Source organism: Sinohyriopsis cumingii, chromosome 14, assembly GCF_028554795.1.
Source record: "Sinohyriopsis cumingii isolate HCF-2022 chromosome 14, ASM2855479v2, whole genome shotgun sequence".
NCBI lineage: Eukaryota > Metazoa > Mollusca > Bivalvia > Unionida > Unionidae > Sinohyriopsis > Sinohyriopsis cumingii.
The window spans coordinates 12,417,177-12,560,200 of record NC_142974.1 but is presented as its reverse complement, the minus strand read 5'-3'; the positions used below and the strand labels follow the sequence as shown (position 1 = coordinate 12,560,200).

Below are 143,024 nucleotides of genomic sequence, written 5' to 3'. Positions count from 1 at the left end.
AAATCCAGTATCTTGGTTGTAAGTCCAGTATGTTTGTTGTAGGTCCAGTATGTTCGTTGTAAGTCTAGTATGTTGGTTGTATGTCCAGTATTTTGGTTGCATGTCCAGTATTTTGGTTGTAGGTCCAGTATGTTGGTTGTAAGTCCAGTATGTTGGTTGCAGATCCAGTATGTTGGTTGTAAGTCCAGTATGTTGGTTTAGGTCCAGTACGTTGGTTGTAGGTCCAGTATTTTGGTTGTAAGTCCAGTATGTTGGTTGGAAGTCCAGTATGTTGGGTGTAAATCAAGTATGTTGGTTGTAGGTCCAGTATATTGGTTGTAAATCCAGCATGTTGGTTGTAGGTCCGGTATGTTGGTTGGAAGTCCAGTATGTTGGTTGTAGGTCCAGTATTTTGTTGTAGGTCAAGTATGTTGCTTGTAGGTCCAGTATATTGGTTGTATGTCCAGTATGTTGGTTGTAGGTCGAGTATGTTGGTTGAAAGTCCAGAATGTTGGTTGTAGGTCCAGTATGTTGGTTGTAGGTCCAGTATGTTTGATGTAAGTCCAGTATGTTGGTTGTAAGACCAGTATGTTGGTTGCAGGTCCAGGATGTTGGTCGTAGGTCCAGTAAGTTGGTCGTAGGTCCAGTAAGTTGGTTGTAAGTACAGTATACTGGTTGTAGGTCAGGTATGTTGGTTGTAAGTGCAGTATGTTGGTTGTAGGTCCAGTATGTTGGTTTTAAGTCCAGTATGTTGGTTGTAGGTCCAGTATGTTGGTTTTAAGTCCAGTATGTTGGTTGTAAGTCCAGTATATTGGTTTTAAGTCCAGTATGTTGGTTGTAGGTCCAGTATGTTGGTTGAATGTCCAGTATGTTTGTTGTAAGTCCAGTATGTTGGTTGCAGGTCCAGTATGTTGGTCGTAGGTCCAGTAAGTTGGTTGTAAGTACAGTATGCTGGTTGTAGGTCCAGTATGTTGGTTGCAAGTCCAGTATGTTGATTGTATGTCCAGTATGTTGGCTGTAGGTCCAGTATGTTGGTTGTGAGTCCAGTATGCTGGTTATAGGTCCACTATGTTGGTTGTAGGTCCAGTATGTTGGTTGTAAGTCTGGTATGTTGGTTGTATGTCCAGTATGTTGGTTGTAAGTCCAGTATGTTGGTTTTAGGTCCAGTATGTTTGTTGTAAGTCCAGCATGTTGGTTGTAGGTCCAGTATGATGGTTGTAGATCCAGTATGTTGGTTGTAGGTCCAGTATGTTGGTTGTAAATCCAGTATGTTTGTTGTAGGTCCAGAATGTTGGTTGTATGTCAAATATGTTGGTTTTAGGTCAAGTATGTTGGTTGTATGTCCAATATGTTGGTTGTAAGTCCAGTGTAGTTGCAAGTACAGTATATTTGTTGTAGGTCCAGTATGTTGGTTGAATGTCCAGTATGTTTCTTGTAAGTCCAGTATGTTGGTTGTAAGTCCAGTATGTTGGTTGTATGGTCCAGTATGTTAGTTGTAGGTCCAGTATGTTGGTTGTAGGTCCAGTATGTTGGTTGTAAGTCCAGTATGTTGGTTGTATGTCGAGTCTGTTGGTTGTATGTCCAGTATGTTGGGCGTAGGTCCAGTATGTTGGTTGTAAGTCCAGTATGCTGGTTGTAGGTCCAATATGTTGGTTGTAGGTCCAGTATGTTGGTTGTAAGTTCAGTATGTTGGTTGTAGGTCCAGCATGTTGGTTGTAAGTCCAGTATGTTGGCTGTAGGTCCAGTATGTTGGTTGTAAGTCAGTATGTTGGTTGTAGGTCAAGGATGGTGGTTGTAGCTCCAGTATTTTGGTTGTAAGCCCAGTATGTTGGTTGTAGGTCGAGTCTGTTGGTTGTATGTCCAGTATGTTGATTGTAGGTCCAGTATGTTGGTTGTAAGTCCACTATGCTGGTTGTAGGTCCAATATGTTGGTTGTATGTCCAGTATGTTGGTTGTAAGTCCAGTATGTTGGTTGTAGGTCCAGAACGTTGGTTGTAGGTCCAGTATTTTGGTTGTAAGTCCAGTATGATGGTTGCAAGTCCAGTATGTTGGGTGTAAATCAAGTATGTTGGTTGTAGGTCCAGTATATCGGTTGTAAATCCAGCATGTTGGTTGTAGGTCCGGTATGTTGGTTGGAAGTCCAGTATGTTGGTTGTAGGTCCAGTATTTTGTTGTAGGTCAAGTATGTTGGTTGTATGTCCAGTATATTGGCTGTATGTCCAGTATGTTGGTTGTAGGTCGAGTATGTTGGTTGAAAGTCCAGAATGTTGGTTGTAGGTCCAGTATGTTGGTTGAATGTCCAGTATGTTTGTTGTAAGTCCAGTATGTTGGTTGTAAGACCAGTATGTTGGTTGCAGGTCCAGTATGTTGGTCGTAGGTCCAGTAAGTTGGTCGTAGGTCCAGTAAGTTGGTTGTAAGTACAGTATACTGGTTGTAGGTCAGGTATGTTGGTTGTAAGTGCAGTATGTTGGTTGTAGGTCCAGTATGTTGGTTTTAAGTCCAGTATGTTGGTTGTAAGTCCAGTATATTGGTTTTAAGTCCAGTATGTTGGTTGTAGGTCCAGTATGTTGGTTGAATGTCCAGTATGTTTGTTGTAAGTCCAGTATGTTGGTTGTAAGTCCAGTATGTTGGTTGCAGGTCCAGTATGTTGGTCGTAGGTCCAGTAAGTTGGTTGTAAGTACAGTATGCTGGTTGTAGGTCAGGTATGTTGGTTGTAAGTCCAGTATGTTGGTTGTAGGTCCAGTATGTTGGTTGTAGCTCCAGTATGTTGGTTGTGAGTCCAGTACGTTGGTTGTAAGTGCAGTATGTTGGTTGTAGGTCAAGGATGTTGGTTGTAGGTCCAGTATGTTGGTTGCAAGTCCAGTATGTTGATTGTATGTCCAGTATGTTGGTTGTAGGTCCAGTATGTTGGTTGTGAGTCCAGTATGCTGGTTATAGGTCCACTATGTTGGTTGTAGGTCCAGTATGTTGGTTCAAGTCCAGTATGTTGGTTTTAGGTCCAGTATGTTTGTTGTAGGTCCAGTATGTTGGTTGTAAATCCAGTATGTTTGTTGTAGGTCCAGAATGTTGGTTGTATGTCAAATATGTTGGTTGTAAGTCCAGTGTGGTTGCATGTACAGTATATTTGTTGTAGGTCCAGTATGTTGGTTGAATGTCCAGTATGTTGGTTGTAAGTCCAGTATGTTGGTTGTAAGTCCAGTATGTTGGTTGTATGGTCCAGTATGTTAGTTGTAGGTCCAGTATGTTGGTTGTAGGTCCAGTACGTTGGTTGTAAGTCCAGTATGTTGGTTGTATGTTGAGTCTGTTGGTTGTATGTCCAGTATGTTGGGCGTAGGTCCAGTATGTTGGTTGTAAGTCCAGTATGCTGGTTGTAGGTCCAATATGTTGGTTGTAGGTCCAGTATGTTGGTTGTAAGTTCAGTATGTTGGTTGTAGGTCCAGTATGTTGGTTGTAAGTCCAGTATGTTGGCTGTAGGTCCAGTATGTTGGTTGTAAGTCAGTATGTTGGTTGTAGGTCAAGGATGGTGGTTGTAGCTCCAGTATTTTGGTTGTAAGCCCAGTGTGTTGGTTGTAGGTCGAGTCTGTTGGTTGTATGTCCAGTATGTTGATTGTAGGTCCAGTATGTTGGTTGTAAGTCCAGTATGCTGGTTGTAGGTCCAATATGTTGGTTGTATGTCCAGTATGTTGGTTGTAAGACCAGTATGTTGGTTGTAGGTCCAGTATGTTGGTTGTTAAGTCCAGTATATTGGTTGTAGGTCCAGCATGATGATTGTATGTCCGGTATGTTGGTTGTAGGTCCAGTATGTTGGTTGTAAGTCCAGTATGTTGGTTTATGTCCGGTATGTTGGTTGTATGTCCAGTATGTTTGCTGTAAGTTCAGTATGTTGGTTGTAAGTCCAGTATGTTGACTGCAAGTCCAGTATGTTGGATGTAGGTCCAGTATGTTGGTTGTATGTCGAGTCTGTTGGTTGTATGTCCAGTATGTTGGGCGTAGGTCCAGTATGTTTGTTGTAAGTCCAGTATGCTGGTTGTAGGTCCAATATGTTGGTTGTAGGTCCAGTATGTTGGTTGTTTGTTCAGTATGTTGGTTGTAGATCCAGTATGTTGGTTGTAGGTCCAGTATGTTGCTTGTAAGTCCAGTATGTTGGTTGTAGGTCCAGTATGTTGGTTATAAGTCCAGTATGTTGGTTGTATGTCGAGTCTGTTGGTTATATGTCCAGTATGTTGGTTGTAGGTCCAGTATGCTGGTTGTAGATCCAGTATGTTGGTTGTAGGTCCAGTATGTTGGTTTATGTCCAGTATGTTGGTTGTATGTCTAGTATGTTTGTTGTAGGTCCAGTATGTTGGTTGTATGTCCAGTATGTTGGTTGTAGACCCAGTATGTTGGTTGTAGGTCCAGTATGTTGGTTGTAAGTCCAGTATGTTGGTTGTAGGTCCAGTATGTTGGTTGTAAATCCAGTATATTGGTTGTAGGTCCAGTATGATGGTTGTATATCCGGTATGTTGGTTGTAAGTCCAGTATGTTGGTTGTAAGTCCAGTATGTTGGTTTATGTCCGGTATGTTGGTTGTATGTCCAGTATGTTTGTTGTAAGTCCAGTATGTTGGTTGTAAGTCCAGTATGTTGGTTGTAAATCCAGTATGTTGGTTGTAAGTCCAGTAGGTTGGATGTACGTCCAGTATGTTGGTTGTAGGTCGAATATGTTGGTTGTAAGTGCAGTATGTTGGTTGTAGGTCAAGGATGTTGGTTGTAGGTCCAGTATGTTGGTTGTAATTCCGGTATTTTGGTTGTATGTCGAGTCTGTTGGTTATATGTCCAGTATGTTGGTTGTAGGTCCAGTATGTTGGTTGTAGTCCAGTATGCTGGTTGTAGGTCCAATATGTTGGTTGTAGGTCCATTATGTTGGTTGTAAGTCCAGTATATTGGTTTAGGTCCAGTATGTTGGTTGTAGGTCCAGTATGTTGGTTGTAGGTCCAGTATGTTGGTTGTAAGTCCAGCATGTTGGCTGTAAATCCAGTATGCTGGTTGTAGGTCCAGTATGTTCGTTGTAAATCCAGTATGTTGGTTGTAGGTCCAGTATGTTGACTGTATGTCCGGTATGTTGGTAGTAGATCCAGTATGTTTGTTGTAGGTCCAGTATGTTGGTTGTATGTCCAGTATATGTTGGTTGTAGGTCCAGTATGTTGGTTGTATGTGCAATATGTTGGTTGTAAGTCCAGTGTGGTGGTAAGTCCAGTATATTTGTTGTAGGTCCAGTATGTTGGTTGAATGTCCAGCATGTTTCTTGTAAGTCCAGTATGTTGGTTGTAAGTCCAGTATGTTGGTTGTAGGTCCAGTATGTTGGTTGTAGGTCCAGTATGTTGGTTGTAAGTACAGTATGCTGGTTGTAGGTCCAGTATGTTGGTTGTAAGTCCAGTATGTTGGTTGTAGGTCCAGTATGTTGGTTGTAAATGCAGTATGTTGGTTGTAGGTCAAGGATGTTGGTTGTAGCTCCAGTATTTTGGTTGTAATCCCAGTATGTTGGTTGTAGGTCGAGTCTGTTGTTTGTATGTCCAGTATGTTGGTTGTTTGTCCAGTATGTTGGTTGTAAGTCCAGTATGCTGGTTGTAGGTCCAGTATGTTGGTTATAAGTCCAGTATGTTGGTTGTAGATCCAGTATGTTGGCTGTAGGTCCAGTATGTTGGTTGTAAATCCAGTATGTTGGTTGTAGGTCCAGCATGTTGGCTGTAAGTCCAGTATGTTGGTTGTATGTCCAGTATGTTGATTGTAGGTCCAGTATGTTGGTTGTAAGTCCAGTATGTTGGTTTATGTCCAGTATGTTGGTTGTATGACCAGTATGTTTGTTGTAAGTCCAGTATGTTGGTTGTAAATCCAGTACGTTGGTTGTAAGTCCAGTATATTGGTTTTAAGTCCAGTATGTTGGTTGTAAGTCCAGTATGTTGGTTGTAGGTCCAGTATGTTGATTGTATGTCCATTATGTTGGTTGTAGGTCCAGTATGTAGGTTTATGTCCAGTATGTTGGTTGTATGTCCAGTGTGGTTGTAAGTCCAGCATATTTGTTGTATGTCTAGTATGTTGGTTGAATGTCCAGTATGTTTGTTTAAGTCCAGTATGTTGGTTGTAAGTCCAGTATGTTGGTTGTATGTCCAGTATGTTTGTTGTAAGTCCAGTATGTTGGTTGTAAAACCAGTACTTTGGTTGTAAGTCCAGTATATTGGTTTTAAGTCCAGCATGTTGGTTGTAAGTCCAGTATGTTGGTTGTAGGTCCAGTATGTTGATTGTATGTCCATTATGTTGGTTGTAGGTCCAGTATGTTTGTTGTAGGTCCAGTATGTTGGTTGTAGATCCAGTATGTTGGTTGTAAGTCCAGTATGTTGGTTGTAAGTTCAGTATGTTGGTAGTAGGTCCAATCGATTTGTTGTAGCATGGAACTCATTGAAAAAATAATGTAACTTATTGATGTGAAAAATTAAAAAAATAAATTAAAATTTAATACGGCTAGTGCAAAGTGAAGAAAAAGAAGAACAATGAACATAGCACACTATATATTGACGGTTAATAAAAATTCATCTGCAAATTAAAGTATATTATTAAAATTTATTTATTGATCAGTGGAGTGATTTTCAAAGCCTTTATACCTCTTTTTATCGTCTTGGACAGTGCATTTACATTCTAAAACTAAGTACTTTATGCTATTTTGAGATTTTTCGAAATCATTATGATCCACGTAACTCATTAAGTGTATTCTTTATGAGCTTATTTCACTCGAAATCATTATGACCCAAGTAACTCATTAAGTGTATTCTTTATGAGCTCATTTCACACGTTGCTTTACTGTGTGATTAAATACACAGAGTCAAGAAATTTGAGTTTAAATCATGAAATTTTCAATTTTTAATTTTTAATACCTATTAAAGAATAAGTCATGGTTTTATTAGAAATCCTTCTCGAAAAGGTTTTGGTCTGAGAGCTCGTAATATGATGTCTTAGCATATAACACACACACACACACACACACACACACTAATTAGTCAATGGTAACGTTACACTACACACAAGGCATTACCAGGCCGGATAGCATTAATCACTCTGTGATGTGCCCACACACAAGGCATTACCAGACCGGATATCATCAATCACTCTGTGATATGCCCACACACAAGGCATTACCAGGCCGGATATCATCAATCACTCTGTGATATGCCCACACACAAGGCATTACCAGGCCGGATAGCACTAATCACTCTGTGATATGCCCACACACAAGGCATTACCAGGCCGGATAGCATTAATCACTCTGTGATATGGCCACACACAAGGCATTACCAGGCCGGATATCATCAATCACTCTGTGATATGGCCACACACAAGGCATTACCAGGCCGGATATCATTAATCACTCTGTGATATGGCCACACACAAGGCATTACCAGGCCGGATATCATTAATCACTCTGTGATATGGCCACACATATGACATTACCGAGCCGGATATCACTAACCAACCTGTTTTAAAGCCATGCATATTTGATTACCGGGTAGGTTATCACTAGTCACACTGAGTCGATCTAAACTAGGTTACAGAAGTCAAATATATGCATCGGCCAGCAACTCAATGCTTAAACCACTAGACAAGATTCAACTTAAGGCGCTCAGGGTTTGAACAGGAGCACTTAAAACGTATCAATCAATAAACGCAAATATTAACAGGAGAACTACCACCACTACAGCTGCGAAGAGATGAACTATATATAGATATGCTGCAAGATTATCGATTTATGATGATCTACATCCTACAACAATTGCCGTTAGCAAATGTCAAAAACCTTTCAGTAGGAAACTAGTCACTGACCCACCAGGAGGTAAAACAATGCAATAATTAAGTCACAACTTTGGACGACCCACATTGTTAGTCGAACCAATCAAATACATTGATTATACACCCTGGAGAAATATATAATCGGTCATCGATTTAGAATTAATAAACGTTGGAAATAAATATGAAAACCCAACTTAAAGCTTGGCAAACGTCAACTCCATACTGGAAGGTAAATATTTGAACAATACGGAAATATAGTCAGACATTGCAGTAAATCCGGCAAGGAAGGCCGAATCGACTGCCTTAATGTGTTCTTGCAAAAAACACATAGCTTACATTTTGTCGACATGACATAGATATATAAAATGACGAGAATGCTGTTAAAAACTTGTGAACAAATTGCCCTGTATCAGGTCACTGCTGCTTAACATTGAAACTCTCCTGTACCAGGCAGGCATATTCATAAACTTGAGGCATGTCCGTTTGATATGATTATTATTATTAGCCAATGGGTTTTTGTTTTATTATATTTTAGAAACTATAAGACGATACGTAATGTAATGAAAATTTGTTCACATGACTTTTATCTTCAAATAAGAACATACAAGAGACTCGATGTAATTGGTCACGTTGTGTGAGAAAATTTGCATACAATTTCATCTTCATACTTATAATTGTTTTCTGAAAGAATTCCTAATTCAAAGTACTTTGGGTAATGTCAATACCAGTTATATGATATTACGACTTTAGATCGGTTCTGAAACAAAGAAACTGCCTGTCCGTGACTTAGCCATTGCGTCACAGTGTAGTCCGCGGTTATCTCAAAGAGAACAGTGCCGCAGTGGTGAGAAACTCTGTTGGTTTTGCAATCAGCCATTGATGTCACCGGTCGGCTTAGGCTTAGAGACAGGAAAACCCGACATTATAACATGTCAGTGCTACTACCCATGACAGTTTTCACAGAGACCACCAGTATCCAATCAGAACTAAGATAGTAAAATTTTGGGCGGGTTTCTGACGCATCTAGATATTATCCTGTTACATTCCTTTTGGAAGAGTTAGTACAGTTTTGGATTTGACTAAATAAACATCACCTACTCCGAGAGCTAATTGGGCACTCGTTAAAAGGAGCATGAAAATGGAGTTCTATGAACTTCTGACGATATATGGAACAACGGCTTCTGAAGTAAAATATTTTAGCCGAATCTTCCTCATTTCCTACTTGGTGTTGCAAGATTTATACGTTATTATGTGCATTTAATTTAGCAGAAATTTATTCTTCTATGGATAGCTAATTATCAACACGTCGTATTATAGCGTTTAGCGAATTATTAATATTTTAGATTAACGTGTGTAGGTTTTTAGGATAGAATCGAAGTCGATGTTACAATATTCGATGTTGCATAGTGGTGCATGACTAAATTTAATAGTGAGTTGTGTTAAAACTTGAACTTGTTTGTATTTGAATATATAGTGTGGATTATGCAGAGTTATGCATTGTTGGCCTGTACACATATACTTAGGCATTTTTATAGTTGTATGTGTCTTTTATAATGTGTAAGGTTGGAAATTCTTAGGAATATTGTTGATGTTGATAGTTTACTATATCGAGAATAAGGGGTATGTGTGTATGTATCAGAAGTCCTGACATTATTGTTGTTGTTATAGTTTGTTTTTATAGCCTTTATTATATAACAAGCGTGTGTGGAATATTTAGATGTGAGTGTATGAGTTGACATAATGATTTTTTTGCCATCATGCTTATGAAAGGTCTGTGAGAGTGTGTTACTTCTCGTGTGGTCGAGCAAGGAGACAAAACTGTACGTCTCTTCTAATCCACCGGAAGCGTTCCGAGTTGGATTGGACGCCACCCGAAGATTAGAGAGGAGAAGACGTGGAGAGTACAGGAGAATGGGCAGTTATGCTAAGGCACAGGGTCGAGAGGATAAGCAGTTGTGCGAAGGCGCAGGGCCGGAAACGGAAACAAGGGTACCGAAAGTACTGACAAGGATGAAGTTACATAAGAGTAACAAAGGGACACCGTAAGGAAACACTCTCCTTTAATTTCGCGTGATGAGATAACTGGACATTTGAATAGGTCTTATGTTCATTGGAAGCAATTTGCATTAAAAAAATGTCCTGTAATTGTTGAATACCGTTATATAGTTGCTGACATGGGGCTCGGAGCTATTTAATCTTTTGATTGTCCGTCCTTCTCTGGTGTTAGTAATAATTCCGTTGGGGCCACGTGACACAATTTAATAGGCTCTACACAATTTGGGTACTTTTCTAATGTTAATAATAAGTGCAACAATCTTCTAAAAATATGATGATATTAGGTATAATCGAAAATGATGTAAAAATGGGACTTAAAAAAAGATCCATCGCCGTCATAACTTCGAGATGATAGTAGTTCTGTGGCATTTAGAAGAAAATACAACATTAAATTAAATTATGTAAACGTGTCTACAGCTACTTATATATATATATATATATATATATATATATATATATATATATATATATATATATATATATATATATATATATATAATGTTTAACTATTGTTTATTTATTATGATCGTTGCCTGCTATATGTCTGTCTAATATTGACTTGATTAGTTTCAAATTGCAAATGAAACAAAACATATCAAAACATAAAGATACCTGTGCCCGTAGCAAGGTGTTGCTTCGTTAGCAAAACAGTTTTTGAAATCCAACAATTTCAGTTGAAGTTGTTTAACCAAGGTCTCTGTGGATACGAATTATCAGAGGCAATCACTGTCGAAATATATTCATCAGTTTATGATCATGCCATACATATAGGACAGTAAAAAAGTAACAACAACGAATCGGCGCAGTTCAGCTGACGGTCGCGAAGTGATTGCTTTCACCAAGTTCGATGGTGCGAGATTACTGGATGGAATGACTTAGTACAGAATCCAAGAACTATTCATTCCTTTCACAGCTTTCCATATATACGTACAAAAATATATACGGATTGATCGAAATCTCTAGGACTTAATAGAACGGCAGCAGCAATAGTTATATCAGATATAATCACAGTGACAGAAGATAGATGCTGCATGTGCACCGCGGAATTCTGTGCCATACTTGAAGCCCTAAAATGGATTGGAAGTAATCAAACCAATAATAACATAATTACAACCGATTCACTTAGCGTCCTCAAAACATTCGCAGCATGCAACTCAAGTAGCAGTGAAAAACTATCTTCATGAAGCCCTACATAAAACTAGGAATCTTGAAAAACAATTAACAAGCTGTTGAATTCCTATGGATACCATCTCACAATAATCTATCCGGAAATGAAAACGTAGACCAAACAGCCAAGGAAGAACTAATGAAGGACCGGGCAGTTACTATACACTACAGGGTACAGGTACTCTAGAGTCAAATCAAAGCCAATATTAATGCAAAATGTCAACAAGAATGGGACACATACAGCAAAGGAAGGGCACTATACATAGTACAAAAAGAAGTAAAGAGAAATATTCATGCACCTAAAGTCAACTCCCACACAAGTCAAAAAGTAATCAATATAATTATAACAGGAGAAAACTATGCCAAAGGGGCAGTTATGGGAAACACATAACCGAGAAACAAGCAATAGGCGCCATCTGCCCAGAGTAAGAAGATTCGCATCATATATTTAATAATAGGCCCAAATACGCAAGACATATAACCTCTTTCAAATTTAAGCACATTAAACAAAAACACAATAAAGTCAGAAGCTAAATATCCTGACATCCTTGACAAAAGAAAAAATCATAATATTAAAACTAGATATAACAATATTATTCAATCTAGTAAACAAATCAGAAAGTGCAAAATATTTAGTACATCAGCCCCCACCCCACCCAATTGTAATTTCTATACCACTAAATAGAATACAAATGCATATTACTTTATAAATTACCATGTCATTCAGGCGAATGCTTGCGTCGTGAGTGGCCCTGAGAAGTGGGCAGACGGGCTAGATCAAAGGATATAGATAAATTTGGATATCATCGGCCTAGGGATGGTCTTATACCTGTGCGGTAGACTCGGTATCAGTTGTGAAAGCGTGATCTGCCCCTCCCCCTTCGTCAAGCACGTTTGCTGACATTTGATCAAGGCAATACAACGGGAACGGGACTTGCATAATAACGTAGACACTTATGTAATCACAAACAAAAAACTCTCGCATAACACCAACAATTATTTCTACTTTTTTATCCCTACATTTCCGGGAAGCAATGGTCAGTGGAAAGAAACACAACAAATAATAGTCTTTAATAATTATTTCCCTAAATTAGATGGGTATAAGTTGGCTCAAACCCCCAGCCATCAGGACCCAACCCACAATGTGATAACGATTTGAATTTGCAAATACATGTATGTGTATATGTGTGTGTGTTTGTGTGTGTGTGTGTGTGTGTGTGTGTGTGTGTGCGTGCGCTTATATATATATATATATATATATATATATATATATATATATATATATATATATATATATATGCAATTTTTTGAAAGGGTTAAGGTATTAATGATAAGCCCCCCTGCAAAAAAAAAACACCACAATAAACATTCAAATCCCAAAATAAGCATGTTCCACTGGTAAATCGCTTCCCACGTAAGAAATTGCACAGATCAAAATTCAAAATCGTAAGTCTACCATATTAGGCACGGGTACAAGCATGAGCGCCAGCAGCTTAGGTCAAGGGGGTCACGTGACACTATAAATCATACCGCAAATAAAATTTCCCGCGTTTACGTACCGAACTACGCAACTAAGTCTCCCTGCAATCACTGACTGAGCATACTCATCAAAAAATCATGCGGGCGCCCATGGGTACAAGGATGTCTGAGGCGCCTGCCGTGCCGCTGCCGCTGCTTTTCCCGTTGTGGCTTCCGGACCTTTCCACGTCCGGATATTTCAATTTAGCAGTATGCAATGCATACATAAAAGCGAGGGATAGTGGCTCCATACCTATGTGCTCGACCAGTTAAATAAACCATATTGTGGAAATAAACTCGTCGCAAATGTACTGAGTACGCAAGTGACGTTAACAGCAACAATGATTGATACAAATTACAAGGGTCAAACTAATATATATACGGGCGGCTCAAAAACCTCTAACCCCGAATAAACTTCAGCAGCAGCGGTGATAGCAAGAGAGGTCATAAAGCTGGGGGCGAGACTACCTGATAACTTCTCCGGCTATACAGTGGAAATTTGGGCAATCAGTCTAGCTGTCTAATGGGTGAGAGACTCCAACACCCCAAAAGCAGTTATCATTAGCGACGAGTCTCTCAGCGTGCTGCGATCTCTGTAATGAGGAAACTCCTCTAGTTGGGAAAATATGCATAAAAATATATTACTCCACCTCAAGAGCCTGGCAAAACAAAGCATCATTACAGCATTTATGTAGGTCCCATCACATATAAACACACCTAGTAACGAAACGGCCAACCAGGAAGCGAAAGCCAGATTAAGCGAGCCCACAACCCAATAATTCAATTACAGCGTTAGAACTATACAGCATAATCAAGGAAAAACTAATGACAAATGGCAGAGAGAATGGGATAACACCCCAAAGGCCGAAAACTACACCTAATCCCAAAAGAAGCTGGCATAAACATTACCCTCCAGTGTTAATAAAATTTCACAATTCTAAAGTCATTACCAGAATTAAACCGAGGCAAAACACTTACGGCAAGTAGCTTTGACAAATATTTGCCTGGTACACAAACAGAGGGCACACACAGAGGTGCTCATAAACTCAGATTAAGAGTTAAATCTTGTTGGATGGTGGTTCCTTTCCCATCCATCAAGTGGACGTACATGGTCGAATGGCCGCGCACGTCTAAAATTTAAGATCATCATCATCAGGAGTGCAATCACAAACAGGTCGCAAATGTCCAATGGATGCAAGCGACTTAAAACAGTTGCTTAGATTAGATTAGTCTGGATATTATTGATTGGCGTCGGAGAAGCAAGACCAGTGCACCAGCTGTACCATTGAATTGGGTGGAGGCGAGGAGCAGGCATATCGCGCTGCACGTGCGACCACGAAGATACCATAAGAATAGCAACAAAAACATAAGCGTGGCCCTGTACATATGTTAGCATGATGATAACCCACCAACCAACTCATTCAACGAAGTAATGACGAGAGGCTTTGCCACCACATGAAAGTAACTACAATATCATAATATAATTATGATAATTAATAGAAGAGCACCTGGTGTATTAACAGTCCAGACAGTCAGCGAGGGATTCTGCCATGTTGTAGCTGGGAGGCCACCCCCATCAACCCTATTGGACATGGACCCAGCGGATGTTTGCTGAACTGTAAAGAAGCAACACTGAAAACAGTCAAGGTGACTTTGAAGTTTGAATGGAGTGCGCCATGCAATGACAGCCACCAGATAATTAGAAGAAACCCAGCCAGGACAATAGTGCAGCTTGCATTTCGGAGATATCTAGACGTCATTATCAGCGATGTCGACGTGAAAAGATCGAGCCACAATCAAGATTGCCTGAATGAATCGATGGGGTTTTCATTTTGGCTACTTTCAAGAGTCATGTAGACTCAACTGATTGGGTTATTTCGGAATTAGATGTATACATTGTACACAACATTCAAATTTAAATCTGTGAATCAATTTTGACTTAATGGATTTGGCTAATTGCACAGGTGGCTTAAACATTATTGATATTTTAAATTGTCAGTTAGAATGAGTACAACCCGGGGTTTCCGTACCTCAGTTGGCGCTTATCGCCGCTTGCTGAGTCTCTCTCCTCCTCTTCCTCGCTCGGACAACAAAAAGACGAAAGGTGGGACTATTCCCACTAGTCTAAATTACAGCTGCCCCAATTAGCGCGTCAGCACGGAACCGGAGTGACGATATGAATGGGTTGATATCCCCAATAAGCGTCTCTAGATACAAAGTCGATTGGCATGTGTGTTTCTATTCCCACCCACCTAATGTCCAGCAGGGCACTAATGTTCCAGAATCCGATAAATGAATCAGAACACTTTGTGTGTAGAAATGAGCTGGGGGATGAGGCACTTTTTCCTTTCCCCGTGAGTAATTAATTAGCTCGCTCTTCGTACATTAAATTGTCGCGCATGCCTGATTGGCCAATTCTTCGCTAATTTAAGTATCATCATCATCGATCTGGATGCCAGTCGACGACTAGCAAAGGAACAAGCAAGACGTAGCATAATTACAGTCAGCAATGGAAGTATTAATTTAGAATAACGCATCGAGCGCTATTTTGGGCCTAGACCCGAAGAACTGACTCAGGGTGGAGCGAAAAGGCTCAAGCGAAGAGGATCACTCAACTTCACATACGGGAAGAAAACGCAAACAACACAAACTGGAGATATAGCATCCCAAGAAAATTAAGACCACAACCAGGGACAGGTGGGAGAGCGACAGTATGGTAGATTGAGCCACAGATGCAGAACCAGCCCTTACCGGACACCCCTGCCAGGAAAGCTACTAGGACTAGGCCCATAACTTCTCCAGTCAGGACTATACAAACCGTAGATGGAACATCACCACAAGAGGACTACGATAGGGTGCGTATATCCTTCGGGTCTGTATTAGTCTCTACATGGAAGGAACAAACTGAGGCAATTAGGAAACAGGAGCAGACGATAGTTCTTGTAACAAAAACATCACTCAACCACAGCAGCAACAGAATCTTTACAAACATCCATAACTACAAAGAACATACGAAAAATTACTGCTGAAGCTACAACAACTGGTATGAATACATCAGTAGCTGCAAATATTCCTACGGAAAATATTAAAACAAGGCAGCAATTAAATGCTGAAGCGACTAGTACCACAACGACTATCTCAACCCCAGTGAAAGCAGGACTACCAATTGTACCATCTATTACAACAATACAACAAAAAAAGGAACAAGACCTTTACCTTTACCAAATTCATTACAAGCTACACAAGAAGAACATAGAAACAGGACCAAACAAGTAAACCCAACAGTAAAACTTCAGTTGGACAAAGGGCCGACCCGGTTAACTACGTCTTCAATCAGATTGAGGGAAGAGATACGAGCGCTTTCCTGGATGACCACGCAAATACCTAGAAGATCTAAGCGTAGTACTTAAAATTAAGAAGACAGAAATCTTCGAGGGTAAACTCAGCAGACACAATCAAAAACTTGTAATCCAGGCTAGCGCAAACTTATTCACGTTTGGTGATAATTGCTGCAACACACCGTGCGACTAGCGATACTCATGACTAACAAACTGATCAAAGTCTCTGACAAAGAGTGATGTGGGATGCACCAGGAAGAAAGTTAAATGAACCCGTTATTGAATGAGGTTTAACCTCAGCCCTTTTAAGGACTACCAAAAAATTGAATCTTAATACGGGATTTCCTTTTGGCTTGAAATCCCAATTTGATAATACTTTTTGTTAACCTAATAGGATCCATTTACCGCCTTCTAAATTAAAATCATATTGCCTAATAGGATATTGACACGTTTATTGGTCTCTTATATCTATTCTTTTAACAATAAATGACGAAAATATGTAGAATATGTACTTTCAAAAGTAAAAAATGGAAGGAATGAAATTTTAAAGCTAATTTAGCCTGATTCTAATTACGATTGTGGCTTACACAGAATTGGTAAAAGGAATTGCCCATTTTAAGGTAGATGTAAATTAATTATGATCTAGTATTGCCATGCGTGTCAGGGAACGTTCCGTCTGACGTTAGGTGTCTCCTCCCGAGCACATCTCCTCTACTCCAGGTTCGGACTTCCATAGGTGAGTACGTGGGCCGATTCCCACTCATCTAAATCTTCAGGTTCCCCGACAAGCGTGTACGCACGGATACGGTTTGACTCTAGGGGTATCAATCCCCACCAGGCGTCTAATGCGATACAGACCGTTGTATGATGAGTACGTGTGCTACAATTCCCGCTCATCATCAAGTCCCGTGGGGCTTAAGTAGTCCCGGAATCGGAAATGATTAAAAAGCATACTTTGTATGCATTAATGTGTGCGGGAGTGTGGCTCTTATTCCCTCCCGTCAGATAAATTTAAGATCCGACGCTGCTGGAATAAACTAGTGGCGCCTTCCCGAATGGGCGAATACGACTTAAATGAAGTCAGTCAGTCAGTCAGTCTGGCTACGTAATTCACTAGTCATTCAGTCTGGCTACTAAATTCACTATGTAGTCAGTCTCGCTACGAAATTCACTATTGTATCCACTAGCTTTATAGCCAGATTAAGACCAAAGGCAATTGAAAATAGCAGAAAGATTGGGAAACAGGTAATAAAGGAAGAACCTTATTCGAATCTCAAAAGCAAGCAATGCGTAACATCCAGCCCCAATGATGACATTAAAGATCAAAATATAATTAACCGAATAAGAACTGGAAATACTCTTCAAACAAGCAGCTAGGCAGATACATGAGGGAAAACACAACGCGAAATACCAAATGCCCTCATTTCCCCTTATTAGAAGATCTAGAACATGTTTTTTAATATTTGCCCAAAATACCTTACCCAAAAAATGAATTTCCAGGAAAAACAAAAACTAATTGAATTCCATTGGCTATATCCATGCATCGTTGCTAATATCAATAAATAGTACCACAACCCTTACATACAAGAACATTATTTAGTCCATCGGCAAATATCACAAAATATAAAACCCATTTGTTATTTATATTTGATATAAGTTATATTTGGTTTAATTTAATTGTCTGTTTGTTAGTTTTAAATTGTTTATGGACTGTAACTTTATTTATTTGATTTTATATTGCCCAGAAATGCAATTCTGTTCTGACTGATTTTTATTTTGACGTAAATAACTTCAAGCAGATATTATATCTAATGCTGACCTAGTTCCTGACCTTGATTCAAAACCAGTAAGAGTTGTAGTAAACAACATTTTAATTTTTTCTCAGAGTAAGATTCATAAATTGGTTTCGAGCCATACTTGGAGTACGTGACAAATAACATGTATAAATTAGTTTTTTTCCAGAAGAGTGACCCACATCCGGGCTCGATTTATTTTTTATATTTTGAGAAAGAATATTCATTAGTGCCTTATAACTTGAGAAAGTGTTTTTATGTTACGACCAGTTTTGGGGCTGATTATTTTGTTTTCTTCAATTTTTTTGGATTTTAAGATTGTTTTCCCTTGAAATACTAGTGTTTTAAATTAATTCTTGGACAAAGACATTTATCGAAATTTATACAGAATTCAAAAACTGGAACATTATTTTCTGTGATTCAACAAAGAACTGTTGACACATCAGTACTACGCAAACCATAGCATACGTCATCGCTTTCCATTTTGGATTTCATCGGGATTCGAACTTAGTTTCATTAAGACGTTTTGTTTGCCGGACTTCTAATTTTTAATTCTTGTATTAATTTTGAATTTGATTAGTAAAACTGTAAGTTCTTTTTCTCATTTCTCTCAATTTCACATTGTGAGTCTAGGGAAATAAATGTTTTGTTAAATTTTACAAAGCTTCTTGTCTTTTTTTTCCTTGTTACGTTATGTAAAAGCCTAAACACGTAATACATTATACTGCTGCTTCCAAATGGCAAATTTATACTATCCTCGTTCTTTCAAGATCTCTTCGGCAGTAAACCTTACAGACAGGTCCAATGAATGTTCCGTGGGAGCCCTGAGATGGAGGAAGGCGGTTTGGATCAAGAGATATAAGAAAAGCTGGACATCATCCGCATATGATATGATCTTGTGCATGTGCGAATGCGGTGGATCATATGTCAATTGTGAAAACTTGACCTTCCTCCATCACCCTACGCCAATCTGCGGTTGTGTGTGTGTGTGTGTGTGTGTGTGTGTGTGTGTGTGTGTGTGTGTGATTTGGAATTTTAACGTAGCTTTAACAATTGTTCAGTCATATCACTACGATGTCTCCAATGTGACAGTTTATAGTGATGTCTAGCACTGGAGCGTCATACCGCATACATGTAGCATGATGTCCCACCCAGTCACATTATCCTGACACCAGGCAGACCAGTCCTAACACTAACCTCTTAACGCTGAGCTCCAAGCTAGACAGCTGTTAGTACCATTTTTGTCAGTCTTTGGTATGACCCGGCCGGGGATCGATTCCACGACCTCCCGCATCCGAGGCGATCTGAGGTTACAAGCATTTGACCAAACGATGTAAATAGTAACGGGAGTAGTAAAACTTGATATACATGCAAACAGTCACATATATACAAACAAACTTCATCATTCATTCATGTGTGTGTGTGTGTGTGTGTGTGTGTGTTGTATTTCTTCTATCAATAGCAACAACAACTCTTGAAGCATTTTGGTCCATGAAAGCAAACACCTAAAATCTCACAACAATTTGACCCTCATAAAAGTATATACGATGGCTTACTCCACCCCCAGCTATCATATGTTGACAGGTTGTGCACCTTTTATCGCTACAGGGGCCAGATTGACTAGGGTAGATAACTGGTCCCTGTGGCGATATAAGGTCCAAAACCTGTCAACATATGATAGAGACCAGGACATTTTCTAGCAGAGTGACTAGAGAATAATTAAACCTACATGGTCCAAACAAACGTGCAGAACAGAAAATGTCATTTATCTCATCACATGTAAGATCTGTAGCCTTCAGTATGTCAGAGAAACTGAAAAGCTACACAAAAAGATCAACCTTCATAGATCTGATTAGATGCCAAAGAAGCTGTACAGAAGCCCGGTCGCAGAAACTTCTCTTTCCCTTGTCACACTTTCAGTGATATAAGACTTATTGCAATTGCGCATAACCCCAACTTGAGTCCCCAAACCAAGAAAGAAAAAGAATCTTAGAGGATACGTCGCCTTAGAACATTGAAACCAAGCAGTTTAAACCAAGAAGACTAGAACAAGACAACCATGCACTATAAAATTATCTTTTGCAGCCGACACATTTTCTTTTAAATTCTAAATTTGCTTGTCAGCCTATGACTACTATAACAATGAAATATCCGGGATATAATCTGCGCTTACATAAATTTACATAAAATAACAGATTTCGTTATGATCATCAATTCAAATGGTCGCATTGACCCCTTTCAGACAGTACTATTTGCTTTTTTTTTTCTTTGTAAAACAAATTAAAAATTAAAGTATAGGAAAATTTACAACTAATAATGTTTGACTTTAATTACTATTGTGGCTAACACAGAATTAGCAATAACCCGATTTAGAGACTGGGCAGGATTTGATATTAGGCGTTTCATGATGCACCGGTTAGCTTACGCTCCCTGCCTAGCTGCTTCCTGCCTTCCCAGTACGGACGTCCACGGATAAGTAAGAGTGTACCTATTCCCTCTCATCGTATGTCCCGTGAGACTTTATTGTCCAGAAATCGGACTTAATTAAGAAGTACTCCTGGCCCGCATAAACGTGTGAGGGATAAAATGTTTTTTGCTTCCCCACGGCTAATTAATTATCCTGACACTCGGAAATATACTCATAGCAAATCAATATGTGTACTAGAGACGTTAATACAACAAACGTAACGCAACGCAGTCTGGCTACCAGAATCTAACCTGAAAGCACGTTGTGATGGAAAGCAGTATTGCTAAACAGGGCTTGGGACCAAGATGGCTACCACCTGAGACAGTGGTGCCAGCTCCAGCACTTATTGTTATAAGGGTTCTAGGAGAAACCCAAGCCGCTAGCTGAAGTTTGGTGGCTCAAGTTAAACGAACCACTCTACTATTAAGCTGGGACCAAAAACAATTAAGTAGTGGACCCAAATATTTTGGGCTGAGAGATAGCGGTGAGGCTAAAAGGGACAAAAAGAAAGGAGAGGAGGAAAGCAGCACTAGTTAAAGCAGCTGACCACTCACGTGCGCCGCCTGGAACCCTTAACAATATACCAAGACCGTCAGATCAGATACAGGCTCGCATTTGAATAAAAAGGCCTTAACGTCATCACCAGCCAAAGCTGAAGCTCAGGCTGAAGCGGAATCTGAAACACCATCTCAGGTTCACCAAGAAACAGATGAAGATAAGGATGAAGAGGAAAGCGAAACAGAGGACACAGCTGACAAAGAGGATATTGCACAGCGATACACGGATCTAGGGATAGAGGCAACGTTGTTTGACTCCAAGAAAGCCAGACAATTCGTCAGTGTAGTGGAGGCAATTAAAAAAACAATGAGACCAAGACCGCAGCCGTGGCAGAGTGCGGATACTCACTCCGTATTGTGAAAAGGCGTTCCAGCCGTATTCCAGACCACTCTGATTGAATCCTCAGAAGTGTTAACACAACCCTACGGGCTTGATATGTTCCCGAAGCATATGTATACAGAACCACATAGCGCAGCGAAGGTTATAGAGGAAGAAGACCGAAGCCAGACCTTTAGACTGCCGAGCTATACGCCCTTTTTAAGGGCTACTTAAAAAAACAATTGTCTCATTATTTATGGGGTCCCAATTTGGCTTGGGACCCCGACACGATAAAACCAGAGATACAACTGTGATCCTCTGAGTACCGTTCCTAATGTTTCTTAGAAAACTGTTATAAGCAGCAAAATTATAATCGCTTTGACAATTATGATTTTATAAATGATTTTCGGAAATTTCACGTTCGCTTAAGTATGCAAGATTTCTAATTCATATATTAGGAAATTTTTAACCATCTTAACGTGACTCTAGTAACGACTTGGGCTTACACAGAGTTTGTAATAAGGTAGAGCCCGAATTTTCAACTGGGCTGGATTTGAAATTAGTACGAGGAGCGTTTGATGTATATCGACTCCGTTTACGTCTGGAGCCTCCATCCGAGTCCCTTTAAACCATTTCCAGGCTCCGGCCGCCAAGACTAGTGAGTGGTACAATTCCCCCTCTTCCATCAAGCAGGTGCCTAGAAGTGCGTGTATTACGGAACCGGTGCGACGTCATATGGGTCTGTCTTTTCAGATCTGGCATCTGACACTGCATGCATACCATTTATAATCAGTGAGTGTTGGTTCAAATCATACCTATTACTTACAGTCACTCGGGGCCTATGGCTCCGGAAGAGGTCTATAATTGAAAAGTATACCTTTGTATTCATAAATGTGAATGAAGTGGGAATAATCTCGTCGCAAATACATTATTCGCCCAAACCACATTAATGTCACATATAATCAGTCTGGCTACATTCTTGGATTCGTCAACACATAGAAAAATGAACTTGGTGAATGATTGAAAAGATGCTTGGTATTGGGTGATGAATGTGGAGTTTTTGGTGCAAAAGATGGTCGTTCACTGGAGGTATACAGTCGATCTATACTTCGTAAAAGGTCAGGTGACGACTCTAAAAGCAGCAAAGGAGCTGGTCAAAGATGTGATAGAGGACGGAGTAAAGAAAATGAGAGGATTGATTGAGTCTAAGTATTGAAAAGTGGGAAAATAAGCTATTCATGGAATGGTGAAAGTAAAGTAATTTTTTTTTAAGACATAGCGAATTGGGCAGATTGGTCTTACCTACCGGTAGGGAGTGTGAAACGGAGGTCTGTTAATTTAAAGAAAGCTGGGAAGATGGTCAGAAGTCATGGAAGAGGAAGTGAAAGGAAAATAGACCAAAAGAAGCAGACTTTGACAAGCTAAATTAAAATTGGATGAAGATGCAGGAAAGGTTTAGAGCCATGGGGCATCCTGACTGGATCCATGAAGAAGAAAAGGAGAAAGAAACGTTCTTAGATGAAGCGAGGAGAAGGTGAAGAAGTGGAGGAAATAAATGAAGAAAGAACACAAAGGCCCTTTTCAGGGCCACTCCATTAAATTGAAAAGATATATTCATTGCAATATTTGTTTGTTTGTTTGTTTGTTTGTGTATGTCCCTGTATTTTCCCTATAAACATTTCACTATCATTTTCATAATCTACCTACAGTATATACTAGATTCATTAAAGATAGGATGGCTTTTAAAGTGTTGGTATCATGAAAATTGATAAACAAGTACTATTAGTGTATAAAATTGTTATCCAATCATGGCGGATTAATACGAATATAAAACATTGTTTCAACTGATGTCCTATAGACCAAAAATGAATTTCCATTAATGACGTTTGAAAATAACGATAAAAAGTGTTAATAGGCTCCGTTTTCTAAATGAATTTAACATGGTACATAATTTCATCGCAATCCTTTTATCCGTTCTCTTCTCCTCTATCATATATAAGGGGCAACATACGCAACAATATGGAGTGAGAGACAAATCAATTTGGGCTCGATGAAAACCTTAAAACTGAACTTGTACCAGATAACCTACAAGATTATAGTTCGTTGTAATGGTATGTTTACACTTTCCTTGGGATCTGTCTATAGTATTCATAATATTAATGATACATAGTCGCAATAGCCTGTCGACAGTATACCTTAAATTTGTCGGTTACGAGGCACACATACTGAAACGTATTTAATGCTTTGTTGTTGTCATTATTTCTTAACCTATTATAATGTTTTAAAAATGGATTATTATTAATTTAATATCAAAATTTCAAAACGGCTGTCTCCCCCCCCCCCCACCTATCTCTCTCTCTCTCTCTCTCTCTCTCTCTGGACCATCGAAGCAGATGACGGGTGAAAATCCATGAAAATACGAGGAGATTTTCGCTTGTGTCATACGACGATGACTCAGGGTCTATAATGATGGTAAAGTTAAGTCAAACCGTCCAAAGGAAAAGGAGAGAGAGAGAGAGAGAGAGAGAATTGTATGTTTGATAGTAATGTTAAAATTAAAGCAGAATAATGACTTATATGAACTGTAAAAATATTACAATCTTTTTTTTAACCTTATGTTGTTTCGCCCTTTCGCTTAGTTACTGTTCCAAGCTAATTTCCATACGTCAGTACGTGAAATGCCTGAGCCAGCAGTGTGTACAAGAAGCTAACGTGTTTGTAGTGCTCTACTTTCTTCATAAGACAATCTTTCATGTATAAACCATAAGTTTGTCTTATATTGAAATTATCAATGTGAATAAAAATAGAAACTCAAAATGAAATGAATCAGCTTATCAATTTGCAAATGTGACTGTGAACAACAACTACATTTTGTAGCGGACACAACCGCGGGGATGTGGGGAGTTCATTCTCTCGGTCAATTCACAGTTGCCGGAGCATATCTCAGCTCTGTTTAGGGAAAATATGCGTATTCGTATATGACATGAATACAGTATATGTACAGTATGTACGATATATCAATGAAATACGACTCGTGTATAAATTTGTCATGAAAAGGAAACTCGTCAAGCCTTTTCATGAAAAATTGATACATCTCTTGCTACATTGTTGATACAGCGTTCATGCTATACATATATTCTATATATGGAAAGCTGTTAAAAGAATTAATAGTTCTTGGATTCTGTACTAAATAAATATGTCTAGTAACTCGCACCATTGAACTTGATGAAGACAATCACTTCGCGACAGTCGACTGAACTGCGCCGATTCGTTGTTGTTACTTTCTTGCTGTTCTGTATGTATGGCATGATCATAAACTGATGAATATATTTCGACACTGATTGCCTCTGATAATTATTATCCACACAGATCTTGGGTAAACGATTTCAACTGAAATTGTTGGATTCCGAAAACTGTTTTGCTAACAAAGCAATACTTTGCTACGGGCACAAGTATCTTTATGTTTTGTTATGTTTTGTTTCATTTGCAATTTGAAACTAATCAAGTCAATATTAGACAGACATATAGCAGGCAACGGTCATGATAAACAAACAATCATTAAACACTAGCAATATATAACGCACACAAAATATTATTAGCTATAAATAGCTTTCAAAGCAAGTGTTGACAAAATACACATAATAATTTTCATTGTTCTAAATTTAAAATCAAGACAAGCTAATTAGCTGTAGACGCTTTTACATAATTTAATTTAATGTCATATTTTCTTCTAAATGCTACAGAACTACCATCATTTCGAAGTTATGACGGTGATGGAGCATTTTGCAATGTCCCATTGTTACAGCATTTCGATTTGTCTTAATATCATCATTTTAAAAGACGATTTGTTGTATTTCATAGTAACATTAAAAAACAAACAAATTCGTAGCGTCTATTAAACTGCATCCAGTCTATTCCACGTTCTTATTTGAAGATAAAAGTCATGTGAATAAATTTGCAGTAAATTACGTATCGTCTTATAGTTTCTAAAATATATTAAATCAAAAACCTATTGGCGTATAATACTCTTCTTATATCAAACTGATATGCCTCAAGTTTATGAATATGCTTGCTGGGTATAGGAGAGTTTTAATGTTAAGTAGCAGTGACCTGGTACAGGACTAATTGTTGGCAGGTTTTTAACAATAATCTCGACACTTTATGTGGTTATGTCATGCAGAGAAAATGCAGGCTATGTCCTTTTTGCGAGAACACACACTGCCTTGTTGGATTTACTGTAACGTCTACACACTAAGGCAGTCGACCCGGCCTGCCTTGTTGGATTTACTATAACGTCTACACACTAAGGCAGTCGACCCGGCCTGCCTTGTTGGATTTACTGTAACGTCTGATTCGATGAAATATCAAGATATAATTTTTTTCCAGGACCTTTTATTATCCTAAATATTTAGCGGATACTTATATAATAAACCGCTGGGGAAAATATAAAAAATGAATTTCAAGTTATTTGTGTTGGTTGGAAAGTTTCATCGCATTGCTAGAATAGGTGAGAATGGAATTTCTCGAGCTGCAAGTTTTATTTCTTAGAATATGTTGAATATTTGTAAAAATAACAAATGGATCTAAAATTCTCTAGAAAAGGGGTTTAAAACTATCGAGGAAAGAAGTCTAAAGCTCTGTAGAAAAGGGGTCTAAAACTAACTAGAAAAGAATCCAAAATCTTCAAGGAAAGGGTCTAAAACTGTACAGAAACAAAATCGTCCAAACATCTCTATAATATGCACCTTTTTCTCGGAATGAACATATTTAAATGACTTTATTTCATTTTATTCTCAAACCGTCATCTGGAATTGAATTTGTTTATATCAATACGAGCATTCATGCTTAACTAAGCTGTTGTTTTCATGGACTATTGTGGTCATCCAGGAAATCCATGAGGTGACCAGAGGCAATAATTCGATATTAATCAACGGTATATACATTTGTGTAAACAACTTGTGCTTATTTCTTATGCACATCACTAATCCTTAGGGCATTACTCGCTAATTTGAGAAAAACGTTTATTGGAATCGTATCGAACATATTTTTACGGTGAGTGGTTTCAACACCTACCACAGGAATGATGCCCGTATAAAATAGGTACACGACTATGGCATACCGGTTAGTGGTCATTTTGTTACAAATCTGAGCAGACGACATCGGAGCGCGAAGTACAGAAACTAGATGATTTCGGAGACTAGGTCAGGAATAGGTAAGCTATATAATTTTAATATCTTGGATCATCTGTTTGCCTTGTATTTTGAAAATGAAAAAGAATTTGAATATCCACTGAGCGTCATATTCTCTTTTCCAAAGCTGAAACTGAAATTTATTTATAATCGTCGACTGATCAACATGAATAATCTCTTCTGCATCTAGGCAGTTTACGATCAAATGACTGCTGCACACACACACACACATACACACACACACACGCACACTTTTATTTCTGGGACATTGAAAAATGTTTAAGAAAGAAATTGCAATGAATCATATGCCTATTATGATTAGGAATATATTTTTGATGTTGTTGTTGATGTTGTTGTTGTTGTTGTTGTAGGGTTTAACGTCATTTTTCAACACACGATAGGCTATACATGGCGGCCAGTATTAATGGTGGAGGAAGAACCCAGTAAAACTCCAGAATATATTTAGGGATGTCTTTATCTAATGCAGAATGTTTTGTTATATGACATAACGTAGCCAAGGGGCTTTGAATATTGTACATCATTTTCATGTACCATTCCATTACAGAAAATCCCGATTCTGTCTTCAGATGAAATTTTTAAATTGGATGAAGACCACGGCATACCTTGTTGGTTCACTTTTCATTTCCTCATACATTCCCCATCTCTGCCAATTTGGAGAAGCTGCGGTTACTAACAAGGTCTTAGAGTCGTCCACTGTGAATAGATTTCCAGCTCGCATCACAAATTCTTCGGTGAATGATGGCGAATTCATCTATACCACCTCATCGCTTTCAAAACAGTCCATGTCAACTTATGCCAAGAAGACAAGTACGAGGAGGTATAGTATTGCAGACGCAAACACTACTGATTTTCAGCGCTCATCGGAAGGAGACAGAATTTTCACCACTTTGACCGCAAACCATAATAAGGAAACATCTGTGTTTGACGTAACTGGTCAAAATGAGCCTAAGACAACAACAGAGCTTAACGTCAATGGTGGCAATACATACAGTAGAGGTCTGACGTCGGATTCAGCTTTGATGGTCAATGATTTCGCTGTAACGGAAGCAAAAACAGTTAATAAAACACATGGTTCAGAAAAAACTATCATTAAAAAGACAGTCCAGCAACCATCTACTATTGCGGAAACAATCTGCGATATTTTGTATGACAAAGTCGATCCTGTGATTTGCATAATCGGTATTATTTGTAACATTGTTAGTCTGATTGTACTCCTTGATAACGTACTGTCTGATTCACCTTATATATATCTGACGTCATTAGCCATTACCGACATGGGGGTGTTAGCCATGGTACTTATATTCAACAAAATCACAGGAGAAAGCAAGGAATATGCAGCCGTCGTATTTACGACGTACTTGTTTTTTCCTTTTGTGAACATATTCATGGATGCAAGCATCTGGGTAACCTGTATGTTAACAATAGAACGCATCATTTATATCAAAACCCCGCTTCTTGCAAGATCAGTTTGCACGAGAAAGAGGGCAAAATGTTTTATTTTCTGCATCTTCTTATTTGATGTTCTTATCAACATTCCACGTTTTTTTGCTTATCGTCCATTCTGCTCCGATGGCAAATGTTATTATGAACAGACCACCTTTATGCAAAGCGAAATATTCAGTTACATTAGTTGGAGCTACGTTGCTTTAATCAATGTGTTGCCATTACTAATTTTGCTTATGTCCAACCTATATATGGTGAAAGTGCTTCACACTTCCAATTACAAACGAAAGAGAATGCAACCTCATCTCGTAAATCAAAGTAAATTCAATCTCATGAAGGGACACCATGCTAACAAATTAACCGTAACATTGATCATTATCGTGTTTCTATTTATAGTCTGCACCTTCCCATCAGCCTTCGCAGTGCTCCAAGTGTCGCACACACTTTTTGGGGGAAATATGAATTCTGTGGAATTTGCAAATACTGACTTGTACATGATATTAACTGATGCGTCGAATACCCTTCTGCTCCTCAATTGTTCGTTGAATTTCTTATTGTACTGTGTATTCAACGATAAGTTCAGAACTGTTCTAAAAAGCAAGATTATGTTTTTTGTCCAAAGAAACAAAAAATAGTCACAATCCTGGTGTTTCTGCTTTTTCATTGATCGCTATAGATTTAGAATGTGATAGACTCTCTGACTCGCTCACTTTTGTACACATCGACATAATATAGTATGTGCGATATGTGGACTGTATCATTCAAATAGTATTATAATTGATGGTTTGACTTTCAACTACCATTAATGAAATATTCTAAAACTTGTTTGCTCTAAATAAAAATTATTTAGCACACATTCTCGTTATCTAGTAATTGCAATATATTTAAAGAAAGGGATTTGTATACGGTAACGTTAAATGATTTATGACGTCATCATCCCTCAGTGTTATAAGAAAACATGGCAGAATTATATATTGTGCAAGAATATATCTGAAAATGGGATGATCTCAAAGGTATCCCAAATGCTAATTAGGTATACATTATGTTAACTACGCAAAACATACCGAATTTTGATTGCTATTGCAAACTACTATAGAACAATATTGAATAGAAGGAATACTAATAAATAAAATATTTTTATATTTTGTACACGAATATTCGGCTTTATTTCTCCTTACAACAAGATGCAGTAGCTCAGTCGGGTGGAGTGTCGGACTGGTAATCCAAGTGTAACGGATTCTATACCCACCCCCACGCCAGCCTCGGGCAGCTGCCTCCGTGCGTCCTTGTGAATTGAACTTCACTCTCGTTTCCTCGGCATGATGAAGCCAATAAAATGGTAAAAGTACCGTTAAGATCCGCAACGCAAATAAATTATTTTTGCAAGAAACTTGCAGTTATATTTGTTTTTTTTTTTTGTTTTTTTGTAAGAGAACATAGGATACACGATATCAAAATAAACATCGGTACAAGCTGACTCCTGACATTAATTTTAATTCCAATCATAGACAGAGGGAAATATGTACAATACTTGAACGTACTTTAGCCATCCAGTTGATAAAGACTTTATGGGAAATAAACTGTTGATTAAGTCAGTACAGCATGAAGGAAGATGTGTCGTGTCAATTATTTGCAAACATTCTTTCGTTAGGGTTGCATATACAGCAAACAACCAAAGAACAACAACAAAACTAGGTTGAAACAATCTCGAGACGGAAGCATACGAGAGGGGAACCAAACATGAATTCGTAACTTGATCTGAATGGTTGAAAGATGAAATAAAGCCTCTTATCAAAGATATATGAAACGAGTGATGCAATTCCTAAAGGTACAGAAGTGAATTGAAACTGTTACTCTCAATGTATATTACGACAATAATTTAACTATATATACCACATTACTAGCCTGAACAGTGTCCGACATCCCTGATACACCTCGCATATATATATATATATATATATATATATATATATATATATATATATATATATATATATATATATATATATATATATGTGTGTGTGTGTGTGTGTGTGTGTGTGTGTGTGTGTATTAGATGTGAGTGGCATCACCGCGCTGTCTTTTTCCGTTGGTACGTATGACGGTACGTGTTTTACCGTATGGGTACTTCGGTTGTTTCAGCCAGTAAGAAATAAACGGAATTTCTCGAGTAATCTTGTTAAAAATTTAATGTAATCAACAAAATGTTTTCATTTACTGATGACGTCCTAAATTGTTATTATTTCTTTACAACCCATGATTGGAGATACATAATGTGTACACATGAATAAGCCTTGCACGACAAAAAAATGTAACGAGTTTTAACAATGCTTCATTTACCAAGTGATGAAAATTTCCAAGAGATTTATGGAAGTTGCTTATAGTTTTTAGATGTGAAAGTCAAAAGATTTTCCTTTTGCAAGACAATTGACGTGAAAAACGAAATAGGCTGAGAAATACATTTCTTGGCAGGACTGTAGTGGTATAATAGAAGAAGTTATAGCAAGATTATCACAAGGTATATTGGCTTGTGTGACACGTATATGTGACATGTATATGGGTTTATGTGACATGTACCTTTGGTGCACACGTTCAAACTGTACATCTTTGATAAGTATGTTTCCACTGTACTAGGCACATCAAAAGCCGTTTTCTTTGAAAACATCGTGTAGGTGATGATGAAATAGGATATTCGCGTTTCATCCTGATTGACGCAGTGTGTACACCCCTGAGAAAACCTGCAAACAACAGATCCTTTCTTATTTATGTTATTATTTTGTCATTTTCATCAACTCTACTTTACATTACATTGATGTTACTAACACATCTCAATAAACACACTCTTTTCTATCCTACTCCAGGAAAGACATTTCTAAATATTTTTAAACATAATTAAAAGGCCCCCAATCAGAGCCGCATTGCATGTTATGCATGTAGGTGGAGTGATAAGTCGGCTATTTTAGAGAGCTGGACAAACTTGTCCCTTTCCTTGTTGAACATGCAATTTTACTTTTTTAACATTAGTGGATTTATTAACTGCATCGCTGTCCAGTTTTGTACGCAAGACAATTGGTAGTATGAAGTGTTAAAGACCTTTTCCAAAAGAAAATAGAAAGCAGATTCTAAAACCATTAGATTGAAAACAGGTGAAAAATAGATAAGTAGTATTAATATATGGCTTTTATAAGACATAATGAGCTCGTCATTGTAATTTTCTCCTCTGTATAAATATCACCCACTTTGATCTCTTTGCGTCCTCTGCAATTTTTGGTGGTGCCCTTAGGTATTTTTATCAACCTGTTGTATGGATGTGTTTATTGACGGTATGCTTTAATCCCAGTTTAAACGATTTACTTGTGTTCGTGCAGATTGTTATGATCTACTAGAATACTAATTTTCATAACTATGTTGCTTGGTAGCAACAATAAGAAAACAACACTGTCACCAACAACAACATTCGCCAATTTTTCATTGTTCAATCTCTTATGTATTGTTGTGTGTAAGTCTCTGTACCGTATCGTTGCTATCCTATTATCATTGGTATTAATAGTTTTTATTACTAATGTAGGAAAGGTTTATAAACCGACTGTGTAATAGATGTTCTGTTTTGAAACTAGAAGGCATTTTACGTAAGACCTTATGTTTTGATTCATTACAGTTATCCGCTCAATATTACCTTGCAGGAAAATGTATGTCCGTCCCATTAGCTCTTCATTGTTTCCCATAACCTTTATTCCTTCCCGATACTTTTTTACGTTTGCAGCCAGCTGACGCACCAGTCTTTCTGTAAATTATTTTATTATTCAGGACGATTATCTATTATCACTCATTTAATTTTATTTCCTTTGAGGTATATATAGTCCTGATATGATGGAATTCAATAATTGTTTACTAATCCATTTAAATTATTTCATGTCGATGCTAGTGTTACAGTGTTGTGTTATTTCAATGTAACTTGTATACTTTCCCAGAGCAGCTTCTCCATCTGGAAGTAAACATGAATTTGCGTACTGACTTTGATAACTCGGGATGCTTTTGTTTTCTAAAGGTTAGTAGGAAATAATACTGCAAGATGTTGCCAGTCACGCTGACCAGTTTAGTTGATGTTATCAAAATTGCATGTTGTAGTTTGCATATTATCGTCCTAATTTGACTATACATTTTGTACCATCCTAATTTGACCATACATTTGTACCATCATAACGTGTAAGCATATACATGTACCTATATGGTTATATCGAGATTTTTGTTTTTATCTTAACCTCGTGAACTATTTATATTGTTACCACTCTATAGTCTTAAACTAAGTAACAGGAAAGAGCGTAAACCAAGAATTATGTAAAATTCAACAAATAATTGATTTCCCAAGAATACAAAGTGAAAATTTAAAAAGACCAAATAGTATTGTGATTTAAATCCCAAATAGTCCTAGCAGTTATATCACAAGTCCAAAAGTACCGAGTATTCCAAATAGATTCCAGTGGTCTTTCGAATGAATTCCATCATTGAATATGCCTATATATCAATAGCCTGTAATATTTTGATGTGTTAACAGTCAAGATGTCACGATAATAAAATCCCGAATTTCCATTAATGAATTCATAACAAAATAATGTTTTATTCAGAAAGTACTATTGAGCACTTTGTAATTCTAATGAATAACTTAAATAAATAAATAATCTCACATTTTAACTGAGCAAAGTTTAAGACTTATTCTACTTCAGATGTCAGGAATGAGCAACTTAACCTCATGAACTATATATAGACCTAAGACAATTCCAGGACCAGGATGAATGTCTTTTTCGATTAAAATTCGTAAACGTCTTGCTTTGCGAACATTCTTAATTTCTATTTAAAGAGCCTGACCTTGAACTCAGTAAATATAATTACATTCAGTAATATGATCTTAATACATAATTTAAAGTCATAGACAAGTTTTAGCTATGTAATATGTTCCTTATTAAACAAAACATAAAAAAAACATTAGTCAGGTAGATCAAAGCTCCTAACTTCAATTATGGACAACGGTCAATACCACAATGCAAATCATATATAAATGACACTTTCACGTCTATGAAGACTGTTACGTTTCTCACACTACAGATGCGTGCATTGTTTATCTTCCGTCCTATTTTTCAGTTTATTTAGTCCTACGATTAGTACATGCTGTTGTAGCACATCGACATATTAGATGACTTCCGATTCCATAGTGTCGATGATCCGCGCATGTGCCATTCATTGCTTTAGCTTCCCAGAAGTTCAAGCGTGTACACATATTTTCAGTGTAATAATTTATGTTGGATGGTTGAAGACCCATCTATTTTAAAATGTACCCTACATTTTCTCTTACCCGTACACAAGGCGGTAACGTACTATTTTCAGTTTACAAGTGCTTCATAATTGTGCCTATTATTATCCATTACAACAAAGCAATTTCAGTCTCCTATCCCAGAATTTCTTTTTTAAACATCCTGCTCTAATAATTTGTTTGATTTTAACTTTACAAGTCCTCAGGAATCGACACGTATGATCTGCTTACTGATACTGCTTACTTGGACATTGCATACTCTATTTTTAGCATCGGATAAGTCCACATCATCTACAGGGGTTAATCAGTGGGCAACGCGCTTGACTATAATTGCCTCAGCCGGAAGTAACCGTCCAAGTTTTGCTGTGCTGTAAACGACAAACGAGATCCAGCTTAATATTACCTAAGTACGGCTATTTTCCAGATTACACTAGTATCAATGACAATTAGCACGTGATCACGGGCAATAGACAAATCATTTTGCATATCGGTTTGAGGGGATATCTGGACTTTGGGTGGACAAAAGCGGTACTAACGCGTCTACATAAGTTTTCTTCAGTATTATTCTGTCATGGTTGAATGATAATCAGCTATATGAATTGTTCTTCCATGGTTGAATGCTAATTGACATACACATAAACAGCATGTATAGATGACCTCTCTTTACAATATTCTAGTAAGTAAAAGCAGTGGTCAGTTTTATCTAAATGGTGGTCAGTTTTATCCAAATATAGACTTTAAATATTTCTCCAAGACTCAAATGAACTAGAACGGAACTAGAATTACACAAGGATATACCTCTTTTCTACCTCAGGCGTTTCCCATTATCCTACAGTATATGAATTCACCTCACGGCATCTTTATTCGATCGTTTTTATTTTACAGAGATAATAAAGTGTCTGTACATGTCTGTACATTTGTAAAAATATAAATGTAATTTATTTTGATTAGGCATGCTAATTATACAGACATATTGTAAGAAAAGTGAAACCTGTAAGTTGACCGAAAATGTCATGATTCTGTATTGTCACTGCGTTCGGTGCTACGTCATTTGGCCTAATAACCTCGCATTAGCCATCGTATTCGGTGAAAACATTCACTGCTCGACATTTAGGTGAACTTGGCCGATTCGTTGTTGTTACTTTCTTGATGCCATATGCCCTGACCATAAACAGATAAATAAATTTTGACGGCGATTTATTTTTCGCCTGTTTACTCGTATCGACGCAGATCTTGGGTAAAGGATTTCCACCGAAATTGTTAGGTTCCGAAAATTGTTTGCCTAACGAAGCCCCATTTTGCTTGGGGCTCACATATTCTTATGCTATTTCAATTTGCAATTTGAAAGTAACCGAATTCATTTTTGACACATGCAGTACACATCTATTACAACAATAAGCAATTATTAAACACAACCCTTTTGTTAAGTAGTCGTACATAAAGTGTACAAAAGTGTTAGATCTATAGATGACGTACACACAAATGTTGGAGCTATATATGACGTACACACAAATGTTAGAGCTATATGTGACGTACACACAAAAATGTTGGAGCTATATATGACGTACACACATATGATGGAGCTATATATGACGTCAACACAAATGATGGAGCTATATATGACGTACAAAAATATGTTGGAGCTATATATGACGTACACACAAATGTTGGAGCTATATATAACGTACACACAAAAATGTTGGAGCTATAAATGACGTACACACAAATGTTGGAGCTATATATGACGTACACACAAAATGTTGGAGCTATATATGACGTACACACATATGATGGAGCTATATATGACGTCAACACAAATGATGAAGCTATATATGACGTACAAAAATATGTTGGAGCTAATTATGACGTACACACAAATGTTAGAGCTGTATATGGCATAGTCGATACGGCTTTCCAATAGTAAGCGAAGTTTCTGATTTTTAATATCAACGTGTTTCATCTCACAGTATATGACTGTGATAGGGCCAAATTAAGCCCATGGCATTTTTGTGCAGTATTCACATTACTGATTGGCTGCGATAGTGGGAAAACATTTTAACCCACCGTCTGGAATTTGTTGCTTTCAATGAACATTTTGGCAGCAGTTTTCGACTCGAGTCACGAAAAGAGAGTTGGTAACAAATGGTCTCTCATGTCTGAATATGTCCAACTTACTACCACGGTTATCTTTAATGTCGTGTATAATAATATTGTTACACGCACACGGGTATTTACTTGACCGAGCGGTTGTCAAACCCTGGCGCGATTCTCGCTAGAAGTCATAAGTTTACCCGGACTTTCCAAAGACTTCCATACAACCTCAGTTGTAAATCAGAAAGCCCGACGTGTCCATTCTGTACCTAAATTTTCCTCTAATTAATGCAAGACCACAGATAAACCAAACTGCCAACTATCTATCAACCGTACATCTGCGTGTTTTGGCTTCATTATGTTTCCGTACCACCAACCGTTCACGCCTTAGAACATATATGAGTACTCCCTAACAATGGGAACTATTTTAACTCCGCCACCTTAGGCCAGTCAATGTATGCTTTCCAGGCACATTTCCCCGATGTAACTGCACCATATTCGCCCACATGGCGACATCAACGGTGTCTGTCAAGTCCCTTTTTATTTATTCCCTTGTGTAATTTACCGGTCTAATACCGTAAGTGCAGTCACGCTACCAATGTATACCATTAGATTTTAATATGTACTATTTTACGACAGGGACATTCATTCAGTTTTGGTCGGAATTCACTACTAGTGAACCTGGACATCATGGAAACACACTAACACTTCACTCCGTGACGTTTGCTCCTATTAATTAGCTCATTAGTTCGGGCCAGGAATATTTCCATGGCGCCGAATTCCAATAATCAAACAAGTAATCACACAAATCTAAGAATTGCTTAAAACGGGGCACTACAATCAAGTGCACATACTCTAAATTTACTACAATATCATCATATGAAATTGGCGTAAAACCCCAAGACAAGGACAACAAGAAGTTAAACTTAGCGTATTGCTTAATTAATAGCGGGGTTGTGGAGTTAGGGTTGAAATGGACGGTAACATAGAATCCACCCTATATACAAGCGTGGGTATATGGTAATTTTCAGAAGAAAATACACTCATCTATTTTCACAGAAGAATATGGACATGGGCCAGCCTTTCATCCGACAGAACTTTATCCAATCACAGCACATATAAGTAGTAAATATGTGATGCAAATCTGACTCAAAACGAAATTTACTTACATCTTCTGGACAGTCATTCTAATCAAATACTGCAAATATCCGGTCACAAAAACGATACAGTAAAAATGGGAATTTCTGCATCCAGTAACCCTTCTTTCACACGAATATCGCCACAATGTAATACTTAGTTGTGAAAATGATATTTAGGGTAAACATGGATCTTGTATTATAGGCCTACTCTAACTAGTACTATGTACCGTGTCAAAGAATGTGACCTCGCACGCACTGGACGTTCTGTTTTGAAAATGATTTTGACTTTGTAAAATGTTCCGTTTTTCGGATGAACGCGTGTTCTTTGATTTACATATTGTAAAAAGGTATCCTCTACTTTTACTAGTTCAACTTTGTTCGGGACTAAAAAAAAATTCGCACATGTGAAAGGTGCAACGTCTGTCAGAAAGAAATTATTCATTCTTCTTTCTATCAAAATAATTTCGACTGAAATAAAAATTATGCGATGAAAAGAAACTCGGATGGGTAATGAATTGATATTAATTTTATGAAATTCGTTGAATAGTGTCCAGCTGGACATAAAAGATCACAATTGTCTTTTTTTTCGTTTTCGAAACGTCCCAATTTTAAGTTTGCTCTAACCTATTTAACAATTTATTTACCTAAAACAACGCCATGAAATTGTTGTAACTTTGAGTAATCTCTGGATGTGAAGCGTTATGCCAAGCCGTACTTTCTGATAAAGCACAGAACATTTGTATTGCCGAAAAGCGTTAAAATTCTTTTGCCGTATTTTTACTATCTACAGCTCCAATAAAAATTTATTGAATATTTTTAACATCTTTCTATCGTCGTTATATTTTGACGTCAGAGAACCTCACTGTAACAAGAATTTGTTTGCTTTATGATATGAAGGAGTTTGTTGTACATTATTGTGATACCGAGGAAATGAGAGCCAAGCTCCTAATGACAAACAGAGGCAGCCGACCCGGACTGACCTGACCAGTTATTGAACTGGCGAACCATGAGTTACTAGTCTGAAACTCTACCGAAATGAACCATCGTTGCTGACTGCAAGGAGAAATACAGTAGAATATTCGTGTACAAAACATGTACAAAACATAGTGCAGTTTTATTGATAAGTGTGTGTGTGTGTGTGTGTGTGTGTGTGTGTGTGTTTAGTAATTTATACAGATTTAACTTTGGAAATGTCTAACATTGATCTAAATTTAAGATATATTCTTCCACATTTACTATATACAGTCTGTCATATATTCAATCAGATCATTCTGTGATGATGACTTCATAAATTATTCAATTTAACTGTGTGCAAATTTGTTTGATTAAAGTAACGGTTGAAGTGGCAGCATCCCGAATAAGCATTTCAATTTAGAAAATATAAATGTTTAATTCCAAATTTAAACATTGGTGAAATTTGAATATAAAGTCATCGATTACAATAATATAAGAATAATATGGTGGAAGAAAGGCCTTCACGCAAATGATATCATATTGATGTGCACATAGGTTGGCGAGTCAGAGAATCTACGACATTATTATCTTCGGTTGTCGTTGTTAAAACATTTGGATTGCTACTATTTATTTTGATTCTGACAATAGACATAATCTTGCTTCTTAGAACAGATCTGTACCTGTCACTGAATGCACAGTACATAAAGAAATTCAACGAGCAATCTGCTATTAGAAGGGTGTTCGACACGTCAATTAAAATCCTGTACGTGTATGTTCTTGTAAATTCTGCAATATTCATATTTCCTCCAAAAAGTGTGTGCGACACTTTAAGCTCCGTGAAGGCTGATGGGAACGTGCAGACAATAAATAGGAACACGATACTGATCAATGTCAAGGTTAATTTGTTTGCTTGATATCCCTTGATGCAATTGGACCCACTTACGAGATGGGGTTGCATTCTCTTTCGTTCGTGAGTAGAAATGTGAAGCACTTTCACCATATATAGGTTGGACATAAGCAAAATTAGTAATGGCAACACATTGATTAAAGCAACGTAGCTCCAACTAATGTAACTGAATATTTCGCTTTGCATAAAAGTGGTAATTTCATGAGAACATTCTCTGTTGACGCAGAATGGACTGTAGAGAAAAAAACGCGGAATGTTGATAAGAACATCAAATACAAAGATGCAGAAAATAAAACATTTTGCCCTCTTTTTCGTGCAAACTGATCTTGCAAGAAGCGGAGTTTTGATATAAATGATGCGTTCTATTGTTAACATACAGGTTACCCAGATGCTTGCATCCATGAATATGTTCACAACAGGAAAAAACACGTACGTTGTAAATGCGACGGCTGCATATTCCTTGCTCTTTCTTATAAATATGTCAAATATGAATACCAAGACTAACACCCCCATGTCGGTAATGGCTAATGACGTCAGATAGATATACGGTGTTTCAGACAGTACGGCATCCACGAGGACAATCATATTGACAATATTACAAAGGATGCCGAACACGCAAACCCCAGGACTGACGTAGTCATGCAAAACAGAATTTAGTTTTTCCTCAGTGAAAGATTGTCGTACTGTTGTATGTTCTGACATTTGTGCTATTGTAGCCGTTCTAGCTTCCGTTAAAACGTAGTCATTTTTGAACGTGGTGACTGTATCTTTAACCGTCACACAATTATTATAAATATTGCCACCATTGTTGTCGATCTTGATATTGTTTTCCTGGATGTAATCTGTGCTTGCCATAGGTTGGACTTTACCAGTAACTTGAAATGCAGATATTATTTTACTCTCATTTGTTTCCAAAACCGGTGTTTTTATTGATAACGTATTCAAACTAATATGACTACTGGTGGACATTTCATTTTCTTCTGAAGATTGATTGAAATTAACAGGATATCCGTCCGAAGTACCAAATCCAGACGTTCTGTTTGTAGTCATTGGGGTTGCCATGGACACATTTTCTTTAGAAATGGACGTGGTGGGATCACTCATTGTAGAATTTGTCATGTGAGTCGGAGCATGGTTTACGTTGGACGAATTGATGACTTTGTTAATAGCCGCAGCGTTTACAAACTGGCATTGATGGGCAACAAATGCGGACAGGATAAGGGAACCAACAAAGAATGCCGTGGTTTTCATCCAGTTACATTTCTTCTGAAGATATAAATGGAAGTTCTGTAATGGAATGAAGACTGACAATGAAATATTATTCGGAACTCCTTGGATACTCTAAGTAATATGACAGCGCATTCTGCATCAAAAGAAGACCAACCGTAAATGTATGGCTAAATATAAATGATGTGTCTTTTATAGCAATATCTTCCCCTAGATTTAAAAAAGAATTGTTTAAAAATTTATTTTCATTTTCCGTATGCGGCAGCCATTTCAGATAAGTAGGATTGTATTGAAATTATTGATTGTAAATTACCTTGATGTAGACAAAATTATCTACTTCGATCAATCGATCACTGTAAATAAATTTGAACTTGATTAAATTTTAGTTATAGTGCTATAAGTCAAGAACAATACATATTCAAGCATCAATTCATTCTCAATGCACAATCCAAATGATCCAAGACATTAAAATTATGTATCATACCTATTCCTGACTTAGTCTCGAAAAACATCCAGTTTCGGTGCTTTCTGTTCTGATGTCTCATCCGTCTTGTAACAAAATGAGGATTAATTGATTGGGTATAGTCAAGGATATATTGTATAAGGGGCATCATTCATGTCACATGACACAAAACCTCAGAAGGTAGAGCCTTGACCGGTGATATTTCTGTAAATATTTGTTCAAATTCCTAAGTACTAGTGACGTGCTTACGCAAAGAAGAAACATATGTTTACATAAACATATATACTGATGATTAATAGGAAATGCATGACTCTAGTCGGCCTGGTGTCTGATCACCCATGAGATGATCTGCACGACCCGAACAGTCGGTGCAAACAACAGCTTAGTTAAGTGTGATTGTTGTTGTTGTTGTTGTTGTCGTAGGGTTTTCAGCACAAGATAGGCTATACATGGCGGCCAATATAAATGGTGGAGGAAGAGCCCAGTAAAACCCCAGAAAGAACCACCAACCCAAGAGTAGCTACTGGCAAGATTTCTAACATACCCACATTGGCCAAACCCGAGACTCGAACCCACACAGACAGGCGTGAATTGGCAGTGATCCGTAACGGTGAGCGCTTTAGACCACTCGGGGTCCCAGTTAAGCGTCCATGTTCGTATTGACACAACTTATACTATACTACGGTTTAAGAGTAAGATATAATGAGATCATTATATATTTAATTCTGGGCAAGGCAGTATCTTTTTATGTGTCAGGTATATTTATTTTGAGTCCTTTGCTATCAAAATATGTTACAATGCGACCTGTAGTCGTGACAATCTTCTAGAAGGAGAAAACTGAGCAAATAATTTATTTGTATTTCGTTTGTTCTTATTTTAACACATCAGTCTGTAGCTGTGTTTCGTGTTGTGTTTAGATATAATTCGAGACGAAACGTTTGATTAGAGTGTTCATTGAAAATTTAAAGAGTTCATTAGATTAAAGTAGTATTATGGGATTGCTGTGAACTCACTAAAGTAGCTATGGACAATGCCATTGCCATACATCAAAACTGTTGGCTTAACAGCACATTCGAGGGCCTGGAATTCATTCCGAACAGTCGATTCTTTTGGACTTGTGTTGAACATTTGAGGATTGTTTTGGATTCAATTCATAATACTGAATGTTCATCTTACATTTTAATTTTATATTTTAGAGAATTAATATATTTCATTAGTTTTACAAAACGTTTTGGTTTTTGCTTCTTTCCATGGCTTAGTGTATGACTATTGAATCGTAATAAAAATCAAAGGCTAGTCTGAGATATGAATTTCCGAAATATTTCAAAGAAATTAAAACTGTTTTTAAATTAAAATTCATTTCGAGTTTTGAATTTTCTTAATCCTTGTTATCTTCATTTCACATAGTGAAACCAACATGCTTTTGCATTGTCAACTAATCTGGAGAACTTTATTTAAAATCCTACCCAGCAACGGTTATAGTCCCTAAAACGGACGAATTGCTTCAGCTTGCCAAACAATATTCAATTTTCAACAGATATTTCCGAAATATCAATCTTCGATTCCTCTGAAATATGTTATGATTTGGTCTCAGAGTGATTCCAGTTTTCATCGTGAGATTTTTCTAGGCCATTGTAAACCAGAACAAAGAGATTGGAGTTAATAACAATTCTGTTCAGTATGTGCTTTACAATTAGATTTATCTCCTGAGATTTTCAATAATTAACCAGGAAAAGTACAGTCACTGCATTACTGTTCGAACGCAAACAAAAGGAGTCCACCCTATGCTGAGTGAATCATGTCAGCATTCCAATGGTTTGAAAAACTACCAAGTGTATGAAGCGACTTAGACAATAAGTGCAACTCATTTAGTTTATCGTTCAATCAAGTTCAATAGTTTTATGTAAAAACAGTGGATCTTCACAACATTGACCGCTTGTCAAATTAGCAAATGGTTGCTTGACCTTCGAAAAAATTGCATTAGTTCATCGACGAAATGGAGTACAACTTCCCTATCACAAGACAGCATCGTGCGGAATACCATTATCCGGTATAAACTGCTTCCAAGAAAGAAACAACATTTTGCGTAAAGATGCTCATTTCAAAAGAGGATTTCATCACAGCAGCATCACGGTGAACCCCTTGACCCCTAGTTTAAAGAATAACACATTTCTGGTGGTATCACGTTTGCTCAGCCTCAGTTAGTAAGTCGTGTATAAACTAAGGTACTATGACAAGTCATCGTTTGATGTCTAATCATTGCCACAGACTAGAGTTATTCTCTTACGCAAGGTTACCGTTACCAGAGAGAAGACCCGACATCTTGAACCGGCACAGGGTTGGATTACGCAACTTCCCACCTATGTGTTACATCTTAATCCTAAGAAAAGAGGAACTCGCGAGGGACCGGGTACGTGTTCTAAATCCGTCCCCACGTGGACAGACAGCGAGAAGGACATTGTCCGCTAAGTTTGTTTGGATCGGGTCAAAGCGATACCCAATCAGAATTGAGATAGAGGGCGTGATAACAATTTCGATCCGAATTATAGTTTCTAACTAGCAAGCGAAAATTTAGTCTCGCATAGGAAGATTGCTGAGAAATATAGGGGAAGCCAGTCGTAATTTGGCGAAAAAACGTAGAGAAGGAGAGAGTGGAGCAGGAGGAGGAGTATAGGAAGCTCGAGGAGGAGAAGGAATTCGGAGAAAGTCGAAAGGAAGAGGAGAAGGAATTGGAGGAATAGGAGATGTGTAAAGCTATCTCAGACTACTAATCAAATGATGAAATAGGCTATCACAGGGTTGAGCAGAAGGAGCGTACTGGAGAAATTTGAAGCACTTGACTATTGAATTGTCATTAAATTGTTATTCGTTGAATTTAACTTTTTGTATATTCAATCATTTAACCGTCGGCATTGCTGACTAGGAGCTCGGAGCTTTACGTCTATTTTTCACTAATTTATCTGGGTGGGACTTCTATAATAATTTAAATAGAATATATGGAGGACCACTCCCAACCATAACACACCTACCTCAGTTGCAGCATAGCGACACCCGGCACGCCACAGGCAGGTTTGCCTTGTCATGAAAACTTTGAATGTCATCTACAGACGTTCAGAGGCAAATGGTTTAATATTTGGAACGCAATACTCAGCTTTACTTGAACACGTCAGATAGTCTCGTCATAAAGTTTTATTTGTTTTGTCTCTCCAGAAATCGTCAGCATAAAACATATACAAGTTTCCTGTGATTTTGGATTGGTGTTATACCTTTTCTAGTTGAAGTATAAAATGAATTTACTTAAATATCAAGGAGCACACAGTCCTAAATCTTTAGCCAGAACAGGGCTTGTTTTCTTCGTAGTATGTGATCAGGTAGAGTGTTTTATTTCTAGTGCATACGTTCATGCAAACAGCTCGAATTTGTCCAACGTGTCGTGGAACACAAACCAAAATTGTTTGAGTGTTCTCCACAACAAATCTTGTGCTGTTACAAAGAGTGCCAATCGACTTATTCGTGATTATAAACAGCAAGGAGAATTTAATTTATGCAAGTAGTTCCTTGCGAAGACGATGGGATCGTATCTGACTTTAGTCCAATACAGCATGTCTTCTTAGATTACATAATAGAAGAAGAAAAACAAACGAAACATTTGCTTACACGAAACGGACATAAATGTAATGATAGCTTTACAATATCAACAGTGTATTTCAACAAAGTAAATCGCATTGCAACGTCCATCTCAATGAACATTAGGTGGTATTGTTTAAAACTGCAGCACATAAATCTCGATTTCCAGTGTTGGCCAAACAGTTACAGAAAACATGACTAAATTATCGATTTGTTTCACGATTGACGTCAAAAATTGAAGTCCAATTATTTACACGTCACCTTTCTCGTTTTCGTCTCATTAAACAATTTGTAAAAGCATCATTCACTTCTTTTCTTTATGACAGTATTCACCTGTCAACATGGTTTGCTTTGGCAACATTTAAATTACTACAAGTCATCAATCCTAGTCGACATGACAGTATTCAACTGTTAACATGGTTTGCTTTGACAGCATTTACATTACAACAAGTCATCAATCCTAGTCGACATGACAAAACGTCTCGTGAAAAATCTAAAGTAACGTTGGCATAACTGACTGATTTCAGAAATGATACTTAAATCTAACATATTATTGTGAGACTAAGATTAGGCGGATACATTTTAGGTGTCGTTACTGGTTAAAATGGGATCCTAAGGTTCAAGCTAAAAAGATCAAACAAACTAAATGGGATCCTAATGTTTAAGCTAAAAAGGCCAAACAACCTAAATGGGATCCTAATGTTCAAGCTCAAAGGGTCATGCAACCTAAATGGGATCCTAATGTTCTAGCTCAAAGGTCATAAAACCTAAATGGGATCCTAATGTTTAAGCTAAAACGGCCAAACAACCTAAATGGGATCCTAATGTTAAGCTCAGAGGGCCATACAACATAAATGGGATCCTAATGTTCAAGCTAAAAAGGCCAAACAACCTAAAGGAAAGCAGATCAAAACGAAGAGCGGGACAGGAAATGTAATGCCACAGTAGCATTCAAGAATGCCTAGCTCGGTGACAGTCTCACCATTCACTTCTACTCCGCTATTGATGATGCCTCCCAAACATGATTTAAGTAAAGTTCCCTATTTGATAAAGACATGAAAATCAATTTTGCAAGGAACATCAACTTCTCCGCCAACATCTTCTTTGTCTATTGCACTGGCGGATGCATCCAACAGCGTGGATTCTCCTAAGAAAATTTTACAAGACAAAATTGGTGTGTTACAAAGTTACCGCATTTGTTCAAATAAGAACTAGCATGCTTTAGTCCTTTGAGATGTTGATTCGACGTCCCAATAATCAGTTGAGGCGAATTCCAGTATGAAATGGAAGTGTTGGATAATATTTACATCAGAAATTTTTCATGTAAAATACATTATCTTCGAAAGACACCTTCTATCAACGGAACAAGGGTCATGTGGGGCTCTTTTCGGTACTTTCCAAATCTAATACTTTGATTCGGAAACAAAGCATTAAAACGCGTTTGAGAAATCATCAATACCTTGAGTGAATAATGTTTAAACGTTTTGAAAGGATTGGTGCTTTCAACCGATTCACAGAGACAGCGAGTAGGAAAACATCGCCACGTTCTTTACCAAATGGTGAAAAAGAAAATGTCAATCACTCGAAAAAGAAAATGCTTGTTACACGAAGAGGATTCCTACCAAGTTGAAGGAATCCATGTTGAAAGTGGCAGTTCCATTGTCAGAATGGATTGATGAGATGACCAAGAAGAAAAATAAATGGACAAATATTTCTGAAACTCCATCGCACCTGTACACTTGGATCTTATGAAAGTTGGTGCTAACAAGGGATACTAGATTTACGTCTTAGCCCTAATCTCATCTATGTCACATTTGCAACAAGAGCTGTAATCGGTAATTGATGAAACAAACTTGTCAGTAACAAAAAATTGCAACAGTACGGAAAATTATTGCAAGATCTTCAACTGTTTCATCAGAAAGATTTTGACGAAGCTGTTAATTCCGCTGTGATAGACATATCAATGTATTAGTGCGTCCGCATGTATGTATGTATGTATGTATGTATGTATGTATGTATGTGTGTGTGTATGGTAACTTCTGTTTGCTTTATAAGCTGTGTGTATGTTAATTGTTAACTTGTCATTCAAACGCTGTAACTAAAGTGGGCACACCACACTATAGCTGACACCCTATGGGCTGACATTAGAGAGCTTGTTGATAACAGAAATAGGAGGTCTTTATACTGATGACTACAATTTACTTGCTAATCGGTTTTAATGAAAGGTACGGTAAATTTGAGTAAGGTGGCAACAATCGGGCAAGATGTTTATCGGAGAGAGCCAGTAAACACTAAACACACATACACAATCAATGACACCTGAGACATTGCGTAACATCCGAAGAGAAAATGACTGCTGTCCTGGAATTCTGGCTGAATCATGGTCTTACAAAGGAATACATGTACTCAATACATTAATATATAGGGTACTAAATACTAAAAAAAATCATTTTGGGTTGTGTATGTGAATTTGTATCAACTATAAATAAAACATGTACGCTCAATCATTAATACACCATTTGTTGTTTAACTGTTTTCTTAACAGCAGACATTGCAAGCCTAGCTTTTCCAAAGTAACAAAATACACGCATCTCAATCACGGCATCTAAAACGTATCACATCTCTCTCTTTCTCATAACACACAAACACACACACACACACACACACACACACACACACTATATATATATATATATATATATATATATATATATATATATATATATATATATATATATATATATATATATATATATATGAAAGGCTTGTTGCTGGACATCACCGCCAAATCGAAGCAACAAGACAATGGTAATAGACTATACCAAATATAATTATATCAAATTGTCTTTGATCTGATATCGATAAACTGTCCAATAAACACCCTCATAAAATTACAACATTCTAAGGTTAATGCGTATTTTATAAACATTGTTTTTTTCGGATATTCGACAAAGTTGTCGACACCTGTAGTTCATTCAAAAGTGAGTGGGTCTTGTTTGTTTACAGTTTCTTAGTCTAGTAATCGAAAGAGATGTCGCTGTTTAACTTACTGCTCACCTGCCTGAAGGCTATACCGCTATACCGATCCACTTTTTACTAAGATATTTGTTTGTTATTCTGAAGGTTTTTTCCTAGTTTAATCTTTTTAATTGGTATGTGTTGTTAACCTCAGCATTAAGAAGTTAGTGTTAGGACTGGTCGACCTGGTGTCAGGGTAATGTGATTGGGTGGGACATCATGCTACATGTCTGCGGCGTGATGCCCCAGTGCAAGACATCACTATAAACTGCCACACTGCAGACATCGTAGCGGTATGACTGACAAAGTTGTACAGTTACGTTAAAAATCCCAATCACACACACACAACACACCAAAGCCATTTTCTATACCTATACAAAATAGTTGTCTGACTTAAATTTTGCATTTGAAAGAAAAGTCAGCTGTCCATCATTACTTACAGCAACAGTGGATACATTAAACGACCTATTATAAATGAGGATGTAATTATTATATAGTCTAATAACAAATTAGACAATAGCTTAAGAATTCTCGTTTTTTCCAAATATAAAGTGACGTTAGTTTACAGACAGCATCCTGGTTTTAAGATCTTTCAGAACCTGTATAACGCATGCCAATCCAACAACAAATATGGCTCATGAAGACATTCAAAATTCTACAAATGACGCCAGAGCACTATGCTGTTACCGAAAACGAACAACCAATAAAACGCTTTTCCACAAAAACAACTTGATAGAATTTGACACAAAGCATCATGTCATTCATGTCATAGCGGTCTTTCAAATTTGCAAAACTGATTATTATCTGTCGTGAGAAATTGCAACCCTTACGAAAATAAAAATAAAAACTTTTGAATGACCCTCTTCTCCAAAAATAGCTAAAATCAATTTCATTATATTGGACAAAGTTCATAATGGCAAGAAGACCTTTTACAGTTTATGCAAATGATGCCGATCTGCTATGAAATATGGCCAAGATCGCTATAAAATAGAAATACTTTAAACGATTTCTTCTCAGACATTTTGAAATAATTTGACCAACCTTGACAGAAAGCATTCTCTCATGAAGGCCTTTCAAAACCTATATAAATTATGCAGATCCTTAATCAAATATGACTGTTATCACTAAAAAAGAAACATCTTTATATGATGTCTTCTCCAAAACTAAACAGAATGGGTTTTTTATGATAAAAAGGCACCCCGACAGGAAACATTTCAAGTTTACGCAACCATTACCAATCCGCCATCATGTATTGCGTCCATTACTATATATATATATATATATATATATATATATATATATATATATATATATATATATATATATATATATATATATATATAAGTTTGGCTTGAAATGTTTCAAACTTCTTTTGATGGACGTTGTTGTCGTCTACTGCATGCCACGTCTTCCATTTGATGGACGTTGCTGTCGTCCACTGCATGCCACGTCTTCCGTTCTTGTCACATTTTCAACAGTAAATTCATTGCAAGAATAAAGAGGAATGGCGATAGAATGCAGCCTTGTTTCATTCCAGTCCTCACCTTGAAGCTTTCTATTAGGCGGTTATTTTGTACGATTTTGGATTGGAAATAGTCACATAGTGCACTGATGATGCTGAAAATTGTCTGTGGGATGCATAATGCCATAAAATATTCCACAGCGATTCCCAGTGTAAGTGTTCTCAATGTCGTCAAACACCACATATAAATAGCCGCTCTATTCATTGCATTGTTTCAGAACCTGTTTCAGTACAAAAAGTCTGATCCATGAATGATTTGCCATTTTGGAAACTAGCTTACTCTTGGCTGGAGTGGTTTTGGACCGTAGCTATGGTTCTTTTAAAATTAATCGGTTGAAAACATTGTTGGTGAGAGATAGTATTGTAAACGCTGTCCAATAGTTGCAGTTTCCAAGGAAACCTTTCATTGGGAGCTGTACTGATATGCCTGCTTTCCATTTTCAAGTATGTATTCGCTGTTCCATATCTTCTGGAGACCCTCACACAGGATCTGTTTGGTCTCCTCTTCCTTCTTCGCTTATGTGATGTAATCAAGAAAAATATCAAAGTCTTCTTCAGCTTCGGGAATATCTACAGTTGTGGATGATTTATGAAAGTGCCGCTTACTAGGTTCCAGTTGATTGTTTGCATCTGAGATGGTTTTGCTTTCTGTATGATTTGCTTAACAGTCTTTATGTTGCTCATAGCCTTCTTTGAGTTTCCTGGTGATCTGGTAGATTGTTTAAAGTTTTTGATAGTTGCAGTCTCAGCTTCAGTTGCAAGGTTTCTTATCTTGTATTTTTTTCACGGATATCTTGACTTCTTATCCTTTTTCGTGTGCTCTTTTGTCATCCTTTCTTTCATCCTTGTTGATTGTGTGCCCAGTATAGGTTTCCAGATTACTCTCCGTTCCTCAATACTTACCAAAATTGTTTGTGAAATCCATTTTGACGTCGTGCTTTGCCTGAATCACATCACCCCTTTTACTTGCTTGTTCCGTTGCTGAAACTGTTCTTTTGATTGACACCTTTGCCACCAAGACATTTTTGTCGTTGACAACATTAACTTGTCGCATCACCCTCACACCCTATGATACATCTTTGTTATTTGTCATTCACAATGATGTGGCCCCATCTGCTGATCTCCAAGTCACCTTGTGAATGTCTATGCGTGCAAAAAGTGTACCGCCGATGACCAAGTTGATATCCACGCAGAAATCACAGAGTCTATTACCGTTTTCATTCATACTGCCATTTTCCCTGGTCATCTCCCTGTTTCCATCGCTCATCACTATCGTGGCGTTTACTTCTCAATGGGAGAAAAATTATTTAAAGCTTTATAACATCGTAAACTATCTAAATTGGTATTTCACATCGGAACAACAGAATCAGAATTCCATCTTCTTTCCAGTCTCATGCCAGAGAAAAATAACATACGTAAATAGAAGCGATTTTGAACTGCTCGCAACCCGATGGTAATTGTTGCATCTCAATCATTTTATAGACGACAATGCCACTCATTGATATACCATTAATAATACCAACGTCAACAAAATAGTCAATTGGAACTGAGGAAAGTCCTCAATTTGTACCATTCACAAGTGACAGGAATAAGAGTTACACAAGGCTTAACATTGCTTCGTTACATAAGGCTTGACATCTGCCTCGTTACATAAGGCTTGGCATCTGCCTCGTTACATAAGACTTGGCATCTGCCTCATTACATAAGGCTTGGCATCTGCCTCGTTACATAAGACTTGGCATCTGCCTCGTTACATAAGACTTGGCATCTGCCTCATTACATAAGGCTTGGCATCTGCCTCGTTACATAAGACTTGGCATCTACCTCGTTACATAAGACTTGGCATCTGCCTCGTTACATAAGACTTGGCATCTGCCTCGTTACATAGGATTTAGCATCTGCCTAATAGCTAAATGCAGGTGCAATTGACTAAGTAAATCGGGGTCAGTAGGATGCAATTTATTTAGAAATCAGTTGTAGTGTTTAGGGGAAAATCAGTTAACTGTACTAATCGAATCACAACAATCAAACTGCTGTGTTGTAAGATCTTTATTTACAATAATAAAAATATATGCAAGCTAATTTTGTAGATTTCCTTACAATTGCCTTCCATCTGGGTGACAGGAAAACAATACCAATGTTAACATGTAATGAGTATTATAACCAACGTGGACAATGAATGAATTTGGAACCAAATAACGGTTGTGATTGAATGATTTTTCACCTGATACAGATTCTATTTCTTCTGTATTAATTGATTCATCCATGTTCATATGTGGCTTACTTGGATAGATGGATAGTGTAATGTTGATTTTTATTTCATTCATCTACATCATCTCTCTTTCTGTACATTTGTTCAAGTTTCCTCTGACCTTTCCCATCCACTTTAAATAAAAAATATCCAAATGTCGAAAAAGCCTACAGACGAAAGTTAGATAACTCTTGCACCAATGTCGCATGAGTGTCTACATGATTACTTGCTACCGCATAAGAGCAATCCAGAAATAGATATGCATGTAGTCACAGTTTGCACAAAATCTATCTTCAGATATCGTTCACACAAATAAGCTTGGTTTATTTATTATTACGGAGATATTTGCATGCTGTGTCATAACATCATAGCAAGAAGGTTCTTTGTAATCAGCGTAGTTGAAATTAGTAGCAATATTTGTATTGATTAGTAAATGTGCCACTTTCTTGACTCTGCTGTATTTTGATGGATTATTATCAAAATGTGTACTTTTACTGTACATCCAGCATGAATGTCCCGTCTAAATTCTTAGCTTCCGTGCAAACTCAGAAACTGATACTAACTCATTTGTTTTAATCATACTGGTTTTATTTTCAAAGTTTCGTCTCATTGTTTAACTGATTAAATCAATACTTTCAGATCACTGGTTTGTATACAACTGATTGTCAATAAGCTGAAGAGGTTTGGGTTCAAAGTCCGGTCTACATAGCAATATATATATATATATATACACTGCGTTTGGTGCATCATGTATGCATGATTCGATGGAATGCTCTAGTTAGTGCATGTCATATTAATGCCTATTTCATAGACGACCTTAACCATAATTCACGATTTCATACTTGATTATCTGATAAATCAGGCCATAAAACATGATTTCATACTTATGTATCAGTTAAATCAGGCCATAATACATGATTTCATTTCTATGTATCAGTTAAATCAGGCCATAATACATGATTTCATACCTATGTATCAGTTGAATCAGGCCATAATACATGATTTCATACCTATGTTTCAGCTAAATCGGCCATAATACATGATTTAATACCTATGTATAAGTTGAATCAGGCCACAATACATGATTTCATACCTATGTATCAGTTGAATCAGGCCACAATACATGATTTCATACCTATGTTTCAGTTGAATCAGGTCATAATACATGATTTCATACCTATGTATCAGTGAATCAGGCCACAATATATGATTTCATACTTATGTATCAGTTGAATCAGGCCATAATACATGAATTCATACCTATGTATCAGTTGAATCAGGCCATACTACATGATTTCATACATATGTTTCAGTTGAATCAGGCCATAATACATGATTTCATACCTATGTATCAGTTGAATCAGGCCATAATACATGATTTCATACCTATGTTTCAGTTGAATCAGGTCATAATACATGATTTCATACCTATGTATCAGTGAATCAGGCCACAATATATGATTTCATACTTATGTATCAGTTGAATCAGGCCATAATACATGAATTCATACCTATGTATCAGTTGAATCAGGCCATAATACATGATTTCATAGTTATGTATCAGTTAAGTCAGGCCATAATACATGATTTCATACCTATGCATCAGTTGAATCAGGCCATAATACATAGGTTTCAGTTGAATCAGGACATAATACATGATTTCATACATATGTATCAGTTAAATCAGGCCATAATACATTATTTCATACCTATGTATGAGTTGAATCAGGCCATAATAGATGATTTCATACATATGTATCAGTTAAATCAGGCCATAATACATGATTTCATACCTATGTATCAGTTGAATCAGGCCACAATACATGATTTGATACTTATGTTTCAGTTAAATCATGCCATTATACATGATTTCATACCTATGTATCAGTTAAATCAGGCCACAATACATGATTTCATACTTATGTTTCAGTTAAATCATGCCATTATACATGATTTCATACCTATGTATCAGTTAAATCAGGCCATAATACATGATTTCATATCGATGTATCAGTTAAATCAGGCCATAATACATGATTTCATACTTATGTTTCAGTTGAATCAGGCCATAATACATGATTTCATATCTATGTATCAGTTAAATCAGGCCATAATACATGATTTCATACTTATGTTTCAGTTAAATCATGCCATTATACATGATTTCATACCTATGTATCAGTTAAATCAGGCCACAATACATGATTTCATACTTATGTTTCAGTTAAATCATGCCATTATACATGATTTCATACCTATGTATCAGTTAAATCAGGCCATAATACATGATTTCATATCGATGTATCAGTTAAATCAGGCCATAATACATGATTTCATACTTATGTTTCAGTTGAATCAGGCCATAATACATGATTTCATATCTATGTATCAGTTAAATCAGGCCATAATACATGATTTCATACTTATGTTTCAGTTAAATCATGCCATTATACATGATTTCATACCTATGTATGAGTTAAATCAGGCCATGATACATGATTTCATACTTATGTCTCAGTTGAATCAGGCCATAATACATGATTTCATATCTATGTATCAGTTAAATCAGGCCATAATACATGATTTCCTACTTATGTGTCAGTTAAATCAGGCCATAATACATGATTTCTTACCTATGTATCAGTTGAATCAGGCCATAATACATATGTTTCAGTTGAATCAGGCCATAATACATGATTTCATGCATATGCATCAGTTAAATCAGGCCATAATACATGATTTCATACCTATGTATCAGTTGAATCAGGCCATAATAACATGATTTTATACCTACGCTTTGGTTGAATCAGACCACAATACAGGCTACCTAATTATCCATTGAATCAGGCCACAATACATCATTTCATGTCTTTGCATCAGTTGAATCAGGCTATAATACATGATTTCATACATATGTATCAGTTGAATCAGGCCATAATACATGATTTCATACATATGTATCAGTTGAATCAGGCCATAGTGCATGATTTTGTACCAATGTATCAGTTGAATCGGACCATAATACATGGTTTCATACATGTGTATCACTTGAATCGCGTCATAAAGGGTGTTTTCATACCTAATTATGAGTTGAACCAGACCATAATACATGATTGCATACCTATGTATCAGTTGAATCAGGCCATAATGCATGATTTTATACCTACGCATTGGTTGAATCAGACCACAATACATGCTTTCATACCTGTGTATCACTCGAATCAGGCCACAACGCATGCTTTCATACCTGTGTGTCAGTTGAATCGGGTCATAATACATGCTTTCGTACCTATGTATCTGTTGAATCAGGCAATAATACATGATTTCATACCTGTGTTTCAGTTGAATCAGGCCATAATGCATGCTTTCATGCCTGTGTATCACTTGAATCAGGGAATCATTTATGCTTTCATACCTCTGCAATTGTTGAATCAGGCCATGATACATGATTTCATACCTGTGTTTCAGTTGAATCAGGCCATAATACATGATTTCACACCTGTGCATCTGTTGAATCAAGCCATAATACATGCTTTCATACCTGTGTATCTGTTGAAACAGGCCATAATACATGCTTCATACCTGTGTGTCAGTTGAATCAGGCCATAATACATGCTTTCATACCTGTGTATCTGTTGAAACAGGCCATAATACATGCTTTTATACCCGTGTGTCAGTTGAATCAGGCCATGATACATGCTTTCATACCTGTGTATATGTTGAATCAGGTCATAATGCATGCTTTCATACCTTTGTGTCTGTTGAATCAGGCCATAAGGCATGCTTTCGTAACTGTGTGTCAGTTGAATCAGGTCATACTTCATGATTTCATACCTGTGCATCTGTTCAATCAGGTCATACTTCATGAGTTCATACCTGTGCATCTGTTCAGTCAGACCATAATGCATGCTTTCATACCTGTGTGTCATTTGAATGAGGCCATAAATGCATGCTGTCATACCTGTGTGTCTGTTGAATCAGGCCATAAGGGTTGTTTTCATACCTGTGTGTCAATTGAATCTGGCCATAAGGAATGCTTTGTTACCTGTGTGTCAGTTAAATCAGGCCATACTACATGATTTCATACCTATGTATCAGTTGAATCAGGCCATAATACATCCTTTCGCACCTGTGTATCAGTTGAATCAGGCCACAAGACATGCTCTCATACCTATGTAAAAGTCCAATCAGGCCATAATACATGATTTCATACCTGTGTGGCATTTGAATCAGGCCATAATACATGATTTCATACCTGTGTATCTGTTGAATGAGGCCATAACGCATGCTTTCATACCCGTGTGTCAGTTGAATCAGGCCATAATGCATGATTTCACACCTATGTATCAGTTAATTTAGGCCATACTTGATGATTTCATACCTGTGTATCTGATAAATCAGGCCATAATTTATGCTTTCATACCTATTTATTAATTAATCAAAGACCATAATGCATGGATACCATGCCTATTACTCAGTTACTACGTCATAATGACATATTTGATCTCATTTTGTCTGGTCACATTGCTATAATGAACGTCCTCCTACTTATTTCTCAGGTTACTTGATTATTATTCACGTCTTCATACCTTTTTCTTTGGTGCAAATGACCAAAATCCAACCTTTACATCTATTTTTCAGATGAACTATGTCATAATATTCAATTTAATATATATTTCTCAGTTGACTAAGCAATAACGTACACTTTTTGACCTATTTTTCCTGTGAACGAGGCTATATATAATACACACCATTTTACCTTAATGCATAGCTCATACCTATTTCGCTCCCAAAAAGGTCATAATGTACACCTTTATGCCCATGTCTCTGGTGCCGAAGACCATAAAGGGCACCTTCTCATCTATTCCTCACGTGTACCAAATAATAATCCAAAACCGCCATACCTATTTATAACCTGAACTATGTCGTAATGCACACCATTATACCTATGTCTTTGGAAACTATTTTACCCTAATATACCTATTTCTCCGGTGATTATATAAGAATAATTGCAATGCCAGTAGATGCTAAAGGAAAGTAACATTTCCATTGGTCAAAATGTTACACGTGATAAAAATGAATTGGGTTTATTTCTGTATGAACTGTAAGGAAAACTACTTTTCAAAGAATACCCACTTCTATAAATAGAGTCACGTGTACAGCATAAGATAAACACTGCCAGTGAAGGCAGACACGAAGTAAGCGTTAAAGGAAAAGAACATTCTAACAATTTTTTTAAAAAAAAAGATAATTGAATAAATTTGGCTTCCGTTGGTTGAAGGACTGGTATTATGATGACCTTATTACGATCAAGCGGACAATCCCAAGTGCTATATATAGCTACCTACCAGAAAACCGTAAACATGTATTACTACGCTCAATTAAGATTTCTGTTTTTTAATGATACAAACAAAATATCATAACGAATGATTGAAATTTCAATTATAAGAGTTTAACGTTGTTATTTGCTGTGTGAGTCGGCAAATGACAGTTTATACCACAATAAACTCAGAAAAACAAAATAACGTTGAACTCTTAATTACACAGCTCAGCATATTTCTCTGGTATAATACTTTATAATGCACGCCTTCGTACCTTTTCCAAAAGTGTAATACGTCATAATGCACGCCTTCATACCTTTTCCAGAAGTGTAATACGTCATAATGCACGCCTTCATACCTTTTCCAGAAGTGTAATACGTCATAATGCACGCCTTCATACCTTTTCCAGAAGTGTAATACGTCATAATGCACGCCTTCATACCTTTTCCAGGAGTCAACATGGCCATGATACACAGCTTCATACCATTTCTTAGGTGAACAAGACCATACTGAATACTTTCAGACATATTTATGAACTGACAAATCCAAACAAATATATCTTCTGTCTATTTCTCAGATTTCCTAAGTCATAATGCTCGCCCTTATACCTTCTCAGAGGTGTTGAGGCCACGATGAAAGCCTTCACACATATTTCTCAGTTGAACCAAGTAATAGTGCATATATTTCTACTTATGTTTCATGCCTATGGGTTATAACAAATAACTTGATACCTTTTTCTGAAATTAACAAGGACACATCCATCTCTCAGGTGAATAAAGACATTTGAACTATGCTGGTTTAAGATTAAACAAACATTTTCTTTTTTAAAACCTGCCTTGGCACTTTGGCAGTTTTGCATGTTTGGGTTTGTCTGTCTGTCTGTCCACACCATGGAGTAAGCTCAGCGCAAAACTATGCTAGATCAAGCTCAATGTTAAGCTTATAATCTGTAGCTAAACAAAAGGTGGGATCAACAACAAAGAGCCTTTTCTTACAGTCAGTGAATGAATGAGCGTACCACTGAGTCAGTTGATGATGTAGACTGCCAGCCAGTACAAGTGAACGAGTTGATGATGTAGTCTGTTAGCCAATACAAGTGAATACGTTTGTGATGTAGTCTGTCAGCCAATACAAGTGAATACGTGTGTGATGTAGTCTGTCAGCCAATACAAGTGAATACGTGTGTGATGTAGTCTGTCAGCCAATACAAGTGAATACGTGTGTGATGTAGTCTGTCAGCCAATACAAGTGAATACGTTTGTGATGTAGTCTGTCAGCCAATACAAGTGAATACGTGTGTGATGTAGTCTGTCAGCCAATACAAGTGAATACGTGTGTGATGTAGTCTGTCAGCCAGTACAAATGAGTGAATGGAGGCGCTCTACAATAATGTGAATTTCTGAGAGAGTGGCAGGTGTATGGTGAAGTTCTTTGCATTTGCAGCATGCACAGTGTAGAGAATGTTATCACAACTCTATGTTACTTTCATGTACTGTGGTTGAAATTTATCTGAATATATGTGAAAACTACATGATCTAAGCACACAGCTAAATAAAGTATCTGCCCCACGTGCTCAAAAAATCAGCATGAATTAGTCTATACTATCTTTAGCAGTTATTAAATTAGGAAAAATGAATTTCGCCATACTAAACAATAACAGTTTCTCAAAGTGCAATGAATGAATTACAAAATATGTATAATGTAAAGAAAAAATTATTGGCTTTTACATTTACAATTGACTTCTGAAAACAGGAAGTAAAAGTGACCAAGCGGAGCTAGCAGTTTTTGATAGATGCACATCTGAAGTAAGGCCAAGGCGTATATTTTGACCAGTAGTACACCAATTCATCATACACCAAATTAAAGAGAATTAAATTGTTTTAAAACAATACCCAATATTTACATGTTTAAATATTCATTATAACCAGTGAGTTAAACCTGTGAATTTCTTTTTTGTTGTTGAAATCTAATGCTAGAAAAATTAGGAAACGGCATAGCGCCACCTAAATTTGTGATGCGGTCTACAAAAGGAGAGCATTAACTTGTCATGCGAGGTATTGGTTGTTCTACAGCCGTAGGTGATTATCCATCCATGAACCGTACTTGTAATTTTTACTATAATGGCTGTCATTCCAAGATTACTCAAAGCGTATTACTCTCTTCAGGAAAATGGGCTGGACAATAACAATGACATGTAAAGCTGATTTATGGACAAATATTACAAATTAAAGTATTACATAAAATAATCTCCTAGTGCCTTCTCTTTGATATAAAAGAAAATGGTTTTTGTTATTATTCTTTTTTACCCTTATTCAATATCAGGGAGCCAAAATGTCAAAGATCAGGGATACTTTCATCAGAATATATTGTCTGGTTCTAGGTCATATTTACAACAGCTGCTGTGACTAAGAACATTCTTGTTTTAGATTGAATATATTTCCTCTTGGCATCCGTCCGTCTACGAGAGACGATGGCATAGCTCCAAAGTACGCTTTTGCTTATCCTTCTTTTTAGCTCTCTTTTCAGCTTGCTTTATTCTTCTCTTTTCCTCTGCGTTTTGAACTCCCTGCCTGACAGCTAGACGCCAGCTGGAACGGTTGTTTGCACAGCTCTCCCAGTCGTTGACATTGATGTTTGCTGTCTTCATATCCTTCTTGCAAACATCTTTGTAGCGCAGATGTGGTCGTCCAGTTGGTCGTGCACCTTCTGCTAACTCCCCATATAACAGATCCTTGGGAATGCGACCTGGGTCCATTCTCTTGACATGGCCGAGCCAGCGAAGGCGCCTCTCGCTGAGTATGGAGAACATGCTGTTCATGTTGGCGCGTTCTAGAACCTCTGTGTTGGGTACTTTGTCCTGCCACTGGATGTGCAGAATGCGCCGCAGACATCTCAGGTGGAAGCTGTTGAGTTTCCTCTCGTGTCTTGCATAGGTGGTCCATGTTTCGCTGCTGTAGAGAAGTGAGCTGAGCACGCACGCTTGGTAGACACGCAGTTTGGTCTTCTCTGTGAGGTTGGGGTTGTTCCAGACCCTCTGGTTAAGTCTGGCCATCATTGCTGCTGCCTTGGCAATCCTGCCGCCCACCTCAGAATCAATGGAGAGTGAGCTGGAGATGTTAGACCCGAGGTATGTGAAGTTCTCGACAACTTCCAAATTGTACCCATCGATGGAGACAGAGGGAGGGGAGTCTGTGTCCTGTGCCATAACATTTGTTTTCTTCAAACTGATGGTCAGTCCAAATTCCTTACATGCATGGGAGAGGCAGCATACCAGCTGCTGCAGTCCATCTTCCGTGTGTGATGTCAAGGCTGCATCGTCGGCAAAGAGCAATTCACGGATGAGTACCTCTGTGACTTTAGTCTTAGCACGGAGACGGGCGATGTTGAACAGCTTGCCGTCAGCCCTGGTATGGATGTACACTCCCTCGCTGCAGTCCTTGAATGCGTACTGGAGAAGCATGGAGAAGAAGATGGCAAAGAGCGTCGGTGCAAGGACACAGCCTTGTTTGACTCCGCTAACGACTGGGAATGCTTCAGATGTTGCGCCATTGAAGCACACTGTGCTGTGCATGTTCTCGTGGAACGACATAATGACAGCAAGCAGACGTGGGGGGCAGCCGATCTTCTGCAGGAGTCTGAAGAGTCCACTCCGACTAACCATGTCAAACGCCTTCGTCAGGTCTATGAAGGCAATGTAGAGGGGCATCCGCTGCTCGCGACACTTCTCCTGCAGCTGACGTAGTGAGAAGATCATGTCTACAGTTGACCTGCCGGCTCGAAATCCACACTGGGATTCTGGGTAGACGCGGGAGGCTAGGATCTGCAAGCGTGCCAAGGCAACACGGGCGAAGGCCTTTCCGACGATGCTGAGAAGGGAGATGCCCCGATAGTTGTTGCAGTCGCTACGGTCTCCTTTGTTTTTGTACAAAGTGACGATGTTGGCATCACGCATGTCCTGTGGGATGTATCCCTGTTCCCAGCAAAGGCAGAGGAGTGTGTGTAGGGGCTGGAGCAGTGCTGGTTTTCCGCTCTTGAGGACTTCAGGCGGAATGCCGTCGCTTCCAGGAGCCTTCCCACAGGCAAGGCAATCGATGGCTTTTCCGAGCTCTTCCAGGGTGGGCTGTGTGTCTAGCTCCTCCATGACAGGCAGGTCCAGTGACATTGTTTTGGGTTGCATATAGCTCAAGATAGTGCTCAACCCATCGCTGCAGTTGTTTCCCCTGGTCTGTGATGACTTCGCCCGTCTTGGACTTGAGGGGGGCGGTCTTGTAGCTGGGGGGGCCTGTCGCTTTTTTGATACCCTCATACATTCCTCTTGTATCCCCGGTGTCAGCAGCTGTCTGTATACTGTTGCAAAGGTTCAGCCAGTAGGTGTTGGCACAGCGGCGGGCGGTCTTCTGGGCGTTATTCCTTGCAATCCTGAGGGAATGGTCCGTGTCACAATCGGCACTGTGGTAGCTGCGGGTAAGGAGGACACTGGCCAGTTCTGCACGCCTGGTGATGACGAGGTCTAGCTGGTGCCAGTGGCGTGAACGTGGGTGTCTCCACGACACCTGGTGGATCTCCTTGCATTTGAAGAAAGTGTTTGTCACACATAGGCTGTGGGAGCAGCACATCTCCAGCAGTCGCTGACCATTCTCGTTGATCTTGCCCCTTCCGTAAAAACCGAGACAGGTGGACCAGGCCTCATGGTCAGCTCCCACTCTAGCATTGAAGTCTCCTAGTAAGTAAAGGCTTTCATTGTTGGGGATACTGGATATTGCCTGATCCAGAGCCTCATAAAACTTGTCTTTCTCCTCGTAGGTGGAGTAGAGGGTTGGGGCGTACACACTGAAGATGTTGACCGGGCCTAAGGATGTTGACAGCCGGAGGGCAAGGATTCTCTCAGTACCTGATGACGGAGGTTCAATGAAGGCGATTAGCGTGTTCTTGACGGCAAAGCCTACACCATGCTGCCTAGGTTCATCCAAGGGTTTCCCCTGCCAAAAGAATGTGTAATTGGCTTCCCTGATGGTGCCGCTGTCAGCCAGTCGGGTCTCCTGGAGGCAGGCAATGTCGATGTTCAGTCGGGAGAGTTCTCTGTCAATGACGGCAGTCTTCCGTGCATCGTCGATCTGCTGTAGGTCAGTGGTCAATCCAGGACACATGGTCCTGATGTTCCAGGTTGCAAAACGAAGAGTTGGAGTCTGTTTATTTCTTCTTTTAGTCTTTCCTGGTGCAGAGTTTTGTGGCCCACTTGTCGAGATGGTTCTCTAAGCTCCACGCACCCAGTGAAGCAGGCAGGCCATGGCGGGCAGCACCTTACTGACTGGGGGCTGCCCAGCTTGAGGCGGGCGGTAGCTGTCCAGTGAGACCTGATGATCTCTCCCACCGTCAGAAGTAACCCCTGGCGCCAAGCTCTACGCCAATCGAGCTTTGACTTAGAACCGGTAAACTGCTACTTCTCGTGTTGTGCCGACGCCGTACGACGACGCTGGAGTGTCCTCTCCAGTGGAGCTATGAAGCCTGGGCAGGGTGGTATGGAGAATCAGCTGTTGCCCATGCAGCAGATCCCCCCTCTCCACGCAGCTGGTGTGCCCAAGGGAACGACGAATGCCGATACAGCTTGGCACCAACGGCGTCGCAGGAGTTGCCGGAATGACGTTGAAGTCAATGTCATACCGCCTTAGGGACTCCATCTCCGGATTTTCTGTCAGGGTTTACTCCCTTAGCCTTTCCCATGAGTGGGTATAGCCACAAGGCAGCAGAGGTTTGGAATCGGAGTTTTCCTTCTCCTAGATGAGCTACCATCCAAGGTTTACGAGTCCCATCTACCCGAAGCAACTGGTCTTAAGGCGCCAGTGGGCCGCCTTCACCCCTTCTCCTGTTAGTAGAAAACATGGTCTGCCGGGCTTCAAATCTAAGCCACTCGCGAAGGCCAGGAGCTGGATTTTAGTTGACGGAGGCAGTAGGAGACGCAGGCCGTATGGGGCATTTTGGAGGATTGGGGCGCTTGTCTCCCACTCCCACCCCGGGCAATGTCAACCTTAGACCACAAATTTAGAAACCAATCATATAAATACACGAGTACGTTTCCATACAAATCTGCATTATTCGTTTTGTTTTTTATTATAAGGTCATTAGGTTTCCTTGACCTTTGAAGTTTAATATGGAGTTTTGAATTCTCTGAGAGACTGAAGCAAGATCAAGCCTGTAAATTGACATTCAGTTGATGTAAATTGACATTCAGTTAAATTTCAAACACTTAACATTATTTGCTATAAACATTTTTTCTCGTTTGTGGTACCGATTTTAGTTATGGCATGTTTATAAGTTGGAACAGAAAATTATTGTTTGTTAAAGTATTTTAATTTTTTTAATCTCATTCTTGAATCATGATTGCTAAATCAGGTGTTTTCTGTGCATAAAGTAAACAATTAAAGGCGTTATTTAACTTCACAACAAACTCAGTATTTGATGCACTCCTACCACTTTTCTCTGTTGATATTCGTCTCTGTATATTAGTATTCTGTGTATTAGTATTATATATATATATATATATATATATATATATATATATATATATATATATATATATATATATATATATATATATATATATATTAGTATGCTGTATATTACAAGTCTGTTCGTAGAATAATAAGGAAATAAATGTGATTTCATCTAGAAGGATCTATGATATACATACCAGGTTGTTCCCTTATATTCTGTGAAATCATTTGCATAACATATGCATACGAAATATAATTTGTTCAATTATATTGGTTGTACATACGCTCTTTTTGACTATGCATAGCATCTATCGGTGAATTCCTCAAGAGTTCTAACTAATACATGATCAAACGACGATCATTGTATGACTGTCATTTTGCTAAAGCTGCAGCGTTTACCACGTTTTCTGATTTTGTAAATGTTTCCGGACAGTAAATTAAACTTAGCCGTTTATCTGCGAAAATGTTACAGCCTTACACTAGACAACAAGAACCGGTAATTCATATCGACTTTGACTATTTGATCTTCAAACCAATAGGTTTCTTTCTTTCCCCAGGGCCCCAGGGGTAAGCAAACACTTAACTTATTGAAGGTAAGCAAATACTTAACATATTGAAGGTAAGCATAAAACATAAATTATCATGCATAAACTTGTTCTTAACTCATGAAAACAACTGCGATATATACATTCGATATGGTGCAGGTGCCTGGTTTATATGCACGTGTGTGTGTGTGTGTGTGTGTGTGTGTGTCTCACCGCGCGCCGGCGAGCCCGTTTAATGTCACATCGGCATTATACTGAGCATATAGTTATCAGTAATAAGTATGTACTTAAATGGGCAAGGTAATATTCTACTAAGAAGAAAAACGTTGCCAAATCTGTTAGGAATAGAAACCATTCAGACTAAAGTAAATATAAAATATAAAAGATAAAGATGTTCTTCAAGTTGTTGAATACATAGTTTGTAATTCATTTTAATTTTCGGTTTTACAGACAATATTTTCCTTGTTTGTCTTATGATGAGGTTTCATTTTGCCACTGTGTTTTCTTGTCTCAGTTGTAAGTAATGAATGAAGTTTGGTCAGTGTATCTTGATTATTGCTAAAATTATTGCCAACCGCAACCCCCAAAGTTTATAATTTACATTCCTGTGTTCTTGACCATTAACCTATCGATACCTTAGTCAATGGAATGCACTCTTTCAGCGCAAACAATCCGCAAAATTTGGTCACGGTAAACAGTTTAGAAACGAAGTTATCATTTTAAAGCCGAAATGTCAATACTACTTCTAGGTTATTCAAGGTTAATACTACTTCTAGGTTATTCAAGGTTAATACTACTTCTAGGTTATTCAAGGTTAATACTACCTCTATGTTATTCAAGTTCAATACGTTTAGGCATTCCAAGGTTAACACTACTTTTAGTTATTAATGGTCAATACTACTTTTAAGTTATTGAAGGTTAAAAGGGCATTTAAGTTATTCGAACGTTAAGGTACTCCTAGTGTCTATAAACTTTATTCAAATTCAGAATAAGCAAAGGATTAGTTATTTAATTTTCAGGGAATGGATTTTTTTCTTTATTTATTTATAACACCAAGTAGCTTATACATATACATGATGTGATTTGATAGTAAAAACCTAATCATAAGCATTATATTGTTTAAAATAAGAAATTCACTTGCGGTAAAAGAAAACAATATCCTGTTTCGAAAATAAACTCCAACTCACTGTCAACCCCTTTCTCCAACCCATCTTTCAATATTTTTCTTATCGAACATGAATATTTAAAAATCCACTAATATGTATTAATTACTTATATGAAAGATTTGAGTCTTAAGTAAACATGATAGTCAGCTCTTCAAATATCTGTTACAAGGTGGGCTATGCGGGGGCCGGCATATAGTTGATTTGGGGTTGTATATGGATAAGGCCATGTCAGAAAGATGGATCATTTAGGAATATGACCATCTTTTGCAAATTTCATCAGGCGGATTGCTTCGACCTTGGTGAATCCAAATTCTTCTCTCAATAGGTCAGTGTCAAACTCCATAAGCAATACACCATCTACCATATTCTCATGAAACTGAGTTATATATTTTTCCAGGTTTAGTTTCTTCAGCAGCTCTTCTAAATCACTGATTGACATATTTTTCAGGTGACTGGTACTTGTTGATGTCACTGGTTCAGTCTGGGTTTCAGTCGCCACATTTTTCGATGTTACAGGCTCAGTCTGGGTTTCGGTGACCATGACCGTCCTTTTTTCTCTCGGACTATCATTGTTGTCAACCTGAGAGGTTACAACCCCAACCTTGGCCTCAGTATTACTGCTGTTCTCCGTTACTCTTTGGTTTAATTTCAGAGTGGTATCTGGCGCTGAAGACTTCCTCTCCTGTTTATGAAGACGTGATTTAATATGCTGTTTAGTTTGATCCGGGTCATCCTGTGACTGGCTCTTCAATGCAGATTTTGGAGACTTTGTTAGCTTTGAATACATTCCAGACTCTAAGCTCGTCAAGTTGTAAAACTTTCCATCTGGTTCCAATGTACTGATGTCCATGAAGGCGTTGACTAAGTTAGTGTACTCACGTGGAGCAACTTCAGCGTATACAGAATTTGGATGAATCGAATCACTGTGATATACAGCAATATCTGGAAAACAAGTAAACACAGTCACATAATATTTCTTATGTATGAGACAAGTGTCGCACACTAAACGTGTACACAAACCACCAATATCATCAGAGTTCAGTCCTATGTAAGGCTCTCGTAGACGGTACGATGGAATAACTTGTGTATGTCCGAACCCATTTGAAATTTGGACAATAAATGTATACCTTCAGCTATGTAGAAAATCTGTCATCATGATGGAAAGAAGTTCTGACATTATTTGCAAACAAAACACAATTAAGCAAAAAAAAAAAGAATACTAAAGTTGTTTTTTTTTTCATTGTTTACAACGGAATATCCACCCCCCTTCCCAACCCAGCCTCATCACTGTATGGAGAGGTTCGGTTTCCAAAACGAAACCTGACAGAAAACGTCCTTTATGGTCTATCAGATTACTGATGTGTATCATAGTCCATCATCCATAGAGTTTTTTTTTTTTGATTTGATTGATATTTAAGAAAACAGGAATCCAGAATGAGGTATGACTATAACCTTGACTTTCATTCAAGGAAAACTGGAAGACAGATATACCAGTATCCCCAAAATTTGTTTTAGATGCAATTATATCATGATAGCGATAATAATAATAACCTTGTATGTCTCATATATATATATATATATATATATATATATATATATATATATATATATATATATATATATATATATATATATATATATATATATATATTAAAAACAACATGGCACTTAAAGGGTTGGTATGAAGCAAATTAATATACCAGTACTATTTGTCTATCAAACTGTGATCCTCCCATGGCGCAATAATACAAATAGATAAGCATTCTTTCAACTGCAGCCCTGTTGATCAATGATGCATTACGGCTCATTCATTAATCATAAATGACATATGAAAATAACGATAAAAAGTATTAATAGTCCCTGTTTTCTAAATGAAATTAAAATGGTACATAATTTCATCGGAATCCTGTTTTTTCCATTCCCCGATAACATTAAAACTGAACTTGTATCAAGTAACATACAGTAATCTGGTTCGTCGTAACGGTTATTGTATGATTTCCTTGGGATCTATCTACGTTGTTCATAATATCAATGATAAATAGTTGCAATCGCCAGTCAATGGTAAGTTCTACATGTTACATTTGTCGGTTACGTGCTTACGAGGCAAATATAATGTAGCGCACAGGGGTTCGTTACAAAGAAAATTAGGAGTATCCGTCCACGAATCAAGGGATGGGGGTCTAACCTGTAACAATATAACATAAGGGAAGACACGAATCCGTATCCCTCGGTAGTTCCAACCCTGCTAGTTTATCCTAATTGCGTCTTCTAATTTCCAACTTAAGCCAGTCGTAATCCAAAATAGTTCAATTTTCAAAACAGCTCGACACACTTCGTCCAGTTTGTGACGTATTGGAGAAAATGCAATAATTGTTCAACGATTTTGACGTCTGGACAAGTACTGTCTGGCAGTGATGTTTGCATTCGGATAGCCTTGGACTTCACCATTGTCCGAATGGTAAGATCCGAACAAACTAGAGTCTGCAGTAAATATCGTTAATGTACATTCTGATGCGTTTTAATTTAGGTGGCAAAAACAAATATTGATTTTGTTAAATTTGGTGCTGAATGCTGGTTACATTGTTGCACAGTGCATTGTTAACTCCTGAAACATACTTATTGTTGAATTACAGACTCTAGGTTGTTCGGATCTTACCTTTCGGTCAGTGGTGAAACCCAAGAAAATCCGAATGCAAATGGCAATGCCAGACATGACATGACCAGATATATACCTGTTTGGATAAAAATGTCAATAAGCAGCTACCTTTGTTTCCGTAATGGGTATCATAAACAAGAGCGTTCGCTTGGTCTGACAGTTCTTCCATGTATCTTTGCCACACAGAATCCGGTTTTCCTTTTATCCCCGTAACTACTGCAAGCTTCAGATCCGACAAGTAGAGAGGCACAGGTATTGTCCGTGGATCTAACATACCTGCAAAAGGTTTCGCAATTGTTATTTCAGCCATGCACCTTAAATTAAATAGGTTGAGGCAAATAATATGTATACATAACAAACATCACTTGTTAAATATTCTGAATATGTCCATTTGAAATTCGAAATCAGTATGGTAATCACTGTGTATGCATGTCTGTATCTGCCATTTTCCTTCTTTACCTTGAGAGTAAGGGGCAGATTCCAATAGTCCAACAGTTTTACGATGTAAGGTAACATCAAGTCACATGATGTAGAATTAGCTTACTTCTGTTTCTAATTAAAGTCCCGAAAAGTTTAGAGAATTAGGAATACTCCAATTATTATGAAGTTGAATTTTCCTTACATAAATGATTAAGTATGGCTCTCTAATTATATAAGCATTTGTTGAATATATGTCCGATGATTCAGAGATAAGCATATAATCTAAATACACGTGCGAGGTACCTCTGCGGTGAAGGGGATACAATGTTGAAAAGTTGGGTTGATATCAATAGGTCCATTGCTCGCTCGCAGCTCTCGTCGCTATATTCCTTCTTTGCAACTGCTCAACCGTACATTTTCTTTCACCTAATTTCGCCTATGCATCACTGCAAATCCGTCTAGCAGCAGCATTATTGTTTGGTTTCGACGAGACATTAAAGGAAAGTGTTTAAAATGCTTTCAACAGAACTCAGTGGCACGTCCTGATATCGATCATTAAGTGCGATGCAGTCTGAATGAGGAAAAAAGCAAATAGAAAACTTCTCTTGACATTCTAGCTTTCCTTCGAAAGTTTCATTACATTATTACATGCATCAATGTTTTCCGAGATGTTTATTACTGGGACAACACAAGTCATAGTTCTCTGTTAAGATATATGGGGATTTTCAAAACTGAATTTAAATGTAATAGTTTCCATGTCAACTTTTTCAATTTTCCAATTGAAATGATGTTGGATTCTACACTAACAAATCATACATCAAGATAAGACATATCAATATCCTTACCGTCCACCAAACTGTTCCCAAGCAGGTAAGTCTCCTCAAAAGTGTCTATTATTCTTAGTCCTGGCATATTATTGGTGGGTAGTGTCCTTGGCCCCACTGTCACCGTCTGATCTTTGATGAAGTTGACTTCGACTGGCAGGGAAGCACTTTCTACAAGCTCCTTCAAAGTGTACTGTTTACTAGCTATAAATAACCAAACATATTCTTAAGGTTTAGACATTTTATAGAAAACAATTTTATCTTCAAGTGAATATAAAATGTTGCCATTGTATTACTGAGCTCTTTCCAAATGTGTCAACGTACGTGAGAGTGCAAAGTCCTTTCAATAATACTTTAAACTATTTCTGGTCTCGAAATTTTAATATTTTCCCACATGCACAGAGTATATGTGTGCCTTTCCCCTTTCTTTTTTGTTCAATCATAAATAAACAAAAATATTCTAAAATATAGTTTAGCCGAATTGACGAACACGTACGGGATTTTAAACAAACTAACAAAACTTTTGCAACTCTAGGGTTATAGATTTGGCATTAGAGCTTTGAAGGAATGAAAACGGTAAGGACGGTTCCATGGACTGCGCAGTCCTGTAACACCTATTGCACTGACCTCTGCTTTTGACGAGAATGAACTTGATTTGATAATCAAGGGGTATGCTATAATGACGTCCTCTTAGCTGAGAGTTGGGTTCAATCTGTTGCGCGACCACACGACTCTGCTTTGAACAGGTATGAATTCGTACAACCTGAAAATGAATAACTATCAATTTAGAAACAAGTCGGAAAAATGCAAATTTATTTAGATAGAACATTTAACATGTCAATTACACTAATAACATGTGATTAAATAGGTTCTCTTGAGAGTATATATATATATATATATATATACATACATACATAAACACACTTCGAGTGTGGTAAAAGCGAAGACAGTTACCCGATTAAATAGCAATGAATTTTTTCATTATCTGAATGTATTTCAATTATTGCCACAACAATTAGCTTTCTTGGTATATTCAAATACTTAATACATTATTTAGATCCGATGAGTGTAAATTCACGCCGTCTCATCAATCGTACGACTGCCTTTTCCACAGGGAGAGCGGCTTGGGAGGTCGGGCTGTACAGTGCAGACGATTTCCGGAAGGGCGTACATGTAAAACTTTCCCATTCATATTACACAAATAAAATACATGATGAAGCTCTCCCTGATTGATTCGAAATAGACCGGTGTTAATGGTATATCTAAAAAGCTGATTGTAAAAATAATATTGGAACCAAAAGTTCATACATTAAATATAGGAAATATATACATTTTGTAAGACTGGTTGTCAATTCAAATTATTCAATCAATGGTGCTTCGAATATTGTATATAGAAAGAGAAAATCTTACCTGCCCAACATCAAATGTGTCCACTGAAATCTCTCCACAGAATCCTTGCGTTACCATGACAATCTGTGGAAATTTACTGGAAAATTTATCAAAAAATTCTGACGCACTGTAACTAACCGAATCGCAGTCTAGCTCCATATTCTTTAATGCAACAAACGTTTACCTTTCCCACAATACAGCTGATAAGGCCAATGCTGTTTTAGTCTATTAACGATGCCTTGATGAACGCTTTACTCTGAAAACAAAGAAGCGCAAATGAATGAATGAATGAATGAATGATGACCCAGCTCTTTCTGTCCACTGTTAGAATGCTTTATATTTTCGCTGTGCTATAAAATGCCGGTTAAAGATACGGTATAGTACATTGTTTTACAGTACGCAACACGATTATCTAGTGTCAAGGCAATTCTACTGCAGTGTATTACCCAAGGACACACAAAACTAGTCAACCTGGGCTAATAGATTGGTGGGATTCGAATCAGAAATTTTTCGGTCCTAATCTAGCATGCTAACCACTGAGTCACCGTGGCTCCGGCCTCCTTAAGTCCATTGATAGATATGTAGCAGGCCGCATGGATGGATGGATGGGTGGATAGATAGATAGATAGACAGATAGATAGATAGATAGATAGATAGACAGACAGACAGAGAGACAGACAGATAGATAGATAGATAGATAGATAGATAGATAGATAGATAGATAGAAACTGACTGTGATACTGTGATATCTACTATCTTAGATTATAATATTTGTTTGATTTTTTTAGGGTATTATGGGTGATTTCATGTTTATGATATTAGGCCACGGTAGAGCTAACTGCAGATAATACAGAACAAATATATTTCTTCTTTCCATTCATTAAGGATACAACTCAGATGTTGCACGTGACTTGCAATGTATATATTTGATAGTGTGAAATCCAAGCTGATATAACCCTACCATCAGCATCTTTTCTTTACATATTAATATCATTACTTTTAATTATCAAAACATTTACTTCAAATATCGACATCTCTTCTTTCAAATATCAACATCTCTTCATTCAAATATCAACATCTCTTCTTTCAAATATCAACATCTCTTCTTTCAGATATAAATTTCTCTTATTTCAAATATCAGTTTCTCTTCTTTCAAATATCAACATCTCTTCTTTCAATTATCAACATCTTTGCTTAGCTACTGAAGGTAATACAACATCTTTAATTAAAGTGTTGAATTGATTGGAGTAAAACTCACTCAAAATGTGGCAAGCATTTTAAACTAAATGGACAAAGACGAAATCAGGTAGTTGTACTTTAGTCCTCACAGTCACGTGACATTCGTATTTTGCAGCAAATTAAATACAATAAGAAGATCAAATATATAGAAGTGAAAATACAAACATTGTATGGTCTTAGAAATAAGCAACACTCTTTTCAGACTGATCAATAATATGTTTCACTGAGGCAGATTTGATTAAACAAGACTTCTAGTCAACTTCCAGATTTTAAATTCAAAATTTGTTTTCGTCAAGATAATATATTTGCATTTATTTGTTATGTAATGAATACATTCTTTTCTAAAGATCATTATTTAAGCAAAGAATTATTTGTCTTTCTGTAACAAAGTATAGAATCAATGTTTAGTGTATTGTTATGATAATACTCATAAGAAACATTAGTTCTTGATTAATTTCACTAATTTTAATTTTCTTGAAATTCCATTTTGTATTCATCGATTCTGTCTTCAAAAGTATCACTGCATGATTATTTATTGCCATTTTAATAATAATGCATGATTATGTTTTCCCATATTAATACCATTGTATGATTACTTATTTCCATTTTAATACTAATGGATGATTTTTATGTTTTCTAATTTCATGGTCTGTTTTCTGTATTAATATCATTATATATATTTTGTATCTCATAGGTGTTGTCTAATGTTGCAAAGCGCTTAGCGCTTATAAAGAATAGACGCTATACAAAGTGATTATCATTATTATTATAATTATTATAATGATTACTTCATCCATTTAAATACTAATGCATGATTTCTTCTTCCCATTTTAATACTAATGCATGATTTCTTTCTTCCCATTTTAATACTAATGCATGATTACTTATTCCTATTTTAATATTAATGCATGATTACTTATTCCCATTTTAATACTAATGCTTGGTTATTTATTCCCATTTTAATACTAATGCATGATTACTTATTCCTATTTTAATACTAATGTATGGTTACTTATTCCCATTTTAATACTAATGCATGATTTCTTTCTTCCCATTTTACTTACTTCCCATGATTACTTATTCCCATTTTAATACTATTGCATGATGACTTGTTCTCATTTTAATGCTAATGCATGTTTTCTTTCTTCCCATTTTAATACTATTGCATGATTACTTATTCTCATTTTAATGCTAATGCATGGTTACTTATTCCCATTTTAATACTAAAGCATGGTTACGTATTCCCATTTTAATACTGATGCATGATGACTTGTTCTCATTTTAATGCTAATGCATGTTTTCTTTCTTCCCATTTTAATACTAATGCATGGTTACTTATTCCCATTTTAATACTAAAGCATGGTTACTTATTCCCATTTTAATACTAATGCATGGTTACGTATTCCCATTTTAATACTGATGCATGATTACTTATTCCCATTTTAATACTAACGCATGGTTACTTATTCCCATTTTAATACCAATGCATGGTTACTTATTCCCATTTTAATAAAAATACATTATTACTTATTCCCATTTTAATACCAATGCATGATTACTTATTCCCATTTTAATACTAATGCATGGTTACTTATTCCCATTTTAATACTAATGCGTGATTACCTATTCCCATTTTAATACTAATGCATGATTACTTATTCCCATTTTAATACTAATACATGATTACTTATTCTCATTTTAATACTAATGCATGGTTACTTATTCCCATTTTAATACTAATGATTGATTACCTATTCCCATTTTAATACTAATGCATGATTACTTATTCCCATTTTAATACTAATACATGATTACTTATTCTCATTTTAATACTAATGCATGGTCACTTATTCCCATTTTAATACTAATGGATAATTACTTATTCCCATTTTAATACTAATGCATGGTTACTTATTCCCATTTTAATACTAATGCATGGTTACTTATTCCCATTTTAATATTAATGTATGGTTACTTATTCCCATTTTAATACCAATGCATGTTTACTTATTCCCATTTTAATACTAATGCATGGTTACGTATTCACATTATAGTACTCTATGCACGATTACTTATTTCCAATTCAGAGATCAATACATGATTGCTTATTCGCATTTTAGTACTCCATTCATGATTAATTATTCCAATTTCCATGTTTAATTCAATTTTAAATCCTTCTATATGTTATAATCTATACAGATTATAAATGTATTAATGCTACCAGATCCGGCAAGGATCTTTTGATCTTTTTTTAGCTTTAACTGCATTTGTTTTGTTTGTAACGTGTATTCCAAATCATTATTTCTTTGTTTATTTTATCCATTTGTCTACATCTTCAATACTAACATTTAACAAATTTTAGAAGTGTACTCATTATTAAATATTGTACTGCAAGGATGACATAGCTGTTTTTAAATTCGCTAAGATTTCATTGGTTTTCGTCCATTATTTCCGACTACGTGTCAGTTACCGTTTTATCATTGATATCATTGTAGGTTCCATTTTGTACTCTAATTTTCGATTACTGTTCATATTCTTTAATTTAGGGCAATGTGTGTGCGTGTGTGTGTATTTTGGATTTTTAACGCAGCTTTAAACAAATTCAGTCACATCGCTACGATGTCTGCAGTGTGACAATTTATAGTGTTGTCTAGCACTTGGGCATCATGCCGCAGACATGTAGCATGATGTCCCACCCAGTCACATTATCCTGACACCCGGTCGACCAGACCTAACACTAACCTCTTCATGCTGAGCGCCAAGCTAGGCAGCTACTAGTACCATATTCTAAGTCTTTGGTATAACTTGGTCGGGGTTAATTTAGGAGAAAATAAAGCTGAAACTATTGCTATCTTCCAGAAGATGGGATCTCTAATCTCGACAATGTATCCGATCTATATTGTGATGCCTAATTCGACATGGTGCCGATTTTCGACATTGTATATAGTGGTTTTGGTGCAGGAACGTTCTACGATATAATTAAATTTCATGATTTAGATAGCTAAGAATTATTTCTGTCCTGTATCTAATCATCATCAAATTCCGAACATCCCTTTTGCCATGTTATCGTACCTCTCGGAATGACTGCAGCTATACCATATTCGTGACACTGTGAAATTGTATTATCTAATGAAACAGCAAGTAGCATCAGCCTCCTTTCGTATTCTATTGCCAATTGTTCCTGGATACCAAAACTACTACAGCTAGGTGCCTAATATGCATACTACTTAACTGCCATATATTTTGATGGTTAATTTCTGGAACAACGAACTGAATCCTGCAACTGATGATTACTGCAAGACACGCCACTTTGTCAGAGAAACAAACCCGTTCACATGCCAACAGCATATCCAAAGATTCTACATATAACAAACATGTTTTGAGCGAGTCTGTTAAAAACGTTTGTTTCATTAGTTCTGAAAAATATTATAAATAGTTTGTAAAAACAAACTCGTCTCGTCTCATACTTAAAAACAGATTTACAAGACACAAATATATATCATAAGCTTCCAACCATGGCAATAGAGCGTGTTATTCTTTATCGATTGTTCTGTCATCAGAGCTGTTTTAGTCGGAATAAATGAAATCCAAAGTCAAGGATATTTATTTGATTCAAATGTTAAAGACATTAACACCTTGGTGGTCTTAAATTACAATAAGTAACGGAGAAACTTCTCTTTTGTTATTACGTACTACACAAAAGCAACATAATTAACAAAATGTGTTACATACGACCAAAAGAAACATTAAACAAACCCTTCCTAAAATTGTCCAGAAGGAAAAACTTGTAACAGCAAGAATCTGGATAACATTCTAGTGAGTGAGGGGTTAAAGACGACATATAATTCTCTGTAGGCCAGTCTGTTGCCTAACCCTAAATCCAACCTTAACTCTAATCGAAGTTTTGACATAAAGATAGAAAACAAGAAAGAAATTCAGTGAATATTTGGGCCCAGCCTACCGTGGTGATGTTATCAAAAGCATATAATAATGAGATATGACTGTGGCCTTTGTAACAGTGATACGGAGTCACTGGAAAGACGTAAATTAACCGAGTGTCCTTTCTCTGTCTTAGTGGACTTTTGAATACATGCACAGAAAAGGTGACACAGGTTTAGTTGGTTTAACGGCACATTTATAGCACATGACTGACTGTATCACAGAGTCTCAGTGAAAATGGCCTTGGTGATATAACCTTGTATATGAGACATGAGATGCCATCAAATCGAAATCATAAGTTTATCATTGTCTATTCTTGAATCCCAAACTAATATGAAAAAGAAAAATAAAGTTTAACAATATTGCCCTGTGACCATGACATTTAATATGACGCTAAATTCTGGATGCACGACATCTTTTGGTGTCAATATATCATTGTACCAAATGTTATACATGTATCTCAAATAGCTCACGTGTTGGAAGCAACGTGAAAATGGGATGAAAACCTTGAAAGGTTTTTATGTACTATTGACCTTAACGATAGGAAATATATTTTCAAGTAATGATTTACAAGTAAGCATATATAGTATAATTTTGGGATCTCAAATGTCAAAATGTCAAAGAAACATTAAAGAAAGCACCGTATATAATATATAGCAATAACACATAATGACAACGCTACCACTTAAATCACGCGTAGACCACCGCATATATTGTGTACCCAATGCGTATGCCTAAACGACCGCATATGTCATGTCTAAATCACAACATCTATCATATCGAAACCATTGCATATATTGTTTCTACACCACCTTATATATAATGTTTAAACCTCTGCCAAAAAGACGTTCTAAGCACCGCATATATCATGGCTACAACAACCGCATATAAAATGACTAAATCGCTGTATGTAATGTTTGAACACTGCATATAATGTTTAAATCACCGTATGTAATGTCTAAACCATTGCATATGATGTTTAAATCACTGTATAATGTTTAAAACACTGCACACGATGCTTAAACCACCGCAGGTATAATGTCTAAACCTACGTATTTTATGTCTGAACTAATGTATACAACGGCGACACCATTACATATTAAGACAAATCAACATGCTTATAATATGGAAACCACAACATATAATAAAGAAAGCACCAAACATAAATATAAAACCAACAAATAAAAATAACAATTAACGACAGTATACGACAACCCAGGTGTTCCATACGTCAGCAGCATAAAACCTTTCTCGAAACAGACACTAACGAGCTGAGCCAACGCTTGTTAACTGTGACATTCCATGTGTTAGTACTGAAACTCCACGTTACACTTATTGTATATAAACTTTAGCATGAACACGCTACTGACAAAGAAATAGGTCCAAAATATGGGGACCGCTCCGGTGGCCTAGTGGTTAGAGCGTCCGCCTCGGATGCGGGGGGTCGTGGGTTCGATCCCCGGCCGAGTCATACCAGAGACTTAAAAAATGGTACTAACAGCTGCCTCGCTTGGCGTTCAGCATTAAGAGGTTAGTGTTAGGATTGGTCGGCCTGGTGTCAGGATAATGTGACTGGGTGGGACATCATGCTACATGTCTGCGGCATGATGCCCCAGTGCTAGACATCACTATAAACTGCCACATTGCAGACATCGTAGCGATATGACTGAAAAATTGTTAAAGCTACGTTAAAAAATAAAAATCACATCACATCACATCACCAAAATATGGGTGTCCACTTATCCTGGTTTAATACGAACAGCAGCGAGGGTGCAGAAACCACATGCTGGAAGGTTCATAAAAATAAAAATAAAGCTTCCTACGAAAATAAAATAAATAAGGTCAATAATGTCAAACCGAAGTCTCTAACTGACCTAGAGTCGTCGTTCTTGTTTTTCAAAGTTTTGTTTACCCACCGTCACACTTATTTGTGGTCGCATCCTCTTTGCTGCTATAAATGTGTGAGTAATTAAATCACTATTATATCAACCAAATATTGTAGCAAGACCTATACGATATCGCGATCGAGGATTATGTAAATTTATCGTGATAAATCCGTGTGGGGAAGATTGTGTTTTCGAAAAGAAGTTTTCGAACTTAATCATGTCCATATCCCCACTACACCAAGTTTGATGAATATTTCGCAGAGTATGTTCATCGACTCCATTAAACACAACTAAAATATTACAGGTATCTCTGATCACTTTAGGCTTTTGTGTATCTCGCTGAGTAACATAAATCACATCAGTGTTTTTGTGTCTTCTCTAGAAAATATTGAATAAAAACAAGAACTAAAATGTGTGCATTTACAGGCAAATGTGTGAATAGTGGTATAAATAAATATAAATTTATTACGTCTAGTATGAAGACAGGTGGTTATATCGCTGCTTCATTAGGAAAATAACCAGGCACTCCATGGGTTCAAAACCCAGGAGAAAAACATCTTTCAGGATATAAGTATTGTGGTCCTGGAACTCGACTTGATATCTGACTCGACGAAGGAGATCAACCATGACCTGGAGAGCATCCAATAAATGCAATTGATCAAGCATGTCACGTTCATGCCGTAGCTTATAAAACTAACGGTTTTTAACAACGACATATTGCAGACGTGAAGTTGATTCACTCGTGAAATTCCATAAAAAATAAATGTTTCAGAGAATCGTAAGCTAATTCGTTGGTAAGATCTGCGATGAAAGGTAAACTAGTATTAGGAGCCGGTAATTAATCAACAGATTATTATAAAATAATGGACTCCATTTATTATTGGCCAAGAGGATATTGGAAAGGTATAGCAGCAATTAGTAAACTCGCTGATGCAGTAAATGTTACACGTTATGTTGCCGCAAATTGGTTAGCACGACATGCAATATGGCAAATGTATCTAACACCACCTAAAACAATTCTGAATGCACATTGTGATGTGAGCACTCCAAACGAAGTTCATCAAGCATATATTCTATTTTTACCACACGATACTATTAAAATTGGTAGACGTTAATCACGTACATGCAAATACGCGTTAACTGTCGTTGATGTCGCAAATTCATATAATTAAACATAGCCGTCATCAAATAAAACAGCGGCTGAAGCTGTATCTGCTTTTGAAGGAATTTATCAACCAGGACCCTTGCGATGGATACAGTTACTACAGACTGGTCCTGGCAAAGAATTTCTTGGTGCGGTATCATCTGTGATGATAAAATATAACGTCAAAATTAGACGAGGACATGCTGCAATTCATCGAGATCATGCAATTGTTGAACGATTTAATCGAACACTTGCTGAGCGGTTATTTGGATATCAATATGCAAAGGAAATAATTCAGAACGATATGAGATCTCGCGGATGGGTTGCAAGAGTACCAAGTGTAATAGCTGCGTTGAATAATGAAATTACTGGTGAGATTTCTAAGAAACATTATTGCAATTACAAAAAAAGACATTTACCAAAACAACAAAAGGATTTTTTAAACAACCAGTACTACATAATGTTACCGTAAGATATTTATATGAACCTGGTGAATATGAAATTATTAAAAAAAGAGCGACCTATCCTATATGAAGTATTACGACACATAGAATATCCAGCATGGTTAGATCTACCGGTAGACCTGCAATCCAAAGATTAGATTCAACTGCTCTTCAACGTGGATTTGTAGCGAGCAATTCCTGAAGACACACAATTACCACCGCCTTCGCTTTTGTAAAATAGCACGTCGATTCAAGATAGGTCAGCATCACATTTTCGCGTGTGTGACCAAGACTACTATTATTCTGTCTACGGTAAATTGTCTTGGATTATTATTTGAATACTGACACATCATTACTGTGTTACAGCTCACACGATGATTATTTTGCTGTTGTTTCAATGTCATCATAAATTCAGCATCGAGATCAAAGTCGATATTATTGTTGTCACACTATTTATAACTAATTTTTTCTTACTATATTATTATCAATAACATAGCTATTACCAGCAGCTTCTGTGAAGTCTAAGACAATTCTCGGCAGCTGAGATATTCTTCTGACTCGAGACACTGCGAGATACACTAAATTTGACCATTCGATACGATCATCGACGATCCAAATAATTGTATCAGAGATGATTAATCCTTTGATGAATGAATTGTCATTGCGTGTCATAGCATCCATGGAGTTTTGTCCATAGTTAACGTGCTCTCAGCAACAATGACAGGAACTAAAACAATATCATTTGATACAAGATTTTGTTTCTCTGATTATCCTGGTATATCAACGTCGATATTATGTAGTCACGTATCCGCTGATCGATAAAAAAATGGTACGGATAGATTTGAATTTTTTCTTTATGTAACATAAATAATTGTGTTTAAAGTGATCACAAACTATCTTTCTACTTGCAACTATCAAATTATTTGGTCCCATAAATTCCAAAAATTGTTTATAGGAGTTTCTAAAATTATTTCACGCATTATTTCACATTTAATTTTTTTCGGTTGAGGTCTGATCAATTTCTTAAACTCTTAATTCTGGATCAAGTGCTCTATGATCATTAGTTATTTCTTTGTGATAATCTACAAAATTCCTCAGCCATTTATGTGGAGACAATGCAACAAAAGGTGGTGGTTGACTATGATTGCCACACATTATTACAGCAGTATTGTTTGTCAAAAACCAATCAAGAAATATGTTAGACGTTCCCAAACAAAAATCCTAGGAATATTTTTCTCTCCCACCCGTTTACGAATCCATTTATCTCCCTTCCATCGAAAAAAATTATGATAAAATAATGATTTAATATTTCTTTCTTTCATTTCTCTTGCGAGTCTGTGTATAGGTGTTAATACAACTATTTCTGAGCAACTGTTCAAGAATAATTCAATCACACGAGTTATTTTACCTAACCCTCCCCACTGAGATAAACTATATAATGTCAAGCTACTGGATTAACTACATATCGTTCTCGTGACAATTTTGAGATTTTATTTTTATGGCAATAAATATTCTTAATTTCGACGTCGGCGGATTCAGAAAAATTAATTATTTCTTGTTTTATTCTTTTCCACCCCATGATGTATAAGTGACGATATGTACTTGTTCTAGGTATCCTGTATTTTGTATTGATATAAAATAAATCCGTAGCGACTCAGACAGCAAGATTTATCGAAACGTACGAGAGCCTTGAAGAACTTAAATGAGTAAACTGCAGTGACTCACCATCAATATTACTCATAATTGTACCTTATTTAGTTCCGTCTGATAAATTAACACTACTTAGGCTTATAAATGTGTTTCTATTCGTTGTATCAGCAATTATGAAATTGAGTTGAGCCTCATCTATAATTAATCTTGTACAATGTCATTTATGGTAATATAATCCTCCTTGGGTGAATTTAAATAGTATTTGTCTGCCAAGATCTTTCGCGATTTTATCTTAAAAATCAGTCATATCAGGATTTTCACCATCAGAATATTTGGTTGTGCTAACCAAACTTGTTTCAGCGAAATATATGATATAATTGCTTCACTTAATCTCAACGATATCAGTATTTTTGCATCGAGCATACATCGTAATAATACTGTTGGGGACAAACATTTGTTATGAAAAATGTTTGCCAAGCCAGACATAACAAATCGGATGAAGATTTTAGGCAAACTTAAATGATTCGATACAAGCAAATCCAGTCAGATGAAAATCTGATTTTGGTCCATTTATCGATAATCTGGTCATCTCGTGTGTTGGATGTCCAAATCGATCAAATTCTTAGAAAATATCCAGGATAACATGCAACCATATCAACCGAGATAACCTTATAACCGTATATAGTATTCCAGAATCCATCATGTCCGTATTCGACAAAAATGCATTGTATTTCTTCAAGAAAATCATATCGTGTTGGTTTCCACGAACATTTCTCGCTAGCTCAATGAGCAGCAACTGAAGGAACGGTATAAAAATTACTCAGTAATTGTTTAGCATCGTCACGGGTATATTTCAACGTAAGATTCTTCATTTCTTCATGTAGAAATTCTGTGCAACAAATATTTCCATTAGGTCGTACAAACTGATCATAGTTTCCATGATTGGATACAGGATCATTCTTACTGATTTCATTAATAAAATCAAATATATCTCCTTGGTAAAACTTAACAATTCGATTTCGTGGAAATAGTGTTAATGCATTAGTCCACCAATGCGCATTATAATCAATAATTTAAATGGAAGATCCTTTTGATTTATACTTTGATTCGTATAAAATCTCTCTGGCTATAGTTCGTACTATTTTTGGGAACTTTAATTTCTTTTCTAATTCAGCAACATCATTTATTGTAGCTCCATTATTCTTGACTGATTCAGCCCATTTGTTTATTATTATTTTTTTCTTCACCTCGCTGATCTGTTAGTTTCCTTCCACGTATTGCGTTTGTAAAATGTTCCGTTACTCGTTCGGCTATTTTCGAAAATTTTATCGGTTTTCGGTCATGCACGCTGGGTTTATCATTCAGCGGATAAATGGCATAAATAACTGCGGTTACAGCATAAGCTTTTTCGTAATAGGGTTTGTCAAAACCAGTCAACATTTCTGGTGTGGAATCAGAAATTTCTTCACGGTCACATATTGGCGGATCGGTTATTGTTTGTATTGGTAATGTTGAACACCAGACTAGAGTTTTTATTGTATTTGCATGATTTATAAATTTCTTCGATGGAGCCAAATCATACGAATCAAAATAAATAATTACACGTGGATCAATCGCGTATGCAACCCAATGAGTACCATGACCGAAACTTTTATCAAGATTAATAATGCCTGTTTCAATATTATTCGGTTGTTTTTGTAATTGGTCACGCATAAAATCACCTGTGAAATTTTCGATATTTACTTTTTTAATAGCATCAAGTAAATCAAAATCTGACTTTTTGGAAGATTAACGAAGTGTTCCTGGAAATCTCAGACCTTTTCCGTATCGATAAGGAGTTCATGGTAATCTTAGAACCCTTCCCCTTTTTTAAATCCTTGTCCTGTTGCTTTCTGTTTTGCCATCCCTGCAGCAGTTCCAACAGCACGAAGTGCAGCTGCTTTTGCAACAGCTGAGGATGCAGCGTATATTAACGCTGGTATAGCTGCAAGAAGTGGAAATATACCACTGGTTTTAATCGAGTCTTTAATGGCGCTCGCAGAAATATTGAGTTTAATGTCTGTTTTGTTTGGCATCATTGAAATGCCTGAGTTGACGTTCTGACAAAGATTTATTTTGACCACCTGTGATCTGATCTTTTTTAGTGATATTTTTGTTCCCACATTTCTTTGCTCAATTTAATTGAAGCTCTTAAATATGACCAGGAGTCAGACACTAACATGATGATATCACATTATAAATATCGTGAGCGATTTAATTACATGTTTTCTACTGAAGCATCAATAACGCTCATTCGTCCACCAACACCTTCAAGTAGCATTGTTTTTTCTGAGAGAATAACAGCGATGGCTCTGTAACCACAAGCAGGTAGGCGAGATACTTATCCTCGAAAATGTAAATCAACGACAGATTGCCTGAATAAATCGAAATGTTCCAACGAATAGTAATAGATTTGATATCATGTTGTGAAATCCCGCTAAGATATTTATAAACCAATGTCAACATTTTGATCAGGCCGCATAAATGTCATCACCGTGATTTGGATCAGACTTTAACAAAACTTCTTCAGAAGGTTCGTGATGTCCAATTTCAGAAACTCAAAGTGTATCAAATACCATTGGATTTTGTTCCTGTGAACCTTTTCTCGCAATTTCCTGAAAAGTAATAAATATATGTCGTGGTGCAGAAACTCCTTGCTCTGATGTTATCTGCCATGTGAATAACCCTGCTGCATTACTTTGAACGCTATCTTTAGTAATTGGCAACTGTGATAACATTGATTTACCAACAACAAATATCACAAGATGGGAACGGGCAAGAACATTATAAGCAGCTACAGAAACAACACCAACAGCTACAGCTACAAGTACAGGTAGAAAACAACCAACAAGGTAACAAACAACACAAAGAACAGATAGAACCTATAAAAGCAGCAAAAAAAATCAAAGGATAGATCAAATACATCATCAACAGGAGCAAGGAAATGTAAAGCAACAGGAGAAAAAAAGTCACTACAGAAAGAAACTACAAACACAAAACAAGGGCAGAAAATTCAACAACAACACCAACAGACTCTAGGCTAGATTCTAGTGGAAAATAGGCAAATAGAATATATAACAGCAAGAACAACAACAAATACAGATACAAGCAGGAAATAAAGACGCACAGACGTCAATAGATCCAAAGAAGCAACAACAACAGAAACAACTAATCCATACACAACAAGAAATAAGTCAACAACAAAAAACACACCAAGCCAACAAGTATTTGAAACCAGACAACAACAGCAACAAAGGACAATAAAAGCACAACAGCAACTAGGAAGTAAGAACCAACAACAACAATAAACGTTACAAAGCCTACAAGGAAAAGAAATTGGACCAATACAATCACAACAGCAACATGAAACCAAGTCATTACAGCAAGGTATAGAAATTGCAAAACAACTGCAAGAAGATCCATTACAGGAAGAGATTAAAACCTTTCAATTACAATAAATGCAGAAAACTCACGTACCCAAAATATCAGATATAACAAAAAGCACCAAGTCAGAGTGGAATCGCTACAGATATAAAATACAAATACAAAACAAATGCAGGAAGAAGCATCACAAATAGCAAAAACTACTAAAGATGAGAAACGAAAAACATGCCCAGAAGTACGGAAAGCGCTCGGAAAAATGACGAAAACAAAAAGAAAAGAAAAAAGAAGACAACAACAAGAGGAGGAAAAAAAGAATGAAAGAAGAAAGCTGGTTCAGCACAGATGAATACATTGAAAACATATGAATATATAAAATCCAATAAAGAAATTTTAAAAATTTAAAAAATTTATTTACAAAATAAAATAACCATAAATCAATGACACAATAGCAAAACATACAAAAAAGCAACCCATAACATGCAGGGCAGGAGGGCCTCCCTAAATGGTCTGAGAAAATCAGAAAGGAGAGAGAACCCTCAAAAAAAAAATTATCTTAGAACAGGAAATTCTAAGTACAGACAGCTTCAAATAAGGTCAGTAAGCTAGTTGTTCGGTCTTTGCGGAATGCGACTGCATTTTTAATTATAGGTCGTATGTATACTTTATTATTACTAGAATCGTAGTACGAAGAATTACTTTGTGGTGTTAATATGTTTGCAAATTTTGAAGAAATGAGTTGATATTTGTTAAGAATTATATAGCTTGCTAGCCGTCGTAAGAGTTAATATTGTAATTCGCTATGTGGGTATTTTATAGCAGACTAGCACATGTGTTCATGTGATTATAGATTTTGCCATTGTTGAATATTTGTGTAATGTACAGACATGAGTCTGATTGTTGTCATATTGTAGTACAATGAGATTAAATATATATGCATATATACTGATGTGACGCAGTGTATTGATGTCTGTATGACAATTCGCTGATACCGTGTTATTACGCCATTGTTTACCCTGCAAGAAGTGTGTGGGAATTTCGATGTGTACGCATGCGTGACAGGAACCGTAATAGCCTTATCCGATGATTAATTGTTGATCTAGTGTGAGGTGAGATTCGATAAAGCATATGTTAACGCCTTGTGGGTTTTCACAGAAAGCTTTGAGGGACAGACCAGTTACAGTTTGGTCCCGTAGTCTCAGATAGAGAGACGGAGGAAAGGGGAGAAGAAAGGAGAGAAGTCAGGAAAAGTTGAAGTCTAGGAGGAAAATGGGAGAGAAGGGTGGAAGAGGAAATTTGGAGCGAAATTGGAGGAGGAGATAGTCGAGAGGGAAATGGTGTTGGAGGAACGGAAGGAAGGAAGGAATTAGCGGGAAAGAAAGAGATGAGTAGACGCAAGGACGGGGGAAAATCGAACTCACACTGTAAATCACGGGATGAATTAGGCTGTCACTTGGTCGAGGGAAAGACGGGTGATTGAGAGTTTATCGTTTAAATTATCGAATTTATTAAATTGTTATTAACTGAATTTCATCTTCGTATTCTCTATAATTTAGCCGTCGGCATTGCTGATTGGGGGCTCAGAGGTGTAAATCTACCTTGTCACTAATTTAACTTTCTAACCCCACGAGCCCGGGTGGAACTTTCATCATAATTTAATTAAATTATATTGGAAGAACCCCACCTCAATGCGTGCCACCGTCACAATCGATGATATATAATGTCATCATCTCTAACCTGTCCTTTGTTGTAATATATGCAAATTATCAACATTTACACCAACATGCTCAGGTTTTAAAAGCATATTTGTTTTAAAGAAAACGTACTATTGCAGCATTAGGTAAATTTTCCTGCTTAACTTTTTTTAAGTTTTTCAAACAGCACCTTCTCCAAATTTTTTAATCAATGCAATATTTTCTTTTCTTACTTTAGGTTTTAGTTTTGGTTCATGATCTTTATTTATTTCACTAATCCCTTCAAGTATCTCTTATTCCTTGCCATGAGGTTGAGCGGCAACTATTTCACCTGGAAGATCTCTTAAAATTCTTTTCTCTGTTAGGTTCTTCTTGTTATCCTTTCAGTTTGCTCAGCAGTTTGTCTCACTGCTGTAAGAAGACATTCATTAGCTTCTGCAACTCTTTCAGTAACCTTTGTAACAGGTCTAAAATAATTTCTTTATCTTCTGCATATTCAACTTGTTCTTCCAAACGTTCTTGTAGTTTTGTTTGATAGCATCACGAATGGGAAGGTATCTTCGGATTGCTTCTAATCTTTCTCTAGCTAATCTACTAGTGCAAGATTCCATTATTGATATAATAATGATTTATTTATAGCAACAGAGAGGGTGAGGCCACAAATAAGTGTCACGGTGGGTAACAAACATTTTTTTTTTAAAACGAACGACAAAAGATAGAGTAATAAAATAAGTTAACCCAATTAGAGAAACTCTCGTTTAGTTAGAGGCTTCGGTTTAACGTTATTGACTTTATTTTTGTCAATTTTGTAGAAAGCTTTATTTTTCAAAATTCGACTTTCCAACAAGTGATTTGTTCACCCTGTCTGCTGCTATACATGTAGCTATAATCCCCGTTTATCCAGCATGCTTTATGTTAAGATGCCTTTGAATGAAACTTTAAATATACCATTAATATTCTCCTCGGAGCATAAATATGACACCTAGGCATCAAGTGATTTAATGCATAATTGTTGAATCGTTGTCCGCTTATGCCACTTCCACATTTCTAACCTTTTTTTGGGGGGGGGGGCGCGGAGGGGTGGGGGGGCCTTCATCGTTTCCAGAAAAGTCAAATGAAGAAACCGCGTTTTTGATATTTAATTAACGTGTTGTCCTCTCAGTTTCTCTGTGTGACGGAACCACCTGAGGATGCATCTTTAATTAGGCTAGCTATTCTGAGATGAAAAATAAATAGTTTTTTACACGCGCGCGTGTGTCTGTTTAACGCCATTTTTCAGCACATGACAGTCAGTATATTTGGTGGAGAACGAACCCCAGAAGACTACGGGAAGAACCACCGACCCATGGTAAGCTGCTGGTGCGCTATCTCACACAAGTTATTTGAACCGTGACTCGAACAAACACACACTGACACAGATTAGGTGTGGGTGATCTTTAAAGGCCAGCACCTTAGATCTGAGGTAAAACGTATGTTATCTGTACAGGCGTGCACCTTAAACCACTGTGCCAACCAAACCCCATGAGAAATAACAGAGAATGTGTTTGGTGACTTGAATAAAAGGCAAAAAGGGATTTTTACAAGCTCTTAATATATAATGTTATGAAGGTATCATTCTCGTGGTAGGATGGGATCAATGTATCACTACCAAAGACAGCAACGGTTAGAGGTAAGTGTGTGTGTGTGTGTGTGTGTGTGTGTGTGTGAGAGAGAGAGAGAGAGAGAGAGAGAGAGACTCGTGGTAGTAAATTATCCGAAATACAATCAGTGACGTTCTATTATCATTTGGATATCAACATTTAAACTTCTCATTCGACTACTCTACAATATAGAGAAGCTGTAGAAATACGTAAAAACGTACATTTTACCATTAAGCCTTTCTGTAGTAAAATCGTTCAAAAAATAAGTAGAGAAATACCTGATTCTGCAATCAGTGGTGCCTGTATTGCAGATGACTGGTGCCTGTAACTGTGTTGCCGATGAATGGTGACTGTATTGCCAATGAATGGTGCCTGTACCTGTATTGCCGATGAATGGTGCCTGTATTGCCAATGAACAATATTCCAGCTATTATAACGATACATAACAGTAATAAAGTTTTATCATTGACAAAACTACCTACCCATTCGCTATTATTTTCCATATAAGGCCTAGTGCGGAAAGCAGGAAGTTTTTCTAGTGGTGTGTAGTATGACAACAACAACAAAAACCACTGTACATAGCTTTGAAAAAACACATGAATAACTTGTGTTCGCTTCAGTATATATACCAAGACATATTTATTATGTTGTAGCTGAATGAAGTCTGTAAAGTTCACCTGGCTATATTCACAGTTGTTGTATCTCTATTAATCATTTCACATTCCTTAATCCTAATCAAATATGTTTGCTTGAACTTAAATACTCACCTGTCCTTCGCTGAATGCAGTATGAGATGTATACAGTCTGTAATTCGATACTTCCCGTAGCATAATGCGTTGTATGCTGGTTCTAGATTTTTTTTTTAATACTTACGTACCTAATGTGCAGCGACCTGTGATTTCTCCTTTTCAGTGTGATTCAGTCTAGCCTTTATGAAAGTGCGTCATATTGGAAGATGGTGTGGAGAGATCTCTGTCCTTTTGGATGTGATTGCCTCAAGGATTAATCACTTGATGCTATAAATATGATCAAACAATACGTATACCTTTAACAAAATCCAAAATGTCACCGTGATCAAACAATACGTATACCTTTAATAAAATCCAAAATGTCACCGTGATCAAACCAATCCGTATACCTTTAATAAAATTCATAATGATGTTGTTGTTGTGGGGTTTAACGCCAGTTTTCAGCACACGATAGGCTATACATGGCGGCCAGTATTAATGGTGGAGAAAAAACCCGGGAAAACCCCCGGAAAGAACTACCGACCCACGAGAAGCTACTGGCAGGCTTTCACACATACCCACATTGGCCGAATCTGAGACTCGAACCCACGCATACAGAGGTGAGATGGCAGGGATTCATAACGGAGAGCGCTTTAGACCACTCGGCCACTATGATCAAACAATCAGTATACAGATAATACAATTAAAATGTCAACGTGTTATTAAAAGTACTAGTTGGGAGAATTGCTTATTGCGCTGTAAGAGGCTTGTGAAAAGAAACATTCGTGGGCAAGTTGTTAGCAGTATAATATTTTATTTTTGAAAACTAAATGAAACTGACACTGATAAAATCAGGTAATTAATTGATGCACTTTTCATTAATTTTGGGATTTACGTTTTTCTCAAACATTCGAGAACTGTTAATTTATTAAAAATCACCTACCGCGACTAATTGCAAAAGAAACAGTATAAGTGGTAGCTCCCAGTCAAATACTGAAACGACGAAAGTAAAACTCGTTATGCACAAAATATTTTGTATTAATATAAAAGAAAATATTACCATTTTAAAAAAATGAACAGGTGGAATGAAATAAAAGTAACGCTGGGGAGGGGAGACAATAGAATCGTTTCTTTGAAAGGGACTATGCACTACAGACAATAATTAATACCATTCAATAGATCCGATTCATCATATGAATTGACAAAATGGAGAAAAAATAGCACTGAAATCAACAAACAAGACCAGAGCCCAAGTAACTATTTTTATGCTCAGCATACAGTGGATAAATAGAGTATCTTACAGAAGTTTTGACGTGCAATAAAATTTATAAAACTCGCAGCTAATGGCATATTGTATTATTCAACATTTGTCATAAGTGTTTTTTTTTAAAATTAGCACCAGCCTAAATTCTACAAATCACGTGACGTTAAGGGCTTCGTGTTACTAAATTGTGTTACAATACTGCGTCGCAAAATATTACGTCCGCGTGCGTTAAGTTAAACATTTATGACAAAGCCTCATAATGATGATACCAGTGAGCGTCATATTTTGCGTTAGAATAATTACATATTCTTACCAAATCACTGTAGCAACCGTTTAGATTGCTTAGAACCGTACCACTTGAGGCAGAAAAGAAACTATTGATTATTAATTCATAGGTCTCGCTCTCCACTTATTAGGTTCTTCTGAAAACGGGACTGACACAACGGGAACCTTTGTGCAATTGCACAAAAACAGTGGAGGGTATTAAAGAATGAACGTGCCGACTAAATCCGAATGCTGATCGAAATGGCCTCCCTCCCATGTGCTCTGAATGCACACGTCCTGAAATTTCTTGGAGCTCGTGAATCTTCATATCACGGTACTTGCCTCAAAATGGTAAAGGGTTGTGGATCTTGATATCACACCACACGTCTTTAAACTAAAACAATCTGTACATTTTCGCAGGCGAAATCTATAACGCCAAAATAGTACAGTAACGGCTATTATTTGTTTATTTGAGTCACCAATATACTGTCTGCATTATATAAAAAAACAATCATTAATTAAATTTTGCAAGAAAGTTAGATGATGCTAAAAACAAGATGAACGTCAAGAAACATTCGACTGTATGAATGAAAGCAGCCTACGCTCGAGCCGTTACGGATTTAAGTGATAAAAGATGATACAGAACTTTCCAAGCTGAGGTTAATAATCGAGAGCAGATATAACGTGTACGTTGATAGGTGTTTAATAATATTGGTGATGTGCAAGCTAACATTGATATCATGACGAGATAATAATGTCGAAATTAAAGCAATTATTGATTTAGAGAAGATACTTATAATAGATAGAAATGCATGTAAACTGAAAAAAAAGATACCAAAGTATGCTCTCGCGGCAGGTCCTAGTATAATAGAGCTAACAGGAATAATAAGCAAACGGATGCATTCAAAACTGAATTGAACACAAGAATGGGAACAAAGAGCATTCTATTTGGGAGTTAGAATAGATGGTGTACGAAAAAAGAAATGGATGAAGAAAACAAGCGTTTTGAGAACAAATCACAAATATGCCGGGACGCTTCTTTTTGTTCTCTACGTCTTTAGCATTGTACGTACTGAAAAGATCCCAGGTTGTATTTTGAAATAAATGTTGGTAAGCAATCAGTCTTTACAAAGAGGTCAATGCATCTAGCTTTTAAACTCGTTTCGAATATCCACAAACGAGGGGTCATCTGACTGTTTCAAGTACGGAACATCACCTCAATAATTAGTTCAAACTTTTGAGTTTCAGTATCCTTCATGACACTTTGTTGAATACATGTTACATATAATAGGTAATTTGTAACACAATGTCATCAAAATAAAAATGTCATGTCGCATAAAATTGTTGTGAGCTTACATTTTATAGGCCGCATCTTATTCGACAAAATTTCTTATTTGTCTGTTACAATATAACCTTACATCGTTTGTGGCAAAGTCGGCAAGGTTTCCCAAAAGGAAGACGGGATATTTGTATGTATTAATGCGTTATTTAGTGCCCCGTATCTGTTTGGGATCACATTAATGTGTTATTTGCTGCCCCGTATATGTGTTGGATCATACTAATTCCACTGCGAAGTACATTGTCGATAAACCGGAATGTGTCATAGTCATTGTTCTAATTAAATTTTATATGTCTGTAAACTGGAATCGTGAGCAAGTCATGGTGCACTGAAATAATTTGCTGGAGCAACTTTATAACATTTTATACACACATTTATAAACACTCTAAAAATATTATAGAAGATTAATGTCTCCGTCTAAACGTAATATTCATGAAGGTCAAATCTAGTTGTATTTGACTGAACCAAAATATTCAATGTTTTGAATCAGAAATTTCTTCAGGTATGTTTCAGCGTCATTAAAACTTCACAAAGGTTTGTTTATTTATACGTCACATTTCTTTCATTTTTAAACGTTTTACTGGAGCTTTAAGTTTTTGTTTCTCCCTTGCTTTGGAATCGGTAAATGAAGCACCGAGACTTTGAAGCTTATAATTGGTAAATCAAGCATCGAAGTCTTCATTGCTCATTCTTTTAACTAGCGTTTTTCCATATAGTTTACTGCTAAATCTTTTAATTTGTTTTTTTTTTTAAAAAATAATAAATAAAAAATATTTTCATGCACTTCCCCAAATTCTCATCACATTCTGTACTACACAATCCCTGGGGGTAGCCATCATGGAGTTTGTCAGCATGTCCAGCCCTAGAGATTCGATTGATATTGATTGTTATGGCGGATAAGGAGGGTTGGTGACTATGTTTTCTTACGTCAAATTGGCCAGGTTGTCGATTCATCGTTTCAGACGTGCAGTAAATGATAATGGCCCAAAGAGAATATGGCGTCCCAAGACTTATGGCGCTCGGGGCGAACCACCCTGTTCGAACCCCTAGCTCCCGTTAGTATACTACTGTTTCTTTAAGTAAGGTCAGCTCAATCCTTTCGTACCAATTTGATGTCATGCGAACCTCGGTTCAAACACCAGACAGCGCAAGGCACCACTTTGATGTCATGCAAACCTCGGTTCTAAACCAGACAGTACAATCATGCAAACCTCGGTTCAGAGACTAGGCAGCACAAATCACCAACCCGATATCATTCAACCTCGGTTCGAGAACGGGACAAAACAATGCACAAATCTGATGTCACGCAAACCACGGTTCAAAGACCAGACAATACAATGCAACAATTTGATATCATATAAATCTCAGTTCGAGACCAGAGAGCACAAGGCACCAATTTGATATCATGCAACGTCGGTTTGATACCAGAGAGCACAGGGCACCAGTTTGATGTAATGCAAACCTCGGTTCAAAGACCAGACAGCACAAAGCATAGCATAATTGCAAGACATGTAACCTTTCCTTGCCATTCATCTGGTGGGGTGTATGGTCTTGGTATTCTTAAATCAAATTTGACCGAATGCTGATGAATAACCATATATTCTATAGTTTAGTTGACTCATAATATTGGCATCAAGATGATGTCATACTAACCTCAGTTCAGTACCAATCAACGACAGATCAGGATAGTTCAATTTAATTTAAGCAAATGTTTCTGTTTGAAGCAAGAGTCATATCACCAATGATTCTTTCGGAAATCCACAACTTAAACCAACTGAACTATAACACTAATCTGCTAACACAATAGTTGGTAGCCTGTGTATAAACATTTTGTTTTTGCTGCCTGTCTGTCTGTATAAAACGGTGTCGTATTTAATTTCGAAGCGTTTTATATAATGTATTGCGCGTTATAGTTTTTCAGTCTTGTGTTAAGCAATAACGGAATTAATTTATCAGTGTGGTATGCATAATGTCTTGTCTGTCTTTTCATTCATACAACACAATGGTGTATTTGATTTCTTCCCAAAACCATATCAAGCATAGTCGAACCCGGCATACAGTTATCGCTGACGAAATGCAGTCAGAACAATAATAATAGAATAGTAGTCTGGTATATGTTTAATATCTCCTTACAGCCAGGTCTTGATCCGGCACACAATACATTATATATATCACACTGATAAATAACTAGTGGTGAGTAAGTGTCGTAGAAAATCAAATTCAAATCTGAAGTTGTGTCACGTTTTATGCAGAATCAATGTACGAAGAATCGTTCAGAACTTGTGCTGCGCTGGGCGTCAAATGTTAGCACGAATATGATAAACATGTCATCTTAGACTGGTACACATTAGTTAGACTTATATATATATATATATATATATATATATATATATATATATATATATATATATATATATATATATATATGGGGGGGGGCCCGCAGCATAGATCAAGGAGGGTCACGTGGCCCGCCTGGAAATCATACTGCATATATATATATATATATATATATATATATATATATATATATATATATATAGTATGTACACTGTATCAATGATATACCACGAGATGTATACATTTTTCATTAGAAGGAAACGAGTTTTGATCATTAGAATTTATACTGCGTTAAAAACCGACGTTGATCATAACTCTTTTGACGTTAAAATATGGGCATTTCAAGTAAGAACTCTGTTAAATGACCAATGATTTTCTTACGTATGGAATAATCAATTTCACATTGTGATTCCGGTCAGTGAAATAAGAGATGGAGTTTTAGATCAGTATAAGCAAAACCGGATATATTCTGTATGGTCATGAAACAGGCTATACTATTTTTCCTTGTATAAAGAATATTCATCATTTTATGACTACCTGGATGTGATAAATGAAGCTTGTTTGAAGAGTATTTGGATATGGTAAATATAGCTCGTTTGAAGAATACACGACAAATGAAGTTCGTTTCAAGAGTACTTGGAAGTGATAAATCAAGTTCGTTTAAAGAGTACATGAAATTGATAAATCAAGTTCGTTTCAAGAGTACTTGGATGTGGTAAATAAAGCTCGTTTGAAGACTACATGGACGTGATAAATGCAGTTCGTTTGAAGAGTACTTGCATATGATAAAAATAAGTTCGTTTGAAGAGTACTTGCATATGATAAAAATAAGTTCGTTTGAAGAGTACTTGCATATGATAAAATAAAGTTCGTTTGAAGAGAACTTAGTTGTGACAAATGAAGTTTGAAGGGTACCTGGAAGTGACAAACGGTGTTCGTTTGAAGAGTACTTACATGTGATAAAATAAAGTTCGTTTGAAGAGTACTTGGTTGTGACAAATGAAGTTTGTTTGAAGGGTTCCTGGAAGTGACAAACAACGGTGTTCGTTTGAAGAGTACTTGCATGTGATAAAATAGAATTCGTGTGTAGGGTACTTGGAAGTGATCAATAAGATCGTTTCAAGACTACTTGGATGTGATAAATGAAATTTGTTTGACGACTAATTGGATGTGGTAATAAAGCTTGTTTGAAGACTACGTGGACGTGACAACGAAGCTAGTTTAAAGAGTACCAGCATGTGATAAATAAAGATCTTTTAAATAGTACTAGCATGTAATAAATGAAGATCGTTTGCAGAGTACATGCATTTGATAAAATAGGTTAGTTTTAAAAGTGGACTAAGTAAATAAAGACCAGTATCACAACACGTGAATGCAGAAATAGGTCGTCACGACAGAGTACCAAGGTACGAGCGGCTATGTAGCAAGTGTAATATAAGAGATATCTAGAACATATCATTTTTTTTTTCTTTGTCTATTTTATAAGGAACTGAGAATATAAGCTATCATTGTTGATGGCCGAATTTATACAAATTTCAATCCATTCTGCCTGCGAGGTCAAAATTCGTAATTGCATAATCTAAATATTTATGTTTTTCCCAACAATAAATATTCAGAATGAGACTAAATGTGTATACGTAGTTATACTTATATTGCATTCTAAGACTAAATGATACATGATAATTTCGTTTCTTACAGTAATGCCGTGTTAGTATGTACGTATGTTGTTACGATTATTTGGTCTTAAACTAAGTAACAGAAATGAGCAGAAACCAAGAAGTTTTGTAAAATTCAAGAAATAATTTATTTCCTTGGAATACGAAGTGAAAATTTAAAATTAAACAACCTTAAAGCATTGCGAATTATATCAAGTAAGTCCTAATAGTTCTATGACAAGTCCTAAAGTATGAAATTACAATTTAATTCCAGTGGTATTCCAAATAAATTCCAATACTAAATGTGTTGATGTGTCTGTAGTCTGGAACGGGATCATGTGTCAATGGCCTGGACTGTGGTAATGTGTTAACAGTCTTTTGATGTCTCAGATAAAATAATCTCAAAATGGCCTTGTCTGAAAACGCTATAATTCCAAATAACTGTTTTCATCCATGACTAAAGAGTACTTGGTAATTCCAGTGAATAATAAATAAACTAAATTAAAAACTGAACGCAATAATAAGCCTATTTCGTCTTCGGATGTTAAGACAAAAATGAATAATTAATAGAAAAGAAAATTATATACCCTTCTACTTGATCTGGTCGCAATTACCATTTTCTGGAAATAATCAGTCAACTTAATGGGATATTTCCATTCTGGAAAATTCTAAGGTCAGAATCACGAATAACTTCAACTCAGATTGAAGTAAACATGTTTACAACATATAATTATCTGAGCATACGATCATAGAAATATTAGCAATGTATCATGTATAAGTATACAATCACAGAAATATTAGCAATGTACTATGTCTGAGTATACGATCATAGAAATATTAGCAATGTATCATGTCTGAGTACAATCATAGAAATATCAGCAATGTATCATGTCTGAGAAAACAATCATAGAAATATTAGCAATGTATTATGTCTGAGTATACAATCATAGAAATATTAGCAATGTATCGTGTTGTTTTCAAAATATATGTCATTGGTGGGGTACACCATTAAGTTGATTATGCAAAAAGGTCAAGTACAAATTACATATATACTTAACATATAATCATTTAGAAAAACCAACAAACAATAAAAATTAAATATATATGCATGCATGCAGTATGTACTTATTTACGCCCGCAGTACTTTACGCGACCACACCATAACAGTCGCGAAGCAGTGCAAACAAATGGTTGTTCCAGAAGTATATCAGGTATTTGAGCACGAAAAACATTTTCTTTTTATTATGCGCCAAAATTAATCCTGAATCGAAACTTAAAAGTTTAAAGTTAGACTTTAACACACCACCTCGGTCCTGTTTCGCAACTTCGGCACACTTTCAACAACAGTCATAAACTTGTCGTAAAAATATCAACGATTCAAGGGGGGGGGGGCCAGGCTTGAGATAGCCTACTTTGCGGCAATAAAGCATGTATTTTACATTTTATCAACTCTTTCACCCTATGTGGCTACAAGCGAGTTAAATTTCTATGGCAAAACTAGTTATCTTGTCATAAAGATAAAGCAGACATGTTTATATAGTAATTTTGGCCTGTACATTTTCATGCAAACTTGACGGTATTGTTTGACTAAAGGAAATCAATATATGCATTCTTTTATCTATATAGGTCAGTAATTGAATTTCTCAAGGATCTATATTAGGGCCTCTTCCTTTGCTACTGTTTATCAATGAACTAGCCTTGTACCCAGCGCACTCTAACACAGATCGTTTTGCTGACGACTCTTTATTGAATTCTATGGGTAATTCTCTAGACTCCATTAAAAATAATTATCTAGACTCTATTAAAAATAAACTTCAACTTCAGATCTACATCTACAACATATCAGTCAACAAAACAAAATGCGTAACAAGGCAGCGCCTGTCTATTAACGTTGACTTTTAACCCAAAATGGCTTAGAGGTGTCTATTGAAAAAAATCAAAAACTTCTTGTTGTCTACATTAAAAACTGATGTCGAGATTTATATTTCCCCAATCAATTAACTTCATTTTTAGAGATATATACTACAACTGATAGACTACGGCTGCACCAGATGGGAAACACATCTAATTATAATTTGTCTAGAATTGATAAACTCCAGAAAAAGGCAGCCCGAATAATACTGAAACTTTCTATTATGACTCCCTCGAATGTTTTGTTTTCACGTCTGCAATGGCTATCCATACAAAAACGTATTCTTTATTTTAAAGGAATCATGCCATTCCGTTAGGTATGAGATACAATTTGAAGAAAGATCGTTTAAACACTTGTACGTCATCATTCCTTTAAATCCACATAAATCATTCTGACACACTAATATTTTAGCAAATAAACGCTATTTATGGCTACTGACACATCAGCACATTCAATATCGGAATTCATTTGCAATGTCACTGGAATTATTTTAGAATGCTTTAGGACTTGCGACATAACATTTTAGACTACTGGGATTTAGCTCACTGTGACGTAAGTTCTTTTAAATTTTCACACTGTATTTAAAGAAATACATTCTTTGTTGAATTGCAGAGAACTTTTCGGTTTTCGCTCTTTACTTAATTTAAGACCATGCAATCGTAACATTTATATCCAGTCTTTATACTTTAGTGTAAACTGACACCTTTTTCTTTTGGCAGCAAATCGTAAAAAAAAATGAAGAATTAAGGTTTTCATTTATACATTTTGTAAACAAACAACTTGTCTGGTTTTGGGTGGTTTCTCGATCCATTTCAAAATTTCTCTTTTGCATTTTTTAGCGCATGATAATTTAAAGTATACAGGTCACACGTGCAAGCAATGTCTAACACTCGCTCCATTGGCCAGGAGGCACTTTGACTTCCACCTCTAAGTTCCACAACTGCCAAAGCTGCACTCTCACCTCCACCCCTAAATCCTATAGTTGAATAAGAAACACTCTAACCTCCACCCCTAAATCCTACAGTTGAATAAGAAACACTCTAACCGCCACCCCTAACAAGAAACACTCTCAATTATACCAGTAAATCGCACAACTGGCTAAAAGTCACTATAATCTCCACTCAGAAATCTTTAAGGAAATGTCTGAAACCTACATATTTCCAGCTTACAACGACTGTTGTCAAGAAGTTTTTGGAAATATGGGACAACAAGGGACTTCGAGCAGAACACACGCGAGTGTTTGATTCGGTCGGTAAAGAGACCCCTTGCGTATAAAAATACAATGCGGTAGTATATGGTTGCGACTCATTTCATACCATGGACGCAAAGGTGTACTATAGTCTGAAAAACTGCATGGTAGAGAGCGGCATATAATGTTATTTAAAATATTAGGCTTGCACAACTAAGCCTTACCAAACTTTTTCTTACTGCCCATGAGGAACAAAACACGAGTATAGTTTTGTCTATATACTGTACTGCGAATAATAATGTCAAATTATCTAAGCTAAGTACGGTGACTTAGTCGACAAAAATATCAACTCAGGTTGTTTGTATTGCAATTCATTTGTAATGAATAATACAATTTATTTTTGAGAGGCCCAATGCCGGATGGGGAATTCCAAAAACAGGATGGCAGTGACGTTGAAAGAATGAAGCGGTTCAGAATACTTTACCGGCATAAGGTAGTAAATTTACAGTGAGAAACAGAAAGTTGGCTATTTCAGCAAAAGCAACAATCCCTCCTGATATTTATATTTGATTTAATTTAATTGTTTGTAAGTTTTAAGGTCTTTTTATTTTCATCAAAAATCAAAGTAATGTCATTTTGTTTACTAGGAACTTGATATTTCCAGAAAATTCAGTTTGACCTGACTGTTTTCATAAATATTTAATACTATAAACACTGTTTCTATTTTTTTGCCCTAGTTTCCGACCTTGATTCAGAAATCACTTAGGCAAGTAAGCAACTTTTTATTTTTATTTTCTTCTTGGAGTAAAATGATTGGTTTTTATCAAGGTCATACTTAGAGTATGTGATTTAATAATAATAATAATAATAATAATAATGAGGACTTTGTATAGCGCCTAATCTTTAGAAGCTCTAAGCGCTTTACAACATTAGACAACACCTATAAGATAAAAAATATATAATGATATGATTACAAGAACAAACACCATGAAATTAGAAAACATTTTAAAAAATCAAACATGCTGAGAATATTTAAGGTAGGATACATTATTAGGTCTTTAATTTGTTCTTGCAGTCGAAATAAGTGAGTTTTGAGAGCCCTCTTGAATGTGATCACTGTGTCTTTGTGTCTACGTTCAGTGGGCAATTCATTCCACGTTGCTGGGCCCTGGTATGCAAAAGAACACGTCCATATGACTTTGTTTTCATAGTGGGAATAATGAGTATACGATTGTCAGAAGAGGAGCGTAAGTATCTTGCTGGTATGTACACATGGGTGAGGTCGGAGAGGTATGTTAGACTAGAGTCCGACAGTGAAACGTAGCACAGAGAACAAATTTTGTGTTTTATTCTGGATCGAATGGATAGCCAGTGTAGGGTACAGAGCAGTGGGGAGGTGTGCTCTGATCGTGGTACTCTAAGTATGATCTGAGCAGCTGTGTTTTGAACTTTTTGAAATTTCTGGAGCAGATACTGAGATGAACCAGACAGAACTGAGTTACAATAGTCGAGTCTTGAAAGTACTAATGAACACACAAGTGTTTTAGTGGCATCAACTGAAAGATATTTGCAAATTGAGCTGATGCGTCTCAGCTCAAGATATGCAACCTTGCATATGTTCATGACATGTTGGTGCAATGTGAGAGTACTGTACAGAGTAACACCTATGTTTCGTACTGATTGTGTGAATTTAATGTTGGTGTTGCTGATATTTATTGTTTGAGGTAAAGGATGTGAATGAGAAAGTCTTAGTGTTGTGATCAGAATGGCAGTTTTATCATCATTCATCTGCAGCTTATTACATGTCATCCATGATTTTACATCAGAAATGCACCTCTCTACACCTTGGATGGTAGCGTCAATTACAAATGAGTGACTAGATTTGTATATTTGGGTGTCATCAGCGTACAGTTGGTTAGACACTGTATGATGATCTATGACACTTGAGAGCGACTGAGTGTACAGAATGAAGATAACAGGTCCAAGAACAGACCGCTGTGGAACACCACAGTATAGATCAACTGGGCTGGAGTGTATTCCATTTGCAGATACAATTTGTGTCCTGTTGACCAAGTAGGACTCGAACCACAGTAAGGCTGTATCATGAATGCCAAATACATGCTGGAGACGGTGAAGTAATATATCATGGTCTATTGTGTAAAATGCTGCAGTCGAATCAAGGAGGGTAATCTTTCCGCTATCTAACGCAGAGAGAATGTCATTAACTACTTTTAGAAGAGTAGTTTCAGTACTGTGGCAAGGGCTATATGCAGATTGTACATTGCTGAAAAGACTCTTTGAATTCAGATGAGATACAAGCTGGGATAGAACAATCTTTTCTAAGATTTTTATATGAATGCGAGATTAGAAATTGGGCGGTAGTTCTTTACATCGTTATGGTTTAGTGTTGGTTTCTTCATCAGAGGCTTTACAATGGCAGTTTTGAAAAATGATGGGAATTCCCCGGATGAGAGAGAGGTATTAATAACATCAGTTAGTGAAGGCAATACTGGATCTAAGCACTCAAGCAGCAGTGATGTTGGAATTATATATGTAAACAGCCTCTATTTCGGAATTATGGGTTTTTCGAAATTGCAGAGTAGTCAGGTTTTATACAGATGTCCATATAAATATTTATCAGTTGGGCTTTTACACTGGAAAGTGTGTATTTGTGACCAGTTTGGAGTTATATTTTAATTTTATTCGAATTATTTTGGATTCTAAAAGATTAACCTTTTTTTATGGAAATATCTGAGTGCTCATACAGAATTCACGGATATAGACATTTTTGAAAATTTTATTCTGAAATTCAAACACCGGAATATTATTGACTGTGGCACAATAAAAGAACTGTAGACACAACAGCACAATACTATCTACAGTATACGCCACCGCTTTCCATTTTGGATTTTTCATCAGGACTCGAACTTGAATTCATTAGAACATTTCATAAACAGGACTTCTAAAATTTAATTCGTGGATTATTCTTGGATGGTTTTTGGATTTGATTCTTAAATCCGTAAGTTCTTATCTTTTCATTTTTACTTTGTTTTTATTCAGGGAAATAATATACTTGTTACATTTTTCAAAGATTATTGTTTTCACTTTTTCTTTTGTTACTGTTTATTAGAGCCTAAACTAGTAGCATAAGACTCCTATAATAGATCACCATCCCCCACCCCACAGCCAACAGAAACAACACGTAATATTTACTTTCAAACACAACTGCAACTTTGTATAAACATATCAGTGACAATCGTATCTACAACCTACAGAAATCATGGATCTAGTCCTAAGCTGGAATTTTAATACAAAGCATGAGTTCGCAGGGAAATGAAAAATGTTACGTCATTCTAAACCTCCAGATCGATTGGCGTATCTAAGCATTAAAGTGTGGTCAACATAAACTGAGTTTAACTTGAAAATTGTGTGTAATGAAATAATAAGGCTTATTTGACAATCAGATAGGATAAAAATTATTTATGAAGGCATTTAAGTGGATCAAACGGTTTTTGTGTCTCGGCATCAATTGTTTAGTTGCACGTTTCTAAGTGAAATTTTTCGTGCAGGAAAACAAATCGCAACTGTCCTTTTGTCATTATTTTGCTATACGACCCTTTCCATTATGTTACCGTTATTTTGGTATATGGGCCCTTCCTTTATTTTACCGTATTTTTGGTATATGAGCCTTTCCATTATTTTATCTTTATTTTGGTATATTACCCTTTCCAGTATTTTACCGTTACTTGGTATATTACCCTTTCCATTATTATTTCCATTATTTTGGTATATGACCCTTTCCATTATTTTACCGTTAATTTGGTATATGGCCCCTTCCTTTATTTTACCGTTATTTTGGTATATGACCCTTTCCATTATTTTACCGTTATTTTGGTATATTACCCTTTCCCTTATTTTACCGTTATTTTGGTATATTACCCTTTCCATTTTTTTACCATTATTTTGGTATATGACCCTTTCGGACGAATTGCATTAGTTTGATAGACTCGAGCTTCTTGAATCCTAATTCTTCGACCAGCATGGTTTCATCGAATTCTCCCAAAATCATACCATCCACGCTATTATATTTGAAAGTGTCAATATAGTGGCTTAAACCTAGCACTTTTAGATACTGACCAACTTGGTCTATTGTCAGTTCTGAAACAAGCTGATTCGCTTGCACCTGTGACGACAGATCATGGACTTCTGTCACGTGCCCATGACCCCGCTCGTTTTCTTTCATCACTGGGTTCGATGTCTTATGTAAAGTAACATCTACATGGGAACCTGTTCTTGGTTCTCCAGGGATTTCATTGGAGGTCTTCGCCTGGTTTACTACAAGAGAAACGTCTGGAAGTTCCTTATAGAACGTACTCTGAGCTTTTTCTTTCGAATTAATACTATTGTGGTTGTCCAAATCAGACGAGTTGTCTCCCTTGAAGGTTTCGATCTCATTTGGTGGCGTTGGTATTTTCTTTCTTCTTGCCGGAGGATAATGGGCTCCTTGTGATTGACCTGAAGAATTAACTCTGGGTTTAGGATAAACTGGAGGAGGTTTGACGTCGTCTTTTTTTGACGCCCCGGTCTTCAACGCTGTTTTCAATTGGTCGATTAATGCGGTTTCTGACGTTGACATTGATCTAATCTCCGACGTTGAACTTGATTTAATCTCGTGCACCGACATTGGTCGTAGCGTAGTGTAAATATGGGCATCATTTTTCTTGACACTGGTAAGAACGACGTTGGACGATTTCGGCACGGTTGGCTCTTGCACTGACATCGGTCGTTGTGTAGTGAATATCTGAGCATCAGGTTTCTTCGTTCTACGAACGACGTTCGCGGATTTCGGCAAGGTTGCTTCTTGAATGTCGCTCGTGTTGTTTTCAGAAATCAACGTGTCATACAAGACAGATAAGTCGGAATATCTATCGGGCTGTAGATATTCATACTGCGAAACACTGTGTATGTCCTTTTGATTATACACTGCGATATCTGTAAATAATAATAATAATAATAATACTGATACTACTGTATGTGTTTAATTTGGATTTTTAACGAAAATTTAACAATTTTAGTCCCATCGTTACTATGTCTGCAGTGTGGCAGTTTATAGTGATGTCTAGCACTGGGGCATCATGCTGCAGGCATTATCCAGGTACCAGACAGACCAGCCGTAAAGGGCCATCCTTTTAGTACGTACGCAAAAATCTGGAAAAGCTTGACCCCTCACCCCTCCCTGTACACATACGTACATTTTTACACACACCCCACCTGCGTAAGTATGCTTCACGCAACCCCCCCCCCCATTCTATAAAACGGCCTCTTTTTAATACACGCAGAAACGCTTAAGGATTAAAACTATTAACGTGTTTAATAAAACAGATAGTCTGCCGACGTTGAATGTCTGGCTCCATCAAATAAATAAGCTGCGTAACTTTAAAAAGTTTGTCTAGTGTCCGCTAAAATTCAAACGCCGACTGAACCCAGTCAAACATGTTACGTATTAGACAAAGTATTATCGAGGTTTCACCCCTACCCCCGTTTCCTATGTGTACATACATTATCAGCAGATCCACCCCCAATTCGCAAACGTATGCATTTGTTTTAACCTCCCCCTCCATGCGTGCGTACTAAATGGACGGTCCCTAACACTAATCTCTGAATGCTAAGCGCCTAGCAAGGTAGCAGCTAGTACTATTTTTGAAATAAGTCTATGGTATGACTCTGCTGGTTTGAAACAGGCGACCTTCCGCATCCGAGTCCTATGCTCTAACAATTTAGACCACCGAGCGGTCACTACTAATGCAACTACTACTACTACTACTACTACTAATAATAATAATAATAATAATAGGGGCTCCGAGTGGCCGAGTAGTCTAAAGAGCTCACCGTTACGGATCACTGCAATCTCACCTCTGTCTGCGTGAGTTCGAGTCTCAGGCTCGGCTAACGTAGGTACGTGAGAAAGCCTGCCAGTAGCTTCTCGTGGGTCGGTGGTTCTTTTCGGGGTTTTCCAGGGGTCTTCCTTCACCAATTATACTGGCCAGCATGTATAGCCTATCTTGTGCTGAAAAATGGCGTTAAACCCTACAACAACTACAACAACTGCTACTACTACTACTAATAATAATAATACCCACTAACTCTAAGTGATGACAAAGTTATATGAACATTTTGAACAGACTGAGTCTAATTGACACTGTATCTATGAAACGTTTACGGTTTTGAAAAATTAAAACTATTGAGTGCTAAATTTTCCCCCAAATGCAAAGTATGTCACAGGCACAGACCATTCATCCAATATATTTTATTTGTTTTTATTTCGAAGAAAATGCAGGTCTTACGTAATACTGCCGTTCACTAGAAATCTCCAATCATCCCACAGCATTGTAGATTGGTGTTTCAAACTTAAAAATGTGATCGGAGGTAGTTTTTCAAAACAAACTAAACACAGTTTTGAGCTTTGATATCTGCGTCGAGAGGATGTGTGGGATTGATGGAAGAGGGTGGTTGAGTGCCGGATAATAAATAAACCAAGGACAAACATCACTCTAAGTTTATAGTGTGTTATCATTCGGACAGGATGCAAATTTATTTTTGGGGTCCCGGATGGCCGAGTCTCCCTAAATCGCTCACCTTTGCCGATCATTGCCATCTCACATCTGTCCGCGTCGTCATCGACTCTCGGGCTTGGCCAATGTGGGTATGTGAGAAATATTACCAGTAACTTCCCGCGGATCGGTGGTTCTTGCAAGGGTTTTTTGGGGTTCTGTCACCACCAGTTATAATTGATTTATATATGATTTTCGCAATCGCACTAATTCTACCGTTAATACTGCAGAGGACCGCTCCGGTGGCCTAGTGGTTAGAGCGTCCGCCTCGGATGCGGGAGGTCGTGGGTTCGATCCCCGGCCGAGTCATACCAGAGACTTAAAAAATGGTACTAACAGCTGCCTCGCTTGGCGTTCAGCATTAAGAGGTTAGTGTTAGGACTGGTCGGCCTGGTGTCAGGATAATGTGACTGGGTGGGACATCATGCTACATGTCTGCGGCATGATGCCCCAGTGCTAGACATCACTATAAACTGCCACATTGCAGACATCGTAGTGATATGACTGAAAAACTGTTAAAGCTACGTTAAAAGTAAAAATCACATCACATCACAATACTGCAGAGAAACACAATGCACCATTTAAATCATCCAAGAACAAGAAGAAGGATAAATTTTATTTACGGAGGGACATTTGATCACAAAAAGACCCATCTATAACGTAGTCCTCAATATATTTACAGGTTATATTATAATAAATCACACACACACACACACACACACACACACACACACACACCAGAGATATATACAAATGTTTATGGGATAATCTGAGCATCTGACAAACTTGGATCTCATAGCACAGGCAACACTGTAGGCCAAAATATTTATAAAAAAAAGCATAATGACATCGTATAATCCATAGGGAAAAGGGTGCTCAAACGTACGTAACAATATTTAGAAACAGTGACCAGTTCTGGAATATCGTGAAGTTAATCCCCCCCCCCCCGCAAAAAATGGCCAAAACAAACAAACAAGCAAACAAAAACAGTAGTAATCTTCGGCAAAGTGAAAAACAAAAAGAGATAACCTAGTCAGCAACACTGACGCCAATATCAAGCCAAGACTATACTGTCACACCTAGGCCCTCCGGTGACAGAAGGTGCAAACTATGTCGACATATGAAAGAGAGAAACACGTTTTCTTGCGAAATGACGAGCCAATAATTTAATTTACATGATCCAACACAAAAACACAGAACAGGGAAATTAATTTATCTCGCCACATATAAAATCTGCTGCCTTCGGTATGTCGATAAAACCGAATCCTTGCACAAAGAGATCAATCTTTACATATCTAATTGGGGGACAAGAAAATATGGACAAAAGTAAAGTAGCAGAAAACTTCTCTTCATCTGCCCATACCTTTAATAGTATTATACTAACTACATTTGCTCAGAACCGCAAGTGGAGTTCCAAAACCAGGAACGAAAAAACATCTTACTGGATAAATCGACTATGAACAATGAAACAAAGCGGTTCAAACCAAGTCTCCAAATGGACCCAGGCACGCAGATGAAATCATTAGCTATTTAGACCCCATATTATTCAATTAAGTAATTCATTAATTTAGTTAAGTATTTTACATGTAATTACCACATTACTGCATTGTTTAGCCCTTCTTGGTATTGTTTATTGTTATGGTTATCAGTGTGTCCATTATGTGTCTGTTGTGATTGCTTTCCACAAATTCTTCATGGTGAGTTAAAAGCGTCTTGACTGGTTACAAAATACACGTTTATTGCGCTTTGACTGGTTACAAAATACACGTTTTTGTGCTTGTAGTTGTCAGGATTTTGTATGCGCTATCCCTTGGTGGATCAAGTGTACTTAAAAGGATGGTTAGTTGATTTATAACCTTTACAGACACACCAACACACACAGTCAAACAGGTACAGGTACGGGTGTACGTATCTGTACATGTCAACAGTTATATAGGAATATATAGGATAGAACTGATACAAATGTATACATGTTTTTATCCCAAGATTATTCACCAGCTGTTTCATGGGACAAATTAATCTAACGCTTCTTGGTCCTGACAAACTATTGTTACCACTTTTCAACGTCCACAACCAAAATGACTTGGCGTAAAGTGCGTAAGCTAGAAGAAAAAAACGGCTCTAACTTCACATTACACCAGTTGATTTAAACAACTGGTAAAGATGGCTGTCTTTAATATCACTGTTTTTCCTTCCAAATAACGAATGCCATTTTTCTCGCAGAGAGCGCTGAAATAATAAATTGTAATCGGTGTCACGTCCTGTTTAGGCATTAAACATTGAAGCCAGCGCTGTGCTTATTACGTTTAGCCACTCATCTGCTATCACATGTGCAGTCCATTCTGTGGTTTATGACAAGAGAAGAATAGTCGATACTCAAGAGCAGTACAAGGGAGATAATTCCGTAAGACTTTTATGTGAACAGGACTAATTTTTTGCATGCGGATCACGTTACCCTCGCCTGTAAAACATATTTTTTCACTGATGTTTGACTACACATGAAGTTAACATGCCAGTCTTTTGTTATACTTCTATTTTCAGAGTCCCAGACTTACTACAAATAAAATCGGACTAGACTTTTCAGCCTTCTGCCCCTAGAATGAATAATAAAATAACTAGAGGATATTTGCTTGAAAAGAGTGAAATACATATATATTTTATCGAAGCCACGACAGAATATACTAAAGTTTTTCACCCACGAGATAATCCCTTATTATCCAATGGCTGTTGCCTTGTCAGATTTGGTTATGGTGCGTTTCTTCCAGTCTTGCTAAGTGACGTAATCTCTTCATCACTTTTACTGTTGTCATTCTCTTGTGGTACGTGAAGTTATGGTTTCGTGCAACAGACTGTCTCGTCTACACGATTCCACGGGTGTTGCGTAAATTTCCTGAATATCAGGGTCCATGTAATGTTCATTTGTAGCTCGCAGATGCTTTCTGTTCTTTGCGATACACACCACCGTCCTCTGTATGAATCTTATGGGAGCGAATGTCACCTTTTCCTTCTATATTTGCCTTGCGCCTTGTACTATGTTTGTCACCGGGCTTAACCATAACAACATCTCCAGTTTACTTTAGTGAAAACTTAACTGCCTATTAGTATTATTTTTATTTGAAAATGTTTAACTGTTCAATCACATACACAAACAGTATAGAAAAAGCTAATCTGAAGTTTTCATCCTAACAGTAACGACTTCATGATCATTAAGTGTGAAGGACAGGGTGAACGTAAGTGCCATCAATACTCTATTGGGGAAAGGGAAAGGACCTTGAAAGCGATATTTAATGAACAGTCCAAGTCCAAGTTCGTGTGAAATACCACGGACAATCCACAATGTTTGCCTGGCCATGTTGTAACTTGGAACTCGGTAAACATCTTAGATCGAGGACAAACCTGGTTTGAGTGTTGGGTTAAATAATCGTTCTACATCCGTGCGCACAAGCCGACGCTGTACAGAGACGAAGGCCGTTAAAACCTGACGCACATCTGGGACAATCTGTTAACATCGCTCACCATTCCATGGAGTGATGTTAAGATGTTAAATCAGTCTGCTGATGAAGTCCTTACTGTGAGGACGACAGATTCAGGTTAGATTTCTCTATACTGTTTGTTGTTTTGTTTTTGTAGGGTTTAACGCCATTTTTCAGCACATGATAGGCTATACATGGCGGCCAGTATTAGGTCTCACTGGATAGTTTCGTATTTTGGCAAACCCCCTAATTTTTAAGGTAGAAGGCATGAACCTAATTATCACAAGCCTAGCATTTATAAATTCACACATAAGCTAAATCTATAATGTGGTTTAGATTTACTTTGAGTTAGGCTTGGAAATAGCTTGGCTTGTTGGTGACTGCCTGTCACAGTTAGATTTGCATTGGAGATCAAATGCGTAACTTGGGCTGCAAATGAGCTGTCGACTTGGCTTACGTATTTATGTGTGTCTGCTACAGAGGTAAATATCTAAAAATCTAGATGGTTGAGGGGTGATGAAAAGTATGCTAATTTGTTATAGTACTAGTGAACTTTATTCATGCATAAAGCACATACTGATTCTTTTAGCTGCCTTGTCACAGAAAAATATTAAACATAGCTATTTCTTGTCAAAAATGAATGTAAAATTTAGGGGTTGGTGGCAGTGTTGGTTCAGTATAAAAACCACCAGTTGCACCAGGAATTAACCTGATTGCTGCAGTCAAAATCTCACATGTATGCTTTCTACAAAAATCATTAGTTTGTTTTTATTTGTAGCTTCAGTGTAAAATTATTCTAATTTTTCTGTAATTGGTCATTGTCCGATGAAAATTCACCAGATAAACTGTCCAGTGAGACCTTAATGGTGTAGGAAGAACCCGGGCAAACCCCGGAAAGACCCACCGACCCACGAGAAGCTATTGGGAAGCTTTCACACATACCCACTTTGGCCGAACCCAAGACTCGAACCCACGAAACAGAGATGAGATGGCAATGATCCATAACGGTGAGCGCTTAAGACCACTCGGCCACTCGGGGCCACCTAACCTGTTTGTGTATGTGATTGAACAGTTAAATATTATCAGATATGAACATCTCCAGTGTGTAATGCTGTAGGTTTCTTTGCACTACTATTATAATATTTTCCTTGTTTCATTTTATTTACCAACAAATTCGATCTGGTACTCTCCTGAGACTGTGACCTTGGCATTCAAAGTATTTTTGATATTGACTGTAAAGTTTTTGTACTCTTATTGAACATGCGTTGTGCAGGTGACGAATGCAATCCTTCTTTTGGTGTATTCCAGAAATCCAGTAGCGTGCCTTAAGGATCTGATTTAAACTATAATGTTTCTCTCATTAGTCTTTCACCGTTTTCACCGCGTTCTCCACTGTTATATTTGATTGAGGGTAGGGCTGATTTGTGTTTAACTTGTTAAGTCCGTGTAAATTCTGCAAACAATTTTCTTTTTTTTTCTCCTGAGAATGGCTGTCAGATGAAGATATAAATACATTAGGTGTTTAATACCTGGTCATGTGAGCTTTCACATTTAAGATCGCTTTTGTCTTATTATAAAATGTATTAATTTCAACAGAATTATAATACTGATAGTCCACTGTAACTAGACACGCTTTGATGTCAGACTCACATAGGTCTACACATATCTTCTCCCACGGCCTTGTAGGTACATTGTGACTTAGGAATGGCTTCATCTCCTGCCGGGAAGAGTACGTATTGCGCATTGTACATCTTGCAATACAGTGTTATATTTAACGATTCGTGTTAGGCCACTGTATAATTCCTCAAGCGTTACAGTCTTGCATTCCTATGTAACTGGAGTGCAGTCTTCTATTATAGAAACTTTCACTGTAGACAGGATTACTACCAGGTCACCTTTGAAAATAGAAAGCTGTGATGTTTTACCCCAACCCCTTGTATTATACATGTATTTATAAGTCTGTAAGTGGAGCCAGGTAAGCTTTGTTTTTCCAAGTACCTAAGTTGGCTAATCCTCTTACGTAACCCAGTCTTTGTTTGAGCTCTTGAGTGGAAATCTGGCGGGAATCTTTGTACATGGGAACACGTGACGTAGACAACTTCAAAGAGCCGGAAGCCGACAATGGTAGGCTGGACAGTACATGGGGACACACAGACTGACATTTTTATGATTGACAGTTCGATCAAATGACCAGAGTCCGTCGCCATCCAATCGGGATGCGTTGTAGGTGGGACTTGATTCGAGAAACTGGCATAAGACTTGTACAAGCCTGAAATTCGTCAGTTGGTGTTTAAGAGTCGCAGTGACACACACTCCGTTAGCCATTCGTAAAAATTGGCGGAATTTAGGAAATTCATGAAATAGCTTCGATCAGGAAGCTTTCGGGGGACGAAAGAATTTCAGAGAATTTCGGGGGACGAGAGAAGTTCAGAGAATTTCGGGTGACGGTGAGAGATACCGAGTGAATTTCGGGTGACCTCAAGGGATACCGTCAAGGGTTCCGGATACTAGAAGAGGAACCGGAAGTCAAGATAACGGCAAGGAACAAGGATTATAGAAGAGGAAGCGGAAGTGGAGATCACGAAAGGAGAGAAAGACAAGGGAACGAAGAGATTTAGATGAGTAGCACTCAAGAAGGGAAAAATCTCCTCACACTGTGAACTCAAATGATGATCAAAGGGATCATTGGGTGAAAGAGAGACATTGATTACTTTAAATTCTTTTAAATTTCATTTATTAAATTGTTATTGTTTAAATTTCATCTTTGTATTTCTTTTAATTTAACTGTCGGCATTGCTGACTGGGGGCTCGTAGCCATAAATATATTTAGTCAATAAATAATATAGTGTCCAGAATTAACCTTCTGAATAAGGACCAGGGGAACTTCTCATAATTCGTTAAAGTCTATAAGAAGAACCCCACCCCTAGACAACCACAACACCCCCACAGTGGGCGCTTCGTCCGGGATATGAATTAGACATATATATTATTTTGGGACTTAAAGTTATTGGTAGAAGTATTAGTGAACAGTGTGAGATATTTTCCATTCTTTGTATTTGAAATTTTGTGATTTTCTCATCTTGTATTTTTATTGTCATATGTGCAGGCTTTGTAGATCTTCCATTCATAGCAGTACGTGTGAAGCAGATATCGAACAAATATCTTACCTGAACGAAACTAGTTGTTGTCGACAGGTAAGTATTTAAACTGGTATTACAAATATCTGTATATTGTTTGAATTTTGAGACAAGGTATCACTTTACATTAGTATAATGGCTACCGAACGACAAATGATAAAGGAATACCGCGCCATGGGGTCGGAAGATCTTGGATACGAGGGAGATCGCCTGGCAACCTTTATAGAAGAAAGGATCAAGGAATGGAAGGCCGAAAAAGCAGCGTAAAGAGAAGCCCAGAGAGAACTAGCCAAGATAGCAGCGGACCAAGAGTTAGCCAAGATAGCAGCGGACCGAGACGCCCAGAAAGAGCTGGAGCTAGCCAGACTCGCTCACACTCTGGAGATGGAAAAGGTCAGAGTTGAAGCTAGGACCAACGGACGGGACGACGCCAGTACAAGCTCTGGAACAACCGGCCGACCTTTCATCGACCACCGGATAGTCCAGATCAACATGTCACGCTTCAATGATAGGGAGGAGGCTATTGACGATTTTCTCGTCCAGTTTGAGAAACTCGCACGCGCTCATCAGGTCCCTGAACAGCACTGGGCCATTAATGTCTCAGCCTTTTTGCAAGGTACAGCTCGGGAAGTCTACCACGGCTTAACTGCAGAAGAGGCTGATGACTACACTGCCCTCAAGAAGGCGCTTCTCTGCCATTACCGGCTGACCGCCGAGACTTACCGGAAACTTTTCCGGGACTCGGTGAAAAAGGTAACAGAGACCCACTCTCAATTCCACAACCGTGTTCGAGGTTTATTTGAGAAGTGGATGAAAATGGCCGAAGTCGAACGCACGTACGAAGGGCTACGCGAGGTAATACTCAAGGAACATGTCCTGGGTACTTACCGTCGCGAGTTGACAGTTTTCTTAGCAGAAAGAGAACACCGGACGCTCGAAGAGATCGCTAACATGGCGGAGCGATACGAGCAGGCGCACTCGAAGAGTGGAGGTTCCGGGGTTGCTGACCGACCCCGACCCTCTGAGTCGCGTCGTATGGGGGAGGTTGAGCCGGCTGTCCGTAACCGTCAGGGCGACGGGAAGGTCGGAGGGGCACCTACAGGTAGGGCTGCCGCCTATCGACCTGGACAGGCCTCACCCACGAAACCAGGACTTGCAAGTCGGCGAGGGCCGCCGACATGTTTTAATTGCAAGCGCCTGGGGCATTTTGCCAGGGACTGTCCCAAGGGCAGGCAGACCCAGGTGAATGTCGTAGCTAAGAAGGAATGTGTGCCGGAAGCGAGTCGCAACCCAGCCAACCTTGCGGCTGCAACCGTCAATGGTGAAGGCGCCACCATCTTGTATGACACTGGGTGGAGCGTCCCCGCGCTTGTCGACAAGAAATATGTCAAGCCGGAGGACTATACAGGGAAGGTAATAGAAGTTCAGTACGCGAACTGCGCGCGTGACTCATTACCAGTAGCTGTCATTGACCTCGATTCACCATACGTGAAGGGGAAAATTGAAGCTGCTTGCTTGGAGGGGCTATCACATGACGTCATATTGGGTTGCCGTTATGTGTTACCCCAGCCGAACCCCGAAACCTGCACACCTATGCCAGTGAGTGCTGTTGAAACCAGGGCCATGAGTCGACAGCCGAAACAAAAGCCAATCCAAGTTACATCGACACCGGTTAGTAATGTTATTGCAGCGGAGTTAAGGAAGCTGCAACAGGAGGACGCAACTCTGGCGCAGTTGCACAAACACGCAGAAGCGGGAACAGAAAGGGAAACTCCGAACGGCGCGGTGAAGTTTGTCTACAAGAAGGGAATCTTGTATCGCCACGCCAGGAAACACAACGAACACTTCAAGCAAGTCGTCGTGCCAAAGGAAAAGCGTCGCGAAGTACTGAAACTTGCACACGAGAGTCTCATGGGTGGACACATGGGAATTGCTAAGACGCGTGACCGTCTTGTAAAAGAGTTTTACTGGCCAGGGGTCCAGGGAGACGTAAAACGGTTCTGTCTCTCCTGTGACAAATGCCAGAGAATGGCACCGAAAACGGATCAGCGACCCATCCCTTTGGGGAGTACGCCCCTTATCGATGAACCATTTAGACGTGTTGCCATGGATTTAATCGGACCGATAAAACCCGCGTCTGCGCACGGAAATCGATATATTTTAACGGTTGTCGATTATGCTACACGCTATCCGGAGGCCGTTGCGTTGCGTAACATTGACACGGAAACCGTCGCGGAAGCTCTGTTTGCGATCTGGTCAAGAGTCGGAGTGCCCGACGAGATCTTGACCGATCAAGGAACACAATTTATGAGTCGTGTGATGGCGGAGGTGAATCGTCTCATGTCGATTAAACACCTCACGACTACACCGTATCACCCCCAATGTAACGGATTGGTCGAACGGTTTAATGGGACCTTGAAAAACACGCTCAAGAAATTGTGCGAAGGCCGCCCCAAGGATTGGGACCGGTATATTCCGGCCATGCTTTTTGCATACCGGGAAGTACCGCAAGCGAGTTTGGGGTTCTCTCCCTTTGAACTCTTGTACGGGAGAACCGTACGCGGCCCAATCGCCGTACTGAGACAGCTGTGGACAGACGACCACGCTGTAGAGGAAGTACGCACTACCTACCAGTACGTCGCGGACTTGCGCAACAAACTGGAAGAGGTTTGTTCTCTCGCGCAAAAAAATCTCAAACGAGCTAAGGCGCAACAGGCGAAAAATTACAATAAGCGCGCAAAACCACGTCAGTTTGAGGTAGGGGACAAAGTGTTGTTGTTGTTGCCCCAGGAACACAACAAGTTGCAAGTTTCCTGGAGGGGTCCATACGTCGTCACCAAGAAGGTCGGAGGTCAAACCTACCGGATACAGCTACCGACGAAAGAGAAATTGTACCATGCCAATTTGCTCAAGAGGTACCGGGAAAGGGAGACCGCCAGCGATTTTGTTGTCGCAGCGATAGTCACCGAGGATATCGAAGGCGATACGGAAGGTGCTAACACTGTCCCGAGCTGTCCATTAACGAGGGCCGAGACTCCGTCGGACGTGGAGTGTGACCCCATGTTAACTGAAGGGCAGCGGAACGAGATAGAGACCTTGCTGGCCGTATATTCCGACGTGCTAACAGAAAAACCCGGGAGGACGACGCTTGTCGAGTTCGGGTTAAAGATGGTGGACGACCGACCAGTTCAGCGTAAACCCTACCCCTTGCCCCACGCGAAACGACAAGTTGTAAGGGAAGAAATCGAGCAGATGATTGCTCTGGGAGTAATCGAACCTGCCGACTCTCCGTACAGCTCACCAGTAGTCTTAGTGCAGAAGAAGGACGGCACCCATCGGTTCTGCGTCGACTACCGGAAGCTGAATCAGGTGACAGAATTTCAAGTTGAAATGCTACCTGACCCCGAACATATCTTCGCTTCGGTCTCGAAAGCGAAATATTTTTCCAAACTGGATTTGTCCAAGGGGTATTGGCAAATTCCGGTAAGGAAAGAAGACCGACCGAAGCTTGCTTTTGCTACTCCCGACGGGACATACCAATGGTTGGTGATGCCGTTCGGGGTACAAAACGCGCCCAGCGTCTTTACCAGAATGATGCGGAAGTTGTTGGAGCCCTTGCGCGATAGGGGTGTCCACAACTTCATGGATGACCTCTTGTTAGCTACAGAGACATGGGGTGAACACCTCGCTCTGTTAGCTGACGTTTTGGAGCGGCTACGTCAGGAGGGCTTGACAGCCCGCCCTTCCAAATGTCACCTTGGTTTCAGGACATTAGACTATTTAGGACATACCCTGAGCCAAGGCACGCTGTCTCCAGAGAAGTCGAAGGTGGAGCAGTTGAGAAACGCCGCACGCCCCACCACGAAAACGGAAGTGAGGTCATTCCTGGGACTGGCCGGATATTACCGGAGGTATGTCGCTAATTTCAGCGCGATTGCGGGCCCGTTGTCTGACCTAACCAAGAAACGGACCCCGAGTAAGTTCCTTTGGACAGATGCGTGTGAGCACGCATTCCAAACGCTAAAGGATAGACTTACATCCGACACAGTTGTTCGTCTACCGGACTTGGATAAAGAATTCGTTCTGCGCACCGATGCATGCGACACGGGACTGGGAGCAGTACTGCTCCAGGAGCATGACAAGACGCTTTTTCCTGTCGCATACGGCAGCCGGAAGTTGTCTGCTGCCGAGAAGAATTACTCAGTATCGGAGAGGGAATGTCTCGGAATTGTGTTCGGCATATCACGGTTCGAGCGATACCTATATGGACGTAAGTTCATATTGGAGACCGACCACCAACCACTCGCCTATCTGGCGCAGGCAAAGTTGTCCAATGGTCGATTGATGCGATGGTCGCTGTTTTTACAGCAGTACCAGATGCAGATCAGATACGTGAAAGGATCTGAAAACGTAGGCGCAGATTTCATGAGTAGAAGCGCCGAAATGATATAGATCATTTGTTATATTTTCGTGTTCATACTCAGTTTAGCATTTAGTTCATTTTGCTGATTTTGTTCTTTATATCGTGTAACACTTTTGCTTTTTTAGTTCGAGTGACTAAAATCCTGATTTTATTCTCAAGCGTGGGGGGATGTGATGTTTTACCCCAACCCCTTGTATTATACATGTATTTATAAGTCTGTAAGTGGAGCCAGGTAAGCTTCGTTTTTCCAAGTACCTAAGTTGGCTAATCCTCTTACGTAACCCAGTCTTTGTTTGAGCTCTTGAGTGGAAATCTGGCGGGAATCTTTGTACATGGGAACACGTGACGTAGACAACTTCAAAGAGCCGGAAGCCGACAATGGTAGGCTGGACAGTACATGGGGACACACAGACTGACATTTTTATGATTGACAGTTCGATCAAATGACCAGAGTCCGTCGCCATCCAATCGGGATGCGTTGTAGGTGGGACTTGATTTGAGAAACTGGCATAAGACTTGTACAAGCCTGAAATTCGTCAGTTGGTGTTTAAGAGTCGCAGTGACACACACTCCGTTAGCCATTCGTAAAAATTGGCGGAATTTAGGAAATTCATGAAATAGCTTCGATCAGGAAGCTTTCGGGGGACGAAAGAATTTCAGAGAATTTCGGGGGACGAGAGAAGTTCAGAGAATTTCGGGTGACGGTGAGAGATACCGAGTGAATTTCGGGTGACCTCAAGGGATACCGTCAAGGGTTCCGGATACTAGAAGAGGAACCGGAAGTCAAGATAACGGCAAGGAACAAGGATTATAGAAGAGGAAGCGGAAGTGGAGATCACGAAAGGAGAGAAAGACAAGGGAACGAAGAGATTTAGATGAGTAGCACTCAAGAAGGGAAAAATCTCCTCACACTGTGAACTCAAATGATGATCAAAGGGATCATTGGGTGAAAGAGAGACATTGATTACTTTAAATTCTTTTAAATTTCATTTATTAAATTGTTATTGTTTAAATTTCATCTTTGTATTTCTTTTAATTTAACTGTCGGCATTGCTGACTGGGGGCTCGTAGCCATAAATATATTTAGTCAATAAATAATATAGCGTCCAGAATTAACCTTCTGAATAAGGACCAGGGGAACTTCTCATAATTCGTTAAAGTCTATAAGAAGAACCCCACCCCTAGACAACCACAACACCCCCACAAAAGCCATTATGCAATGTCAGTTGCTATAGGAAAGGAATGTAGTACTGTATTTCTTCGAGAAGTGCCTTTCTCTTAAAGATGATCATCATCCCTGAAAGATGCTTCTTAGCTGATTGAAATGAAAATCTGTCTACGTTTCTCACTGAATCTCAGTGTTGCGTTCCACATATACTGCAAGATTCTCAACCATGATAACACTTCTACTTATTTCTCACCGCTCCGGTGGCCTAATGGTTAAAGCGTCCGCCTCGGATGCGGGAGGTCGTGGGTTCGATCCCCGACTGAGTCATACCAAAGATTTACAATAATGGTACTTACAGCTACCTCGCTTGGCGCTCAGCATCAAGAGGTTAGTGTTGATACTGGTCGGCCCGGTGTCAGAATAATGTGACTGGGTGTGACATCATACTACATGTCTGCGGCATGATGCCCCAGTGCTAAACATCACTATAAAACTGTCACACTGCAGACATCGTAGCGATATGACTGAAAAATTGTTAAAACTATGTTAAAAATCAAAATCACACTTATTTATCCTTGAATGAGTGTGTCTCTATCTCAGTCGCTATCCCAAACTGTCTTGGTGCAGTGCATGCATGCACGACTCAGTGTATCAGCCATACATCTGTGTACTTTGTACATTACAATGAAGTAAAATTTCTTTTAAGAGCATTCTTTGCAGCTGCTTTGGTGCGCTAACTAAAGTTTCTAGCAGATACTATCAAAGTGTTTTGTGAGCTCCCTTAAACGTAGTTCCCACACCTTCACATTCCAAACACTATCGCTGGTATCTCCTTCTCGAGTTGTGCATAATTTATCTAATTCCTATGAGTGCACGTGAGGCATACGCAATTGTGTGCCCCTTGTGCAACAAACATGCCCTGCTTCTGATGCATCACATTATATAATAGTGTATTTCGTATGATCAAAGTACTTGAACACTTGTATTGATGTCAATACCTCCCTAATTACCTGCAGGCTTTGTCATGAATTTGATCCCAGTAAGACGCAGTGTCCTTGATCGACCGTCTCAACGGCTGTCATTCCTGATCGTTTTGGAGCAAATTTCTGCACAATATTCACCAGACCTAACGGTCGCTGGCCTGCCTGCTTATCTGTTGGTGTATGTATTTCTGATTGCCCCTACCTTAATACTTTCAGCTTTCAACTTTAATATTGTCCTTGATGACAGTGACCCTTATGTCTTTCAACTGTCTGTCTTTAAATAGCCACAGTAACACAGTATATTTAACGCCACGACGTAAGCATTTATACTGTCTGATTTCGATAATTGAAAGTGTGCCGTACTTAGGTTCTTTCGTTCTTCCTGTGCAGTACTTTTCAAATTTGTCTACTGCTTTGTCAGATTTTTCTTTATCGTCAGCATTCCCAAATGTAAAGGTATCAATTATTTTTATGAAGTCAGATTCAAAACATGCAAGAAGCCTGGCTATTCTCACTTAGGGCGCTTTTTCTGCCAGCCTCGTAGCTACTTCGTAGTTCAACCCAAACCTCTTTTTTGATTTCCAGTTGGCAGCCGCTACCGATTAATGCCACGTTAGCTATGTTATGAATATTAATCTCGATTTCATCGTTCATGAAGTTTCCATAAATTTTTTAAAAAAATATTAATTTATATTATGAGGGGAAAATAAGCAATTTAAATATGTAACTCATGTCTAGAAGACCGACAAATGTCAGACGCCAAATTTGTCTCTCTTGAGTTTGTTCTCTGTAATTAATTCGTACACAGCAACAATGTCGCCTTCTTCCATAGATATTGGTTGAGGTTGCGACAATTTTGTATATTATTTCTTCCCTCTCCACTGGAGGGAGGTGGGCTGCTACAAACTAAGGGCGGTAATTCAAAAGGGAGGTAACGACCTTTCGCAGCGAGGACTATTGAGCCAACATGGCGCCGCCTAGTCATAATTATATTTTGGACAATGAATGGATTATCTATCTTTCAACATATGGGATAATAATTCACGCTTCAATGAGGAAAAATATAGTGATAAAAATTAAAACTGTCAAAGAGAACACCAAAACCATCTTCATATACATTTTACAAATTCCTCAGAGAACAGGGAAACAGAATACTGGCATAGCAAAACTGATCGTAGTATGATATTCCCATATTCCTCCTTTGCACAACACATTAAATCCAGAAACATCACTATTTCAACTCCACAAATGACCTCATGTATAGTGACGAACAGATGGAATAATTCAAAGTACATGTCGCAAACAATACTTTAATACAAGGATAAGTGAATCACGAGCGAGTGCTCACAACATATGAAAATCACCCCACCCAACCGTCTAAAATAAAAAAAAAAGCAAAAACAAGCCTAGATTAAAATGTGCAGTCATTCATATACACTGCAGTCCCAACCCTTATTTCGGCGGACACGTGTGTTTCAGCATTTGAAGTGTTCTTTTCTACATAAAACATAAATTCACGCATTCTCTGCACAAAGAATGTAAACAATGATTGGTGGCTATATAGCACGAGTGTCTAAGGAAAAGAATATTAAAAACAAACATCTGAGGCAAACTTGCACCAATAATGAGTGCTAAGGGTCTCTATTATTATTTGTGAATGCGACTAACAAGAAATTACATTTTAGTTTCCCGACGGAATGTAGCTTCATGATTCATTGGGGATGAGAGACAGACAGACAGACAGACAACAGACAGACAAGACAGACAGAGAATGTGTTTGTGTGTGTGGTTGCAAACCTATTATTAAAATGGCATTTGATTTGCCCATTCTGACTAGTGCTGCTTAAATTAAAGCATACTCACACGTCTTAAAAATGCTAGATTTTTTAAGTAGAAAATATTTTAAGATAAAACCTAAATTTCTCAACATGTGACAACAGATTTATTCATTAAAATTTTAGTTTGAGATCTATTAACAAATTACTTAAACATTCTTATTATAAATAACATATAACAACGCAAACAACGTAAAAGGAGTGTCTTGAATATGTTATATATTCAAACGTGTGTGCGTGTGTGTGTGTGTGTGTGTGTGTGTGTGTGTGTGTGTGTGTGTGTGTGTGTCTAAGGACCTGTACAATAAAGACAAAATGTTGTAGATTGTTCAACCAGGGAATAATATGGAATAAAGACTATAAATTAAAGCATACCTTCATTTCCATAGGATTGGTCGTATACGAGATGGGAAGACTGGTTGTCAAGCTCTTTTAAAAAGTCATCCCATTTAGCAAACTTCGATTGGCCTTGAAAGCCTACTATTCGACACAGTCGAAGATCCTTTAGATAAAGTGGTATTGGAATCAGGTTTTCATCCAAAGTTCCTGGAAGTTAAACCATAATTTTATTTAACTGAATATATATATATATATATATATATATATATATATATATATATATATATATATATATATATATATATATATATATATATATGACAGTGCAGCATTTAGTCTGCATATGTTTGCGGTGGATTCTTGGTACTAAGCCTGGGCCGTAATTGTAATTTACCGTACTGAATATTTTGTTCCTTTAGTTTTACTTTTCGGTCCTTTTCTCTAACTTCCTTCTTTACTTCCTTCTTCTTTTTGTGCTGTCTTTCTTTTCTGGCAAAGTATTTTGATACGTATTAGTAAATACCTTCAACTAAAAGCTAACAATTATTTCGATCTTGATAGTGTACTGAATTAGTTGACTTTCCTGCTAACTTCAGCTGTGTTTATGCTAACAATAACATTTTCGGAAAATCAAAATATTCCTGTTCTGTTCTGCTCGTTTATTTTAGTGCTTTGCCTTACTGTTACACACGTATCTCACTGATTATTAAAAGTACTTGTTCCATGGACAAAAGCATTATTAAAACAATTACTTGTGTATTCAGACATAATTATCCAGAAAGTAGTGAGATGTATTTAAATACGTTAGACGACGTAATAACGACGAATCGTATACAAAAGTAAGAAAGCATATCACAATGATGTTCATAAACATCCCAGAAACAATATTCACTCTTAGAAAGAGACTGGTGGGAATTTAGGTCACCATATCTCATCTGCAAAAGAAACGCCTCGTGGAATGTCACGTTAGTGCAAAGAAACAGTTGTATGAATGCTAACGGATGATGAGGCAATTAGCTGAGGAAACTTTATCTTTGCACAAGACATTGTTATCTACCCAAACAATACTTCAATAAACACTTATTATTTATTTATTTATTTATTTATTTATTTATTTATTTGACTGAAAAGCATATTAAATTAGAGAAATAATTAACATGATAGACATAATGTGTTTAAATGCTATATATAAATGTTTTCCCGAGAACAAAAAGACAATGCAAGTGGAAAAAAAATGTCTCACATTTTTATCTCTTCCTCATCGCCCCCTTCCCTCCTACCCAAGCCTGCGGGCTCAGGAAAGTAGAAAGGGTCCTATACGCGCTCCACCATGTTCATGCAGCGAAGATCATATACTTTCATAACGAGTGAATATTGTATCTAAATTCGAACACTTGGATGAAGGATTTTATCTTTGCACAGAGCTTTTTTCTTAACTGCTGAATTCTACAAAAACGGTTTGGAGAATTTCTCTCGAAGCGATTTAAACATTATTTTAAAAATGTTATTAAAAAGACACAAGCAAAACTATACATGTAATCAATTTACATTACCTTTGGAGAAATAAAAGAGGAAACTAAACAAGGAATTATCCCTTATAAAGAAATGACATTAGTTTTTTAACTGATATAAGTGAACAAAAACTTTTAAGTTCTAGGCTTAGTTACTGCACTATAATACAACAAAGAGAAAAACAAAAGGTTTTGGAATAGCTTACCTTCGTACACAGTGTTGCTCAAGAAGTATGTCTCTTCAAACGTATCTGTCAGATTTAGGGGTGGCATATAATCTGTCGAGACCTTCTTTGACCCCAGATAAAACTCATGACCCTTGACAAACTGCACAACCATTGGAAGTGATCCGGTTTCCACGATTTCTTTGAGGTTTTGCTCTCTTTTTACTTAGTGCAAAAAGACATGACGGGAATATTAGAATCATGGACAGAAGCTAATGTATGCTTGTGGACAATAGTTATTTACGTGTGATGCAATTTACACAGTATAAATTTCACTTACATTCTTGAACATTGATGAATTCAAGTATACCACACGTCAGAATATTAATTAATACCATTACACTTGTTCATCATCATTGTCATTGTCATCGTCGTCATCATCATCATCATCATCATCATCATCATCATCATCATCATCATCATCATCGCCATCATCATCGTCGTCGTCATCATCATCGTCATAAATTTCAGTATCTTCCAATACTACTTTCTCTTCTTTTTTGGGATGATGACGTATACAATAAAGGTATCCAAGGACATCTCAACAGCTGTATTGGGATTGTACATATTTTTAATCAGTTTTCATAAATCGAATAACAGTTGCTTATTTATTTTAATGTCTTTCGTCTCATTCTGATTTAAATAAGGAACTAAATCCCTAAACTAGTATTTCAATTATATCTATTATTCTGATGTAATAAAATTATGACTTAGTCGAATTATGCTGTTTCATCACAATGTAACGTTAACTGTCTTGATGAAATATTTACATGCGCAAAAATACCTTTCCCGAAGCTTTTTGGCACACAAAATTTGATTGGATAATTAAAGGGTATGCTGAATAAACGCTCCCTCACTCTGCCTGTCTGTCTTGCAACCACGCGCTTCTGTTGTGAGCAAGTATGGATACGAAGAATCTAAATTGGCAACAGAAAGAAAAGAATTTATTTAATGACAGTGCAAATTACTGACAACGGTTAATCTGTAACATTTCTTTTCTGAGGTGGGTGGGGTTGGGGGTTTGTTTATTTTTATCCTAATCAATTTATTTTGTTATTCTAATTATCGAATTCATCTTACAAACATCATACAAAAAAAACGCAGTCATCATCCTACAAAAATAAATGAGTTCAATGTCTCTTTTTACAAGTGTCCCCATTGTCATATGCATGACTCTTATGTGCCTTGGCTTTCTAGCTCAATTAAAACCAACACCATTAGAAGTTTAGACGTATGGCCTTTTATATAAAATCATCATGTATTGGTGTGGCGAACACTATACACTATCCGAGTCTGTTCACAACGGTATCAATGCGCTATAACATATAGTTCACTTTACATGTCATCTAGACCGCATGCTCATATGGGGAAAAAATTAACATAGTGAATCATAAAGCAGACACTTTTCTCATGATGGAAAAATTAAATCTACTTGTCCAAAGGCTGTAACTCAACCAGCACTAGAAGGGCAGAAGGACGGACGGACGTTCTAGAGCTGAAAGAGTCCCAAAGGTCACTTTCTTACGTGTTCTAATTTTAGTAATTCTGCCAAGCAGATCTAGTTCAACGGTATGACAGTAATTACGAACTTTTTTCTTTTTTGCTAGCACTCTACAGTGATGAAGAATACATGTCACGATCTAATAGCTTCAAGCGGAACCCTTAAACCATCAACTTTACATGTATGACTTTCATCTCTTTAATACTTGAATGTATAGGAAGTTTATAAAGTATTTACTTTTGGACCACAACAAATCTCACCTGTCCCTGATCGAAGGTTTCTGCCATAAAATCTGAGCAATATCCGGCTGTAACCATTACAAGCATAGGAATCTGATGACAGAATGTCTCGTAAAATTCGGCCACTCCATACTCGACACGGTCTAATAGGAACTCCATCTCTGTTGTCGTTACAGTTTGTCTTCTGATATGTCCTTAAATAACAACACAGTATTATATTACCCTGCACTGAAGAATACTTCCTGTTAGCCTTAAAAGAGAGTGTGTATACTTGCGTAAGTTAGATCAAACCGCAAATAGCAGACCCATATCTGTCGTAGGCTCGTAGCAAAATGCGCTGGCAGATATGGGTCTATGCAGTTCGTTAGTAATATGCAACGGCATATCTGGGTCCATGCAGTTCTTAAATATTACTTTCAGGGTCTATGTTATTTGCATTTGGGAATTGTTTCACACATGAGTATATACGTATATTCCAAAAAAGTGTGTAATAAATACCTGTGTAAAATCAAGAAATTGACTGGTCCCTATTGTATTGTGCGTATACATTGTATACATGTTACTGCTGTGTTAAGGCATTGGGACTCTTATTATAACATTAGTGTTTATCTCCTTACGGCCCACTCCTGTGGACAAAGTGGTTTGAGTGTTCGCATCGGATGCGTGTTCCAACCAAAGACTAATAAAATGGTATTAACAGCTGCCTCGCTTGACGCTCAGCGTTAAGAGGTTAGTGTTAGGACTGGGCGGCCTGATGACTGGGTGGGACATGATGTTACATGTCTGCGGCATGATGACCCAGTGCTAGACATCACTATAAACTGCCACACTGCAGACATCGTAGCGATGTGACTGAACAATTGTTAAAGCTATGTTAAAAATCTAAATCACACACACACACACCAGAAGTACAGAAAAAATTCCAGGATGATTACTTTATATTGCAATATTTAAGACACAAATATATTGAGAACACAAGAACATAGTCTACTGCAGGTACGTGGATTTTTGACAATCATTTGATTCAATCGACTGAGAGATGCTGTGGTGTGCGTTATTACAAAATCGTATGCATGGTAGCTGAAAAACGTTTCACGGGTAAAAGGAGTGAATATTGTGAATGTGAACTTGGATTAAGACACAGCTGTAAATTCAGTCCTGTCCTTTTAATCAAGGTTAGCAGACATATCAAAAGATAATGAAAAGTACAAAAGTGAAGAAAAAAAGTCTTAAAAAAGAATGCCTATAAGTTGGTGTGGCACTTCAGAAGAAACAAATCCAATAAACAAATACAAGCAGGACATGATGCACACAGTTGTACACGAGTCTCTACTGCACACGTTACAAGGTATACACGTATGGAACAAAGCAATGATCTATGTGTCCTGAATATTGCCCAGACAACTTGGTTATGAGACATTGTTTCTGTCCGCTACATGAAGGTTGTTCAAACCGTTTGCATGGTTACCGTCTGCTACATTAGAGCGGATGATTCATCTCTATCAGTTATCGTATATCCCTATTTTACGCCATGATATACGTATTATTCTATTGTTTACGAAGGATGGTTGTTGTTGTATAACTGGCGGAGGAAGAACTTGGGAAAACCCCAGAAAGAACCAGCAACCAGTTTAAGAAGGAAGTAACTATATGCGGACGAGTTCACAACACAACACACCGAAACGTGAATATTCAGTTTTATAAATCCGGTCCTATTTATTTAAAAAATTAATACATGTATAGCAGCAGATTAACGTAAAAGGAAGTTACCTGGCTGTTCTTCAGTCTTGTAATTGTTGTTCATTTTTGTATCCTTCATTGCTAGCGTGGATGATTTCTGTCTAATGATCATAGATTCTTATTTTAGAACAACTATTATAGAATTTTGGCAGTTTAGAAAGATTTAAAATAGTTATTTACGTTGAATTTAGTAAAAGATGTCCACCATTCTCAGATCCGTTGTTCCAGAGAGAGAGAGAGAGAAAGACAGAGAGACAGACAGACAGATAGACAGACAGACAGACAGACAAAGACAGAAAGAGATTTTTATTTTCTAGCATGCGTTGCCACTTTTAGCTACTACATTTAGATCAAGTAGTAGACGCCATCCAAGTTTATTTAGGTAGACATATTTTAGAAATTATAGACATGCACGTTTAGGAATTTCTAGGCTACAAAGCAGGGTAAAAGTATCCATTGCAATATTTCTCCACAAAAAGCAGTTCTGTTTATTTACTGGAGGGTGTAGAGACCAAAATAAGGAAGGACCCATTTGTGCAATCAACGCTGCTATCAAAAATGACATATAAGGTTAGAAAGATAAAGAGAAGCCTCTAACCTATCGCTTAATCCCCACTTTATCCCCCTTAACCTTGTGTGTCAAATTTCCATGCGTCATCGTTTAGGACCCGAGACATCTGTGTTGGTCACGACCCTGGGGGCAAACAAGTAGAAGTTGTTAGGTGACGTAATCAAATGATTGTTACATCGATAATAATGTGCGATTCTACTATGGAATCTCGTACAGCTAAACTAGCTCGATAATAACTAGAGGCAATTAAGAAATATCTCCCCATCTGTTATTCTGTCAAACAGCAATTACAACATCGTTAGGAAGCTCGAGTGGAATTTGCAGAGGATACGTCAGAATTATTTAAACCAGTTGCATAGATTACTAACAAAACTTCTTCTATCACTGGAACAAACCGCTATAGCAACAGGAAAAATAGCAGAAAGAACTAAAAAGCAAAAAAGATTCTTCAAGAGATAGATGATACTCAAACACAATTATTGGAGGGTATCGACGAGGCTCGTGTTGAGATCAGTACATTTAATTGTCGTCTTCCGAAACATGAAACTGAGAATCAGCCGCTAAAAGTTAGAAATGATGTGATAGATAAAATTAAATCCAAGAAGGTGATGCAGCTATCAAGAATCAAAAACAATAACTTGAAATTACTGCATTTGGCTGGGAAGAAAAGAAAAAGTATGTTAAGCCCGAATATGTTAAAGGTCTAAAAAAAAAAACGTGTTGACTGGCGCATATATAAGTATCGCATTGCCTTCGATGCTCCGCAGTGACGAGGAAGATTTGAACCTTTTTAACCAGGCAGTTGATGAGCATACTAAGCAAGTAGAACAAGCAAGGGAAAATAGAAGCAGAAATGAAACAACAACTTGAAAAGGCAGCAGAAGAATGAAAGAAAAAATCTAGAGTAAAAACTAGATCTAAAGTAAGGATGGACTAAGCAGACGAAACAACTGGAGGTAACAATCGTGTCACTCTAGAAAGTGGCATTGATAAACATTGTCCCAAGAACATCTTTGCTGATGTTGATCGGCTAGAAATTCTGATTGGTGTCAGACGAGCCGGCAATAATTACCCAGAAATCATCAATGAAGCAGCTACTATTTGTCAGCGATTATTCACGGGTGGTAACATGGACATCACTGTTTATCGGATATTACTACAGTGACTAATCCCGATAGAGATGGTTCCTTCAGTGACGATCTCGACAGAGATCTGCCATGCATTTAGATCAGTGACAGAAACATAATATGATCATACACAACGTTGAACGCGGACCAGTGATGGTCAGGGTGATATATTCGCGATTACCAACATATAATGTTATTTACGGAGATGGGCTCAGTGATGTTGTTCAAGGTCTATTCAGAACGGAAGACCAAAAAGCGATTCCAATTACAAAACAATTAGGAATTAAAGCAATTGAGGCTGTTCGTTACAAGGCTATTGGCACCGTTGGTGATGTTGCTAGTAAATCATTCTCGGCAATCAAACTAAGACTTGCTCGATTTAATATGACGAAAAAAACAGCCAGTAAAACTACCTGGAACTGAAGTAATATCAGCAAGTGTCAGTAAAATATTAAATCAAGCTGCGAATAAACGGCGGAAAGAATGAGCAAGTGAAGAATCCCGGAATATAACTGCAAATCTAATAGCATGGAGCAGCTTGGCCAATCTTCGTCGCTCATCGAGCATCAATCATTTGTTGGCACATCATTTTAGACAACAAGGAATATAATAAAAATGTTCAAGCGCGTATCTGATCCCGCATTTGACACGGATGCACCAGGATACATCCAGGTATTTCCTGACCGCTGAAGCATCTTTTGAAGGTCAGGGTAAACTTGTCAAAGAAAAAAATACTGCATATGCAGCAAATGAGCCATGCGAATTCATCAACAACGGTGTGATGGTGTTGTATAACAGTGCCAGATATATCATTGATGGTAGAGAAATCGAAGCATGCGTTGATAACGTTGATGTTGCTACGACAATACTCGGTCTTGCATTATACTCCGATGAATATTTGCGGTGCTCTTGTCCATCAATGATGTTTGCAAAAGATAATAACGACCACCCTGACGAAAGGCATTATCGCCTGACACAATTAGCGCAGGACAGTTCAGTTTGTCCGGACCAGCCAGAATGATAGCTGGATCCGCTGCGTCTTTTGCGACACTGCAAATTACTAATCCAGAATCTAACCTGTAATATGCAGAACGACGATCTCAGGTTAACGCAGATTGTGGATTCTCATGTCTGATATCACTGTCACATATCTTTGGATTCTGCAGGAATGTTAGAAATATTTTCGTCGGAGACAAACACACAACAGCACCTGTACGAAAGATCACAGACCAAATGCAATCTGGTGCCCCACTGGGGGTGCTGAAGGTGGTGCTGGTAACGTGAAACTATCAAAACTATTATTATGGATGCCAACGATGACTAAATCGCTAACAGAAGAACAACGATTGTTATCGTTCGTGGAATGGTGGTAATTCAATAATGTCGTGGGTGACAATCACCACAGACATTTCGTCAGGCAAAGCAGGAACATTTTCATGGCAGATCGCTCACAGTAAGGAACTAAATCACCAGACATATATTCGTGGCATTCCACCTTGCCACTAGGTCTAAATATCTGCAAACCCAATCGTGTTTTGACAGATTAGTAGTGTCTACAATTTCGCTGATAATTAATGGCCGCTAAGAACCATCTGAATACATAATATTTAATTTAGACCAAACCAACGTTGCACGGGCGTATCATAGTTTACTGAAATTCATGGGACGTGATCAAAATCTTCAGATATCTCAGCGTGATTTCTCAACGTTTTTTCCGATCTATTATTTCTCTCTTGACTTTATTCAGACAGTCAGTTGTTGACGTACACGTGCGAGCTACTGTTGCTCTTGTGGCAGCTGGTAATTACAAAGTGTCACGTTGTGTTAGAATTTTTTAAAACTTTCCTGCTTATGTTTACAAATGTCTTCTGATATAATTTGCAATGTCAATACGTGTTATATAATATTACAATTTTAGACCGATTCTGAAACATAAAAATACCTGTCCGTTAATTAGCCATTACGTTAAGTTCAAATACGCGGATACTTCCTTTTGAAGATCTTTCCACGGGGCACGAAACTCTGTTACAATAAGCAATGATGTGACCGTTCGGCCTCGGTAAAGGCCAGAAAACCGACACTGTAACAAATCAGTGATTCTATCGCAGCCGTTATCGAAAAGACCACTGGTATCCAATCAGAACTAAGGTAATCGAATTTTGGGCTGGTTTCTCACGCAGTCAGACATTATTCTGTGTAATCCATTTTGAAAGAGTCAGTGCACGTCTGGACATTGGTGAGTGCAGATCATAGGGATATTGGAAAGACCAGACTGCGCTCCGAGTTTTGCTCTCATTAAAAAAGGCTCGAAGGTTGTTCTAGGAACTTCAGACGAGAATGGAACAAAGGATTCTGAAGAAGCTTTCCAGGTGGGAACGGACTCCTCCCAAAGATTAGATAGGAGAAGGAGTGAAGAGCACGTAGAGATAGACTGTTGTGCGAGGAAGGAGTGCCGGAAACGGAACGAGGGTACCGGAAGAATCGACAAAGAGGGCCGGGAAAGGAATTCAAGGCGGAATTTACAGATGAGTAACATAGAAGAGACACGGAAAGGAAACACTCTCACCTTTAATTTCGCTGGATGAAATAATTGGAAATTTGGATACGTGGTGGAGTGACTGGAAGCAATTGCACTGACAATTGTCCTGTACGCTGAAATGCAACGAGTTCTGACGATAGATACACGGTCGCCAACAACACATTTAGAATATGCATTAAATAATAATGACAGAACGTGAAACGATCAGGACACGAGTTTTATTAGAAAATATTGTCGCTATAGAATACCACCAACAACTACGATAATATATGGGAGGTTAATGAAGCTGAAGTTTGACGTTAACTTCCCCACTCCAATCCCAGCACGAGAAATAGGACAAGAACAATTGCGATGATTGAGGGGTGTCATCGTCTAATTTTAACCTTATGTTGTTGCTTCAGCGATCATACTGCACCATGAAATTGTTTCTCATAATCGGCATGTAGCAACTGTTGCGTTCGAAGGGTCCACGTTGATAAATTCGTCCAAACGCGGCTGCAACTTCTGTTGCTGTTTTAGTTAATAATGGATCAGCTTCTTTGTATCTACTAGCAACGTCGACAACTGTCAGCGCGTACTTGTATGTGCGTTTTTTGACGTTTACTTTTACCAGTGATAGGGGAATGTGGTAAAACAAAATATAACTGATGGATCGTTTGCATTAGGACATATGGTTGCAAAAGAAGTATTTTTTGAACGGCGTGGATGTCCGCCTGAGACTGAATCATTGCAAAACCGCTTTCCGTTTAATGACCGGAGATGATACTGACAAATATAATACCATCATCCAAGAAGCCCAGTTTTACGTGCGACGTGTGATAGTGTTACCTAAAGTGGAAAACGACATCAGCTACACTTTGAGCAGAACGACCACCAAGTATCCGACATGACGGGTCAGCAATCCATGATCGAATATCATATGTCCCAAGGACAGTTACCTAAACATTTAATCATTGGCATCGTCAAGGATTCAGCCTTCCACGGAGTCCCAAAAGAAGATCCTTTGATAGTTTGGCTTGTCCAAGATCGAAGTCAGTCGAGATGGCGACACCTTGTGTACCCGACTCTTCAAACCTACCTTTAACAAGAAGAATTACTTGACTTCGTACTTGTCCCTATACGAAGCCACTGTACAGTTAGGGACCAACAGCAGCCACAGCATTTCGTGCGTCGATTATGCAGGAGGTTATGCTTTGTGAGCTTTTGATTTTATTCCAGACCATGGCAATGACGAGTGACATTTCTGCCCTATAAAATCGGGCAAGATTTGTTTGGAACTTCAGTTTACAAACCGATAACTGATGAAATGGTAAACGCCATCTTATATGCCGCATTTGATAGTACGATAGAAATCAACAATTTGAAGTCATTCTAGACTATTAGAAGTTATGGAAGACTCATATCCTTCTTTGAATGGCGGGGCCTCTTTGGAAATGGAATGCGACGATATCTTGTAATCAGAACCACCCACCAAACAAGACAAAGACGAAGAGGGCATGATAATATCCAGATGACCAGAACAAGAACAACATTTAGTCACCTGCTTTGACAAACACCCGGTAGAAGGAAATACAGCGTTGACCAAGAAAGATTGCAATGGATCTCAAAACTATCATCCCAGTCAAATTCAACACGATAAATGCCTGATAAAGAATCAAGAAGAAAATTTGGACGAGTATCTGGAGGACGCTTGGGGTCTCATCTCGGAGGCGGAAGTGTTGCATCAGTAGTAAAAAGCATTGCGTGACCATTCCTCCCCTCCATTGACTTATATTGAGATCCGTCGCATCGAAGCTCTCTTACCACAGAGCACTATTTATTTGATAGAGGTTTTGAAGCAGAAGTCAAGATTGAATTAATTACTTATCATTACCTGTGAAAAAAAGAAAACATCGTTCCCTTGGGACATTATTATCTCTTGAAAACCAGTTCGTACACCGATTATTGGAATCATGTCGTGTGAACTAAAGATGAACTTCCTCATCGCAAACAGAACGACGATCAAGCTTATGTCATCAACAACTACGACAGTCATTTCCCAGGAACCCACTTGGTAGCCGTCATCTTTCCCGACGATGACCGTGTGGATTATTTTGAATCGTATAGATTACCGACTTTGGCAGACGATATTGTCGACTTTATGAGAAGAAGAGCTCAGACGACTCGCTTAAATAATGTGAAATTACAAGGCACAGATTCCATAGTGTGTGGACAATATTGTGTGTATTTTCTTCATCAGTGCAGTTTTGGGTATCCTTTAAAACATTTAGAAACTTATTTCGATCGTGACCCTTGTAACAAGATAACCGGGTGGGATATTTCGGATTAACAACAGAACACGTAATGACGACACATATATATGATTTAATGTGGCGATTTATATGAATAGTGGATTATGAAGATGTGTGCGTATTTATAATCCAAATATTGGATCTATTTAACAAAAAAACGCACAGTTTCAAAGATGAAAAAAATATACAAATAAATTTAGTTCAGTAACCCTAAAACACAGGATAAATGATTTCACAAATGATTCAATAATGGAAAGATGAATATAGTTCACTCAAATAGTAAACAATGTAAGTCTTTACACATAGTAAAAAAAATGTATTCGCTCAGGTAGCGAAATTATGTCACTAAACAAGAACGGATATACAATCTATCCTTCCAGTCCTGAATAATACACTGGGTCTTACTAACCCAAAATTAGCATACAGCTAAAAATACATGTGTGGAGATGCACTCCGTCACCCGTGCACCATATCCGCTCCACAGCTCCTCCGAATCAATTTCACAACCAATATAGACTCCGGACCCTCGGAATACTATGATCACTTGAAACATTAGACCCTCCGGACACTTGAAATATTAGACCCTCCGGACCCCCTGGTCCTTTGACGGCTCTACAGCTGGGTCACCTTAGTCCCTCTGGACACTCCGGACGCTAGACATTAGACGCTCCGGCACCTTAAACGCTCCGGACACACGGACGTTTCTACCCTCTGACAACACCGGACACCCCGGATATTCCTACCATCAAAAACTCAGCTGAAAATATACCCGATACAGTGTACTACACTTGATACAGACATAACGTAAGAACGTTATACATGGTAAGTTAAAGATTATATTATTATGGCAATTACAAAACAGAGGTTCAATAGTAAACCTAACCCTGCTTGATAAGACAATAGTAAACAATTCTTTTGAAAAATGTAGCTTTACATTACCAATATAAGTCCTGCACTCCGTCGCAACAAGAATAAAAAATGCACGCATTATGGTATGTAAAGAAAACTATAACAAACATGCAAAGGCAAATATGGTAATACACTAGTTATCACTTAAAACCCAAAAATTACCTACCCCTACAGCTGGAGTTGTGCGAACCCTTTTAGCAGGCCGCTTGCTGACAAAACCATTAGTATTGTAAAGGTCCTTTACATGTAGTAACGTATTTATACCTTATGACTTTTCGTTATTCTTTATCAAAGGCACCTTGCACGTGTGGCACAGGACGAATCGTACTCACGATTTCGAAATACATAGACCATATTATAATCACCCTCGGGTATCGTTGTACAGAGAAAAAAAACGAAACCCGAGTACATGTATTTAATTAACAACCTTTACACCATTCCGTGACAATACCTCCCCCCTAAAAAAAGTGGTATCACTTTTAGAACAATCACGGAATGTGAACAATGAATCATTATTAAAACTTCCAATTTTCAGACCGAACGAAATGATTTGCTAATTACACCCTACTTAAAAAATCAGCTCCCACATTTTCTGACCCTCGAATTGCCTCGATTCGAAAACTGTATGGTTGCAAAGACAATGCCCAACGCATCAATCTTGCATTGGTGACCTTTGCTTTATTCAAATATAAAAGCGGCTGATGGTCCGTTTGCAAGGTAAACTCCCTCCCAAAAAGATATGTATGGAATTTTCCTATTCCCCATACTAAACCTAGGCACTCCTTTTCAATCACGGAGTACTTTTCCTCTCTAGGGAGCAATTTCCTACTTGCATAAGCAATGGGCAATTTCATCCCCCCTTGCTCCTGTAGCAAAACAGCCCCAAGACCCGTATCGGACGCATCAGTCCTCAGTACAAAAGGTTTATCTATTTCCGGCAACTTTAAAATTGGTGCACTTACCAGTTTGTGTTTTAGAGTGTTAAACGCTTTTTCCTGGCATACACCCCATGAAACTTTATTCGGTTGCCCCTTCCTAGTCAAATCCGTTAATGGGCTGGCAATAGCCGAAAAGTTGGGGACGAATTTCCTGTAGAACCCGATTAGACCTAGGAAAGACCTTACTTGTTTTTTTGTCTCTGGTCTAGGGGCATCCCTGATTGCTCCTATTTTATCTGGATGAGGTTGCAACTGGCCTAGTCCACTTACCAGATGTCCCAAACATTCCAGACTGGAATACCCTATGCTACACTTAGTAGGCCTAACTGAAAGGTTTGCAATGTGAAGTCTATCGAACAGATCCCGTAATACCTTAACATGTTCATCCCATGTATGCGTGTAAACAAAGATGTCGTCTACGAAGCTGTCGACGTTTTCCGTTCCTTTTAATAATTTGCGCATGAGACGAACGCACGACGCACCGGCGTTGACTAAACCGAAAGGCATAACTTTAAATTGAAACAGTCCTTTGGGAGTCGCGAATGCCGTTAACTCGCGGGCATTATCGGCGATGGGTATCTGCCAATATCCCTTGCTTAGATCTAATTTGGAAATGTATTTATGACCTGCCAATTTTGAAAATACACTTTCCATATCTGGCATTGGTTCTGCATCAAATACGGTGATCTTGTTTAATTGCCGAAAGTCGATGCAAAACCGGTTGGTCCCGTCTTTCTTTCTGACTAACACCACGGGGGACGAGTATGGGGAGTTTGAAGGTTCGATCACTCCCTGGTCTAACATTCTCATCACTTCTTCGCTGATTGTCTCCCGTGCATTAAAGGGTATCGGATATCCTTTAATCCTGATAGGCTCAGTGGTATTCAATTTGATCTCGTGTCGAATTAGACCCGTACAACCTGGTCTGTCCGTGAACACATCTGGATATTTGGACAAAACCTCCATAATCTGTGTACGTTGACCCTCCGATAACTCAGGGCATACATTTATCTGGTCAATACTTTCTTTACCAACGTCCATGGGGTATTCAAGGGGCATTTCTGTGCTGGAGACGAATTCCGCTTCGTCACCAGACCTATCCTCTATCACCGCTACGCATACTACATTTAAAATCCCTTTATCAATCGTTTGTCCAGGTCTCGCTACGTAGAGTTTAAGCATATTGGCATGAAATGTCTTGGACTTCCCCTCCATATCAATGATATAATCCATTTCGCCTTTCACCTGTCTGACTTCATATGGCCCTTTCCATTGGACTAGCAGCTTGTTGTTATTCGTTGGGAGAAGCACCAACACTTGATCGCCTACGTCAATTTTTTTCCTCCCAGTTCCTCGGTTGTAGTACTTGGCGTACCTACGATTAGATTTCGCGAGTTCGTCTTGCGCCATTTGACAAGTACTTTCTAATCTTTCGCGCAAATCAACTACGTAATGGTATGTGGTCTTAACTTCTTCGTCCGCGACCTCGTCTGTCCACAGTTCACGAAGTATGCGCATAGGACCACGAACTGTCCTACCGTACAATAGTTCAAACGGAGAGAAACCCAAGCTTTCCTGAGGAACCTCACGATATGCGAACAGAAGGGCGTTCATATATCTATCCCAATCCTTCGGTCTTTCCGCACACATTCTCCGCAACATTTGCTTCAATGTGCCGTTGAATTTCTCGACCAATCCATTGCACATAGGATGGTAAGGTGTTGTGCGTAACTGTTTAAGGGACAACAACCTACTAATTTCTGCCATAAGATCTGAGGTGAATTGCGCTCCACAATCCGTAAGAACCTCTTCGGGTACTCCGACCCTGCTGAACATGTCTACGAGCGCTTCGGCTACACGTTCGGTTTCAATTGATGGCAAAGCTATGGCTTCTGGATATCTGGTAGCGTAATCTACCAGTGTCAAGATGTATCGGTTTTTCCGATCTGTATGCGGAAATATTGGTCCTACAATGTCGATGGCTACTCGTTTGAACGGAGTATCTATCAAGGGCATCTGACCTAACGGTACTCTAGTTACCCTGCCCTTAGAGATCGTCTTCTGGCAAACGTCGCACGAGCGACAGAACCGCGCTATGTCGCTATTGACGCCAGGCCAATAAAATTCTCTTAATACCCTATCCGTTGTTTTCTTTACGCCTAAATGACCTGCCATACTCGACTCGTGCGCGACCTTTAATACATGTGCCCTAAATTTCTGGGGAACCCCTAATTGCAAGAACTTCCTATCCGATGTAGAGTATTCCCTGTACATTAAACCCTTTCGAACAAGGAATTTAGAGGAACCCCCGTTCTTACACTTTCTCACAGTACCCGTTAATGCCTTCTCAGAGGTTACACGTAAAGACGCGTCACGTTTTTGCTCATTTTGGAATTCTTCGCGGGATATATCAGTAATGGCTTCCGGTACTTTTAACTTACGCAAAGGTTTATTTTCCTCCTTTACCTGAGCCCTAGTTTGCACTGCCTGGATGATAGGGAATCGGAAATCTGCTATGGTTGGAAGTCTAGAACCCGGTACGTTGCCAATCGTCAGTTCATAGATCGGGTTGGCTACGCATAAAGCTTCCACAGTCCCGGTCAAAAAAAGGTGTATCTATCATTATCCTTGCAACTGGAACGTGGTCGATTGTCTGGTCAAGCAACATGCAAGGTGATTTAACCCCAAGCAATTGATCATCGCAGACTAAGCTCCGTTTCACGACTACAGTAGTGCATCCCGTGTCTCGTAGAACGGTGACTTCTTGTCCGTTAACAGTGCCGTTTGCGGTCGGCACCCGTGCCTCTGGAAAAATACACGTTCCGATTGATTGGATCACATCGCGACTGGTCTCTGAACGCACCACCGGTTCACGCACCGCTTTCCGCTTAACTTGCTGGGAAACATTAAGTTTTCCATTTACCGATCTTCTGCCTCTAATGGCTACCGCTACTTTCTGGACTGGTCCCTTCCGCTAGGACAATAGTGGGAGATATGACCCACTTCCTTGCAAATGAAACATTGCATGTCACTCCGCTTCCCCTGGTTACTCCTACCAGATTTTTCAGGTTCCCTGGGTTTTCTGTCGTTGACCTGATTCCCACCTTTGACATCTCGCGTGATGACATTCTGCGAACCTCCCCGAGCTTCGGCGAACAAATCCGCCTGTGTGGCCATTTCATGTACATTTGTGAAGGATCTTTCCTTCAAGAATAAATATAACTCCTTGCCACAAGTTGTTAACAATTGGTCACGAAGCAAGAAATCGACAAGACCCTCAAATGTCTTGACGACTTTACCACATTCCACCCATTGCTGCAAATAATTGCAAGTCCTACTGACGAACTGTGTGAATGTTTCGCCCCTATCTGGTTTACTATACTTAAACTTCTTGCGAAACCCTTGCTCGGTTAGTTCATATTTCTTGAGAAGTGCCTCTTTCAACACGGGGTAATTGAGCGAATCGGCCGTGGATAAACGCGAATACACGTCTAACGCTTTACCTTTCAATAACGCGCTAAGATGGAGCGGCCAATCGTCTTTCTTCCATTTTTGTACCGTAGCATACCTCTCGAACCTATTTAGATAACTATCCATATTATCTTTATCGTCTTCAAATGGGGGCAATTTTGGACCTCTCAGTTTAACATCATGTTCCCCCTCTTTTTTAGCTTGCAATAGCTCAGAATTTCTTAGATGTTCCCTCTGCCGATTTCTATCTTCCATCTCTAAAGTTTCTAACCTTACCTGTTTTTCCCTTTCTAACTTCTCCCTCTTTGCTTCCCTTTCCCATTCTATCCTTTCCCTCTCAGCCTGTTTCTCTAGTTCTATCTTACCCTTCTCTAATTCTATCATTTCCTTCTGGGTTTCCCTTTTTTCCCTTTCTAATTCCCTCTCAGCCTGTTTCTCTAGTTCGATCTTACACTTCTCTAATTCTATCATTTCCTTCTGGGTTTCCCTTTTTTCCCTTTCTATTTGTTGTTCCCTTTCAAATTTTTCCCTCTCTAATTCCCTCTCCTTTAATCTTTGGTCCCTCTCCCGGGCTTGTTCTTCACGAACGAAATTTGTAAGGGACTCCCCCTCATAACCAAACTGTTTCCCCAGTTCTACCAGTTCTTTCATAGAAGTCATTTCAAAAGTTTGGTGGTGACCAACCTTAAAGTGCAGTTTTATACAAACCACGTAATTACCACAAACCGTATTTTCTTTCACGAAATGCAACAAAAATATTAAATACAAAAAATAAAGTAATATTAGGTATCTACCTAACCTTGGTGCTTTGTCAAACGCATCTGAAACACACAGAAAGCATACAAATATAATAAAACAATTTCAGTGCTCTGTTATATCCGAAATGATCCCACTTCTGACACCATTTGTAACAAGATAACCGGGTGGGATATTTCGGATTAACAACAGAACACGTAATGACGACACATATATATGATTTAATGTGGCGATTTATATGAATAGTGGATTATGAAGATGTGTGCGTATTTATAATCCAAATATTGGATCTATTTAACAAAAAAACGCACAGTTTCAAAGATGAAAAAAATATACAAATAAATTTAGTTCAGTAACCCTAAAACACAGGATAAATGATTTCACAAATGATTCAATAATGGAAAGATGAATATAGTTCACTCAAATAGTAAACAATGTAAGTCTTTACACATAGTAAAAAAAATGTATTCGCTCAGGTAGCGAAATTATGTCACTAAACAAGAACGGATATACAATCTATCCTTCCAGTCCTGAATAATACACTGGGTCTTACTAACCCAAAATTAGCATACAGCTAAAAATACATGTGTGGAGATGCACTCCGTCACCCGTGCACCATATCCGCTCCACAGCTCCTCCGAATCAATTTCACAACCAATATAGACTCCGGACCCTCGGAATACTATGATCACTTGAAACATTAGACCCTCCGGACACTTGAAATATTAGACCCTCCGGACCCCCTGGTCCTTTGACGGCTCTACAGCTGGGTCACCTTAGTCCCTCTGGACACTCCGGACGCTAGACATTAGACGCTCCGGCACCTTAAACGCTCCGGACACACGGACGTTTCTACCCTCTGACAACACCGGACACCCCGGATATTCCTACCATCAAAAACTCAGCTGAAAATATACCCGATACAGTGTACTACACTTGATACAGACATAACGTAAGAACGTTATACATGGTAAGTTAAAGATTATATTATTATGGCAATTACAAAACAGAGGTTCAATAGTAAACCTAACCCTGCTTGATAAGACAATAGTAAACAATTCTTTTGAAAAATGTAGCTTTACATTACCAATATAAGTCCTGCACTCCGTCGCAACAAGAATAAAAAATGCACGCATTATGGTATGTAAAGAAAACTATAACAAACATGCAAAGGCAAATATGGTAATACACTAGTTATCACTTAAAACCCAAAAATTACCTACCCCTACAGCTGGAGTTGTGCGAACCCTTTTAGCAGGCCGCTTGCTGACAAAACCATTAGTATTGTAAAGGTCCTTTACATGTAGTAACGTATTTATACCTTATGACTTTTCGTTATTCTTTATCAAAGGCACCTTGCACGTGTGGCACAGGACGAATCGTACTCACGATTTCGAAATACATAGACCATATTATAATCACCCTCGGGTATCGTTGTACAGAGAAAAAAAACGAAACCCGAGTACATGTATTTAATTAACAACCTTTACACCATTCCGTGACAACCCTTCTAAAAACGATCATAAAGTAGATAAATGGTTTTGTGACCATTATGGGTATCTCTTGTCTTTAGCTAGGAAACTTCGTGTGCATTAATGGCCTCATGACCCCCATCAGTGGAAGGCCAACTTGACTTCAGAACGTTGTCAACCCTGTCAATAAATTGATGCTTGAAACAAAAATGATGTTATTTTTTGTTGGTTGTTTATTGGTTAATAAAAATATATTTTGAAAAAAGGATGTCTTTGGTTTGTTTAAAAAAAATGAATAGTGTAAATATATATATATATATATATGTATGTATGTGTATATATATATATATATATATATATATATATATATATATATATATATATATATATATATATATATATATATATATATATGCTCTTTAACTTCTCTCTATCACTCTATTTTAGATTAGCTATAGTGTTCTACTAAAAACTTGGGATGTTATCTATCGCGTCCGTGCTTGAGACGGAGCGGTCTCCAATGTGACAATCCATTGTTGACGCGTCAAACCGTAAACATGTCTTCCAAAGTATCTATGCTGAACGAAGCCCACGTGCATTTAAATCGTGTCAAGTGAACACTGATGAGAATGCTAGAAGAGATAGATAATATCAGGATGCTTCAAGTGGCACCAGACCAGACAGAAGAGGTTTTATTAAAAGAAATAAAAAGGAGCAAGAAGAGTGGACAGAGAAGTACAAACCTCTGAAGCAGCAACATCAGCAGCGGCAGCAGCAACAACAGAAGGAGCTAGAAAGAGGCTTTGTGGAATGTAGGATGGACACCAAGGAGTTCTCCTTCTTGTTCTGAAGAAGCAGCCGTATTCTGCGGGAAAACCTTCTCCTAGACGAGGACGTAATCCCATGCCTTAAGAGAAATTACCAAAACTCTTAACAAATAAAACAGTCATTTACAGGGCTACCACCAAATCTTTTGAAAAGACATATACTACCCTGTTGCCAAATGTTTCTGCATTTGTGTGTTTGCATCTTAGTGTCACTGTAAGTCAAGGGCTAGAAGTGTGTCTATAAACACTTGGTTCCCCTTGCTTGTAGGATATTGTGTGTGTTTGTTTTAGGGTTGTATGTATGAGTGGTAATAAAATGTGTTTGTAGGTTAATAGTGGAAGTGAGTATTTCTTTTAGGTCCGCGACGTCGATGCCTCGGTTGTATTGTGTATAATGTTAGTTTTTGTTTAAAGGGTGTGTTTTCCTTCACGTTCGTGCTTCAGCTATATAAAGCGGAGCGTTTGTCAGTCTGGCTACCCATCGATTACTGATCTTTGAGAACATGAGTACAATTACCAAATTGTTGGAACTCCAGATGCACATGGATATGCTCGTTGCCTCCTGGACGAGCTACACATGAGGGCAATAGAAGAAAGTGGCAGGTTTGAAAAGGAGGAAGAGACGAAAAGAAAAGGATAAGAATTTTCCTGCCTCATCTGATGCACTGACAGCGCTGTGAAGTCAGACCAAAGGTGAGGACTACTCCACAGCGCCAAGCACCACAGCCACTATCACCACCAAGACCCGTGGTCCCTCACATTCAAAATTGGGACGAGGAATTGGAGAGGCAAAAACAAGAGTGGGAGCCGCAGAGACCTCAACATCCAAAGGTCTGATATAGAAAATGCGTCGATTCTGAGCAAACAATACCGAAACTGTAGAAGATACTACTCGTACAGCTGATTATTATTCCTTTGCTCACACATTTCGGTTTGTCTAACGGTCTTCCACTCATCAGCATTTTGTAGAAATCATTTCAGTTTTATACCAGTACTTTCAAATCCCAATCTGGTGCTACTTTTAGTAATCAAGCATCTTTTAAGAGTGATTAGAAAAAATAATATCTTTTCCTATGTGCACTTATTGTAAGATGAAAGGGTACGTTATATCTGATTGTTACCGACGGGAACATAAACAACAGAATAAAGGATCGGCAATTCCAAATGCTCTTATTTCTAAAAGGTAAGGGTCAGAGTAATGCATTGAAAGCAATACATTGGTTTGGTCAAACCAACCACAGTCTTGATTTATTACGGCGAATTACGAACCATACATGTTCTGTACTGCTTATTGGTGAGGTCTATCATACCTATTCCTATTAAAATATTAAGGGACACATCAGTTTTACAGAGTCTTTTGTTTTCAAGTGCTTTGCCTTTGTCTTAGATGTCTTCTTCTATTAAAGGTGTTCTTATTCAGAGAGCAGCGTTCGGCCTTGGTAATGTTCCCTTCCATTATGTTACTTTGTCAGCAGATGTAGTGTCAAGATGCATTACTATCAGAGCCGTTAAATCTTTACCTCCAGGGGATATTCATTTATTATTAGGCAATGACGTGGCTGGAGATATAGTTGTATTGAATCCACTAGTAACTGATAAATCTTCTTGAGATCAAAAGATTCAACCTATTGGAAGTGAAATCACTGGCTCATATCCTAATTATGCAGGTACGAGCGATATGGCAAAATAGTTCTTGAGATTGACATTCTTCAGGAAAATATTCTCTTAGGTGACACATTTATTGGTAAAACCTTTTATGGAATCACCTTTGCTCCGCATTCAGTATGTATTGTTTACTGGGATCCACTTCTACTACTTATTCTCTTTAATATAATCAGGGTAAAGACAATCACTCACGGTCGAACCGGCACAAGATCCCGAGATCCTGCGTTTGTTTATCGGGCTATTAGTGACAATGAAGTCAATTATGTCCCCGTTTGTTACTTTGTGAAAAGATGTGTCCTTATGAGAAAATGGAGACGAAGTGGTCAGTCAGCTATCAATACGAGGTGATATCGACCGGAAAGTCTTTGTTTAACCAAAGCAACTATCTTGGCTGATAATTCAAGAGTCAATACGAGTTATCACAAGATCCTTAAACATTTTTATTGGCCAAAACTTCAAATTGATGGTTCTTAATAGTGTAGATCTTGTTACAATTGTCAAATGAAAGGAAAACCCAATCAAAATATACCCGATACTCATCTGCAACCAATATATGCATTTAACTAACCGTTATTAGAATAATGGTACACTGGGTTGGTCTATTTCCTGTGACAAAAAAGGCAACCATTACTTGTTGACTATAATATATGCGTCCACAAGATTTCCAGGTGCATTTCCCTTGAGTAATATTAAAACTAAAGCCCTAGTAGAAGCTTAATAATTTTTTATAAACTCTTTGGTTTTCTCAAATCTGTTCAGTCTGATCAAGGGTAAACTTTTCTATCAGGAACTTTCCGGCAAGCTTTGCATGGATTATGCATAAATCAGTTTAACTCTTCTAGCCATCACCCTGAAAGTCAATGGGCTTTGGACAATTGAGGTTCTTGAAAGAGCAACTTCTTGCAACCGAAAATAATCTTCTAGTCTATGATTCTGTTTTCAAATATAAGATGCCAATGTTTTGTAAAGAAACAATAAGTAATATTCACTCTACTCAGCCAAATATTAAATTGCGGTATGACAGAAATACACAGGCAAATATTTTTCAGCCTGGGATAAGGTCCTGGCCCCCTTGCCCATATCTCCAAATCCTCTCCAGGCATAGTTTTATGGCCCTTACAGAATTTAAAAGAACGTAACAGACTCAAATTAAATCATGCTGAGAGGAGCAAACAGAAATGTTGCCATATAAATAGGTTAAAGGAGTATGTTGATATAGACAACCCTTGTCATCATCCAAATCAGTGTTCAAGGAAAAATTAAGGTAGCAGAGGAATAAAAACAAATACGGTTATTCTACATTAGCACCGCTAATGCATTAAGCACTATCTGCTATCTTCTTATTGTCATTTTAATGTGGTATGTGTTCCCCAGACTGTCCCCTGATATATATATTATTTGACTGAAAGTATTGGGCACATTCTGATATGCTAGCTCATTATGCACCAGCTTAGAGGTCTTGGACGTCGTTTGCAGTAGTGTGAGATAACAGTATCTGATACATATGATACTGAAACACGGTTTTCAATAAAACATGTCAATGGGAATATTGTATTTCCCTGAAAGTCACACAGTAGAGTGAGACCGCTACAATATGGTATTTGCACAGAACTGACAAACTAAGGAATAGTGGCTAGAAATAGAGTTACCGCGTGTGTTTTTTTTTTATCAATACATGCTTATACGGATATGGCATTTGAACCCGGAAAAGAAACAGAACTACATGCAATGATAGGTTTAATTGCGAAACGCTCAAACCTTTTGTTGCCGACGTATTCACCTTGACTCGATTTTAACTACAACAGTACATACAATCAGAGAGTAACCTGCGTCATCTTTATAAAATCTGTGCATGTAAGATTTGTATGCTTATATATATATATATATATATATATATATATATATATATATATATATATATATATATATATATATATATATATACGTGTATCAGTGATCAGTGGACCATTGAAATCTTGATCGTGCGAACTGTGATTGGTTGCAGCCACGTCCTCCGCCTGAGTTCTAAATCACAGCATTCCTCTCAAATATTTAGTATTTGACAAGGAGATGTTTTATATATTAAAAACCTTTGAACTGTTTGATTCTGACAGTCACCGTGCGAGTACCGTAGTGTTTGTGCAAGTTAATAATAATAATAATAATAATGAGGACATTGTATAGCGCCTAATCTTTAGAAGCTCTAAGCGCTTTACAGCATTAGACAACACCTATAAGATAAAAACATAAAATGATATGATTACAAAAACAAACACCATGAAATTAGAAAACATATAAAAACATGCTGAGAATATTTAAGGTAGGAAACATTATTAGGTCTTTAAGTTTGTTCTTGCAGTCGAAATAAATGAGTTTTGAGAGCACTTCTGAATGGGATCACTGTGTCTTTGTGTCTAAGTTCAGAGGACAATTCGTTCCACTTTGCTGGGCACTGGTATGCAAAAGAATGCTGTCCATATGACTTTGTTTTCATAGTGGGAATAATGAGTATACGATTGTCAGAAGAGGAACGTAAGTATATTGCTGGTG

At 37.9% G+C, this 143,024-nt stretch overlaps 1 protein-coding gene and 1 long non-coding RNA gene across 2 annotated transcripts; both read right to left on the bottom strand.

Annotated features, from left to right (window-relative positions):
- Positions 1–63,549: 63,549 nt before the first annotated feature.
- Positions 63,550–122,363, bottom strand: LOC149783261 (uncharacterized). The gene is made up of 11 exons (XM_089933359.1): positions 122,190–122,363; positions 121,213–121,345; positions 120,411–120,593; positions 118,730–118,900; positions 100,700–101,716; positions 96,397–96,511; positions 69,003–69,162; positions 68,220–68,355; positions 67,614–67,796; positions 66,457–66,624; positions 63,550–64,634 (listed from the first exon to the last, which is right to left on the bottom strand). The coding sequence occupies exons 1-11, from the start codon at positions 122,325–122,327 to the stop codon at positions 63,934–63,936; spliced, it is 3,105 nt and encodes a 1,034-aa protein (XP_089789485.1). The 5' UTR covers positions 122,328–122,363; the 3' UTR covers positions 63,550–63,933.
- LOC149783262 (uncharacterized) lies at positions 69,142–86,914 on the bottom strand. Its single transcript, XR_016413581.1, has 3 exons — positions 86,804–86,914; positions 86,315–86,436; positions 69,142–69,237 (listed from the first exon to the last, which is right to left on the bottom strand). It is a non-coding gene; the product is annotated as an uncharacterized LOC149783262 (long non-coding RNA).
- Positions 122,364–143,024: the final 20,661 nt, after the last annotated feature.

What these genes read in the sequence shown, in the direction of transcription:
- LOC149783261 (XM_089933359.1), bottom strand. Translation starts at nt 122,327, where the DNA reads ATGGAGTTCCTATTAGACCGTGTCGAGTATGGAGTGGCCGAATTTTAC. An exon ending in GCCAAAAAGCTTCGGGAAAG is followed by an intron (nt 120,594 to 121,212) that starts GTATTTTTGCGC and finishes TTTTGCACTAAG; the next exon opens with TAAAAAGAGAGCAAAACCTC. An exon ending in TACCCATTACGGAAACAAAG is followed by an intron (nt 64,635 to 66,456) that starts GTAGCTGCTTAT and finishes CTTGTTTTCCAG; the next exon opens with ATATTGCTGTATATCACAGT.